At 29.9% G+C, this 141,186-nt stretch overlaps 18 protein-coding genes, 16 non-coding genes and 11 pseudogenes across 37 annotated transcripts; 11 read left to right on the forward strand and 34 right to left on the reverse strand.

Annotated features, from left to right (window-relative positions):
- Positions 1-1,535: 1,535 nt before the first annotated feature.
- Positions 1,536-2,027, forward strand: LOC124942930 (putative disease resistance protein RGA4). Its single transcript, XM_047483502.1, has one exon. It carries the CDS (start codon positions 1,536-1,538, stop codon positions 2,025-2,027), a length of 492 nt encoding a protein of 163 aa, XP_047339458.1.
- A 107-nt stretch (positions 2,028-2,134) lies between these two features.
- On the forward strand, positions 2,135-4,906 carry LOC124942931 (putative disease resistance protein RGA3). The gene has a single exon (XM_047483503.1). The coding sequence runs from the start codon at positions 2,135-2,137 to the stop codon at positions 4,904-4,906; it is 2,772 nt and encodes a 923-aa protein (XP_047339459.1).
- Positions 4,907-17,098: 12,192 nt separating this feature from the next.
- LOC124942192 (phragmoplastin DRP1E-like) lies at positions 17,099-21,556 on the forward strand. Its single transcript, XM_047482650.1, has 15 exons — positions 17,099-17,414; positions 17,599-17,662; positions 18,271-18,378; positions 18,847-18,948; positions 19,258-19,308; positions 19,451-19,512; positions 19,616-19,706; positions 19,820-19,884; positions 19,964-20,158; positions 20,234-20,353; positions 20,423-20,493; positions 20,580-20,805; positions 20,888-20,938; positions 21,008-21,352; positions 21,428-21,556. The coding sequence occupies exons 1-15, from the start codon at positions 17,208-17,210 to the stop codon at positions 21,554-21,556; spliced, it is 1,887 nt and encodes a 628-aa protein (XP_047338606.1). The 5' UTR covers positions 17,099-17,207.
- LOC124942193 (haloacid dehalogenase-like hydrolase domain-containing protein Sgpp) lies at positions 21,521-22,875 on the reverse strand. Its single transcript, XM_047482651.1, has 4 exons — positions 22,719-22,875; positions 22,402-22,516; positions 21,917-22,330; positions 21,521-21,844 (listed from the first exon to the last, which is right to left on the reverse strand). Exons 1-4 carry the CDS (start codon positions 22,742-22,744, stop codon positions 21,662-21,664), a joined length of 738 nt encoding a protein of 245 aa, XP_047338607.1. The 5' UTR covers positions 22,745-22,875; the 3' UTR covers positions 21,521-21,661.
- Positions 22,876-24,437: 1,562 nt separating this feature from the next.
- LOC124941924 (transcription factor MAMYB) lies at positions 24,438-25,547 on the forward strand. Its single transcript, XM_047482306.1, has one exon. The coding sequence runs from the start codon at positions 24,452-24,454 to the stop codon at positions 25,364-25,366; it is 915 nt and encodes a 304-aa protein (XP_047338262.1). The 5' UTR covers positions 24,438-24,451; the 3' UTR covers positions 25,367-25,547.
- Positions 25,548-27,020: 1,473 nt separating this feature from the next.
- On the forward strand, positions 27,021-27,771 carry LOC124942538. Its single transcript, XM_047483065.1, has 2 exons — positions 27,021-27,157; positions 27,233-27,771. Exon 2 carries the CDS (start codon positions 27,245-27,247, stop codon positions 27,554-27,556), a length of 312 nt encoding a protein of 103 aa, XP_047339021.1. The 5' UTR covers positions 27,021-27,157; positions 27,233-27,244; the 3' UTR covers positions 27,557-27,771.
- A 1,005-nt stretch (positions 27,772-28,776) lies between these two features.
- Positions 28,777-31,875, reverse strand: LOC124942179 (phosphoacetylglucosamine mutase). Its single transcript, XM_047482637.1, has 8 exons — positions 31,655-31,875; positions 31,288-31,550; positions 31,003-31,125; positions 30,056-30,447; positions 29,561-29,967; positions 29,316-29,491; positions 29,145-29,241; positions 28,777-29,045 (listed from the first exon to the last, which is right to left on the reverse strand). The coding sequence occupies exons 1-8, from the start codon at positions 31,713-31,715 to the stop codon at positions 28,894-28,896; spliced, it is 1,671 nt and encodes a 556-aa protein (XP_047338593.1). The 5' UTR covers positions 31,716-31,875; the 3' UTR covers positions 28,777-28,893.
- Positions 31,876-33,140: 1,265 nt separating this feature from the next.
- On the forward strand, positions 33,141-35,033 carry LOC124942053. Of its 2 annotated transcripts, none has more exons than XM_047482461.1 (9): positions 33,141-33,427; positions 33,509-33,639; positions 33,710-33,781; positions 33,865-33,995; positions 34,087-34,201; positions 34,285-34,365; positions 34,442-34,579; positions 34,647-34,734; positions 34,804-35,033. In XM_047482461.1, exons 1-9 carry the CDS (start codon positions 33,190-33,192, stop codon positions 34,929-34,931), a joined length of 1,122 nt encoding a protein of 373 aa, XP_047338417.1. In that variant the 5' UTR covers positions 33,141-33,189; the 3' UTR covers positions 34,932-35,033. The 2 variants fall into 2 exon arrangements, with proteins under 2 accessions (XP_047338417.1, XP_047338418.1); XM_047482462.1 differs by having other exon boundaries at positions 33,512-33,639.
- A 7,658-nt stretch (positions 35,034-42,691) lies between these two features.
- LOC124944049 (probable methyltransferase PMT14) lies at positions 42,692-47,793 on the forward strand. 2 transcript variants are annotated; one of them, XM_047484504.1, is made up of 5 exons: positions 42,692-42,976; positions 44,796-45,681; positions 45,953-46,619; positions 47,189-47,266; positions 47,342-47,793. In XM_047484504.1, the coding sequence occupies exons 2-5, from the start codon at positions 44,826-44,828 to the stop codon at positions 47,568-47,570; spliced, it is 1,830 nt and encodes a 609-aa protein (XP_047340460.1). In that variant the 5' UTR covers positions 42,692-42,976; positions 44,796-44,825; the 3' UTR covers positions 47,571-47,793. The 2 variants fall into 2 exon arrangements, with proteins under 2 accessions (XP_047340460.1, XP_047340458.1); XM_047484502.1 differs by having other exon boundaries at positions 42,693-42,976; positions 44,807-45,681.
- A 2,037-nt stretch (positions 47,794-49,830) lies between these two features.
- Positions 49,831-51,939, forward strand: LOC124944050 (tobamovirus multiplication protein 2A-like). Its single transcript, XM_047484505.1, has 7 exons — positions 49,831-49,972; positions 50,297-50,572; positions 50,641-50,740; positions 50,835-50,915; positions 51,012-51,116; positions 51,208-51,411; positions 51,691-51,939. Exons 2-7 carry the CDS (start codon positions 50,325-50,327, stop codon positions 51,802-51,804), a joined length of 852 nt encoding a protein of 283 aa, XP_047340461.1. The 5' UTR covers positions 49,831-49,972; positions 50,297-50,324; the 3' UTR covers positions 51,805-51,939.
- Positions 51,940-55,048: 3,109 nt separating this feature from the next.
- Positions 55,049-57,872, forward strand: LOC124942652 (S-norcoclaurine synthase 1-like). The gene is made up of 2 exons (XM_047483198.1): positions 55,049-55,864; positions 57,598-57,872. Exons 1-2 carry the CDS (start codon positions 55,064-55,066, stop codon positions 57,859-57,861), a joined length of 1,065 nt encoding a protein of 354 aa, XP_047339154.1. The 5' UTR covers positions 55,049-55,063; the 3' UTR covers positions 57,862-57,872.
- Positions 57,873-57,992: 120 nt separating this feature from the next.
- LOC124944160 lies at positions 57,993-58,083 on the reverse strand. Its single transcript, XR_007099820.1, has one exon. It is a non-coding gene; the product is annotated as a small nucleolar RNA Z101 (small nucleolar RNA).
- A 67-nt stretch (positions 58,084-58,150) lies between these two features.
- Positions 58,151-58,234, reverse strand: LOC124944179. Its single transcript, XR_007099828.1, has one exon. It is a non-coding gene; the product is annotated as a small nucleolar RNA snoR14 (small nucleolar RNA).
- Positions 58,235-60,328: 2,094 nt separating this feature from the next.
- On the reverse strand, positions 60,329-60,419 carry LOC124944156. Its single transcript, XR_007099817.1, has one exon. It is a non-coding gene; the product is annotated as a small nucleolar RNA Z101 (small nucleolar RNA).
- A 255-nt stretch (positions 60,420-60,674) lies between these two features.
- LOC124944176 lies at positions 60,675-60,751 on the reverse strand (annotated as a pseudogene).
- A 138-nt stretch (positions 60,752-60,889) lies between these two features.
- On the reverse strand, positions 60,890-60,978 carry LOC124944152. Its single transcript, XR_007099813.1, has one exon. It is a non-coding gene; the product is annotated as a small nucleolar RNA Z101 (small nucleolar RNA).
- Positions 60,979-64,984: 4,006 nt separating this feature from the next.
- LOC124944168 lies at positions 64,985-65,074 on the reverse strand (annotated as a pseudogene).
- A 470-nt stretch (positions 65,075-65,544) lies between these two features.
- Positions 65,545-65,633, reverse strand: LOC124944153. The gene has a single exon (XR_007099814.1). It is a non-coding gene; the product is annotated as a small nucleolar RNA Z101 (small nucleolar RNA).
- Positions 65,634-65,742: 109 nt separating this feature from the next.
- On the reverse strand, positions 65,743-65,819 carry LOC124944172 (annotated as a pseudogene).
- Positions 65,820-65,900: 81 nt separating this feature from the next.
- LOC124944164 lies at positions 65,901-65,991 on the reverse strand. The gene has a single exon (XR_007099824.1). It is a non-coding gene; the product is annotated as a small nucleolar RNA U61 (small nucleolar RNA).
- Positions 65,992-66,148: 157 nt separating this feature from the next.
- On the reverse strand, positions 66,149-66,240 carry LOC124944169 (annotated as a pseudogene).
- A 102-nt stretch (positions 66,241-66,342) lies between these two features.
- Positions 66,343-66,433, reverse strand: LOC124944154. The gene has a single exon (XR_007099815.1). It is a non-coding gene; the product is annotated as a small nucleolar RNA Z101 (small nucleolar RNA).
- Positions 66,434-66,696: 263 nt separating this feature from the next.
- On the reverse strand, positions 66,697-66,774 carry LOC124944175 (annotated as a pseudogene).
- A 138-nt stretch (positions 66,775-66,912) lies between these two features.
- Positions 66,913-67,003, reverse strand: LOC124944157. Its single transcript, XR_007099818.1, has one exon. It is a non-coding gene; the product is annotated as a small nucleolar RNA Z101 (small nucleolar RNA).
- A 175-nt stretch (positions 67,004-67,178) lies between these two features.
- On the reverse strand, positions 67,179-67,267 carry LOC124944163. Its single transcript, XR_007099823.1, has one exon. It is a non-coding gene; the product is annotated as a small nucleolar RNA Z101 (small nucleolar RNA).
- An 88-nt stretch (positions 67,268-67,355) lies between these two features.
- Positions 67,356-67,433, reverse strand: LOC124944180 (annotated as a pseudogene).
- A 225-nt stretch (positions 67,434-67,658) lies between these two features.
- On the reverse strand, positions 67,659-67,748 carry LOC124944170 (annotated as a pseudogene).
- Positions 67,749-67,878: 130 nt separating this feature from the next.
- Positions 67,879-67,968, reverse strand: LOC124944159. Its single transcript, XR_007099819.1, has one exon. It is a non-coding gene; the product is annotated as a small nucleolar RNA Z101 (small nucleolar RNA).
- A 263-nt stretch (positions 67,969-68,231) lies between these two features.
- LOC124944161 lies at positions 68,232-68,321 on the reverse strand. The gene has a single exon (XR_007099821.1). It is a non-coding gene; the product is annotated as a small nucleolar RNA Z101 (small nucleolar RNA).
- A 117-nt stretch (positions 68,322-68,438) lies between these two features.
- Positions 68,439-68,517, reverse strand: LOC124944177. Its single transcript, XR_007099827.1, has one exon. It is a non-coding gene; the product is annotated as a small nucleolar RNA snoR14 (small nucleolar RNA).
- Positions 68,518-68,994: 477 nt separating this feature from the next.
- On the reverse strand, positions 68,995-69,083 carry LOC124944151. Its single transcript, XR_007099812.1, has one exon. It is a non-coding gene; the product is annotated as a small nucleolar RNA Z101 (small nucleolar RNA).
- Positions 69,084-69,184: 101 nt separating this feature from the next.
- Positions 69,185-69,261, reverse strand: LOC124944171 (annotated as a pseudogene).
- Positions 69,262-69,590: 329 nt separating this feature from the next.
- On the reverse strand, positions 69,591-69,682 carry LOC124944167 (annotated as a pseudogene).
- A 121-nt stretch (positions 69,683-69,803) lies between these two features.
- Positions 69,804-69,890, reverse strand: LOC124944162. Its single transcript, XR_007099822.1, has one exon. It is a non-coding gene; the product is annotated as a small nucleolar RNA Z101 (small nucleolar RNA).
- A 240-nt stretch (positions 69,891-70,130) lies between these two features.
- LOC124944178 lies at positions 70,131-70,208 on the reverse strand (annotated as a pseudogene).
- Positions 70,209-70,375: 167 nt separating this feature from the next.
- Positions 70,376-70,466, reverse strand: LOC124944155. Its single transcript, XR_007099816.1, has one exon. It is a non-coding gene; the product is annotated as a small nucleolar RNA Z101 (small nucleolar RNA).
- Positions 70,467-70,660: 194 nt separating this feature from the next.
- Positions 70,661-70,750, reverse strand: LOC124944150. The gene has a single exon (XR_007099811.1). It is a non-coding gene; the product is annotated as a small nucleolar RNA Z101 (small nucleolar RNA).
- Positions 70,751-70,852: 102 nt separating this feature from the next.
- LOC124944173 lies at positions 70,853-70,930 on the reverse strand (annotated as a pseudogene).
- A 2,812-nt stretch (positions 70,931-73,742) lies between these two features.
- LOC124942932 lies at positions 73,743-74,789 on the reverse strand. Its single transcript, XM_047483504.1, has one exon. It carries the CDS (start codon positions 74,787-74,789, stop codon positions 73,743-73,745), a length of 1,047 nt encoding a protein of 348 aa, XP_047339460.1.
- A 7,359-nt stretch (positions 74,790-82,148) lies between these two features.
- On the forward strand, positions 82,149-85,787 carry LOC124941235 (pyruvate kinase isozyme G, chloroplastic). Of its 2 annotated transcripts, none has more exons than XM_047481532.1 (12): positions 82,149-82,494; positions 82,579-82,857; positions 82,935-83,100; positions 83,249-83,383; positions 83,476-83,586; positions 83,676-83,764; positions 84,324-84,386; positions 84,540-84,715; positions 84,829-84,931; positions 85,020-85,162; positions 85,248-85,356; positions 85,446-85,787. In XM_047481532.1, exons 1-12 carry the CDS (start codon positions 82,264-82,266, stop codon positions 85,560-85,562), a joined length of 1,722 nt encoding a protein of 573 aa, XP_047337488.1. In that variant the 5' UTR covers positions 82,149-82,263; the 3' UTR covers positions 85,563-85,787. The 2 variants fall into 2 exon arrangements, with proteins under 2 accessions (XP_047337488.1, XP_047337487.1); XM_047481531.1 differs by having other exon boundaries at positions 82,150-82,494; positions 85,014-85,162.
- Positions 85,788-85,844: 57 nt separating this feature from the next.
- On the reverse strand, positions 85,845-89,611 carry LOC124941234 (protein NRT1/ PTR FAMILY 7.3-like). Its single transcript, XM_047481530.1, has 5 exons — positions 89,464-89,611; positions 89,213-89,333; positions 87,675-87,892; positions 87,050-87,606; positions 85,845-86,933 (listed from the first exon to the last, which is right to left on the reverse strand). The coding sequence occupies exons 1-5, from the start codon at positions 89,491-89,493 to the stop codon at positions 86,069-86,071; spliced, it is 1,791 nt and encodes a 596-aa protein (XP_047337486.1). The 5' UTR covers positions 89,494-89,611; the 3' UTR covers positions 85,845-86,068.
- A 22,779-nt stretch (positions 89,612-112,390) lies between these two features.
- On the forward strand, positions 112,391-116,196 carry LOC124944010 (protein phosphatase 2C 29). Its single transcript, XM_047484470.1, has 4 exons — positions 112,391-114,316; positions 115,266-115,379; positions 115,465-115,729; positions 115,809-116,196. The coding sequence occupies exons 1-4, from the start codon at positions 112,538-112,540 to the stop codon at positions 115,931-115,933; spliced, it is 2,283 nt and encodes a 760-aa protein (XP_047340426.1). The 5' UTR covers positions 112,391-112,537; the 3' UTR covers positions 115,934-116,196.
- Positions 116,197-117,273: 1,077 nt separating this feature from the next.
- LOC124944011 (pentatricopeptide repeat-containing protein At5g46580, chloroplastic) lies at positions 117,274-119,526 on the reverse strand. Its single transcript, XM_047484471.1, has one exon. The coding sequence runs from the start codon at positions 119,427-119,429 to the stop codon at positions 117,330-117,332; it is 2,100 nt and encodes a 699-aa protein (XP_047340427.1). The 5' UTR covers positions 119,430-119,526; the 3' UTR covers positions 117,274-117,329.
- A 986-nt stretch (positions 119,527-120,512) lies between these two features.
- Positions 120,513-123,227, reverse strand: LOC124944012 (protein ABCI7, chloroplastic). Its single transcript, XM_047484472.1, has 3 exons — positions 122,235-123,227; positions 121,196-121,455; positions 120,513-121,124 (listed from the first exon to the last, which is right to left on the reverse strand). The coding sequence occupies exons 1-3, from the start codon at positions 123,171-123,173 to the stop codon at positions 120,809-120,811; spliced, it is 1,515 nt and encodes a 504-aa protein (XP_047340428.1). The 5' UTR covers positions 123,174-123,227; the 3' UTR covers positions 120,513-120,808.
- Positions 123,228-124,626: 1,399 nt separating this feature from the next.
- On the reverse strand, positions 124,627-133,271 carry LOC124944009 (putative disease resistance protein RGA3). Its single transcript, XM_047484469.1, has 3 exons — positions 133,225-133,271; positions 124,977-128,214; positions 124,627-124,884 (listed from the first exon to the last, which is right to left on the reverse strand). Exon 2 carries the CDS (start codon positions 128,182-128,184, stop codon positions 125,014-125,016), a length of 3,171 nt encoding a protein of 1,056 aa, XP_047340425.1. The 5' UTR covers positions 128,185-128,214; positions 133,225-133,271; the 3' UTR covers positions 124,627-124,884; positions 124,977-125,013.
- Between the last annotated feature and the right edge of the window lie 7,915 nt (positions 133,272-141,186).

The following is a 141,186-nucleotide window of genomic DNA, read 5'->3' on the forward strand; positions in this document are numbered from 1 at the left end:
GTGAGGTAAAAAAGAGAAGATAAAAATTATTTTATAATTTATCGTAATTCCTTTTCCCAGACTTCCTAGTATATATATATATTAACACAAAAATGTGAAGAGCATGATAAGTATTTTTTTATTAAACAAGTGGACTTTTTTTAATTAAACAAGTTGACTTTATATATATATATAACATGTTGATAATTATTATATATATAAATATAAAGTATTTTTTATTATACAAGTTGATAAAATAATTAAACATATATTTTCACATGGAAAAAAATGATGTTTTACTTTTTTTTATATATATATTCACAGATTAGCTTAATAAGTATTTTTTACACAAATTGCTAAACTTTTATATAAAGATTAATAGAATTCAAATATGAAGCATGTGGTAAAGGGATACCCAATCCAATAATTCAAATTGGGTGTGCTTAAATAAAATTGGGTTGACCTTACAAAATATAATTGATAAAATACGAATAAATAAAAATAAGTTTTGTCTTTTCTTGTAAATTAGATTAAAAAAAATAGTGTATTAAATTATATTACACACAAATATATATACTAGATGGATTGATGATATATATATATTTTTTCACAGGAAAAGATGGAACAGTTAGATAATTATATTTTATTATATAGATTTGATAAATTACATATAAATATAAATATATATATATATATATATATATATTACACAAAAATGTTGAGAACTTATAAGAATTTTTTATTAAATTATATATATATAAATGATTTGGCAGAAAATTTGAGAGAAAGCTAAAAAAAAATAAAAAATTATTTATTATCTCTTTACTTGCACTTTTATTTTTTCTAACCAATATACCACATCATACATTCTTTTCCCAAATTTTCTTCTATCCCTCCTCATATATATAATATTTAAAAACTTTTATAATAAAAATACTTATTAAGTATTAAGATCTCTTAACTGTGAATATATATATATATATATATATATATATATATATATATATATATATATATATATATATATAAATAAAAAGATTTAGCAATTTGTGTAAAAAATATATATATTAAAATTTAGAACTTGTATAATAAAAAAAATACTTATTAAGCCTTATATATATATATATATATATACTTTTTCAAAACGGAATAGAACAAGTTGGTAACAGATGAGAACTTTATAAGTATTTTTTATTATACTAGTTGCTAGTTTGCTAAGTCGCACACACAAACACAAAAATGAGTAGAATTTGATAAATAATTTTTATTATACAAGTTGACTTTATATATATATATAAAGGTTTAGCGACTTATATAATACAAAATTATTTATAAAACTCTCAACCGATTTTTTTTTAATATATCAAAATTATATATAAAGGTATAGCGAACTATTTATATTCAGACCAAATCGTTAAACATCCATAACATAAAGTTTGATATCACTCTGTTCCTAAACAAATACATCAGAATATAAGAGTTGCTGCATTTTGTATCTGATTTATTAATTCAACTTCGATTCTCAGATTTCATTTGAGAGAGAGAAATTAACCACCATGGCTGATCCAGCAACTCTGATCAGTGGTTTGCTTTCAAATTTGGTACCTCTAATTAAGGATGATTTCAAGTTGATTTATGGTTTTGATGAGGAGGTTGAAAAGCTATTGGACACGCTATCTGCAATTAATGCCGCACTTGAGCATGCGGAGGTTGAAAAGCTATTGGACAAACCAACCAAAGATTGGTTGCGGAAACTCAAACGCGTGGCATATGAGGTTCGAGACATCATGGATGAGTGCAGCTTTGAAGATCTTCGTCTTCAAGTTAAAATGCGTAATGCCTCCTCCTCTTCAACACGACACCAGGTAACCAACTGTATCTCCAATCCTTTTAGCAATACTAAGAAGCGTCTCAAAATTGGTCAAAAAATTAAGGATGTTCAAAAGAAACTAGAAAAGATTAATTCGGAGCACAAAAAATTTCAATGGCGTGAACCTATTCATGGCTCGAAAATAAAAGAAGACAAGTTTAATTTATGGGAGAGATGAGGAGAAGAAACAAATTATTGATATTCTACTCAATAATACATCTACTAGTACTGTTAGTGTTCTCCCATTGTTGGGATTGGGGTCTTGGTAAAACAACACTTGCCCAAATGGTCTTCAATGATCACGAGGTTTTTAGGCATTTTGATCCCAAATTCTGGGTTTGTGTTTCTGATGAATTTGATACTAAGTTGATCATCAAAGCCATCATAGGAGCAAATAATGAAACTTCATTGAATATATTGAAGGACTCGATTCAAGATAAATTAAAAGGGAGAAGATATTTGGTTGTATTGGATGATGTTTGGAATGAAGATGAAGAGGCATGGGCTCTGTTGAGATCTATATTAGACTGTGGAGCAAATGGCGCGTTCGTCCTTACCACGACATGTAAAATAAATGTGGCAAGGATCATGAAAACGATTCGACCTTTTGAGTTATTGTCACTCTCTGATAAGGAATGTTGGTTACTATTCGAACATCGTGCATTTATGCATGAAACACCAAAAACTACAAACTTGATTGATATTGGAAAAGAAATAGCTAGAAAATGTAAGGGTGTTCCATTAGTTGCCAAGACATTGGGAAGTCAATTAGGATTCAATGGTGACGAAAAAGAATGGTGCAGAATAAGAGATAGTGACATATGTGAGTTTTCAAAAAATGAAAATTCCATCTTGTCTATTATAAGGTTGAGTTACTATGACCTCCCTTATGATTTGAGAAGATGCTTTGCATTTTGTGCTATATTTCCCAAGGATACTGTAATAGAAAAGGAGAGATTAATCCAATTGTGGATGGCTCATGATTTAATTCCTCCATATACAAATCAAGAAGTTGAAGATGCTGGGAATAGAATTTGGAAGGAGTTGTGTTGGAGATCCTTTTTTCAAGATGAGAAAGAGAACAAAGGTAGAAATGATACAGTTTATACAACATGTATGATGCACGATCTTTCGCAATCTGTTATGAAAGATGAATGCTATATGATGAATGCTAAGAGGTCAAGCAATGATTTAGGACGTGAAATTCGTCATGTAACAGTAATGGAGGATCAATTAGACCAAACATCAGTCAAAACATTCGTTTGTTCTCTTAAAGAAATTGGAGGGTTGCAGTCAATAATGTTCGGTGGCCGAAATATTAATTATGGAAAAGTCTCACGGGAGATCAAGATTGTGAGTGTCTTGAAGGAACTTCTTCCTTTACGTGTCCTTGAAGTAAGACAACATGTGCAATATCAAGATTTGAGTTATGTGAGTCGTCTAAAACATCTTAGGTACTTAGACATTTCTTATAGTATGATAACAACACTACCTAATAGTATTTGTGAACTCTTCAACTTACAGACTCTGAAACTCAATGATTGTTATAAGCTTAAAAGTTTGCCTAGAAATATGAGGAATCTTATTAGCCTGAGGCATCTTTATTTGGAGGGTTGTCATCGATTAAAATATATGCCTAGAGGGATGGGGCAATTGAAACATCTCAAAACGTTAAGCTTGTTAGTGATAGGCAAGAAGGAGAGAGATTGTCAACTAGATGAAATAAGAGAATTGAATATCCGCGGATCATTGAAAATTAAGAACCTTGGAAGAGTTAGTGATGCATCTATTGCAGGAGGGATAAGTATGGCTAAAAAGACGAGTATCAATTACTTGTTCTTGGAATGGACATCTGATTATGATGAAGATGAAGAAGAAGATGATGATAATCGGATCAAGAGTACTAGACATGAGAAAATAGGTGAAGCTTTGGAGGTTTCGACTGAGGGGCTGAAAATATTGAGAATGAGTGGTTACAAAGGTGTGAATCCCCCTAAATGGGTGGGAAAATCATCTCCTTCTATTGGTAGTAGCAGCAGCGATGATAGTGAAATGATGATAGTACTATTCCCTTTATTAGAGGAACTAAGTATTCATTTCAGGATGAATTTGAGGGAATTGGTGTCTCCTACTATTCCTAGTACTGGAGCATTCCCTAATCTATGCAAGTTGGAGATATATTATTGTCCAAAGCTAGGGAGTTTGCCGCCACATCTCAAATCACTCAAAGTTCACGGAGAATGTTCGGATGAGTTGTTTTATAGCATCTCAAATCTTAGTGCTCTCACTCATCTCTCTTTTTATGGCATGGATAAAAGAAGTGTTTTATTTGGAGCAGGTTATATGGCATCGTCAAGTCAAATCCTTGGGGACAATAATAGTAAAGCACAATTAGGAGGAGTACGCTCAACTTTCCAATCACTTCAATCTTTGATAGTACTATTCCCTTTGCTAGAGAAATTGGATATTTCTGACATGAAGAATTTGAGGGAATTGGTGTCTCCTACTACTACTATTCCTAGTACCGGAGCATTCCCTAATCTATGCTCGCTGAGGAGGATAGATAATTGCCCAAAGCTAGGGGCCTTGCCAGTACCGCATCTGAAAGCACTCAAACGTGTAATTGTTTGGAGTGAATGTTCGGATGAGTTGTTATATAGCATCTCAAATCTTAGTGCTCTCACTCGTCTCTATCTTGATGGATTGAATGAAAGAAGTGTTTTATTTGGAGTTGGTTATATGGCATTAATGTTTGATGATGATGAGATACAATTAGGAAGAGGAGTACGCACAACTTTCCAATCTCTTCAATCTCTGTCTATTTGGAGGTGCAAGAAGTTAAGGCGTTTGTTTGATTCGGGAATGATAATGGAAGAAGAGAGTACTAATGGTTGCGAGAACCAACAAAAGCATCATCATCATCTCCAAGCTGGACAAACAGAAAGAGCAAGAGGTCTCATGAACTCTCTCACGGATTTGTATATTTATGATTGTCCGGAGTTGATGATATCAGTTGAGGAATTTGGACACCTCAATTCACTACATTGTTTGTCCTAAGTTGGTGTCTACAGAAGAAGCGGACAATGTTAAGGCACTCCTAAGTTCCCTTCGAGCAAGACTTCGTCCTATCGACTTCGATGTAAATATTGAATCAATTGGAAAATGTAGATAGCAGAGCATAGTGGCCCATCCATCATAAGAAGAAGAAGTACGTACAAAAATAATAATAATTATTATATTCATCAATTAATTAATTCCATCATCTATTATGAATTATCTGTTATTATTATTATTACTTAATATGATTTGTAATCTCTTTACAGACAGACATGCTTTTGGCAGATAACTAAAGGAGTGAGTACCACACTCAACAAGGTTAGTACCTATATTCATTTTCTAATGCTTTCTTCATTCTTATTTTTTATTTTATTTATTTTCTTCTTTTCACTATAAATACATTTACTTCCATTTTAACTAATTTTATAGTTTTTTTTAATATATATTTACGGCCCAAACTCTTTAGTTGGAGACAGGACTTATTAAAATTATAATATTAATGATATCGATCTTCACAGATGATGGAATTCGTGCGTCTTAATGAAAATTTCGATTTGAGTAGTAATATAATATTATTTATAGCTGGATTTGATTGGTGTCACATTTGTTTGTTCCGAGTAAGGAGAAATTCATAGGATTTGGTTTGATTCGTGAACATTTGCACTATTATTAATTAGTATTGTTGTTTATGTTGTAATGGCTGGACACATTGTATTAATTATTTTCTTCAATTGTAATGGGTTGAGAATTGTATTAATTCAATTGATTTTGTTTTTTTATTTGCAATGTCTTATTTAATTTGAATTTCTCTTAAGGTGTGTTTGGTAACCTTAAAATTAGCATTAGAATTGGAATTGGAGAGTTCAATTCCAATTTTTATGTTTGGTAGACACTTTAATATTAAAAATTAGAATTGAATTTGAAATTAGAATTCCAATGTAATTCAATATAGTGTAATTTTATAGTGTTTAATTACAATTCCAATCTTTTTAGGTCGGAATTGTAATTCCAAATTAACACGTTTTTCACGTTTTTGACATGTTTAACACGTTTTTCATACATTAAACACGTTTATGTCACGTTTAACACGTTTTTAACGCATTTAACATGTTTTCATGTTTTTAGCACGTTTAACACGTTTTGATACGTTTAACACATTTTGACATGTTTAACACATTTTTGGCACGTTTAACATTTTTGATAAATTTTGGCACATTCACTACATTTTGACATGTTTAATACGTTTTGGCCCGTTTAACACACTTGTGACACATTTAATATATTCGGTTTGTTTAATGAATTAATTTATTTTTGAAAATTAATAGGGTTTACCACATTCAAGACTTTATTTAGTATGAATGATTTAAATATTATTTAAATAATTCATATTAATCTCACATTTTATTTCTTCAATTAATTTAGTAATTAAAATATTATCAAAAAATCAAAATTATGTTAAACGGATCATAAAACGTATAATAATGTCAAAGACATATTAGACGGAGCAAAAAATAAATTAAACGGACCGAAAATTTTAAATGTTTCACAAATATATTAAACGGACCAAAACGTGTTAAAAATGTCAAAAACGTATTAAACATGTCAAAATGTGTTAAAAGTGCCAAATTGTGTTCAATGTGCCGTTAAACATGTTAAACGTGCCAAGACGTGTTAAATATGCCAAAATGTGTTAAACATGCCAAAAACATTTTAAACTTGTCAAATGTGTTAAATGTGTCAAAAACGTATTAAATGTGCCAAAACGTGTTAAAATGTCTAAAATATATTAAACGTGCCAAAAACGTGAAAAACACGTTAAATATGCCAAAAACATGAAAAACGTGTTAAACGTGCCAAAAATGTGTAAAACATGTCAAAAACGTGTTAAATGTGTGAAAAACATGTAACTGTGTTAAACATGTCAAAAACGTGTTAAACATGCCCAAAATGTGAAAAACGTGTTAAACTTATCAAAACGTGTGAAAAATATGTTAAACGTATTAAAAATGTCAAAAACGTGTTAAATATGCCAAAAACGTGAAAAACATGTTAAACGTGTGAAAATGTGTTTTAAGTGTAAAAATGTGTTAAACATGTCAAAAGCGTGTTTAAACGTGTCAAAAACGTAAAAAACGTGAAAAACGTGTTGAACGTGTTAAACATATTAAAAACATGTAAAACATGTCAAAACGTGTTAAACGTGCCAAAAACGTGTTCGACTGTAATGAAAATCAACGTAGTAAAAACATGTTAAATGTGTCGTTAAACATGTTAAGAACGTGTCAAATGTGCCGTTAAACATGTCAAAACTTGTTAAACGTGCCAAAATGTGTTCAATGTGTCAAAAATATAATTGAGTTAAACATATCAAAACTAGTTTTTCTATCCGATTAATATTCTCAACATTTTTTGAGTCGTTGCCGGTATACTCTTCAATTGTGAGTTAGTATTTTTTATCGACTATGTGTCTGTCACATTCTTATGTCACATTCTTAGAAGCAAAGAAGACGAAGTAATCGAATATGGTATAATTTTTCATATGTTCAATAAAAAAAGTATTAAAACTAATATTTCATATACTAATCATTTTATTTGCCTGACTTGCTATAATTCAATACTAATAATTATGAAACTCAAATTAATTCGTCTTTAATCAGGTTCAAAAAATAATTTTATGATTCTTCAATCTTTTTCAATATATTTTTTTTAAAAATTATTTATATAATTTAACATTTTTTTAAATGGCCCGAAGTGAAGATTCGAGCTCATGACCCATAAGCATATCTAGATTCTTAAATTAGGTGTTTTTTTAGATATTATTTGTAAATTATTTATATATATAACTTTTTATTTAAATTAAATAAGAATTAAATCCTTATAAACAAAATAAAAGTAAATAAACAGTCAAATAAAATTGAAGGAGTTGTGGTTAAATGAAAAAGTTTGTATGGTTGTATTTTTATTAAGGATGTCATGAATATGGGTGATTTAGCTTCCCCTAAATAAAAATTTCAATGAAAATAGTCCAAATTTGAATGAAAAAAATAGTCTAAACTACTTGTTTTACCTACTAAGTTAAGCTTAGCTTAAAACTTTAGAATTGACAGTCTCTCATTTAATTTGGTGTCAAACTTCCGCTTAATCATTTGTATTTTTTTTTAAAATGGTTGTTTAATTTAATCGTTGTACACTTTCTAGTAGTTGAATCAATTGATTCATTCATCCCTATTTATGAATAAACAAATATTGATAATATTTTCAGTCAAATCATCTAATCGGATCAATCCCACCTCAGTATTTTCTAAAAAAGAAAAATATTAGTCAAAGTGTCAAACAAATAACTTTAAAATAAAAAGACGAATCACTAACTTTTTTTGTCCAACTAACCAATCTCTATAGCAAACTAATGCCTCAACAACATCGGGCTTCATTGCACTACGATATTAGTCAAGTATCCTACCACCGATGTTTAAAGCCGATTCTGAAGCAACTAAAGAAATTGGAACACTTAAGATATCTCTATCCATTTGTGCAAGTTCAGGATACCTAAATTGGTGAACTTTCTAGAATACGAGTAGGGGTGAGCAAACGGGTAAACCCAACCCATATTATTTACTAATATGAGTTGGGTATGGGTTGGGTTGGATATGGGTTGGGTAACCCTTTGTATACTTTTAACACGTTTTTGACATGTTGACACGTTTTTAACATTTTAACACGTTTAACACATTTTTCACATGTTTAACACATTTCTCACGTTTTGACATGTTTAATACGTTTTTGACACATTTAATACATTTTTCACACGTTCAACATATTTTTTTTTACGTTTTTGCCACGTTTAACACGCTTTTGACACGTTGAACACATTTTTCATATTTTTGGCATGTTTAACACGTGTTTAACACGTTTGACACGTTTTTCACGATTATGACACATTTAACACATATTGACATGTTTTTCCCGATTTTGGCATGTTTGACATGTTTAACATGTTTTTCACGTTTTTCACGTTTTTGACACGTTTAATATGTTTTTAACATATTTAACACGTTTTTCACGTTTTGGGCACGTTTAACACATTTTTGACATGTTTATCACATTTTCTACGTTTTCACGTTTTTTTACACATTTTGACACGTTTAACATATTTTTGACATGTTTAACACGTTTCTCACATTTTTGATACGTTTAATATGCTTTTCACACGTTTAACGTGCCAAAAATGTGAAAAACATGCCAAAATGTGAAAAACATGCCAAAAACGTGAAAAATGTGTTAAACGTGCTAAAAATGTGTTAAACATGCCCAAAATGTGTTAAAACTTGTCAAAACGTGTTAAACGTGCAAAAAAACATGTTAAACATGCAAAAAAACATGTTAAACATGTCAAAAATATGTTAAATATGCAAAAACGCATTAAACGTGTAAAAATGTCAAAAATGTGTTAAACGTGCTAAAAACGTGAAAAATGTGTCAAAAATGTGAAAACGTGTTAAACGTGCCAAAATATGTTGAATGTGCTAAAAATGTGTTAAATGAGCCAAAAATGTGTTAAACGTATTTAACATGTTAAAAACTTGTTAAACATGCCAAAAATGTGTTAAACGTATGAAAAATGTGTAAACGTGTGAAAAATGTGTAAACGTGTTAAATATGTCAAAAACGTGTTAAACATATCAAAAACGTGTTAAACGTACCAAAAACGTGAAAACCGTGTTAAACTTGTAAAAACGTGTTAAATGTATTAAACATGTGAAAAACGTGTTAAATGTGCCAAAAATGTGAGAAATGTGTTAAACGTATTAAACCTGTCAAAAACGTGTTAAAGATGACAAAAACATAAAAAAAAATCTATGAAAAAAGTGTTATTAGTGTGAAAACATGTTAAATGTGTCAAAACGTGTTAAACGTGTCAAAAACGTGTTAAACGTGCCAAAAACGTGAAAACGTGTTAAACATGTCAAAAATGTGTTAAACATGCCAAAAATGTGTTAAACGTGCCAAAATATGTTAAACATGTCAAAAAAGTGTTCGACTTGAAGTTAGAAGATGATTAGTTTATATTAGATTTATAATAGAGAATTAAATTAAATTTATATAATTTGGGTAATTTGGGTAACCCTAACCCAACCCAAATTAAACTCAACCCATACTCAACCCAACTCAAATTAACCAACCCAAATTAATATTTTGAGTTTGGGTTAGGGTTGGATTTGGGTAAACCCAAATTATGCTCACCCCTAAATACGAGAACTTCAAATTTTGTAACTCTATCAATTTTCAGTTCTTCTAAATATAGCTCTAATGGACTCTTTTGAGATTTGTCATTAAATTCCAAACTTTGAAATGTATCAAATCCCTATATCATGAGAAATGTATTGGTAATGAAAAAATAAAAATAATGAGAAAAAGAAAGCATTATCATTAGTACCTTTAAAAACATACCTGCATTCAATACTTGAATTTAGAGTAAAAGAAGCAGTATCATCAATGCCATTATGAGAAGTTTTCATTAGCTTCTCTTCTATGAAAGTTTTATTTTTGAAGATGCAATGTTAGTACTTAGGTTGGAAGCAATACTTATATATTACTCAAACAAACAATCTAATTTAGACTTTACCAGACTTATTTCATTGTTACAATTTCCATATAACTTGGTGTAAAAAAACTCAACAAACAACATCTTGAACCTTGGATCAACTATTACAGCAATGGCAAACAAAATGTTATCATCTTTCCAATACTTATCAAATTTCAGAAACATCTGATTGACCATTGATCTCATGAAATCATGAGAGCTTTATAAGGCTTGACTTAATGTCAATGAAACCGTAAAGACACGAGGAATGTAGAGGTTGGCGGTAGGATATTTCACTCCAGAAAACAAAGTTGTTGTCTCATAAAAATATCTCAAGGAATCTGCATATTTTTTTAACCTTTTCTCACTCATCAACCGATGGACAATGTGTGAAATTAGTGTCAGTCAATCTCAAATGATTAAAAGCACGTCCATAATACAAGACACTAGAAAGCATCAAATATGTAGAATTCCATCTAGTAGGAACATCTTGCCTAAGTGATTCTTAGAATCAAGTGAAGTCTGAGTAACACTTTGCATAAACTTTTGTTTTCTCACTTGACTACCTTTTACATACTTTACACATTCACGAATCTTATCAACGACACTATAAATTCTTTCAAACCTTCTTGCACAATTAAATTAAGAATGTAGGCACAACAACGAACATGCAAAAACTCACTGTGATTCACTAATGAACAATTTAAATTAGGTTGTTCTCTTAAAAGGTCAACAAACACATCATTTTCAGCAGCATTGTCTAATGTAATTATGAAAAAAAAATTCTGAATACTCCAAACATTAAATAAACTATTAATTTTATCACATAATGCAATACCAGAAGGAAGTAGAGGCATGTAAGAGAAATTGATAATCTGTTTTTTTGCAAAAACCAATTAGAATCAATGAAATGTGTTGTTAAGCATATATAACCATAAGTGGCAATAAAAGTCCACAAATCATGAGTGAAATAAAACTTTCTAGGGAATAAACGCATTTTTTGAGCTAGCCTATTGCATTCATTTTTATGCAGTTTGATCATTCATTCCTTGAGGATGCCAGCGTTATCCGAAATGATTGGATGTAAAGCGTCTGTCCGTCGTCATATCCCAGGGCTCAACCCTAGACAGACGGTGGAAACTGTCAAGATGGAGTACGGTAGGGGCAAAGGGAATTTCCTATGGAAATTTCCTATGGAGTGGTGAAATGCTTAGAGATCAGAAAGAACACCAATGGTGAAAGCACTCTATTGGGCCGACACTAACACTAAGAGACGAAAGCTAGGGGAGCGAATGAGATTAGATACCCCATTAGTCCTAGCCGTAAACTATGGATATTAGGCGTTGTGCGTATCGACCCGTGCAGTGATGTAGTTAACGCGTTATGCATTGACAAGATCTATAGTACAATACTATCGGAGTAAAAAACGGGATCTAAAGAAGAACAGAGATTAGACTATATTAGTAACAAGGAAATCCTTTGTGTGTATATAAAATAAAAAGTTTCTCAATTTTTGGGGGATACACATCAATCGCAAGGTATGAGACGACCCAGAAAGCACTTGATCAATTTTGTAAGCCTACTTGGTTAAGAAAGAGGTTGAATATGTTGAATATATATATCTTCATTTTTTATTCATCATTAATGAAGGTGATTGGAGAAAGCTTGATTCAAAGTCTAATAAATATTTTTTCATTGATTATGGTGATATCGAGTTTGATTATCGTTTATGGGATAATCAAAATCGGAAAATCATTCGTAGAAAAAACGTTATCTTCAATGAACAGGTTCTTTATAAAGATTGTGTTGGGAAAAAATTAGACGGTGATTCTAAATTGGAAAAGACTAGCACAATCGACTTGAGAGATTTTTCTACTGAATATAGACCAATTGTCGAAGAAGACCAATGTGTTGTTGAAAATGAAATCGTTGAGAACGATACCCTATAGGCAAATCAGCAAACATCGGTTATACAGTTGAAAGATCATCAAGAAATCGTAAATCAGTCGAGAGGTGGTCACCATCTCTGAATTTTATCTTGTTGACAAATAGAGGCAAACCTAAATGTTACGATAAAGCAATATAATCTGATGAATCAATTAAGTGAAAGTCTACAATGAAATATGAGATGAACTATTTGACGTTGAATCGGACTTGGGAGCTCACTAAGCTACCAAAGGGAAATAAAATACTTCACAACAAATGGATCTTTAGGATTAAAGAAAAACATGATAAACCATGAGGTACAAGGCAAGACTAGTTATGAAAAGATTTCAATAGAAAGAAGGTATTGACTACAATGATATCTTCTCTCTAGTGGTCAAATTAATGATAATCAAAACTATTTTGAGTTTAGTTGTGAAAGAAGACCTTCATTTTTCAATAAACATATGTCAAAACTGTTTTTCTTCATGGTGATTTAGATAAAGAGATTAAATGCGACAACCAGAAATATTTGAAATCAAAGGAAAATATAAGTTTGTGTATAAGTTCAGAAGAGTTTGTATAGTTTGAAATAGGTTCCAAGGCAATGGTACCAGAAGTTCGATAGCTTCATGAAAAGTAATAATTTTCTAAGGTGTGAAGTTGATCATTGTTACTATATTAAGAGGTTTAATAAATCGTATATTATTCTGCTCATCTACATTGATGACATGTTGATTGTTGGAGCAAACTTGTATAAGATTAACAAGCTAAAGAAATAGCTGTCTAAAAAGTTTGCAATAAAGAATTTGGGTGCTGCAAAACAAATCCTTGGGATGAGAATTTTCAGGGATAAAGAAGTTCTCAAGCTTTCATAAAAATAATATGTGAAGAAAGTTCTTAGCATATTCAACTTGTACGATGCAAACTCAGTTACTACCCCATTAATTAGTCACTTCAAACAATTTAAAGATCAATCGTCTTCAACGGAGGATGAGAAAAATTACATGGACATCGTTCTGTATGCCTCTTCCATTGGTTGTATTATGTATACGATGGTTTGCACAAGACTAGACATAGCACATGCAATGAGAGTTGTTAGCAGATTCATGAGCAACCCGGGTAGGCAACATTGGGAAGCAATAAAGTGGATACTACAATACTTAAGAGGAAGTATGGGTCTCGCTTTGTGTTTTCAAAAGTCTAATATTGGTTTGGAATGATATGTTGATGCTGACAATGGTTGTGATATTGATAGTAGGAAGAGCACAACATGGTACATCTTTACTCTGGGAGGTACTACAATCAGTTGAGTTTCAAAATTGCAGAAAATTGTTGCTCTTTGTAGTTGTGAGGAAGAGTATGTTGTTATGACATAGTCTTCTAAAGAGATGATGTGGTTTCAACTCTTTTACGAGAATTGGGTTAAGACTACGAGAGAAGTGTGTTGCGATGCGACGATTAGAGTGCCATTCATTTGGAAAAGAATATAGTTTATCATGGAAGGACGAAGCATATACAAGTTCATTATCATTTCATCCGATCAGATTTAGAAGATAGAGTATTAACTTTAGAAGATTCACAGGAGTGAGAATCCAGTTGATATGCTGACAAAAGTTGTGACAAATGAGAAACTGAAGTTGTGTGCAACTTTAGTTGGTCTTCTTCGTTAAGACACTAGATGGAAAGTCGTTACCGATCGAGAGATTATGAAGTTAGTCTCCAAGTGGGAGATTGTTGAGTTATGGAGTCTACACTTATAATTAACTTTATAATAGTTAATTAGAGTTTATTGAGTTTGTATTTGAGTTTGGGGTTTGAGCCAGACCAAGAGTTATTTAAATTTTATTATCTAAATGTTTACCCAATAAATATGTTATTATTAAGGTTTACATTTGGAACACAGAATTTTAGAGAGATAAAGTGTGAAACAAAAAATATGTATTCCTTCTTCTTCTTCATTAGGAATGTGCAAAAAAAATCAGAAAAATAATCGAACCGGTAGCTTACCGGTTTCATTTTATCGGTTTAATGATTAGCTGATTCTAACGGTTCCGGTTAACCGGTTTTTTACCGGTTAAACGGTTCAATTTTCGGTTGAACTATTTTTTTAAGAGTTTAACCGGTAATAATTTAATCATATATATTTATATTAGTTACTTTTGTAAATATTAGATATATTATAAATAATATTTAATAATATATATATTAGTTATTTTAAAATTTTAAATTATAACTCTTATCAAATTATTTTATAAAATTAAATTTTTATAAATATTAGTTAATAAATAAAAACTTTTAAAATATATTATATTTTTACAATAATATAATATAATATAATATAATATAATATAATATAATATAATATAATATAATATAATATAATATAACATGTTTTTAAATACATCTATGAAATATTATTATAATATATAACAATATTATATTATAACATATATAAAATAAATGAATAATAACACAAACAAATTTTTTTTTAAATTATCATTTAAAAAGTTTAATACTTAATTTAAAATTTTAATTATCGGTTCACGGTTAAACTGATTAACCAACCCGAACCAGTAGAACCAAAACCGATAAAACCAATACTAATATTGGTTAGTTAACTAGATTGTAAAATAAGAGGTGAAACCGGACTTAACCGGAACAGTTAACTAGTTAACCGGTTAATTGACCAGTTAAACACCTCTATTCTTTATAGTGAAATCTGATGGTAACTGAAGTGGACGTAGTTAATTTGAGTGAACCACTATAAATCTGTGTCTTCTTGTGTTTTCTTTTCTTGCGTTTTTACAAATCGTTTCAAGTAGGCCAGATTTGGGGATCAAAATCCTAACATTTGATACCTTGAGGACTAACTACTTCTGCAATATGGTCATCTCGAGGTGAGAATATTAAGATAAATATCATTATCTAGTTTTACATTTTAATAATATTAATGATACTTATCTATTTTACGGATAGTTATATTTTATTTTAGAATTAGTTATTTATTTTTATAAGTTAGAGTGTGATTTTAAATATTATAAGATAGCTTAAGGCTAAAATAAAAAAATTGCCTATGTATATATCACCAATTGTAACCTTTTTTATTTGACGAATAAGCATTAATAATACAAAAAGTTCAGTTTTTCTATTTATTCTTGAGTTTTTGACGATTTTTTTTCACATTTCAAAGAGATCTTGTAAGAGAATATCGTACCTCTATAAAATATATTACAGTTATTTGAATATACTATAACTCCTACCCTATAACCAACTATCACTCCTACCCTATAACCAACCGATCATATTTTTTTAGTCGAATTAGATCGAAAACTTATATCGATTTAAATGTTCACTAGTAGTCATTAATACTAAATTCAGATTATTTAAAAAGAACCTCAATGTATTTTGGGTGTAAATGTTTGAACTTATACACTTTCACCTCATTGGTTATTGAATTTTGTAATAACATACTAATAACCTAAAAAAGAAAAATGAAAATGATGCCTTTTATCTTGAGAATCTCTCTAATATTAATTAATAGGTTGGATTATTAAATTGAACCTATTTATTGATTTCAAAAATCTTATTTGTTCAATTTTTTTTACTCAATATTGTTAAAATTGTACAAAAACAAAGTTTTATCTAAATGGTATAAAACACTGTTAACTTATTATTACATGATATTTATAAATAAAATATTCATATTACTAATTTAATAACCAAATTTTAAAAAGATTTGACTATCGATTCTTTGAAATTCAGTAGTCAAAACTATGGTTGAAAATGAATAGAGTAACGCGTGAGCTACTCGCGAGTAGCTCGATCAACGCTCAACTCGAACTTGGTCAAACTCGAGTTCGAGCATGCTCGAACTTGGCTCGTTATATAATCGAGTCGAGTTCAAGTAGTTATATAACTCGCTCGACTCATCGAGCTACTCGAAAATATGAAGTTATTATTATTTTTTAATTTAATAATTTAAATTATCTCAATTTCTCGAGTTTGAGCTCGAAACGAGTCGAGCTCTTGAGCTCGGTTAAAAATTAGGTTGATCGAGTACAGCTCAAGCCGAGGTCAAGCACTACTTTTATATTCGAGTTCAATTATTAATTTTAATACTCAATCGAGCTCGAGTTCGAACTACTTAATATTTTTCGAGTTCGAGCTCGATTTGACTCTTTTCAGCCCTAATCAAAACCCTAAATTCGTTAAAATTCGATAGTTAAATTACTGTTATGATTCTTATGAATCTTTTATGTATTACCTCCTTATAAAAGTAATGAAAATAATAAGTTAACGACATTTGAAACCGTTAAAATAAAACATCGTTTTGTATAATTTTTGTGAGTTTCAATATAACAGATTCGAATCCAAAATTCTAATTGACCCAAAATAAAGAACCTAATTTTAAAAAAAAAATAATAGATAACATAAATTTGATGTTATGAATGATGTGTATCACGTAAATATAATTTTAAAAAAAAATATTAAACATTCAAATTTGAGGCCTAATATGAAGTGAAAGTTGGATAGTGAAGTCATTTCTTATATGGAAAGATTCCCGCCAACATTCCTTTTAGTTCTAAAAATATTTAAAACCCTGCATCTGTGCCACGTGTCGAATTATAAACCGCCATCAGATCTGAGTTTCATCTCTTTCAAACTGATTGAACGCCATTAGAGGAATATTTCAGAGAACCGAAAATAGCTCCATTCGCTATCCTCTTCTTCTTCTCCCTTATCTTCTCCACTATTTATGTAACCATCTTTCGTCACTTCTTTATCGGCTCAGAAATGAGCTTCAATCAAGTGAAGGAGAAGGAAGAGGAGGAGGATCGTCGTGGAGGAGTTGTTCGATTTCCGCTTCCGATGATGGACGGTGTTATCGGACTCGTTAATCGTATTAAACATGCTTGTTCTCTCATTGAAGATCAAGGTTATGAGAATGCGGTTCCTACACTATGCGACTCTCTCCCTACCATCGTTGTCGTTGGAGGCCAGGTTTTCTCATCATCATTCATCATCTCTCTCGCATTTTCGTTTTTGCGTGCTTATTAATCACTATCGCTATGTGAAAATGTGTAATGATAATTTGATATTAGATAAATTGATTATGCATGTGGAAGTGTTAGATCTCTAGACTTTCTATATACATATTAATGTATATGACTTGGTTAATATGTAGAGCTCGGGAAAATCGTCAGTTTTGGAAAGTATCGTTGGTAGGGATTTTCTTCCTCGAGGATCAGGTTAGTAAGTTGTTCTTGGACATGCTCTGTGAATCCTCTTATCATGTTTGAATGATTTTTCAGAGATTTGAGAGGAAAAATGATGAAGTACGTTCAAATATTAATTTGTTTTGATGTCTGTAATTGGTACTACACTACTACATAGACGTAATTGACGTGAAGAGGAATGAAAGTTTGTAATTTCAACTTGTATGGATTTTGTAATAATCATTCATCACAGATTCACAGCCGAATAGAGTGAGTCTTCCTTTTTAAATGCCAACTTGATTAGCTGCAAAAAGGATCGATTTCCTGATTCTTCTTGCTTGTTTCTATTCATAATGACAAAGGCATCTATTTATAAGAATTTGGCTGCATACTTAGGTTACAATTCAGCTGCCAATACCATCTTTTTAGTTAACTCGAAAAAGAAGTTTGTTTGAATCATCCATAGTTAATTATTCTTCATGGTGATGTATATAGGCATCAGGGATTGCTTTTCTTATGTGGTGTTTGCTTCATAGATCCTAGTAGTTTATCTTGTCTAGGTATTATGATAGGTTCTTTAGCTTACTTTTTCCATGTAGAAGGAAAATTCATTCACCTGTTGTTTCCTTATCTGCTTATAGGCATTGTCACAAGGAGGCCATTGGTATTGCAATTGTATAAGCTAAATGATGGAGGCGAGGACTATGCACAATTTCTTCACTTGGGGAACAAAAATTTCACAGATTTCTGTATGTCACTTTTTGTCATTTGATTTAGTTCGTTTATTGCAAACACTGTATATTTATATTTCAATCTGTGGGATAGTTGCTTCTGTTTCGCCTTTTGTAGAAACTAATCTTTCTGTCACTTACAATTTTACAACAAAATGGTTCTGAGGAACTTTAGCCATATGAATTGTGAGTTTCTTTTCACAAACATTTTGTCAACATAGCCTTATCCTTACTGTCAACTCCAGTCAAACACTCACCATTGGCTCTTTTAGAAAGATCTATATATTCTATTGGAGTATGATATAAAACATTTCCATGCTTCCTCCTAAACTGATTTTAAGCTGCTTAGCAAATACAAAATATATAGATGCTTCTCATTGATATAATCTTTTGTTTGTTGCTTCTCTCAACTTTCGCATCTTAATGTTCTTTTTTATGAAGGTGAATCATTAATTATTCTTATTTTTATGTGATGTTTTTATTCAGCTTTAGTACGAAAAGAAATTCAGCAAGAAACAGACAGAGAAATTGGCAAGGGGAGACAGATCTCCTCTCTTACCATTACTCTCAGTATCTACTCTTCCAATGGTACTCCTTTATTTTCAGTTTCTTTACTTTTCTTTTCTCAGGAAGAGATTATTTTGCATAGGATTGTCATGGAAACCTTTTTCTACTTGATAAGACAAATTTATACTAGTTTTCCTTGTTTGTACTTCTTCCATACATATTGAAGAACCATATTGAAGAGGATTTAAAAAATGTAGTAACTGAAAAAGAATTCCCCTACTGAAATACTTAGGTTATTCATAAATGTGATATTTTCTCTTGTTGTTTGAGTTTTTACTTAACATGCTTGATGTGTCTTTTTGAGTGTTGATTCTGGTGACTTTTTGGCAGCTGTTAATTTGACATTGGTGGATTTGCCAGGCTTAACAAATGTTGCTATAGGTACTGTTTCATTAAGTTTGTCTTTATCAATTAACTTTCCTGTTTGTAGGTAAGCCTGAATAATGCTACATATTCCCTACTACTATGAAATTCTCTGATTTTCCCATTAGAAATCTGAGTTGAGTTTATCTGATGAGTACAGCTGGACAGCCAGAGAGCATCGTTCAAGACATTGCAGATATGGTTCGCTCCTATGTAGTGAAGGTAATTGTTATACAGCAAGAAAAGCTTTCTTTCTGTAATACTGGTATATATATATATATATATATATATATATACTGATAAAGTTATGTAATCTTTCTTCTAGCCAAATAGTCTTATTTTGGCAATAACTCCAGCAAATCAAGATATCGCAACATCGGATGCCATCAAACTTGTTCGAGAAGTTGATCCAACAGGTTCTCTAGTTTCTTACATTTCTTGCTTATGCAAACATTAGCTTCTATAGGACCTGTACATTACTATAATTGTTGTTTATGACTGCTAGTTCTCAAAATGAACATACATACAGGTGAAAGGACCATTGGTGTATTGACGAAGCTAGATTTGATGGACAAGGGAACAAATGCTTTGGAAGTGAGTTTCCCCATCTTATAGATAGATTTATGATAAACTCTTAAACAGTTTGTTTGTTCCTTTGTTTTTGTTAATGAAGGTCCTTGAAGGAAGATCTTACAGGCTAAAACAACCTTGGGTTGGAGTAGTGAATCGTTCACAGGCAGACATAAATGGAAATGTTGACATGCTTGCTGCCAGACGTAAGGAGTGTGAATTCTTTGCCACGAGTCCTGATTATGGACATTTAGCTAGCAGAATGGGATCAAAATATCTTGCAAAACTTCTATCCAAGGTTAGTTATTGGCAAACAAATTGAGTTACTAAATACTAATCAGTTTATGTTCGTAATCTGGATTTTTCTTTTCAGTATCTAGAGTCTATAATAGAAACCCGTATACCAAACGTTAAAAAATTCATCAACCTAAGCATTGATGAACTTGAGAAAGAGCTCTATCACCTTGGTAAACCTGTTGCTTCAGATTCAAATGTAAGATTCCAATTATTCAAGGATATTGATCATGTATGCTCTTGATTCACTTTCTGTTCTTTATTTCAGGCTCAACTATATTTCATTTTGGAACTTTGCCGTACATTTGAGAGGACATTTAAGGAGCACCTTGATGGAGGGTACATTTCTTGTTTTCTCTTATTTCATTTTAATAACTACCAGACTCGAGAAAACTTGAGCAATAAAACTGCTTCTTCATACTCAGGCGATCTGGTGGTGACAGCATATACAGAATATTTACCCACCAGCTTCCAACAGCTCTCGAGAAACTTCCATTTGATCGTCATCTTTCCCTGCAGAATATAAAGAGGGTTATCTCAGAAGCAGATGGATATCAACCTCATCTGATTTCCCCAGAACAAGGCTATCGTCGCCTTATTGAAGTAGGCCTTAATTATTTCCATGGTCCAGCTGAAGCCTCAGTTAATGCTGTATGATATTTAATTCATATGATTCATATCTAATAATAGTGATTTCAATAATACCAGATAACTGAATAATACTGATTTGCAGGTGGACTACATTTTGAGGGAAATCATGAGAAAATCAATCTATGAAACTGAGGTTCCCTATTCTTAAACTAACTCCAGCAGCATTATTATATGAGTTAGTAATTTTATTTACGTGTTTTAGGAATTGAGAAGGTTCCCAAACCTTAAAGTCGAGATAGCAACTGCAGCAACCGAAGCTCTAGACAAGTTTCGGGCTGAAAGTAAAAAGACAGTCCTGAGAATGGTGGACATGGAATCCTCATACTTAACAGTAGATTTCTTCAGAAAACTCTCTAATGAAGCTGAAGCAGCAGATCACCTCACAAAAGATCACTTCAAGAGAATCGGCTCAAATGTCTCATCGTACATCTCTTTGGTTTCCAACACACTTAAGAACACCATCCCAAAAGCCCTAGTCCTTTGTCAAATTCGCGAGGCTAAAAATTCATTACTAGTTCATCTCTACACTCGAGTAGGAAGAAAGGAGGTAACTAACTGGTTTAAAAACAGTTTTTTTTTAAATGACTACTTTTCTGTTAATGCATTATTCTGTCATTACCAGGATCACCAGCTAGCCCGGTTGCTTGATGAAGATCCAGACTTAATGGAGAAGAGACGGCAATGTGAAAGAAAGCTACACCTGTACAAAGAAGCATGGAATGAAATTGATTCAGCCGTTTCATTTCAGTGAAAAATGTTCAGATAAGTTTTTCTTTTTCCCCGAATAACAAACAGCATTCGTTTTATTACTAAAACCATTCATCATGATTCATGCATAGAAAGGAAACATAGATTCCTAATTGCTAGTAACTGTCTTCTTGTCGAGTTCCTCCAGAGCTGCCCATAGTTTAGGATCTTCATAATCCTTTATAAGCAAAGTGGGATTCGCCTGCTGTAACATCTCTTCTGGATTTCTAGTAGTCAAACCGGCTACAGGCATCCCAGCAGCCACCCCGGCTTTGATGCCAGAAACAGAATCCTAAACCAAATTCGAACAAACAAAACGTTTAAAATTCAATTCAGTAAAACTCATTAGAGAAAAAGCAATCACCTCAAATATGAAGGTGTGATCCTTGGATACATTAAGTATCTCAATAGCTTTTAAATAAGGATCCGGATACGGTTTCGGGTGATCACATTCACTTCCAACTATAACCAAATCAAAGAAATCAGTAAGACCAAGAAGCGAGATCATCAGCTCCGCGTTTTCTCTAGGAGCATTAGTAACTGCTGCCCGTTTCAGTTTATGATCTTCTATCCATTTCTTCACCTTGTATAAGCCCTTAATAGGCACAAGGTTTTCCTTTGCTAACTTTCGAAACCTCTCTTCCTTTTCGTCGCAAAACTTCAAGCCACGTTCGTGGTCGTCTGGGAAGAGGGCGGTAGCTATGTCTTCGTTATGCTTGCCTGCTATTGTCTCCATGAAGAATTGTTCTGTTATTGGAACTCCACCATTAAAGCCAATCTGTTAAGAGATTGTTAGTTTCTCTTTGAAGAAAAGAGTAAACAAGAATGAAAATGGTATTGAGTATTGACCTCTACAAGCATTTCGCTGAAAGAATACAAATGGAGAGGATCTGAATCACATAGAGTTCCATCTACATCGAATAGTACTGCTTGGGGAGGTGCTAGTTCAGAAATTGAACATATTCTGTTTTTTACACCAAGAACAAGTTTACGGTCAATACATATAACATGTCCTCCGCTTCCATTCAAAACGCTTCCAATATAATCGAACACTCGAAACCGAGTTCGTGTTCTCTAAACTTGTGGATCCAATAGATATGATAGGTTTATAGCATAGATATGAAATGATGATTCAATTATACTACATGCATGAAATGGTTAGGTACCTGTTTTCGCCGGAGGTAATCGTCATGGTGCTAAATAGATCGTGTTCCGATCTGGTGAATGTGCTTATATATATATATATAGGGTACCCTTATATATATATACCCTTTCTCTACTTATATGAAAAGAATGGAGAAAGAGCATTTTTCGGGAATCAAATTAACGGCTGGCTGGAAGTTGTGCCCCATAGAGAGAGAGAGATACGATTTTCCATTCTTGTTCTTTTAGGGCTTGTTTGATGTTGGTTTTTTTGAAAAAATAAATATTATTTGATGAAAAGATAAATTATTTTTTTATTTAAAATTCATATTTTATAAAGATAGAGTTAGATTCAAATATTAGTCCAAATATTTAAACAATATTATCAAGAAAAGTTTGTATGAGATGATTTAAAAAATTAAGGCCAGTAATATTTACTTTTCACTTTAAATAACATTTTTTATATATTATTATTTATTTTTTATTTTTAAAGTAATTATAATGAAGTTACATGACACTTTTTATATAAATTTAAATTTTATTACTCTCCACTTTTTTAAGAAAGTAATTGTGATGAGGTTAAATAACACTTTTTTTTTTAGTTTAATACATCATTTTTTGTGAGTTATCTCATAAGATATATATATTGAAGGGAAAATCATATTTAAGGCAATTAACAAAACATAAGTATTGACTAAAAGTCTAAAAGTATTGACTATTCTAAATATAATATTATTGATTATTAAGATCACGTGCCTAGGTTCTATTTATTTTAAAAGTTATCATAACGCGTCACTCTAATTTAATGGGTTATTAATAATAAAAAATAACAGTTTATATTCTATTTTTTTTAGCCCATTAAAATTGAAGGTGGAGGATAGGCTAGATTTTAGCTTTAAAATAAATAAATTGTATGCCTTAAAATTGAAGTGAATGTTTATGGGTGAAAAAATTATGATACTTGAGTGATATTGAAAATATCATATTTTAAAATATTGAAAATATTAATTTTTTTATATATTAAAATAATAGTAAGATATATTATTAATACCGAAATTATCAATAAATAAATGTATGAAATTTTTAAAATTTTGATAAATTTATATATATCAAGACAATATTATAAATAATTAAGTTTAAATTTCTTTTTTAAGAATTAGATTCACGAATATGATTTTTTTTAACAAAATTAAACAGTTATATCATTTTAAAGACAACTCTCTTAATAAATTTATTTTATTCTCTAATCATATTTGATGATAATTTAATTATAAAAAATAAAAAAATTAAAATTTAATTAAATTTTAATATTATTCGTTATTAAATTAAATCAACACCGTACTTAAATTGCGATATACCTTCAATATTCGGTATGTTGTTTATATTTTTTCGAAATTTTGATATACCGAAATAACGGTATAATTTTTCGTATAACAAAATTTTTTATACGAAATAAAATATTGATAAAAAAATTACAAATTAAAATAATAAAATTCAATTATACCAGACGACTCTCTTATAATTCATATATTTAAAAAAAAATCAAACTTTCAAAATATAAAAATCTTTTAGTCCAAATTGACACAATTAATAAAAAAACACTTAAAAATTGAAAATAATAAAAAAACTCACAATAAAGGATTGTACTTGAGACTTGAGAGACTAACGCTTGGCTTTTTCGTCTTATACGACGTCGTTTATGTCCTGGCTATATAGATCGCAAATCGCTGAAACCATCACTCTCTAATCGCAAAAAATGGAGTTTTTAGATGAAGATGCAAGGCCAAAACTCCACTTACAATCAAGAACAATCTCTTCTTCAGGATCCGAAAATCAATCTATAAACTTTCGAAGACCCATTGTTCTAATCTCATTCACAATCTCTTCTCTCCTCTTCGCAATCACGTTTTTCCTAATCAAATCCGAACCCTACACATCAATCGCGATCTGGGTTGCTCTCTCCATCCTAATCGGCCCTCTAGCTCCATCCTCCGTCACCTGTGGAGACATTCGTGTCGGCGTCGGAAAAATCCTAGACCCAATTCATCTGAGCGATGAATCCGATCGCGAAGATTCGAAGAAGAGATTTCCAAATCGTAGATCTAGGGTTCGTAAGGTAGATGATTTAGTAATCGATTCAGTTCCACCTGTAACGAATCGTTTGGAAAAAGTAATTGAGAAGAAGAGCGATAATACTAAATCAACTATGAATGGAGGGGAGAGCGAATGGACTCAAAGCGATTTTGAAATTCTGAAGAAGCAATTGGCGAAGAATCCGGTGGGTATGCCTAGACGATGGGAGATAATATCTAGTGCGTTTTTAGGAAGGCATTCGGTTGAATCTGTTGTGAAAATTGCGAAATCTATGGGGGAAAAGAAGATTAATGATGGGGATTCGTTTGCGAAGTTTCTTAAGGATAGGAAGCCTGATGATAAGAGGGTTGATGAAGCTGCTGAAGATTTGGAGGTGGAGGTGGAGAATGGTGATGTGAATTGGAGTGGTGGAGATGATTTAGCTTTGCTTAATGCTATGAAAGCTTTTCCGAAGGAGGTTTCGATGAGATGGGAGAAGATTGCTGCTGCTGTTCCGGGGAAGACGAAAGGTGATTGTATGAAGAGAATTACTGAATTGAAGAAGGGTTTTAGAAGTTCGAAGAATTCGAATGAATGAATGAATGAATGAAGATTGGTTGATTGTCTTCATTAGAGGTATAACTTATTTTCAGATATTTTTGTTAGAATACTTATGAAGGATCATTTGAATAACACTGCAATTTGTTGAGTCTTTGTTTATTGGATTGAATTTATGGATCTTACCCATATAAGTTAATGGAAACTTCTCTGAAACTTGATTTTAGCTTCAAGAAGATAAAACCAGATGGATTGCACTAATAGATGCAAACTATTGGCATTTATACTAAATAGATTTGAAAATTGCGTGTTTGTTCACTTAGATCTTGTTGAATTTTGGATATACGTTTAGGATATGAAGAAATTGAAACCGGGAATTGGTAGGTTAACTTCTTACAATATTTGAATTGTATGTGCAATCAAACAACCAAACAATATCTGTATTTGTGATCGCGATGATATGAAATTTACTTGAACTTTCATGACATTCTTACTTATTTCGGGTCTATAAGTGGATTTCTTTAAACAAATAAATTTTTGAATGAAAACAATGTCGCAACACACATTTTTTACCAAGTTTTGTTCAATTGTGAAACTTACAAATTGGTAAGAATTCGTAAAACAGTTCAGATCAAGGTTTGTTATAAATTATCCTGATTACAAATTTAACCTAACATTCAAAACATAAACCAGACAAAATCAAATGTCAAAATGGCTAGCTCATGCAAAATTGAGGTTATGAAGAAATTGAAACTGTGAAAGGTAGGTAAACTTTTAACGATATTTGTCTGAACGCTGCGATATGAAGTTCACTATTTTACTTGTGAACTTTTATAATTCTTCCTTATTTCTGGTCTATAAGTGGAATTTTTAACTGAAAACTTTTCAACTAAATAGTGAATTTCATATCACTCAAGTTGCAACATATTTTTTATTTAAGTTTGTTTACATGGTAAAATGTGTTTCATTGATCCATTACAACAAAATGATAAAATCCCATAAGAAAAAACAGTTTAGAAACTTACACAATTTGTTACAAATTCTCCTTACTCAAACAAGACAAAATCAAAGGTCAAAATGACTAGCTAATAACTAAATTGAGCTAAACAAGATATGAAATCATGACAAAACAAAATGAAAAAGGTGGTCAATTCGGAGTCTCGGATCCACAACGAGGCAATTCGGACTCCCGGATTCAAAGTGAGGCATTGTCAGAGACACCAACATCTCAGATTCACATTGAGGTATTACTCTAACAACAAATTAATTCCCAAAATTTACGACATTATTGAAATTACTCTAACAATGCATTAATTTTGAAAATACCGGGAATCCTCTACCAACAACTCAAAGGAAATACTACTTATAAAACCTCGGGAATCCTCCTCTACCAACAACTCAAAGGAAATACTACTTATAAAACCTCGGGAATCCTCCTCTACCTACAACTCAAAGGAAATACTACTTCTAAAATCTCGAGAATCCTCTAACAACACCTCAGTAACTCCGAATACCTCGTATAACAAAAATCACAGAACATTCCAGATATGGACAAGGGCAATGTATGATAGTCCACTCACAAATTCACAATACCTTTTGCACTTTGTTAAGCAAGTTCATTAAGATATTTAAAGTTAAAATTAAGTTAACGACTCAATTGAAATAACTGATATAGATTGAAGGACTTATTCAATCTTCTTGCACAGTAATTTTCAAAGAACTCATTTTTTTTCACCAATTCAATTTTGCCCTAACTCTCCATCGCATCTTATCCCACAAGAATCATCCAAATCGTCTCCTTGATATAATCGATTTCAACACTTAGTTTCTGGTAAGTTCTCTGTTCTTCGCTGTCCCAATTTCTCTTCAAACAGCTTGGATTTCTGTTCATTTTCCCCCATCTCAGTTACTATCAGCTATGGGGATTCTATCTTGGTGGTCAGGAACCAATAAGGAAGCTTCTTCCTCATCCAAACAAACCCAGAAGTCTGATTCAAAGGTCGATGAACCGGCCCAAGTGCCTGGCATGAACGGAGCCATGGAGGTCCTGCGTTCTCCTTCAATTGATCCTGCTGATGTTACCGTTTTCGAATTCGGATCAACCTCTGCTTCGACTGATAAGGTTACGCTTGCTGGGTTTTGTCCCGTTACTGATGAACTTGATCCTTGTCGCTGGGAGATTTTGCCGGCTAAAGGTGAAGAGGCTCCTCAGTTCAGAATTGTCTTTTGAGATTACAAATTGTAGACAAAACCCTGTTTTGCAAATCATTATCTTGATATCTTCTACTGTTTTGCATCATTCAAGAACATGACTTGTTTCAGATTATTAACTGTTTTCCTAATTTCTTTGGCTGTCTGTTCTTTTTGTGTTTTGATCTTTAAATGTGTTTTAGAGTTCTCTGGCTTGATGAGTTTAGATAAATATATGGGCTCAAGTTTACTGCTTGTATTATGTTCATTTAATTCGATATTACCATACTTTGGTTCTCACATTCGGTTAGGGTTGTTGACGCTATTTTTCTGGATCTCAAACTTGATTCGTCTCAATTCAGTTTGCTAGGGTTGTTGACACGATTTTCCTAAATCTCAAGCTTGATTCGTCTCAATTTGTCCGGTTCAGTTGGTTTTCGGTGAGGTTTGCTTAAAGATTTCTGTATACAACTTATTTGAAATTCGGTCATAATCATTCATTCCTAAATCTCAAACTTATTCGTCTTAATTCAGTTTGGTCGGTTAAGTTAGTTTTCGGTGGTGAGATTTGCTGAAAGACTTCTGTATACAACTTATTTGAAATTGGGTCATAATCATTCATTCTTAAATCTCAAACTTATTCGTCTCAACTCTCAATTCAATTTGGCCGGTTCAGTTAGTTTTCGGTGGTGAGGTTTGCTTAAAGACTTCTGTATTCAACTGATTTGAAATTGGGTCATAATCATTCACTCCTAAATCTCAAACTTGATTTGTCTTAGTTCAGTTTGCTAGGTGTCAAGGTTGTTGACACAATTTTCCTAAATCTCAAACTTGATTCGTCTCAATTTGGCCCACTCAGTTGGTTTTCGGTGAGGTTTGCTCAAAGACTTATGTGTACAACTTATTTGAAATTGGATCATAATCATTCATTCATAAATCTCAAACTTGATTCGTCTCAATTCAATTTGGCAGGTTCAGTTAGTTTTCGGCGAGGTTTGTTTAAAGACTTCTGGATACAACTTATTTGAAATTGAGTCATAACTCATAATCATTCATTCTTAAATCCCAAACTTGATTAGTCTCAATTCAGTTTGGCCGGTTTAGTTAGTTTGCGGTGAGGTTTGCTTAAAGACTTAAGTATACAACTTATTTGAAATCAGGACTCAATCATTCACTAGTTTTATTTCAGTCACAGAAATTTAAGAACTTTTAATTTTGCTATCAAGCTTTATAGTTCATTCAATAATCCAATATAACAAATTGAAGAAACAATAATCATGAAACATTGTAAAGATGAGAAACCATCTATAATAATAGTAAGTTGATAAATACAAAAAGAGTAAGAAGTATAGATTGTTATTGTTAGTTGTTGTTCCATTAATGGCCAAATCCAAGGAATCGATCAACAATTTGGGCGACGGATTTAGCTAGGTCGTCTGCCTCCTCCTGTCTACTCGCCTCCGCATAAACTCTAACAACGTCCTCAGTCCCCGATGGTCGTATAAAGCATCTCCCGTTAGGGTATTTCGCTGCATCAATAAAATCATCCACGAAATAAAAGTTCAAAGTTCAAGATTTCAGCAAGAAAAACTAAAATAATCAAGAACAGTGGACAATTCCTCACTTACCAACTTCAGTATTTATAGCATCTTGAATGCCCGATGGCTCAACAGCCACAGTTTCCGCATTTGCAGTGACAATTGCAGTTCTATCAACAACTTTAACCTTTTCAACAGAAGAAAACAAGGCAATTAGCATTTTTCCATATAAAAAAATCCAATATTGTGTTGCCAATCAACCTTAAGCTGTCGACTTGGCAAATCTTGATAAAGTTCATTCCATCGATGAATCGACCAACCCATGTGCAATAAAATGGCCTCCACAAGTAACAATCCACTCAAAGCATCTCCAACCGCCTGATTAATAAGTTTACTCACTGCCAAAAGCCGAAGGACTGCTTTCTGCTGTTCCGATCCTGAAACAAACTTAGACCTATAGCATAAACCAAAACAATCACAAAAAAACGCATTAAAAAACAACTTACCTCTAGACCTAACAGGAAACCCTCTATTTCTTTTCTCCAACCATTCCACAGTAGCATCTGAGAACAATACAGTTCCGTGACCATTCGCCTCGAAGTAAATTCCGATATCAAACTCATCAGCTTTCTCGTGCAGATATTTTACCCCGGTTGGAGTCAATACAACTTCTAGACCTAAAAATTTCAGATAGGCAGTAGAAGCCCCGTTTGCATAAGCGGTTTGCACGACACCGAGCCTGATTTGATCCTCCTCGTCATCATCTTCGTAGATTATTTTTAGTTGGTCCAAGATAAACAAAGCGAACAAAGACAACATTTTATCGCCATCAACGAGAATAATTTTGTTTTCCGTTTTTGGCTCAATATAGAAATAGACTAGCCGGTCTGCATCTCCATCTAAACTTGCACATCTGAAACACTAAAATGCATCAAGCTTTATTTACCATATGAGAAGATCCACAAATAGACCCTCAAACTTTTTTTTTGAAAACAACAAACCTCGTCCCAACATCAGCCATGTCAAATCCTTGTGGAGTAACCTTCTCCTTTTGAACATAATCAGCACCAACTTCTTCATTGAGAACACCTCCTTCTTTTCCGGTGTTGCGAATTTCAACATCAAAACCGTTGATCATCTTCACCAGAGATTCGAGTTTATCTCCACCAACACCATTCGCACCATCTATAATCAATTTATCATTCGTTTTACTCTTTGCACCTTCCGTGGGTATAAGATCTATCAGTGACCTGAAAGAGGTTGAGATTTCATGAAAGTAATCAAGTTCAGAAGCTTTATTGCCCATATTTCGAGCACGAACCATCCAATGCAATTGAGGAGTAGTCAATATGCCCATGTCAACAGCAATGGCTCCAACAACTGATTTGATTCCCTTCAAAATAACAAAGAAATTCTTCAGAAATCCCTTGAAATAACTCTCCATCATCAATACAAAAAGGTATTTTTCTCTTCAAATTTGGATTATTTAAAAAAAAACTACATCAAATATGTTGTTACTGACTCGGTGAAATATGATAACGTAAAGAGAACCATATTATTTCTCAAGATGGACAGGTTTATTTGTAAAAGCATTGACTGTAATCTGTTGGTATTATGACACAACTGAAGCAAAATCAATTGAACTTGTTCAAGAATCATTGAAACATCTAAATGTTCCGTGTATTAACATCTCATATGCATTAAATTTAACCTCCTATCTATGAAATTGATGATACAATCTTTTGGGAGGCAAAAGAAGATCAATTTCTTCTCTTATTGTTCAAATTATCTTTTTGCCCACTCGTGAACTTTGTATTTTGGTAAGGCAATACAAGATTTCAAGGGATATTCTTATTTCAAATATCCCAATTCTCGTGTATTTCTGCATGTAATACCCTTTTCCCGTATACATAAATATGTACATGTTAGAAAGAAAGAAAAAACCTACTTGCATTGTAGCCTGCAAAAGTCGTGCACCGCTAGGCCTTGTATCTCTAGCCAATAGAATCTCGGCTGAGCATTCTCCTTCGTTGAGTAAAATATTTTCCTTCTTCATAAATTCATCTAACAACTGCTTCCACAAACAATAAAGATTCACCCATAAACTGATATTAATAAAAGGGGTCCATGATTATCAACATGCAATTACAAAACAGAATCATTTGTAAATAAAAACAAGATTAAACCAGTTAAGCATTTCAACAAACACCTTAACTACACAATTATATCGAACCTGAACAAGATGTTGAGGATCAGGTGAATTTGCTAAAGAATCAGCAAATGGTTCCCAATCCTGAGACAACATTCCCCCACTTGGATCTGCGATCTTGACACCATTATCAGATACCTTATTATGTGAAGCAGTTATCATCAATCCAATCACAGATTTTGTTTTCAAAGATCTCAAAGCTGCTAAAATCCCCATCCTAAACATAGTAGACTCCAGCAACGAAGCGTCTTCTCTGAAACCCGAAGTTCCATATGAAAGCTTCGTCCCTTTTCAGATCAAACACAAAAGCAGCAACCAGCTCAATAATCGAACATTTCTTACGATTCATTAAGATCCAAACTTTAAAGAGAGTATTGGTGTAGTAGCTAACCTGGCGGCGGGAGAAAAGAGGCGGAGGCATCGAGAAGTATTGATCGCTGCTTATCGTTCATCTTTTCAATTGGAGAGCCGGCTCCTACCGTCGCTGCAAGCTTCAAAATTTACTTCGCCGGGAATCTTGCCGGCGTATATCGAAATCGAGGTGAAGAAGAAACGATGAAAGTCGTCGCCGGAGATGAAAATGAAAAACCTCTGTAATGGGGGATTACTGTATTTTCTATTCGGGAAGAAGAAGATAGTTAGGTGTTTGTTACTTTATTCTATATTAGCAATTTAGCCATTAGACTAGTTGTATGTGCAAATTTGTTTATAAACTTATATTTTCACACTACTAATGATGGTCGACAATTTCCTAATGACGCGAAAATACTACCTGAACCGAACACGAAAAATCAAGTTAGAGTGATGTATTTTTGGGTCGAGTTGAAATCATGTTTACTTATTTAACCTGATTAATAAACAAGTCAAAATCAACCTCACCAGAGTGCCATGGTAGAAAAGATCGACATTCGACCTAAGAGGTCGAAAGGTCACAGATTTGATTCACACCGGAATCGCTTTGAATAGAAGTGGAGAGTCATGTAGCCATTATATTTCTTCTTAATTAAAAATAAACATGTCAAAATCGGTTCGACCTTAAATAACTCAAAATAGATCCGTCAACAGGGACAACACAATTAAAATAAACACAAACTCTTAAGTCATATATTAACACAATTAAAATAAATATCAACTACTAATTATTCACAAAACGTTCACACCATTCACCAAAATCAGTCTCACCAAAATTATCACAAACATCATCAGTGTCTAGAACTAAAAATCAGTAATTTATCCGCATTGAACTAGAATAGGTAAACTCAATGGAAATCAAAAAAACGGGGAATGTGAAACTAAGAGAGTAATAAGTGAGAAAGAAAAAAAATGAATTTAAAAAAAAATAAAATAAGATAAACCCTCTGGGTTAACTCGGACTGCCGAATTTTCAGTACAGCCAGTGGATTGGCCGGATATAACTGGGTCGATTGCATTTTCAATTTTTCATAACCTAACCCGGTTTGATGACCGGTTCCCAGTCCGGATTTCAAAACTATACCTTAAATAACTCAAAAAAGATTTGTCAATCCATTTATAATTTTTTTTTTAAAGTTTTGTGTTTGTCTTTTCTTCTTCGTTAGTTACTCATGTTTTAGGTTTTTTTTTGTAAACCAATTTATAATTTAGTTTCATTTTTGTTTTGTGTTGATCGATAATAGAGACGTGATTTTAATTATATCGAATTAAATCTACAGATTGTGTTCAAGTTGAGTCGAATCAATTGAGTCGGGTGAATTTCAAATAAACTAAGTTATGCTCATTTTAGAGATTTCTAACCTATCATATTTAGTATTGCTAAGCCATTAACCGTGCACCCGAACCTGCTTTACCCAAACATTAATAGTTACCTGAATTTTGAACCCTACTATTTATGCTTGAATAAATGATAAGAAAAGAGGGTTTGTATCTGAATCTTCCCCCCATCCATCTATGGCTTTTACTTCTAGAAAGCACAAGAAACCCATTTCATCTTCTTCTTCATGGAGCAAATTCCTAACGGAGCCACCGCCGGACTTCTTCCCGTCAAAGTCTGAACTTCTGAGGCTCGCAGCGGTTATTACCATCGCAACCACGGTGCTGATAACCTGTAACTTCATCAGTAACATTCTCAATCGCCAACCGAAGCCGTTCTGTGATAACATCGCAGATTCCGATACCATTTCTCACGGTTAGAGTTTTCTCAGATCTTACCTGTATACTGACATATGATGATAATCGTATGCTTTATATTGATAAAATCTTATTACAGTAGAATCGTGTGATCCTTGTCCAACAAATGGAGAATGTAAAGAAGGAAAATTGGAATGTCTTAATGGTTATAGAAGAAATGGGAGGATATGTATAGAAGATGGAGATCTAAGTCAAACAACTAGAAAGTTTGTGAGTAAGATCATCATCATCTGTTCTAATTTAAAACTTCTGGATTATGACATGATTTTCTTATCTGCAGTCAGAATTACTTGAAAGACATGTATGTGGATCTTATGCACAGAATTTGTGTGAAGGAACTGGGGAGATTTGGGTATGTCTCTTTTGCAAATCATCCTTATTCCTTCACTCAATTCAATTCAATTCTTTATTAGCTAAGATTTTCTCACATTTCAGTTTCAGAAGGATGAATTACTCAATAATTTAGACGATTCAATCGTTGTAGATAGCCAAACAAGTACTTTCGCGAAACAAAGGGCGTTCGAGACTATTGCTAGTACATTTGAGACGAGGACAAGTGTTCATGGGTATATTATATATATGTATATGTATATGTATACATTTGTTTATGAATCATTCATTTGTCTTGCATTTATGAATATTTTTGATTCGATGTAGGACCCGAGAGTTGAAATGCCCTGACTTATTAGTTGAACAGTACAAACCGATTTCATGTCATATTCGGAACTGGTTCATTGAGCATGCTCCCATATTGATGCTACTAGCTACATTGGTAATTGGTGTTTATCTTTTTTAAGAAGCATAACTTTCTTTCACAAATCAGAGCTTTGTTGACGATAATTGAGATGTTTACAGTTAGTTGGAAGCATGGTTTTGTTGCTAAAAGTTCGAAGGAAATATTATCAATCCACGAGAGCTGAACAGCTCTACAACCAGGTGAATATCCCTGTTCTTTTTGGTTGTTTTTAGATATATTGATTATACCCATAAGAAAGGGGGGAAATTTTGTTAGGTTTGTGAGATACTTGAAGAGAAAGCTGTCACTTCCAGAGGTTTAAATGGAAACGAAGAACCTTGGGTAGTTGCATCGCGGTTAAGAGATCATCTTTTGTTGCCTAAAGAGAGGAAGGATGGATTGTTGTGGAAAAAGGTTTATAAATGTTTTTTTTTGGGTAATTGGATGAGAATGTCTTTTTGATGCGATAATTGTTTGATAGGTTGTCGAATTGATTCAAGAAGATTCTCGTTTGGATCAATATCCGAAACTAGTAAAGGGTGATTCCAAAGAAGTGTGGGAATGGCAAGGTATGATTAATTGATTATTTGATCTGGTAATGCAATAAATTACTAACATATTTTTGTAATATTTATCAGTTGAAGGAACTTTGAGAAGTTCTGGAAAGAAGAACAAGGTTGAAGAAAGCAAGTTGAGATCTAGTGAAATCTTGAGCACCCCATCTAACCAGCAGAACTGGAGATTGAAGAAACCCGTGTTCTCTTGAACAGTTAAATTTCAATTTTAGCGCCTGAAAACCGTTAGTTGTCTGATGGAAATATTGTATATTGACTATCGAGTTTATTTGCCTCATTTAGGTTGGATATTATTCGACTTGAAGGCGTAGAATTTGACTTGAAGGCGTAGAATTTGTGAACCGTAGTTTGTTTGGTAACAAAATGTTATGGTTTTTAAAATCTAGCGATGACTTTTAAAATACACTAGGATAATATTTCATGTAAATTCTTACGATTTTAGCTTCCTTTGGGAACAAAATGATATGGTTTTAAAATAGCAATGACCAATTAAAATTTTATGTTTCTATATGACTATAATATAACGAGTATAAGTACAATTTTATTTTGTTAAAATGTTGTGAACATGATATTTTGTGCTCAATGCCTTCGTAAATGTGAATGTGATTATATTTACAAAATTCAAATAAGTTATTATTTATTTCAAATGACTTGTCTATAATAAAAAATATATATTTATATCTTATTAACATTTAAAACGATATATATTATATATATATATATATATTTTTAGAAAAAAGCTCACTTAGACGTATGTACTTGTACAAGCTCACTTAAACGTATGTACTTGTACAACTAGCTCACTTAGACGTATGTACTAATAAAAGGTTATTTAAACATATGTACTATAAAAAATTAGTTATTTAGTTTCTTTTAGTAACCATGGTTAATCTTTATTTTTAAATTTATATATTTATTAATTAAATATTAATATATTTTCTCTTTCCTTCTTTTTCATTAATTAAACTAGATAATTTATTTTATTCTTAAATTTTTTATTATTTTAATATTAATTTCTCTTTTATATTTCATCTTCTTTTTTTTATTAGTTTTTATTTTTCATATTTCTTAAATTCTCGTTTTTTTAAAAAAATTTAACAACTTATTTATGAATTTTATGTTTTATTGTAATATTTTTTGCAGAGTTTTTTCTTATTTAATTTAATATAATAAAAATGAAAAAGGTTTTTTCTTATTTAGTTTAATATAAATAAAAATGAAATTAATAATTTTTTATTTAATTTTTATTCACGACTTATATTAGTTGTAAATGAATTGTTTTGTCTAATATTTGATTATTACTCTTTTGGTGTTTGATGAATGAGTTTTTATTATTATTTAATTTTTAATTATTAATTAATTTATTTTTGTGTTAAAGGATTTTTATTGTTGAAAGTTATTAATTAATTTATTTTTGTGTTAAAGGATTTTTATTGTTGAAAGAATTTTCATTGTTATATTCAATTATTGGGATCAAATAATTTTAAAATAATTAATAATTAATGTGAATATAAAAAATTATATATATAAAAAAGAAGAAGAAATATATAGTTAAAATAATTAACGATGAATGCTCATATATATATATATATAAAGTAAAATTAAAATAATCAATCATAAATGCTCATATAAAAATAATAAAAAATTATAAAAAAGATAAAAATAGAGAGTTCATTTATTAGTAATAAATAAAATAATAAATGAAAAGGAAAGAGAGAGAAAATATATTAATATTTAATTAATAAATATATAAATTTAAAAATAAAAGTTAACCATGGTTATTAAAAGAGGCTAAATGAACCAATTTTTAATAGTACGTACGTTTAAATGACCTTTTATTAGTACATACGTTTAAGTGAACTAGTTGTACAAGTACATACGTCTAAGTGAGTTTTTTTTCCTATATTTTATTTATATATATATATATATATATATATATATATATATATATATATATATAATTATATCAATTTCAACATTTCTATAGTTTTAACTTTTAGCTGTAAATTATAATGTCCTACATTTTTCGATGTGAATTATCCGAAATTATTGAATACAATTGTCCAGTCGAAACAGTAAATATACACAATTTTTTGGTTTGATTGAATATGGGGCGATGATGATGAGGGTATTTGTGTTTTTACGAATGGTTGACAACATCACATATTTATTTATCTTTCATATTTTAAGCACTAAAAGTTTAATAATAATAATAATAATAATAAATTGGTAAAATATTTGTCATATTTATTTTATTATTTTATATATTTAAAAATATTAAAATTAAAGTCAAAAGGTGAAAAAAATCAATTTCAAATAAACCCTTTAGGTTTTAAAATTAAAATAAAATTGTAATCTTGTGTGGCTGAAATCAAGAAAATTGGTTGCAGCGCATGTCAGAACCATTAGCACTGGATTTTCATCCAGCGCCCAAGAAGAGGTCGCATAGCTAGAGCAACGCGCACTCGGGCCACAACGAAACGGCTAACGCCCCGTTAGCTAGAACGTTAACGGAACGCTGGAAAACGCTCAAAACAACGTTGTTTTGAGCGCCACATTTGTCTTCATCGCGACACCGAGCAGATAAGCTCTGAAGATCCATGTTGGTTTTGGATTTTTGAAACTCGATCATTGGTCGATAGTTTTGACTGATTCAAAGCCCAGAATGATCACCCTACGATGGTGACCATTCTCCTTACAAGAATAGGCTTCGTCTTCGTCTATTCCAACGACTCCAAGCCAAAAATAGTACAAATTCATTAATGGTTTTTGACTGATTCAGCCCACTTAGCTTCTCCAACCGACTTATGAGTAGTATAAATACCACCCTCAAGTCATTCTGAAGCTAAGGAACTAACGCACAATCCTTAAATCGAAGAAAATTAAAATCCGCTATTAAAGCTTCAAAATTTCGGATTTTTAAAATTTTCTATTTAAGGCCTCAAAGTTTGGATCTTTGCATCTATAAAACTTCCTTCCATAAGGATCAATGAGTGTTCTTTAATCCTTGGTGATGTTCCAATCAACTTGTAATTCATATTTACATTTTGAATTTGAAATTTTTATATTTCAAATTGCATAAACTTGTATGCTTGTTGTTTATGATATTTTATGGTTGAGAATTCATCCCTAGATGATTTATAAACTATCTAGATAGGATAGAACCGATCAATCGATCTAAATAACAAAAACTCAAATTTGAATTTCAAAACTCAAAAAAACGGGTTTGTTGTTATTGGGTTAATTCGATCGAATCACAGCCCAAAAAGCTTTCCAACTGATTGTAAACATGTTGGACAACTATTTGGATCAAGTTTGATCAATCCCGATCATTTTGATCAAAATCAAAAATTTTAAAAGTAAATGAAAATTTTGAGTTCTTGATTTGGTCAAAACGAACGTTCGGTGTTCTTATTTTGGTATCAATTATGTATATGTAATATAAAAAAGCTATTGGATAACTTTTTACACTTCAAAATAACCTTAAAATTAAAAACCCGATTTTTTATTATAAACTGTTTTGAACAAATTGATCATCATCTAAGTTGATTATACCCTGAGATGATGATTTCTATGAGCTTTTTGAAGCTATCAAGCTCTTGGATCAAATAATCAGAGCTAAAAAAATGAAATTTAAAAATTGGATTCTTGTGTTCTTGAGGACTAAGGCTTGTTATCCGGATCGAGACCAAGGATCGAGAAAAATAAGATAGGACCGAGACCTAAGACCGGTGTTCTTAAGTTAGGACGAGACCTGTGACTGGTGTTCTTAAGCTAAAACCGAGAAATTTGATCGAGGATTCTCACCCACGATCGAGAGATCCAAACATGGGACCGAGACACCAAGGACCTAAGACCGAGAGGTTTGAGTCCGGGACCGAGAATCTCTAGACACAGGACCGAGATGTCTAACCTTAGGACTGAGCATCTCAAGTTTAGGACCGAGAGCTCCCGAACCCAGGAGGAACTTAGCCCAAAGTTAACCCCGGATCGAGAGGTTGATACACCTTGACCAAGAAACTTAGCCCCACACTAGTTTAGGACTGATAGGTTTTTACACCTAGACCGGTAAGATCAGCTATAAGGATCGAGAGTCCTTTACACCTCGATCGAGAGCCTTCGGTACTCAGACCGAGAGCTCTTGATCCCAGACCGAGGGTCTTTAGACCCCAATTGATAAAATCGGACCCAAGCCTTAGGACTCCGGTCCTAAGGCATGTTTCGTTCCACTTTTAAAAATCCAAAATTATTTTTATAATTTTAGGACTCCAAATCATTTTCTAAAAATTCAAAAAAATAGAAAATGAATTTTAAATATTTTGGGATATTTTCATAAAAATATTTCAACAAAGGCTCGTTTGGTGTTTATTTCTAAACCCCTAATGCCTTTTAAAATTGACTGATATTCTTATGTAAAAGATACCAACATTTAAATATTGTTGTTTCAATATTTTAATATTAAAACCTAGAAACATGACTATGACCAAAAAAACAATTGGTTAAAACTCAAACGTTATACAACCGATTTTCAAAAATCAACTTTATAAGTATAGACCATTTTAAAACTGGTACGGAGAACATAGCGCAAAAACTATTTTCTCGACTATCACCAAATTTCAAACCAAACAAAACTCTAGTGCAAAATACGTTGGTACACCACACTTTTTTATTGATTTTTCTAAAATTAATTGGCGACTTTATCTTTAAATAAATATTTTTTTCTTAAATTAATTATATTTAATTAATTTAAATATGATTTCATAAAAAATCAAATCGTCATTTGATTATAGAAAATTTTCAGATTATTAAAATTTAAATAAAATTAATTACTTTACATAATTGATTTTAAAAACTGTCATGTCATGTCATGTACTATCAAAATCTTTTTAAAATGACATTTTATTTTAAAAAAATGTCGTAAACCTAAGTTAAAATCATCGAACATCGAGCCACTCTAAGCCCGCATGCCAGGTTGAAAGCATCGAGTATCGAGGCATTTTAGGCTTGCATGCCATGTCTCGACGTATACACGTTGGGATTCCCAAGGATCATACATATTTTATAATAATTTTAAATTTAATAAAATTAAAATTTAAAAACATAATATAAATCGGGTGGATGGGAGATGCTACTTCAGTTCGAATTGGTTTTGAGGGACATTTTTTTTTTTTAATATAGTATTGAATGAGTTTATGAACTTGTTGTATTAAATTCTTGAATTATAGCTAAATATGAACTCTTTTTATCTTGAAGTTCTATTATAAAACCTAGTCTAATAACTTATCGCAAATATTACACAAAAACAAGTGGTTTAGTAAGAGTTTGCAGAAACAAGTGAATTGAAATAAATAAAAAGCATTATAATTTTCAAAATCAAACTAAACAAAATAGTAGAAAAAGAATATTAAAATAGAGACATAATAGAATGACTCAAATATCATTTCATTGTTATCCATTGTTATACCCGTTTTTTTTAGAAACTTATTAAAAAAAATGAATTATAAATAAATAGGTATTATTAACTTTAAGAATATGAATAATAATTCTTTTAAAAATGTATTTATTATTCAAGATTAAATTATACGAGGATCTTATACAAAATAATTATTTTCAATGATGAATCCATATTTATGGTAGGCAGGTGGTGATGGCGACAATTGACAAATGATATTTTTGGACACAAGTTAGATTGTTTATTTGTAAATTTATATTAAATATACCATCTAAAAACTTGATTAAATATTAAATATTAAATATTAAATATTAAATATTAAAAATTAAAAATTAAAAATTAAAAATTAAAAATTAAAAATTAAAAATTAAAAATTAAAAATTAAAAATTAAAAGCAGAATGATATTAAATATTAAAGTAGAATGATCCCTAATTTTGTCTATTGAATTTTGATGAATTTTGAATTTAAGAGTAAAGAAAATAATAACTAATTTGAGAGGAGGAATCAAAATCGAGAGTTTACGTAAAATCGTTGTCTAGTTGTAAACTCGTAAAATCGTTGTCTAGTTGTAAACTCGTAAAATCTAGAGTTTACGTAAAATTGTAAGAGTTTAATTTAAAAAAATAATAGTTATATATTATTATTATTATTTATATATATAATTAAGTATTTAATACTTAGATAATTTTAAAAATTTATATATTTAAATATAAAATTAATTAAAAAATAATAATAAGTAAATAACACTATAAAAAAATTATAGTTACAAAATTAATTATATTAATTTATTTATTTGAATAAATAATAACTTTATTTTTAATTTTTAAATATAAAATTATTTTTTAAATGTAAAATCGTATTGAAACGTAAAATCGAAATTATTTATAAACTCGTAAAATTGTAAAATTTTATTATTATAAATTTAAAATCGTAAGAGTTTACTTATTTAAGAGTTTACTTAAAATCAGACTCGTTAACTTTTCGTGAAATCGTATAATCGTAAGATCTTAAGAGTCAACTCGAGATTTTAACGGTGTTAGGTGTGACTATGATAACGTTAAAATTAAAAAAAATAATTTTTATATAACTTTAAAAATAAAGTTCCAAAATTGTGAAGAAATGACAGATATTCCAGTTGGCTATTTAAATCTAATTATTATTCGACTAATATATTATTTTAATATTTAAAATGTTCATTTATAAGTTTTCTTGCTATTCTTTTTTATTTGAATATTAATATCTTTTTCAGTTAAGGTTATATTTACTTATTAATTTTTCACACTTCTAACCATCTTCATAAATGTACACTTTCATATCCTATTAATTAATTATTTAAATAATATATTTTTGTTTCAAACAGGACTTATTAGATCTATCCTCGCGTGTAAATAAAACCGTAACATACGCCATGACCACCCATGTGCCCGATCTAACGTTGTATTCTTTGTACTGCTTTCATATATTATTATATTTTTTTGGCTGTTTTATATATTCTTAAGATAATAATTGAAATTATATATAATGTTTTTTCTGTTTTTATTTACATAAAAAATTATATTTTGAATCATTATCAAGTCAATTAAAATTATATTTTTTTATTTAAAATTGTTAGCTAGAGTTTATCTTAAATAATAAAAATTTACTCTAAAAAAATATTAGTGTATATATTATTATTTATTTATTTATATAATTAATATAAAATTAATCTAAAAAATAACTAATAAAAATAAATAATAATTACAAAATTAATTATATAAATTAATTAATTTAAATAAATAATTACAAAAATTGAATTTATAAATATATGGAGGGGCTAAGGTGGTGTCAAGCATGAAATTTTTATTTTTAAACAAATTTTTTAATTTACTTTATTATTTATTTCTCTAACTCACAAAAAAATAAAATAAACAAAAATAAAAAATCTACATTAATCTAAACGTATATTCACTTTATTAGTGTAAAATAGTATTATTCTAAATTAAAAATATTAAGAGTTTATCGGAATGTTATTATAACTTAATTTTATTATAATAATTTTTTAAAAATAATTTAAAATTTTAAATGTTTTGATTATTATATAATTATGAATCCATGTTATTAGGGCAAAAAAATAAAAAATAAAAAAAAACCAACAACGTCTTTGTTATTTGTTAACTTACTTTTAAGAAAATAAAGCAAGATAGAGATTATAAATATAACTTTTTTTTTCTTTAATTTATTATAGTGAATATTCTTACCGAATAATAATAATCTGGAACAGAAAAATATGCATATCAATAAAAAAAAAAAAGGTTTTTAAAATGAATAACAGAAAATTAAATTTAAATATTATAACAGAATGAGAAAACCGCGTTAATATTTTCAATTCCCATTGAAGACGGAATTTTCGAAATCAGATAAAGACGACAATAGTCTTCATCTTCTCTCCAACTATCTCTTTCTCTCTCTATATCTCTCTCTCTCACACACACACATACACGCAGTCTTCAATCTGGCCCCATCGGAGTTTTTACTGTGAAGATCGTCGTCGGCAGCTCTCTATTTATCTTTCTAGGTCAATTTGAGTGTCAATTACGGTAACATTGATTCAACTATATAATTCGCTTTCCAAATCTCTCTCTCTCTCTCTCTCTACTTTATTGACGCATACTCTGTCACGCATATGTTGGCCACTCACTCTCCATTAATAGCACTGTAAAGGACTAGAAATCTCATCTATTGGAGCTATTAGCTCTGGATCGACTTCATATTCGTCATTGCTGAACTTCTACTTCTAGTTTCTGGTAAGATCTATGTTCTTTGATGTGTAGATGTAATTCAAGCTTTATTTGAGTTCTATTTGTGTAATTGATTGTGTATATGTTCTTAAATATTATCCAGATCATGAACTATTTTCACTCAGTTTGTAACAATGTAGTGCTAGAAGTAGAAGAATTATATGTTTAATCTCTTTGCACTTGTCATTGATACCTTGATTCTGTAATTCTTCTCGTCGAACCAAAATCTGCAGATTTGGATCATATTAGATGACTTTTTAAGTTGAATTATATGCATAAGTTAACTAGATTCGTTATATTTCTTAAATCTCATCCACATCATGAGATCTTTGCTCTCAGTTCGTAACAGTGTAGTGCTAGAAGAAAAATATGTTTAATCTCTTTGTACTTGTCATTGATACCTTGATTCTTTGATTCTGTAATTAGGTTCTTCCAGATTTAGATCATATCAGATGACTTTTTAACTTGAATCATATGCATACGTGAACTGAATTAGTAATATTTCTTAAATCTCATCCACATCATTAGATCTTTGCCCTCAGTTCGTAACAATGTAATGCTAGAAGAAACAAACGTTTAATCTCTTTGCATTTGTCATTGATACCTTGATTCTGTAATTAGGTTTTCTTCTCGTAGAACAAGAATCTGCAGATTTAGATCATATCAGATGACTTTTTAACTTGAATCATATGCATAACTTAATGAGATTAGTTATATTTATCAAATCTCATCTACATCATGAGATCTTTGCCCTCGGTTCGTAACAATGCAGTGATAGAAGAAAAATATGTTTAATCTCTTTGTACTTGTCATTAAAATCTTGATACCTTGATTCTGTAATAAGGTTTTCTTCTCGTAGAACAAGAATCTGTAGATTTAGATCATATCAGATGACTTTGTAACTTGAATCATATGCATAAGTTAACGAGTTTCGTAATATTTCTCAAATCTCATCTACATCATGAGATCTTTGCCCTCAGTTCGTAACAATGTAGTGCTAGAAGAAACATATGTTTAATCTCTTAGTACTTGTCATTAAAATCTTGATACCTTGATTCTGTAATTACGTTTTCTTCTCCTCGAACAAAGATCTGCAGAGTTAGATCATATCAGATGACTTTTTAAGTTGAATCATATGCAGAACTTTAACGAGATTCATTATATTTCTTAAATCTCATCCACATCATGAGGTTTTTTCCCTCAGATCGTAACAATGTAGTGTTAGAAGAAACATATGTTTAATCTCTTTGTACTTGTCATTGATATCTTGATACCATGATTCTGTAATTAGGTTTTATTCTCGTTGAACACAGATCTGCAGATTTAGACCATATTAGATGACTTTTTAAGTTGAATCGAATGCATAACTTAACAAGATTCATTATATTTCTCAAATTTTGCCCTCAGTTCGTAACAATGTAGTGCTAGAAGAAACGTATGTTTAAAATCTCTTTGCATTTGTCATTGATATCTTGATACCTTGATTCTGTAATTATGTTTTCTTCTCGTCAAACAAAGATCTGCAGATTTAGACCTTATCAGATGATTTTTTAACTTGAATCATATGCATAACTTAACGAGATTAGTTATATTTCTCAAATCTTATCCCCATCATGAACTCTTTGCACTTGTCAGTGATACATTGATTCTGTAATTAGGTTTTCTTATTGTGGAACAAAAATCTGCAGATTTAGACCATATGATGACTTTTTAACTTGAATCATATGCAGAACTTTCATTATATTTCTAGCATTGATTCAGAATTTTAGTTAATTGTTTCGATTTGTGCTAGTTTTCACTGTCTTAACACTTTCTTTACCTGGAGTTGGTTTGCAGGTTTCTTTTAGGGCCTAAAATGGGTTCTAAGCATAACTTAACGAATAACAGAGGCCGAAGTCCTCTGTCTATATTCGTTGTGCTTTCTCTATGTTGTTTCTTCTACTTTCTTGGATCATGGCAGAATGGTGGATTTGGAAAGCAAGATAGACAAGTCATAGAAATAACAAAGAATCCAGATTGCAACATCATACCACAAGATCTCGATTTCGAACCTCATCATAGCATTCTACACATCGCCGAATCAGCTCAGCCAAAAGCCAAAGTTTTCAAGCCTTGCGATGCTCGATATGCTGATTACACTCCTTGTCAAGAACAGGACCGTGCCATGACATTTCCTCGAGACAATATGATATACAGAGAAAGACATTGTCCAGCCAACGAAGAGAAGTTGAAATGTCTAGTTCCAGCACCAAAAGGATACACAACTCCATTTTCATGGCCAAAAAGTAGAGATTACGTTTATTATGCTAACGTTCCTTACAAAAGTTTGACGGTTGAGAAGGCTGTTCAGAACTGGGTTCAGTTTCAGGGAAACGTGTTCAAGTTCCCCGGAGGTGGGACTATGTTTCCTCAAGGCGCGGATGCGTATATCGATGAACTGGCTTCGGTTATCCCCATTAAGAGCGGTGAAATAAGAACCGCATTAGATACAGGTTGCGGGGTTGCAAGTTGGGGAGCGTATATGTTGAAGAGAAACGTGTTGACAATGTCGTTTGCCCCCAAAGATAACCACGAGGCGCAGGTTCAATTTGCTCTCGAGCGGGGTGTGCCAGCTGTTATTGCTGTATTGGGATCCATAAAACTTCCTTACCCGTCGAGATCTTTCGATATGGCTCAATGCTCTAGGTGTCTCATTCCTTGGGCATCAAATGGTATGTTTTAATTTAAGCAAACTAGTTAAAATGTAAGATAATGTTGTTTAAGTTTCCACGGATAGCTCGATTTTCACTAAAAACACTTTGAATTGTTCGTGTTAGTTTCCTTTAAGGCATAAACGATGGTTTTAAAAAAAATATATATTGTCTAGGAATCTAAGATTTTCTCAAAGATTTTAGAACTAGTCTTTTATTTAGTTAGCTCAAATAACCATTTTTATGAAAAAAAAAACAAATGTGATGATGAAAATTTTTGTTTGCTTTGCAGAAGGAATGTATCTAATGGAAGTTGATCGAGTTCTTCGACCTGGTGGATACTGGGTATTGTCTGGTCCTCCAATCAACTGGAAGACATACTACAAGACGTGGAAACGAACAAAGGAGGACGTTAAGGCCGAGCAGAGCAAAATCGAAGAGTTGGCCGAGTCTCTTTGTTGGGAAAAGAAGTACGAAAAAGGAGACATTGCCATTTGGAGGAAAAAAATAAACGATAAATCATGTACAAGAAAATCCACCAACATTTGTGAATCAAACGATGATGATGTTTGGAACAAGAAGATGGAATCATGCGTAACACCATTGCCCGAAGTTGTCGACGAAGATGAAGTAGCTGGAGGTGAATTGAAGAAGTTTCCAGATAGATTGTACGACGTTCCTCCAAGGATCGCCAAAGAATTAGTAGAAGGAGTAACGGTTGAATCTTACAAAGAGGATAATGAAGTATGGAAGAAACATGTGAAGGAGTATAAAAGGATTAATAGGTTGATTGGTAGTACAAGATATCATAATATTATGGATATGAATGCTGGACTTGGCGGTTTTGCTGCTGCAGTTGATTCCCCGAGACTTTGGGTTATGAATGTCGTGCCGACAGTTACTAAGAACACTTTGGGTGTTATTTATGAAAGAGGTCTTGTTGGCACATATCACGACTGGTACGTTCAATTCTTACCTTCTTTCGTTAGATGACAAAATTCGATTCCCACTAAAAATTTCTTGATTTAAATGTGGAGGAATAGTCCTCCAAAGAATAACCCTCTAGTTTCAATTTTTTTAGACCATAATTTATTTATTAGAGAAGTTCTCCCACTTCACTCAAAGTAAATCCTAATTTCAAATAAATTTTGTTTTTTGAAAACCGGGGATTACACTACCATGAACCCCACTTCACTCAATCAAACTTGAGACCTCTTAACTAAGGATGTCAATGGGGGAGGATCGGGCGGAGAATGTGTTTACCATCCCCGCTCCATTCTACTTAGAGGATGTTTTTTTACTATTATCCTATTCGGTTTCGGGGAATTCCCATTGGACATTGTTATATCAAAAAATAAAACAAACTATTTGATAAAATATTATTATTATGATTTTTTAATATTATATAATATAGGGCAATTCGGACTGAAAACTCCGGGCAAATTATAATTGTCATCCATACTCTTAACCTAACCGTTTTTAACAAGTTGGTATCTAATTTATGTATGCATTTATGAATGATTTGCAGGTGCGAAGGATTCTCAACATATCCAAGAACATATGATCTTATCCATGCTAATGGATTGTTCAGCTTATATGAGAACAAGTAATTAAATTTTTCTTCTTTTTTCTCTCTTTTAATAAAATAATAAGTAACTAACTAACTAACAAATCAAAATAGGTGTGAAATGGAAGACATACTATTGGAAATGGATAGAATACTAAGGCCAGAAGGAACAGTTATATTTAGAGATGAAGTCGACGTGTTAAACAAGGCAAAGAAAATAGCAGAAGGAATGAGATGGGATTTGAAGCTTGTTGATCATGAAGATGGTCCAATGGTTCCTGAAAAGATAATGGTGGCTTATAAGCAATATTGGGTTGCTGGTAATAACACATCTTCTGATTGATTAATTAATTAATTAATTAATTATTGAATGAAAGGCATTTTTATTTTGGGTTATAGTTAAATATTTAGTATAAACAACTTAATTTATGTATCATGGAATTTTTTTATTGAACAAAGTTGAGATTGCCACGTTTTTGTTTACCCTATATGGACAAAAGGGTCCAAAGGGATATCATTATATGTTTAATTATTTACATTATTTATTTGAATGAGAATGTCATTTTTTTAAGATTTTATATGTTAAAGTTACAATCTGATTTGTTATTATTTGGTTTTAATCTACTAGAATTAAAAATATTGTTTTTTATTAAAAACATTTGAAATTGGAGTTTTGACATTATTTTTATTAGTTGAAAATAGTAAAATATTTTGTTTGAAAATTAGAATTTGTCATAACTTCGAATTCTCATTCTAATTTTCTAAATTTAACAATATGTATAATAATATATATTAATAATTTATTTAAATATTTGTATACAAAATTTGGATTTAGAAATATATTAAAATAATGTAGTATTTCTTTATTATCTAGAGCTATCTGGCTCAAATTGGAAACACTTTATTAACAGTTTAAATTATAATTCAAAAAATATTTTTATTATTTTACCTATATTTGATATATCACTTAAGTCATTGATTAAAATATTTTATATTTTAAATTATTATTTTATATTTTAATAATATTAATATTTTTAAAAGTTTTTTACTTAAAAATATCCCAACTTCAAAAATATCTGCAATTATTATGCCCTTCAATATAGATGATTCTAGCCCCCCAGTCATACTTGTGAGCAGATCAAATGGGCCTGCTCTCTACCTACCCTCTTTATCTCTATTAAATTATTTAGGAATTTAAAAATTAATCTTAAAAAAGATGTGATATAAAATATTTATTATAATAAATGAAATAAATTATTTTTTTTTAACTATTTATAAAAAGTTATTTTAATTTATTATTTAAATGATTTGATAAAATGTTATTAGAGTACAGTTAAAATTTTATATTTCACCAAAGATATTATATTTCAAACAATTTTTTTTATATATTTAATTAAAGTAAACTTTTTATATTAAATTATAGCCAGAAAAATTTTAAAAACTAAACTCCAACTACTGACACTAATATTTTAAAAATGAATATAAATTAGATAGAAAGAGAAATGAAAACAATAATTGAAACCAACCGGTCTTTTTGCATTTGACATTAACTACTTTGGCTGTTAGCTTCATGTATTTGAATGGTAGTTGTCTTCCCTCCCTCATTTTATTCCAAAAATAATTAAAAAATATATATATATATATATTATCACCTTTTTAAAGCAAAATTACTAATTAAGCCTCAACTTTATCTTTATATAGTTTCTTAAAATTGCTTTATTTTGATCTTAAAATTAACACAATTACTAAGTAAAAATTATTCAATTTATTTTTGTTTGTACTTTAGATATCTTAAAAAAATTGATAAAATTGCAACTTCAAAATATTTAATTTGTAGTATTTAAAATATAATTTATTAATTGAATTGGTATCCCATTTCTTAAATATTGAATATTTTCATTTCAAATATAATTTTGAATAAGAATCAAAATTTTCTATACTAAAACATATAATATATTACCATTTATTTTGATCAATACTCTAGAGGGTTAAATATTTATTTATCATATTTATTCAAATTTTATTTTCAGTTTTCGAATCGAATTTTAAAATAATTTGAATTCAAATAAGGTTTCGATTTGATTTTTGAATTTGTGTTTCAATTCAAAAATCAAACATAAAATCGAATTCATTTTTATTATTTAGTTTTATTATATATTATATAATTAAATCATTTCAAGCTGGATTCTTCTATTTATTTTGATTTTAATTCGAATAATTGAATTTAGGTTTACAAAATAGTTTAAAAAATTATAAATTTGAAAAATTCGAACTGATGAACACCATAATTTTTGTTTGTTTTATTATTTTTATTAGAGTTTATTAACCGAAGAAAACTAACACGATACTTAACATTCTCTAATTTAGTTTAAAACACTTTCAATGTTAATCAAATATAAGTCAATCCTAAAGGGTTAGATCATTACTATTTAGGAAATATCAAGGGTGTTTAGAATGTTGCAACTTATATGGAAAGACTAGGGTAATTTTATTAACTAATTTTATCTGCCAAATGAAGTCCTAAGGGTAAAATTGTCATATTACAAAAAAGAAAAATCAATTTTCAATCTTTTTTCTCCCAACTAGAAGCTAGCTGGCGAGAAGAGATAATCACAGAAGAAGAGAAGAAGAAAAAAAAAAACAAAGACCCTTTTTCTTTCTTGCCCATGTCTCTTTCCTTAGTGAAGAAACACTCTGTCTTGCATCTGTGAGGAAATTTGAGATCATTTCTTTCTTCCCAGCTGAGTAAGTTCTTGTTTTAGCCTGAAAATGGCCATATTGATGTAACCCATAAAGCGTTTCTATTGATTCCCCTCCACCGTTTCAATTGAAGAATTTGCAAACATGGAATTTTAAGTATTTGTTTTGTGTGTGTGTGTGTAATGATGGATCTTATTGGAAATTTAATCCTCTGGTTTTGTTAGATTCTACTATGAATTGGTAAAGATTGTTTGTAATTTCAATGGAAACAGTTAGAGAAGATAAATTCCTTGTTGGGTTTATGAATAAATGAAGTTTAACAGATTACAACTCAATCTTATATAAATTTGCATGTTTTTGATGAAACAGAAGAGGATAATCTGTCGGTTTGTGAAGGATGGCTTGTAAGGGTTGTTTGGAATGCTTATTAAAACTACTGAATTTTATACTCACTCTTTTGGGTCTAGCTATGGTGGGTTATGGGATCTACTTGTTTGTTATCTACAACAAGTCAACATCATCATCATCTTCTAATGATTCAATCTCAGAAGCAATTTCAAGCAATGATATGATGATTTCTAGTCGACCAATGCTCATTGGATTGTCTTTGTCAAGCAGTTTTATTGATAACATACCGAAAGCTTGGTAAAATTACCCCACTTAAACTGAATTGTTTGGAGATCATGTTTGATTTTTTCATGTTGGTGTTGCAGGTTCATATGTGTATTTGTCGGTGTAGGGTTCGTTCTATTTGTAGTATCTTGTTTCGGTTGTATTGGAGCTACAACAAGGAACCGATGTTGTCTAACAAGTGTATCCTAAATTTTAAAGTTCTTAGTTAGTTATATGTTTTGTTAATAATATGTATGTGGAAAATTCTTGTAAAATTCCTTGATTCAAGAGACAGTATGCAGTTCTGGTTATCTTGCTTATCTTGATTCAACTAGGATGTGCAGCTTTCATATTCTTCGATAAGAGCTGGATCGATGTAAGTATTGTTCTTAAGACATTACTACTAGTTATTACTATTAGTTGATTAGTTCTTTACATTTTAACATACATTGTCTTTTATTTGTTTACTCAGGAAATACCAACTGATAATACTGGAGATTTTGATATGATTTATGACTTTCTAGATGAGAATTGGGATATTATTAAGTGGGTTGCTCTCGGTTTTGTTATTTTTGAGGTAACTATCGAGTTACGATTCATGTTTTCTATTACAACATTTCATTTTTATGACCCTTTGTTCATTAGTGTGATTGATTGATTGATTGTAGGCTGTTCTTTTTGTATTGGCGCTTATAGTAAGAGCTACGAATAAACCAGTTGAGTATGATAGTGACGAAGAATATATTGGTGGGGAAAGACAACAACAAAACCGACAGCCATTGATTAACAGGCAGCCAGCTCCTCCGGCCACTGGAGTACTTGTTAATACTGCTAGCAGAAATGATGCTTGGAGTACACGAATGAGAGAAAAGGTAACCGACTAACTAAATAACTGACATATTCATTGCAGTTCATGTTGTAAGTCACTAAGATTACATATTCAATTTTCACTAATGTTAATAATAAGTAAGAACATTCCTAATCTCTCATTTTGATTCAATTTGTTCTTTGATGGAATCGAAAACTTGAGTTTTTGGTCTCTTATGTAAGACTTTTTACATCTAGAATGAATTGAATGCAAAATAGTGTTTAATTCTAAGTGGTTAAGGATTATCTAACTGTTTTTTTATTTGATTTTGATGGGAAAACAGTATGGTTTGGATACTTCTGAATTCACATACAATCCGGCTGATCCAACCAGGACACAAGCAGCTGAAGGAACGCAGGCGCAGACGGAGGAAAAGCGGTGCTGCGCGATTATGTAACTGGCGTTTAAATTTGGTATTGGTTTGGTTTATTCATTGAATGGTGTTTTGTGAGAAACCGAGAGTTTCATGTTTTTTGTTGTACAAAACACAATTGAGTTTTTTTTTTATTGCAACTTATTTGTTTTAGCTTAATCAAGCTTGTGTTCTTTCAATGGATCATAATATTCTTAGAGGAATTATAACTGAACAAAGTTATAAACATTAAATAATAAACAGTCCATAATATCTAAAGAGTAAAGGTGGTCAAATCAATTAGAACTTCCATTCATGAAATGTAAAAAAATAGAGATTTTACTTATGGCATATATATTAGCATGTGTGATTGATTTTCACTTTAGAATATTTGAATCTTAATTATGTTTATATAGTCTTTATTTTATATAAGAGATTAATTTTAATTAATTCAAATAAATATTTACATATTAAAAAATAATTTATAAATAATATAAAATAACATGTATAAAACCAAAATAATTAAATGATAATTTAAATTATAAATATTACACGTTTTTTTATGGTAACTTTATAGATATAAACGTTTGAGTTTTATAATTAAATTAAAATAAACCGAATAAATCAATAAAATAGTGTTAGAAAAATCTCTACTATATCAATAAAAATTGTCAAATTGTCTTTAAGTTGGTAAGCAAAGTCCCAAAAAAATCATGTTAAGTGATAACTAATCCTTAGGCTAGCTAGGCTGCCTAGGGACGCCACACTATATAAAAATAAATTCTCGAAAATGGGAGTAGAATGAAACGGGATGATAAACATATTTTTCACTCTTTGTCATCTCTCACATCATCTATCGAGCACCCTAAAAAAAATCATCAACCTATAACGGTCAAATACCCTAAAAAAAATCATCAGCCTATAACGGTCAAATAGTCAAAATTTGGAAAAATATTCATAAGAGAAAAGCCAATGGAAGGAATAAAGAAGAAAAAAAAATCATCTTTTGAAGAGCTAATTTTAAGGGAAGATAGTTGACTTTTTATATGTTAAATATGATCATTTATCATAACATTAAGCAAAAGTCAAGTCCCAATTTGTAGGTGAGTTATGGTATCTGTCAATTTCTTAATTTTATTGCTTAACTAAATTTCTCAATATTTGAATTCAAACTTAGACAATGTCATCAAATTTATTTTCATCAAATAATATTATTTTGTTTATTATAAATTTATAGAGAGTTCAATAACATTAATGACTTAACTATTTTAATTTTTATAAATTACATTTTTATCATATAAATTATAGTAAAATATTTATTTGTCTATTGACAAACTTCCGTAGGTAAAAACATGAATAAAAACAATTTTTAATCTAAAATGTATATACATCATTTATAATATATTTGTAAATTAGATTTAGTTAACAATTAATTTAAATTTATTTATTTATAATGTGAATACAAGAATAATATTTGTATCCACTATTAAAAAAAATGAATTTTTTCAAGAATGAAAAATCATGGGGCCGTTTTCATATTTTCCTTTCTCTTATCTTTTGACACTTGAATTGTGGTCCTTGGATTTTTCTACATTTCACGGCTAAATTGACATATTCCTCTTATAATTTGTCAACTTTTATTTGAGAACGGTTTTTTTTATTAATGATTTCGTAACAATAATACTTTTTTTTTTTTTGCCAAATTACGATATAGAGCTCGAACTTGGAGCGTTTCTTTTTTTATCAAATAAGACTTGAATTTTGAGTTAAGTCATTTGATAGTTCGAGCCTCAAATGGCTCAACTCAAAGTTCGAGCTATAAATCGTAATTGAACATACTTTTGTTAGATATTTTTTTTTCCATTTAAGTTATGTAAGATTATGTAGAAAAGAATTGATAGAACTTCCATGTTCTATTAAATATGATTATTTGTGAGTAACTTAGATCCTAATAAAAAAAATATATTTTTTATTTTGTAAAAGTTTAGTTGTAGTCAACCAAATATTTCTTAATTGATGAGTTTTATTGAAGGTATATGATAGACTCAGAATATATAATTTTTATGATAAAAATGTTACATAATCTCTCATTTCTTAGAATATTTCAATTTAGTTCATTACTCTCACCCGAACAAGTCAGTCTCTACTTTGAAGCTTGTTTTATCTATACATTTTTAGTTTTAGTTTTTAAGCCACCCAAATAAATTTCAAGTCTGCACAAACTCTAATTAATTATTGATTTAAGAGAGGGCATTTACTATAATTGATAGGTTGATCCTAGTTATCTTATATGATATTTTTGTTTTATTTCGGTAAAATTGAGTAACTCTACTTAATACCTTGAAATGTTTTAATGATAGAAAATGAAACACTATTTATTAAAAATTTCAAACATAATTCACTTAGTAACTTAATTGATAAAAGTTTATTTAAATTATTAAAATCTCAAATTCAATTTCACTAATAATATGATCATTTAAAGTAAAAAACAATTTATATAACCAAAATAACTAGTTAATAAAGAAGATAAAAAAAAATATCACAATAATATATATATATATATATATATATATTAAAATGATCATTATATTATAAAATGATAAATATTGTATAATCACAATAATAATAAAAAAATAATTAAAAATACAAACACGGAACACATTGTTCAATAAGTTGTTGAGATTGTACGTTCTCAAGAAGTTAAGTGTCATAATAATATAATTATAAATATACACATAGTATAAAAGTTCGACAATTTTTATACAATCAGATAATTCATTAAAATATAATCGATAACTCACTTATGTAAGTATCATTCAAAAATCACAATAACAATAAAAAAAAAGTAAAATAATAAGTGAGTCGTCGAAATATTAAATTTTTGAATAAATTGAAAATTTAATAAAATATATAAATTTTTATCCACTCATGAAAGGATAAACTTTTTGTTGTTAATATTATTTTAATCCACTCTTATTTTTTATTTTTATATATATGTCCAATTTGAAAAGAGGAAAGAAAAATGTTGAACCTTTTTATTGAAATCTCCGCACTCTTATTCGGCTCTTATTGAACCGTTTTCATTTGGAAATACTTGATACCCTTAATTTGAAATCCATCTAAAATTCTAAATACAAAATAAATTTATTTATAATTCATATTTTGTAATAAAAAGTGTTTTCAAATAATCCATTAATACATCATTATGACCTATCTAATTTGTCACCACTCTTAAATCAACCACCTTCCACCCCTTATAAAAAGAAAAAAAAAGCTTGATCCATAAAAATTACACAGAGCATCAATGGAGAATCAAACTGAATCAACAAACAAAAGAACCTTCGGAGGTTCTCTTCCCGTTGAAAATGTCCAACAACTCTTCTCCAAAAACTCCAAACAAGTCCCAACTCGTTACCTCCGACCAGAACTCACCACCGACAATATCTGGTCCAAAACCTCTCTTCAAGTTCCAATAATCGACATGTCCAAACTCTCCACCGACAAAGAATCAACCCATCTTCATATTGCATGCAAAGACTGGGGCTTTTTCCAATTAATCAACCACGGAATATCACAATCAATCGATGAAATGAAATCATCATCAAAAGATTTCTTCAATCTACCATTAGAGAATAAACTACTATCCGGTCAAATCCCAGGTTCAATCGAAGGATATGGGCAAGCATTTGTATTATCAGAGGATCAAAAACTAGATTGGGGTGATATGTTGTTTTTGATTTCATTGCCGGAGAAGATTAGAAAGATGAGATTTTGGCCGGAGAATCTTAGGGATGCTATTGAGCGGTATTCCGGCGAGGTTAGTGGTATTGCGATGAGATTGATTGAGAAGATGGGAGAGAATCTTGGAGTGGATTTGATGGGTTTGTTTGAAGATGGTGTGCAGGGGATAAGGATTAATTATTATCCGCCGTGTATTGAGGCGGAGAGAGTGGTAGGGCTGACGTCACATTCCGATGCGACGGCGTTGACTTTGTTGAGTCAGGTGAATGATGTTGAAGGTTTGCAGATTATGAAAGATGGTAAATGGTTGCCGGTTTGTCCTATTGATGGGGCTATTATTGTCAATATTGGTGACATTTTTGAGGTATTTTTATTGTTTTTAAATTAACTTTTTTAATGCTTACAAATTCAAATTCAAATGGGTTTTAAGAAAAATATTTATATTAAATTTAATTTATATAAAACAATGTTTTTTTATGTTTAATTATCTAAATTTCAACCAAGAGATTGACTAAAAAATTTAAGAGAATTTAGTACTCATAATTGTGGATGGTTGAAATTCGATACATATAGTTAGAGCATCCCCATCGGTAGGTACAAATCTGATGTGGACAAAATTTGTACCTGGGTACACTAATGGGAAAATGGGTACAAATTAGGAGAGAGAAAATTGAGTAGCAAAGTTTTGCTACTGGGTACAAATGAGAAAAAGTCAAAAAAAGTGGTCCCCACCCCCACTTTTTTATAAAAAAAAAATAAACATTTAAATTTTTTAAAAAATAAACCGTTTTATTTAATTTTTTATTTAACAAAATATGATTTAGTAGTCTATTTTTTTCAAGTATTATTGTGATGATAATTTCTTAAATTATTTTTAAAAATTATTGATTTTTTTCAATTTTTTAATATAATTTATAAATATTAGTTTTATTAATTTAAACAAATTAATATAATAAAAAATAAAACAAGATTACTTGAATTATTGAATTAAAAAATATTGCATGAATTAGGTGATGTGGATTGTGGGACCATAATTGTACTTGAGATGGTTGGGGAATAGAGGTATAAATTGAGAGGTATAATTTATTTGTGATGTGGCTGCTGATGTGGCACATATTTGTACCTATGTATGGGTACAAGGATGGGGATGCTCTTAGGGCCCGAGATTGACTAACTCGATTATTTACTTATAAATTTGGCTCGACTAGAACTAGAACACTTGAACCAAAATTAATATTTCAAATATTTGTAAAGAATAAAAAAATATTTTAAATTTTAGGTTTTAATATTAAAAAATAATATTTATTATCAAAGTTAGAAAAGTTCGACAAACCATCGAACAAGCATAATATGTGTTCGATCACGACTCGAATATTAAACGAGTCGGTTCGAAGTCGAACTTTTTAAATAGTGTCTCGTGAGAAACTTGACTTATTACAGTAATGATATGAATATAATATTTTATTTATTGATTTATAAATATTAAGTTAGGGACCGTTTAAGAATAAACATTGTCTTTCATAACTTTAAAATAAAAATGTCAAATTGTTAAGTTGGAAAGATAAGTCTCAAATCTAATAAGAACTTCAATTTGACAATTTAAAATTTTATTAATATAGATAGGTAAGTATAAATGTTTGAATCATATATTCTTAACAAAAACAAAGTTTACAAATAATTTTATAAATTTTGTTTTCCTATGAATCATTTTCAACTAAATAAGTTAAAATTTATCATATAAAGATGATTAAAAGATAATATGACAATGAACAATTTTAAACTAGTTTGTTTTATTAGAACTTTTGTATATTTAAATTATTTATAATTTCAAATAAATATCATTTTTTAATACTTTTAATAAATATCATATCTCTTCTTCAATAAATACATTTTTTAATCATTTAAGAATATATATTAATACTTTTAAATTTTTCTAAAGAAATAACTTTACTATATATACTTTGATATTGTTTGATTTTATAAAATTTAAAATCATACTTTGATATTTTTAGTTATAAATGGTATCTTCTTCCCTGAAAATTGAAAAAAAAAATAATTGAGTTTTCAAATAAGGTGAATAGTTTTGTGAAATGGCAGATAATGAGCAATGGAGAATACAAAAGCATTGAGCACAGAGTAATGGTGAATCCAGAAAAGGAGAGGCTGTCCATTGCTGCTTTCAATGGTCCAAACATGAAGTGTACAATCAGACCTTTCCCTGAATTAACCAAAGAAAATGGAACAAAATACAAAACACTGAGCTATGATGATTTTACTCGATTGGTTGTGAACCGAAAACTCAATGGTAAGAGCTTGCTGGATCAGATAAGAATCGAGAAACAGAACGAGCAAAATACATGAATGATCATTTGATTATGTAGATCTCATTGTAACCCTATATCATAGAAAATACATATCTATATCAATAAAAGTCACTTTAGCAGAAGATATTTGAAGTAAAAAAAACATGCAACAAAAAAAAGAGTAACAAGAAGTGGCATCAGATCTCCAAGGTGATTTGACATCAATGATATATCAGTTGCAAACTACCCATTTGTTAAAAAGATTCATCATTTGCCATCAAATACACCTAAACAAGTACATAGAACTGGAAAATGTTCAATTAAGATAAGAAAAACTTGAATGTAATGAAAGCAGAAGCGATCAGGATTTCACTATTGACATCACATAAAAATCAGGGGATTGACAGACTAATGAATTTCTATCACCTCACTTCTGCTTCTAATCACCAAAAATCATAGAATTATAAGAATACTGGTTCAACAAAGTAAATGAGTTAGATCTAGATAAGAACTTAACAGAAAGATAGATATTTAAGGCTCAAATGAGAATTCATACAAAATGGATGTAAAAGAAAACAAAGAACAAAATGTAACAAGAATGTATCAGAAAATTACCCATTTGTTAAAAGATTGATCATTTGCCATCAGATATGTATACATTTACAAGTACATGGAATTAGAAAATCTAAAATTACGATAAGAAAATCTCATTTGGATTAGAGCAGAAGATTTCAGAACCTGTCACAATTCCTAAAATTCTCGACTTCTACAAAGCTAATTACACTACAAACAAAGAATGGGGGGTAATAGCATTTGGATTAGTGACTTAAATAATAGTTAATTTTTCAGTGAAATTATAAGCAAGATTAGTACAAGATATATGAGACGCAAAATGACAGTTCATTAAAAAATTATCATTGCTACAAGCCTCTAGAACACAAAGAGATCATCATTGCTACAAACCACTTAAAGTTGTTTGATCGAATAACCTAGGAAAAATGATTGATTAATATTTAAAGATGAATTGAGAATTTCAATTAAAATGAAAATAAAATCAAACAAAAAGGGAACAACAAACCATTAGTTCTACAAGAGGATTACAATGATAATTTGATCCGCGATTTTCGAACCAAATTATCCTGTTAAGGTCATTTTTCTTCGATTTGACTGATAGTTGATTGGAATTGGAATGATATTTTTAACTTCGCCCCAATTTTATATCGATTTTGCTCCGAACACTTAAATATATAACGTGATCAATATATTTATTTATTCTTATATTTTATAAGAGTTTCAAATTTATTTCTCCATAATAATATAAATTTACAACAAAAAGTTGAATATATCACTAACTTCCTTAAAATTTTGAATTCGAATCCATTAAACGACAAATTTTACTAACCCGCGAAGATTAGTTACACTCAAAAGATAAGCGAAACCAAATGGGTTGAGAATGGTAAAAGATTCTGACCCATTAATCTTATATTTATAATTATTAAAGACATTAAAATATTAAATTTATAAAAAGAGCACAAAAATGAGAAAACATCTTAACTTACCACTCTATATATCATTAAAAATACAAAATTTAAGAATGAAAATTTATTATCAAAGAATAAATGTTTTCAATCAATTCTCAAATCAATCTTCTTCAAAATTTTAATGGCTCAATGAAATAAAATTTTCAATTCACTCTTTTATTTCTCATTATTTCATATTCAATAAAAATTGGGTAATTTCAAGAGAAATACTTCTCTTTTTCCTTTTTTTTCTAATTGTGAAGAATTTTGTTTTTTTCTCTTCTATAGAAGAAATTGAGGAATGAATTGGAAGAGCTTCCAAGTTGAATTAATTAATTCCTAACATAAACATAATTAAAAAAAAAGAAATAGAAAATGATTTACTCCCCCAAAGAACAAAAAAAAGAAAGAACCAAACCTCCTACAAAAATTTCTTTTTCAAACAATTTTTACAATTTTTCGCTCTTGTGCGACTTGTTTTGCGCACCAAAACAATCAGCCCACTCCGAGGTTCACTTCTCACACAAAAATGAACGACTCACTCAACAAACACCCAAATCCCACAATAATAAATCAAACATACGGCAAAGAGAAAACACACAACTTCAAAAAACAATATCAAACAAAATTCTTCTCAATAGAGTTACAAAAGGTCTCTTCAATGCAGATAATGAGCAATGGAGAATACAAAAGCATTGAGCACAGAGAAACGGTCAAAATATCAAGTGTACAATCATTCCTTTCCCTAAATTAGCCGAAGAAAATGGAAGCAAGTAGAAAACACTGAACTATGATGATTTCATTCGATTGGTTGTGAACTGAAAACTCGATGATTTCATTCGATTGGCTAGATCAGATTAGAATCAATAAACAGAACAAGCAAGATACATAAATGATAATATTATTATGAGCAGATCTCATTGTATCCCTATATCATAGAAATACATTCATTTATGTATCAATAAAAGTCACTCGCAGTAAAAGATATTTAAAAAAGGTAACTAAAAGTGGCATCAGTTCTCCAAGGTGATTTAACATCAATTTTATTTCAGTCGCAAATTACCCATTTGATAAAAAGATTCATCATTTGCCATCAAATGTATCTGATTAACATACCTTAACAACTACATACAGTTTGAAAATCTAAATTAAGATGGAAAATTCTTGAAAATAAAGAGAACATAAGTTATCAGTAAATTAAGTGATCAAATAACAACATCAGTTCTCCAAGGTGATTTAACATCAATGGTTTATCAGTCACAAATAACCCATTTGCCAATCACACCTAATGTAAATATACAAGTAAATATAATTTGAAAATAAGAAAATATTGAGAATAATAAATTCAGAAGCAATCAGAACCTGTCGAGATTCACTTTTAACATCACTTAAAAAATCAGTGAATAATGAATTTTATCATCACCCCGCTTCTGCTTCTATTCAACAAAAATCATAGAATTCTAAGTACACTGGTTAAACATAGTAAATGAGATTAAAATTTTAAGAACTTCACAAAACTAAAGATATTTTAAGATTCAAATGAGATTTGTTTCAAAATGGTAACAAAGATGGCATCAGTTCTCCAAGGTGATTTAACATCAAATGTATCAGTCGCAAATTACCCATTTGTTAACAAGATTCATCATTTGCCATCAATCATTTAAGTAAAAAACATATACAGAGATATACAATTGAAAAAGGAAAAAAAGCTCACTTAGACGTATGTACTTGTACAACTAGCTCACTTAGACGTATGTACTAATAAAAGTTCATTTAAACGTACGTACTATCAAAAATTGGCTCATTTAGCCTCTTTTAGTAACCATGGTTAACTTTTATTTTTAAATTTAAAATATTTATTAATTAAATATTAATATATTTTCTCTCTCTTCCCTTTTCATTTATTATTTCATTTATTACTAATACCCTCTATTTTTATTTTTATTTCTAATTTTTTATTATTTCTATATAAGTATTTATGATTGATTATTTTAATTTTATTTTATATATATATATATATATGAGCATTCATCATTAATTATTTGAACTCTATATTTTTTCTTCTTTTTTATATATTTTTTTATATTCACATTAATTATTAATTATTTTAAAATTGTTTGATCCAAATAATCTATATATATATAATGATGCTTAATTTTTAAAGTGTCCGGATTGGCGGGTCGAGAGCTGTGGTTAATTTGGATACTTGGGTCGGATTGTGGGTTGACCCGTTTTTAAATTTAAAACGGTTAAAAATAAAATTAAAAATGCTAGAGGTATGTTTCGAACTTGCAACCTAACAAAACAAGTACAACTCTTTAACCAACTAGGCTACAAAGACTTTATATTTTAAATTCAACACCAAATTTGATAAACGCGGGACGTTTTAATATTAATATAAGTTCAACTTTTTAACTAACTAATCTATATATATATATATATAATGATGCTTAATTTTTAAAGTGTCCGGATTGGCGGGTCGAGAGCTGTGGTTAATTTGGATACTTGGGTCGGATTGTGGGTTGACCCGTTTTTAAATTTAAAACGGTTAAAAATAAAATTAAAAATGCTAGAGGTATGTTTCGAACTTGCAACCTAACAAAACAAGTACAACTCTTTAACCAACTAGGCTACAAAGACTTTATATTTTAAATTCAACACCAAATTTGATAAACGCGGGACGTTTTAATATTAATATAAGTTCAACTTTTTAACTAACTAATCTATATATATATAATGATGCTTAATTTTTAAAGTGTCCGGATTGGCGGGTCGAGAGCTGTGGTTAATTTGGATACTTGGGTCGGATTGTGGGTTGACCCGTTTTTAAATTTAAAACGGTTAAAAATAAAATTAAAAATGCTAGAGGTATGTTTCGAACTTGCAACCTAACAAAACAAGTACAACTCTTTAACCAACTAGGCTACAAAGACTTTATATTTTAAATTCAACACCAAATTTGATAAACGCGGGACGTTTTAATATTAATATAAGTTCAACTTTTTAACTAACTAATCTATATATATATAATGATGCTTAATTTTTAAAGTGTCCGGATTGGCGGGTCGAGAGCTGTGGTTAATTTGGATACTTGGGTCGGATTGTGGGTTGACCCGTTTTTAAATTTAAAACGGTTAAAAATAAAATTAAAAATGCTAGAGGTATGTTTCGAACTTGCAACCTAACAAAACAAGTACAACTCTTTAACCAACTAGGCTACAAAGACTTTATATTTTAAATTCAACACCAAATTTGATAAACGCGGGACGTTTTAATATTAATATAAGTTCAACTTTTTAACTAACTAATCTATATATATATATATAATGATGCTTAATTTTTAAAGTGTCCGGATTGGCGGGTCGAGAGCTGTGGTTAATTTGGATACTTGGGTCGGATTGTGGGTTGACCCGTTTTTAAATTTAAAACGGTTAAAAATAAAATTAAAAATGCTAGAGGTATGTTTCGAACTTGCAACCTAACAAAACAAGTACAACTCTTTAACCAACTAGGCTACAAAGACTTTATATTTTAAATTCAACACCAAATTTGATAAACGCGGGACGTTTTAATATTAATATAAGTTCAACTTTTTAACTAACTAATCTATATATATATAATGATGCTTAATTTTTAAAGTGTCCGGATTGGCGGGTCGAGAGCTGTGGTTAATTTAGATACTTGGGTCGGATTGTGGGTTGACCCGTTTTTAAATTTAAAACGGTTAAAAATAAAATTAAAAATGCTAGAGGTATGTTTCGAACTTGCAACCTAACAAAACAAGTACAACTCTTTAACCAACTAGGCTACAAAGACTTTATATTTTAAATTCAACACCAAATTTGATAAACGCGGGACGTTTTAATATTAATATAAGTTCAACTTTTTAACTAACTAATCTATATATATATATATAATGATGCTTAATTTTTAAAGTGTCCGGATTGGCGGGTCGAGAGCTGTGGTTAATTTGGATACTTGGGTCGGATTGTGGGTTGACCCGTTTTTAAATTTAAAACGGTTAAAAATAAAATTAAAAATGCTAGAGGTATGTTTCGAACTTACAACCTAACAAAACAAGTACAACTCTTTAACCAACTAGGCTACAAAGACTTTATATTTTAAATTCAACACCAAATTTGATAAACGCGGGACGTTTTAATATTAATATAAGTTTAATTTTTTAACTAACTAATCTATATAGGTGTTGAGTAAATGGATACTTGGGTCGAATTGTGGGTTGACCCACCCATAAACTTAAAACGGTTAAAAAAAAATAAAAAATGTTATCCGTAATTTTTTTTCACGGTTTTATATTAATATTACTCGTGCAAATGCACGGGCTAAATGCTAGTTGAATATAACAATGAAAATTTTTTCAACAATAAAAATCCTTAAACACAAAAATAAATTAATTAATAATTAAGAATTGAATAATAATAAAAACTTATTCAACACCAAAAGAGTAATAATCAAATATTAGACAAAACAATTCTTTTACTACTAATATAAGTCGTGAATAAAAATTAAATAAAAAATTATTAATTTCATTTTTATTTGTATTAAACTAAATAAGAAAAAAACTCTTTTTTATTTTTATTATATTAAATTAAATAAGAAAAAACCCTTCACAAACAAAATTACAGGAAAACATAAAATTCAAAAATAAATTGTTAAATTGTTTTTAAAAAATAAGAATTTAAAAAATATAAGAAATAAAAATTAATAAAACAAAAAATGAAATATAAAAGAGAAATTAATATTAAAATAAAAAAAAAATTAAGAATAAAATAAATTATTTAATGAAAAAGAAAGAGAGAGAAAATATATTAATATTTAATTAATAAATATATAAATTTAAAAATAAAAGTTAACCATCGTTATTAAAAGAGGCTAAATGAACCAATTTTTGATAGTACATATGTTTAAATGACCTTTTATTAGTACATACGTCTAAGTGAGCTAGTTGTACAAGTACATACGTCTAATTGAGCTTTTTTCCATTGAAAAATCTACAATTAAAATAAGAATATCTTGTGTTATGAGAGAATAAGATATCAGAACATGTATGAATTTCACATCACCACCCATACCCTAAAATTCTTACTTTATCTAAAGCTAAACCTGCAAAGCAAATTATACTATAATACAACTAAAGAACATTGAAATCAGTGAATGAGAGCACTTTTAACATCACTTATTAAAATCAGTGAATAATGAATATTATCGTCACCTTGCTTTCACTTTTCTCATCTTCACAAACACTAAAATTCACAATTCAATAGAAACACTAAAGCACAACTAACTATAAAGAAAAAGAAAAGAAATGACATTAGTTTGCTCAGAACTTCTTAGAGGGATGTGTTTTCCATCAGAGAAAAATTGCTACAAACCACATAAAGTAATCATCAAAAGGGCTCTAGGATTAACAAAGAGATCATCATGGCTACAAACCACATAAAATAAAAGATGTAAACAACAATTGAGATTTTCAATTCAAATGGATGTAAAATAAAACAAAAAAGGAACAACAGACCATTAGTTTTAAATAGAAACATCAATTGTCATCAATTTTGCAAAATTAACATACCTGAAAAATTATATACAATTTTTAAATCTTCAATTAAAATTGAAAAATCTTAGAAAGTAATGAAAACAGAAGTGATCAGAAACCGAACATGTCGGGATTCACTATTAACATCAAAAATATCAAGGGATTGACAGACTAATGAATTTCTATCATCACCTCACTTCTGTTACTCACTAAAAAATTATAAATTCTAAGAGCTCTAGAATTAACAACTTTACAAGCAATTAGGCTCAAATGAGATTTTATACAAAATGAATGTTTAAAATCAAATAAAAACAAAAAGGTGAATAAAATAAAATGGCATCAGTTCTCCAAGGTGATTTAACATCAATGGTTCATCAGTCGCAAACATTAAGAAAAATATACCTAAAAAGGCTCATTTAATTGGAAAACTGCAATAAGAAAATATAGAGTGTAATGAAGGCAGAAAATTCACTATTAACATCACAATAAATTGGTAGATATACAGACAAATGAATTTCTATGAGAAAGTTCAATTAATTCTGAGATCATGCCAATAAAACAAAGTAAATGAGATAGATCTTTAAAGAACTTAAACACTAGAAATTTAAAACTCAAATGAGATTTCATCCAATATAAGTAAAAGCAACCAAAGATCAAAATGAAACAAAAATGGCATCAGTTCTCCAAGGTGAATTAACATCAAATGTTTCAGTCGCAAATTACCGATTTGTTTTAAAGATTCATCATTTGCCATCAATGATGTTTGTAAACTATATTAACAAGGTAGATACAATTGGAAAATCTACAATTAAAAGCATTTGGATGAGTCATTATAAAATCAAACTTGATTGTAATGAGAGAAGAAGCGATCAGAACCTGTCGAGATTCACTTTTAACATCACTTAAAAAATCAGTGAATAATGAAATTTATCGTCACCTCGCTTTCGCTTCACATCACTACAAACACTAAAATTCATGATTCAATCGAACCCTAAAGCAAAAAAGGAAAGTATTAACGTAAGTTTGCTCAGAACTTCTTAGAGGGTTGTGTTTGCCATCAGAGACGAATTCAAAAAAGAACAAGTCTTTAGACACAAAAAGATCATCATTGCTTCAAACAACCAAAAACTAACAAAAACAAACGAATTTGAAATACCGAAATTGAATCAACTATGAAGATCTATAAAAATGGATGTAAAAGGCAAACAAAAAGGGAACAAACCATTGTATAAATTAAGATTGAAAAAACTTTAAAAATAATGAGAACAGAAGTGATCAGAAACCGAACATGTCGGGATTCACTATTAACATCACATAAAAATCAGGGGATTGACAGACTAATGAATTTCATTCATCACCTCACTTCTGCTACTCAATTCTAAGGCACTAGGATCAACAACTTCCTCGAAAGAAAATTCATCCAAATTGAATGGATAAAAGCAAATAAAGAACGAAAAAGTGATAAAAATGGCATCAGTTCTCCAAGGTGATTTAACATCAATGGTGTATCAGTTGCAAATTACCCATTTGTTAAAAAGATTCATCATTTGCCATCATTGATTTATGTACAAATAGATACAATTGGAAAAACTAAAATTAAGATAGGAAAATATATCTGAATGAATGCAAAAGATTTCAAAAACTGTCTAAATTCTCATTACCACGCAAACCATAAAAATTATTGAATTCTGTGAAGCTAATTACACTACAAACATAGAATAGGGGATAAAAGCATTTGGATGAGTCACATAAATAATATATAAATCAGTAATGAAACTATAAAAAAACTAAGAAAAACTTGATTGTAATGAGAACAGAAGCAATCAGAACCTGTCGAGATTCACTTTTAACATCACTTAATAAAATCAGTGAATAATGAATTTTATCATCACCTCGCCTCTGCTTCAATTCAACAAGATCATAGAATTCTTAGAATACTGGTTCAACAAAGGAAATGAGATGGATACTGAATTATAAATACTTCAGAATTTCATAAAAATGGATGTAAAATCAGACAAAGAACAAAATGTAACAAAAAAGGCATCAGTTCTCCAAGGTGATTTAACATCAATGGTATATCAGTTGCAAATTACCCATTTGTTAAAAAGATTCATCATTTGCCATCAATCATGTATGTAAAATAGATATACAAATATATACAATTGAAAATTCTACAATTAAGATAAGAAAATAATGTGTCAGAACCTGTTTGAATTTATCATCACCACCCAATACCTAAAATTCTTTACATTATCAAGAGTTCAGCCTGGAAAGCAAATTAGACTATAAACAAAGAACTAACAATGGCATTAGTTCTCCATGGTTATTTAACAACAATAAAATCAGTCGCAAATTACAAATTTCTTAACATGATTCTTCATTTGACGATAAACAATACAACAAAAGAACATAGAAATCAGTGAATATTCAAAACTCAGAGAATAAAATGAGAAAACTCAGATTGTGATGATAGCAGAAAGAATCAGAACCTGTCGAGATTCACTTTTAACATCACTTAATAAAATCAGTGAATAATGAATTTTATCGTCACCTCGCTTCCACTTCTCATCACAACCAACACTAAAATTAATGATTCAATCGAACCTTAAAAGAACAGGAAAGTATTAACATCAATTTGCTCAGAACTTCTTAGAGGGTTGTGTTTTCCATCAGAGACTAATTCAAAAATAACAAGTCTTTAGACACAAAGAGATCATCATTGCATCAAAGTTAACATACCTAATTCAATTAAGATAATCTTAAAAAGTAATGAGAACAGAAGTGATCAGAAACCGAACATGTCGGGATTCACTATTAACATCAAAAAAATCAGGGGATTGACAGACTAATGAATTTCTATCATCACCTGACTTCTGTTACTCACTAAAAAATTATAAATTCTAAGAGCAATAGGATTAACAACTTTAAAGGAGATTAGGCTTAAATGATATTTAATCCAAAGTGGATGTTTAAAAGCAAATAAAAAACAAAAAGGTGACTACAATGGCATCAGTTCTCCAAGGTGTTTAACATCAATGGTATATCAGTCGCAAATTACCCATTTGTTAAAAAGATTCATCATTTGCCATCAATCAAACATTAAGAAAGATCATACCTAACAAGGATCATAGAATTGGGAAAACTGCAATAAAGATAAGAAATCTATAGTGTAATGAAGACAAATGGGACCATAACCTGTAAGGAATCACCAAAATTCATAGAATTCTAAGAGCAGCCGAATCAACAAAGTAAATGAGATTGATCTTTACAGAACTTAAAAACACTAGATATTTTAGACGAAAATGATATTTCATCCCATATAAGTAAAAGCAACAAAAGAACAAAATGTAACAAAAGGGGCATCAGTTCTCCAAGGTGATTTGACATCAAAGGTTTTCAGTCGCAAATTACCCATTTGTTTAAAAGATTCATCATTTGCCATAAATGAAGTATGTATACTATATTTACAAGTAGATACAATTGGAAATTATACAATTAAAATCATTTGGATGAGTTATTATAAAAGAACTAAGAAAAAAATTGGGTATAATGAGATCAGAAGCAATCAGAACCTGTCGAGATTCACTTTTAACATCACTTTAAAAAAATCAGTGAATAATGAATTTTATCGTCACCTCACTTCTGCTACTATTCAACAACAATCATATAATTCCAAGAATACTAGTTTAACAAAGTAAATCAGATAAATCTTGAAAGATCTTACTAGAATGAAAGATATTTAAGGCTAAAATGGGTTTTCATCCAAAATTGATGTAAAAGAAAATAAAGACCATAAGGTAACAAATATGGCATCAGTTCTCTAAGGTGATTTAACATCAAATGTATCAGTTACATACAATTGAAAAATCTACAATTAAAATAAGAATATCTTGAGTGTTATGAAAGGATAAGATACAAGAACCTGACGGAATTTAATATCACCAAAAATAACCTAAAATTCTTTACTTTATCATAAGCTAAACCTGCAATGATAATTACACTATAAACAAAGAATCGAGGATAAAGCACATGGATCATCACATAAATATTAGTTAAATTTTCAAAGAAATTATAAGCAAGATTATATTAGAGTTCATAAAAAATTCATGTAAACTAAGAATGGCATCAGTTCTCCAAGGTGATTTAACATCAATGAAATCAGTCGCAAATTACCCATTTGATAATAAGATTCTTCATTTGCCATGAATAGTATACCTAAATAATAAAACTAGATAACATAAATTTCAGTGAACAATGGAAACACTAAAAATTAAGATGAGAAAACCTAGATTTTAATGAGAGCGGAAGCGATCAGAACCTGTCGAGATTCACTTTTAACATCACTTAAAAAATCAGTGAATAATGAATTTTATCGTCACCTCGCTTTCGCTTCTCATCACTACAAGCACTAAAATTCATGATTCAATCGAACCCTAAAGCAAAAAAGGAAAGTATTAACGTAAGTTTTCTCAGAACTTCTTAGAGGGTTGTGTTTGCCATCAGAGACGAATTCAAAAAAGAACAAGTCTTTAGACACAAAAAGATCATCATTGCTTCAAACAACCAAAAACTAACAAAAACAAACGAATTTGAAATACTGAAATTGAATCAACTATGAAGATCTATAAAAATGGATGTAAAAGGCAAACAAAAAGGGAACAAACCATTGTATAAATTAAGATTGAAAAAACTTTAAAAATAATGAGAACAGAAGTGATCAGAAACCGAACATGTCGGGATTCACTATTAACATCACATAAAAATCAGGGGATTGACAGACTAATGAATTTCTATCATCACCTCACTTCTGCTACTCAATACAAAAAACTTCAAATTCTAAGAGCTCTAGGAACAACAACTTCCTCGAAAGAGATTTCATCCAAAATGAATTGATAAAAGCAAATAAAGACAGAAACAGTGATAACAATGGCGCATCAGTTCTTCAAGGTGATTTAACATCAAATGTATCAGTCGCAAATTACCCATTTGTTAAAAAGATTCATCATTTGCCATCATTGATTAATGTAAATTATATTTACAAATAGATACATTTGAATGAATGAAAGAGATTTCAAAAACTGTCTAAATTCTCATTACCACACAAACCATAAAAATTATTGAGTTCTGAGAAGCTAATTACACTACAAACATAGAATAGGGGATGAAAGCATTTGGATGAGTCACATAAATAATATATAAATCAGTAATGAAACTATAAAAAACTGAGAAAATTTGATTGTAATGGGAACAGAAACAATCAGAACCTGTCGAGATTCACTTTTAACATCACTTCAAAAAATCAGTGAATAATGAATTTCATCGTCACCTCGCTTCTGCTTCTATTCAACAAGAATCATAGAATCCTTAGAATACTGGTTCAACAAAGGAAATCAAATGGATCTTGAAAGAACTTTACAGACAGATAAACATTGCAGGCTCAAATGAAAATTTCATAAAAATTGATTTAAAATCAAACAAAGAACAAAATGTAACAAAAAGAAAGGCATCAGTTCTCCAAGGTGATTTAACATCAATGGTATATCAGTCGCAAATTACCCATTTGTTAAAAAGATTCATCATTTGCCATCAATCATGTATGTGAAATACATATACAAGTACATACAATTGAAAATTCTACAATTAGGATAAGAAAAACTAGTGTTATAAAAGAATTAAGATATCAGAACCTGTCTGAAGTTCTCATCACCACCCATAACCTAAAATTCTTTACTTTATCAAAAGCTAAACCTGCAAAGCAAATTACACTATAACTAGAGAATTAAAAATGGCATCAGTTCTCCAAGGTGATTTAACATCAATGAAAATCAGTCGCAAATTACCCATTTGATAATAAGATTCTTCATTTGCCATGAATTTCACCTAAATAATACAACTAAAGAACATAGAAATCAGTGAATAGTTTTAACTCTAAAAATAATATGAGAAAACCTAGATTGTAATGAGAGAAAGCAGAAGCAATCAGAACCTGTCGAGATTCACTTTTAACATCACTTAATAAAATCAGTGAATAATGAATTTTATCGTCACCTCGCTTGCACTTCTCATCACAACCAACACTAAAATTAATGATTCAATCGAACCTTAAAAGAACAGGAAAGTATTAACATCAATTTGCTCAGAACTTCTTAGAGGGTTGTGTTTTCCATCAGAGACGAGTTCAAAAAAGAACAAGTCTTTAGACACAAAGAGATCATCATTGCTTCAAAAACTAACAAAAACAAACGAATTTGAAATACTGAAATTGAATCTACTATGAAGAACGTATAATAGAACCTTATCTAAAGGAGCTTGGCGGTGGAGAGAAGGAACCTCATGAGCAGCCTTATAAAGGCAATCAAATAAAACCCTAATTTTGACTCTATAGCGACTGCGCCGCTGAAACATTGTTTGTAATTTCTACGGTTGAGATTGATTTGAAATAATTTGATTTTTGTAGCAAAGAAATAAGAAAATAATTGATTAATTAAATTTATATTTATCATTTTTTAAATAAAATTTAACAATAATATCTTTATTTTATGTTATTTTAATTATTCATTTATATTAAATATGATACAAATTATTTAACTCACAAACAAAAAAAAAAAAAACACAAAACATTAAAATAAATAAAAATTATATTACAAACACGTTTCACTCGAATATATATATATATATATAATGATGCTTAATTTTTAAAGTGTCCGGATTGCCGGGTCGAGAGCTGTGGTTAATTTAGATATATGTGAGAGTAAATGTATATTTGTGTTGGATTGTGGGTTGACCCGCATATAAAATTTTTACCGTAATATTTTTTACACGGTTTTTTATATTATTATTCGTGCAAATACACGGGATACATGCTAGTTTTCATAATAATAGCATTATTAATATACATCATTAAAAAATTGATAATTTCTCTTTTTCGAGATAATCAACGAGAAAATAATAAAGACAATGACACTCGAAACTCGAATGGTTAGGTCAGCTATGACTGACTTATAAGCGGGAAATTTGATGAAATGACACTAAAGATGCCTCTAATTGCTAAAAGTGTCAGGGCATAAAAAAAACGTTGGTGACATTTTTATTTTTTTTGGACGAAAATGCCCCCGTTGCGAAACGCAACCTCCGGTTGTGTCAACCCCGATTGCGAGACGCAACCGACATTCGCGAGACGCAACCGACATTCGCGAGACGAATTATTTTAATTTTTTTTTAAATAAAAAATAAAATCATCTCGCGAATGCCGGTATTCGCGAGACAAATTTTTTTTAAAAATAAAAATAAAATCGTCTCGCGAATGCCGGTTGCGTCTCGCGAATGCTAATAGCGTCTTGCGATTGTGGACGTCTCGCGACATGGGCAAAATCGTCCGGAAAAAATTAAAAGTGTCGTCAAAAAGCGCAAATACTTTTAGCAATTAGGGACATCTTTAATATCATCTCATCAAATTTCCCCTTATTAGCCGAATATAATATTAACAATATATAATATTTTATTTGTGATTTTCAAGATAAAAAGAGAGTAAAGAACAAATGTTTTTTCAATAATGAGAATGAATAAATGAATACATGAATTCCTTATACTTTTTTTTCAAAATATAAAATTAGTTAGCTAGCATTTTTTAGGAACATGAGACATTTGGATATCTCATTTATATATAAAAATAAAAATCAGATATATCATTCTCATTCTATTCATTAAATTACTCATTTTATTAAAATAAATATCTTTATTTTAATTTTATTAAATTTTAAATATATTAAATTAATTAAAAATTCAAATTACTTAACCAAACTTGCACTATATAATAGCTTAAGTGACATAAACAGTGTTCATAAGATCAAGAGTTTTAATTTACACCTCAACCTTTTAAAGGTTGAAATAAGTAATTGTTTTGAAAGACATGTTAGCTTTTAAATAAATAAATGAAAATGAGTTATTACATGAAAAATTTATAAATACATCTTTATCACCTTTACAACAACTAGATTGCTCTCAATTTTAATTTGTTAATTTTCTAACATTATTCACTTTTGTACATATCCTTCTTTCTTTGGGATAGTTGAATTTTCTTGTACTATTTTTTTTGTAATCCATTTGTAGATAGATAAATACCTTATAACTTATAACTTAGATGTGTACAAGAGGTCAAAGTGTCAAACCTAAGAAATATGGGAATCTAGTCTACCATGTCTCAAGGTTTTTTGTTTGAAGTTTAGAACCTTATAGTTCTTTGTTATCATTAACCGGGTTTAGTTGAGAAGGTCACAACTAAACCATATAGAAGCAACCGGGCGATCAAGAAGGTCACAACTTAACCATATAGAAGCAACGGGGCGATCGTGAAGGTCACAACTAAACCATATAGAAGCAACTGGGCGATCGAGAAGGTCACTAAACAATATAGAAGCAACCGGGCGAATAAAATTCCAGAGGTAACATCTGTATTACAAAACTAACTACAATAGGACTCCCACAATCCCAAATAATAACCATACTAGTTTGTTGCGCTTTAACCAAATGGTCCAAACAATAAAGACCTAGAACATAGCATCAAAACACAAAATAAGAGTAAATGGAGAAGAGTCTCATTGATCTTCCTAGCCAGGCTAACTCTTTTATGCAAAAGTTTACATTCCACATTAGGAGACAAGCTGACTCCTTTACACATATTTTGAGTTTCAGAAAACCAAATTTCTCCCCATTAGAGAACAATTGCAAAGTTTACATATCTATACTTGGAATCATCCCAGACAGCACACAAAACAATCCAAGAATTCCAAACAAGTTCATATAGAATTGAACATGCAAATCTATGTATCAGTTGCAGTAAAAAGAAATAGTAATTGAACAAGCTCATTAAGAGGAAGAAGCCTTTATAGCTTTCTGCAACTCACTTTCTACATCACTCTGTCTGTCTATGTTCTTCTTCTTGATATCCTCCTTCTTCCCTGAGTTCAAATCCACACAACCACCCTTTTCTCTCAACGGAATTGAACTTTTTATCCGATGATTCCCCTTCATTGCTGCCGCCACAGTTTGATTTTGTGATGATCCTGTTTTCATTTCCTCCAAAACCCACATCATCTCTCTGTTATAACTCTGCAGGATTTCCAATTCCCTTTTCGTTGACAGAAACAACTCTTTCAACAATGGAATATCATCACTAGTTTTCTCTTCATTAGGTTTCATCTTGATTTCCTTAGTCTGATCTATATCAATCCTCTGTAAACAGACCTTCTTCACAGTCAAGAAAGGCAATTGTTTCTTAACATCATCTGGAAAATTGACACCCCATCTGAATGACATGGATAGCCGCTTCGTTACAGGAAGTTCTGTCCTGGCTGTAACGGCTATACCTGATAAAAGACACTCCTTGTAAGGATATTCCATAGCCAATTCATTCCAAGGAGATGGTCTCTCCAACGGAACAAATCCAAACGAATTGTCTACTTTCTTTTTTGGTGGGTCTGAAGTTGAATGAGATGTCTTGCGAAGGGAGAAGTTACCAAATTGAGGTTTGATTTGGAGGAAGAAAGTAGGGTTAGGGTTTGGGTTTGATGGGTTGACACTGAATTGAGCGGAGAGGATGAGAGGGGAATCGCGAGGTGATCCAAAGATACCGACGCCGGATTTGAGCGTGACGTTCAACGGGGGTGGAGATGAGGTGGTTGTTGCGGCGGCGATTCCTGATGGGGTAGTGGGGGTATAGGATAATTTGAGAGATGGGCCGGATGAGAAGTTTGTTGAAAGGGAAAGGGAGACATCGGAGTTGTCTGTGGCGGCGATTGAAGAAAGGAAAGGGAGACCGAAGATGGAGATGGGTACTTTTGCTCGGAGGAAAACAGGGGTTGGGTTTTGGAGTTTTGGGTTATTTTGATCTTGAAGTTTTAGGGAAAGCTTCATCTTTTAAGTTTAGGGTTCTATCTGAAAATGGGAGAAAGGAAGAAGAAGAAGATGAAGATGAAGATGGGTCTGAACTGAGAACAATCGGAGGAGGAGCGATTTTGACTGTCATCTCATACAATAGCCACACAAAATTAATATAATTTTTTTATATTCTTAAATTATATATAAAATAAAATAAAATATATGAAATTTTGTATTTATGTTCAACCCAACAAAAATATATATATAAAAAAGAGTAATTAAACTCACTCCAAACAAAATAAAGGATATCAATGAGAAACTTCACAATAGTTAAAATCTTTGAAAATTATTTATTTGTATAATTCATTATCATTTTTAATAAAATAGAAAGTTAATCATAAATGTCATTTTATTACCACCCTAAAAATGTAAAAATAAAAATAAAATTGAGTATCAAATCCACAATTTAAATAAATAAACATTTAAATAGAAGTAATATCATATAAATAAATATGTTTATTTAAATACAAATTATATAAAAAAAACAAATTCATAATAAAAGACTCAATAACTTCCTTCTTTTGAATTATTTGGTGATTTGTTATTATTTTGTGAAAGTATTATTTTATTTTTTAAAAATGAATTATATTAATATATAATTATAAAATAATTTATTTATTTTTAAATGGGAAATATTTAGTTAATAAGTGATAAAATTGAATAAAACGAAGGATGAAATAATGTTTAAATTGAAATTGACATCTCACTTAAATTTAAATTATGAAGGAATTTTTTATTATTATTATTATTTTATTTTATTTTTTTTTTTTTTTTTTTTTTTTGAATAGGAGTGATATTCACTAAATACAGGTGGATCTAAGGTAATGCAACATATCATTTGTAAAGAGCCTTTAATTAAAAATATATGTTTTTTTTAGGTTTAAACACTAAATGTAGTTACTGTACTAATAAAAATATAACTATATATATCATTTTTAAAAATATTAAAAAAACTAAAAAAATTAAAAGTTGCATAGTGCCTCGTATAAATATCTAAGAGACACACCATGATGTCCAACTCTTTAGGGGGTTATTATGAAATTTAGATTGAGACGAGTAATATGAATAATACATGTTTGAGTTACCTCTTTTACGCGCTCTTGGTGGTACTCGACTCCTACGTTGAGTTCCTCAAGTTTTTAGGTTACGATTTAAAAGTCGGACCGGACTGAGCTGGTCAAAGGTATAAAATATAGTATCGGTTTACACGCCAAAAATCGCTTTTAAATAAAACATTATTTAAGAAGGGAATTTGTAAAAAAAATGTAGTTTTGGCGCTTAATATTAAGATTTCAAAAAATATATCTTTTGGTGTACGTATAAAAACTTAATAACACCAGAGTTTCTATAAGGGGTCCGTTATTTAGTTACGCTCAGGAAAGGGCTTACGCGCTATATCTTTCGCGCCCGTTGAAAACAGTTTAGATTTATTTATAACATTTATTTTGTTTAAATTAATAGTCTAAGGATCCTAAACAATGATAAATTTGAATTACGTAAATAATTGTACAAAATTATTTAGAGGTCCGTACCTGCGATTGTGGTTAGAAAAGATTGAATAAAAAACCTAAAAATATAAGAAAAGGGAGTTAGAATTTAAAAAAAATTCCAAACGGAGTCTTAGTCAAAATATTTGTTTGGGAAACATCTCGAAAATATTTTGAAATCGTTTTCTGACCTCTCGAGATCATTTAAAAATGGATTGGGGTTTCAAAATTACAAAAATAATTTTGGGTTTTAAAAAGTGTAACCAAATAGTCATTGGGTCTGGAGTCCAAAGGATCGGATCCGTTTTTGTCTGTTGGGGACCTGAGAGACTCGGTCTAGTCCAATGGAGCCCTCGGTCGGGGTTCGGGATACTCGGTCTTAGGATACTCGGTTGAAGGACCAGAGTCCCTGGGTCAGGGTGCCAAGGACTCTTAGCCCTTGGCTGAAATTACCGGTCTAGGCATTAAAAAACCTATTGGTCCTAGACTAGCTTGGGGCTAGGTTTCTCGGTTGAGGTGTAGAAACCTCTTTTCTGGGGCTAGCTATGGGCTGAGATCCTTGGACCTGGGTTTGAGAAACTCGGTCCCAAGGTTGGATCTCTCGGTCCTAAGACTTGGGAGCCTCAGTCCCAAGTTAGATTTTTCAGTCCTATGTGAAAACTCTTGGTCAGATTTCTTGGTCCTAGATCAAGAACATCGGTCCTAAGGCTCGGTCTCTAACTCAATAGCATCGATCCTTAGTCTCGGTCCTAGGTTGATTTTCTCGGTCTTTAGTCTCGGTCAAGACTGATGATTCTTGATCCTACCTCTCAGTCCTCGGTCCTACAATACTCGGTCCAGGAATACCAAGTGTTCTTCATTTAGTTCATAGTTGCAGGTTTATAACTTTTGATACATATCATGAAAATGTGATCTATAAGTTACTATTAACTCAGTTGGATGTAGGGATCACAACCCCTAATCCTATAACCAGTCAATCGAGCCCTAAGACAATCAAATTTTCGAAATGATTTCTAGGGCAAGATTTGAGAATTTTCGAATTAGACCATCTCATAACCTAATTTTTGTTTCAACAGCTTCCAAATGGTGTTTATAATAAAACATGACCAAAACAAGTATATCAATCAAGCTATGTAACAAATTTCAAAACTAATATTTAAAATTTTATTTAAACAATTTCAGTTCGTTCAAACATGATTGGGATGTATGTTATATGATTTGAAATTCATCATAACATGTTTACAAACATGTTAGGTAACTATCTGAATCAAAAACCAAGCTCAAGAACACGAAAAATAAATTTTCCAGATTTTCAAATCAAATTGGAGTTTTTTTATTGGGGTTGAATTGATAAAATCTCTTTCGATAAAAACTTGGAAATCATCTGAGGATCGATTTTAACTATAGAAGGTACAAAATTGAACCAAAAATAAGTTCAACCTGAATGAAATTGAAAATTTTCAATTTTGAATCACAAGTCGTTTGGAAGCTAACTTGTGATTGGAGAACACTCACATGATCTTAAGGAGCATTCCAAAACTCTGAATCAAAGCTTAGAACACCGGAAAAGTTTCTTCAAAATAAGTCCTCGGAGCTCCGATAAAGATCTTCGAGCATGCTATAATTGTTGGATTCTTTTTTGATGTCTTGAAAGAAGGAGGCATATGGAGTGTTTATACCCAAGCTAAGTTAGTTTTGAAACTGAAATCGTATTCAATTTGGATTCTGAAGTTCATCCTCTGCATTTATGTTTTGTCTTCGTAGGCCTAGTTCTAGGATGAGGAACGATGAAGATAAGGTTTCTAGAAGATCGACGACATTGAGCGCGATTCTCTGGCGTTCGCACTGTCTCAACGAAGAAGACGACTAAAACATCGTTGTTTCATTTAAATGGAACGCACCGTTGAGATCCGTTGGCGGTCCGTCAACGCCAGACATTATGTTAGCGTTTCAGCTAACGAACGTCTATGACCCGGGCTCGCGCCTTCTTGACTACAACTGGCTACGCAGAGCAGCCTAACGCGTTGGATGAAGACCATGCTGTCACAGCCCATTAGAGTCACGACCCAAATCAGGGGATGTCGAGGCTCATTTAGTGCCGCACGGGTCGAATTTTAGCCCGTGACAATGCGCTCTCCGATGGATGAAATTTCTGTTGCAGACGATTTCTTTAATTTCGGCCACATTAGATCGATCATCAGTTTTTGTTTTAATAAAAAGATTATTTGAAATCGAATTTTTAACCATTTCTTTCATTTTTATTCACCAAATTAATACACAAAAATATTTTTGAAATTATAATAAAATTATATTCATTTTATTATTTTTTTGAGTATTTATTTAATTATTCTTAACCCATAAATCACACATAACTTATGTTTAAAATTATAATTAAATTATTTTAGCCCTTTTATGGTTTTAATTTGATTAAAATAAATACAATATTTTAATCCCAAATTATTATTATTTTTTAACTATTTTTTTTAAAATTAGGGTTTAATTATTATCATAATTAATCCTAATTTAATTTTGACCTCACCTCGGAATTACTTTGAATTAATTCAAAATATTATTATAAATTGGGGTATGCCAAATTTTTATGTTTACACATCTTGAATATTTTCTTGTGGACTATGTAGTTATAGAAAACTATTGAACTTTTAATAATCATAGTTGTTCGATGCATAACATTTATAATGTTATTATTATGACGTTTCTCGTATTCGTTCTGGAAAATGATAGAGTATGTTAGAGTTATTATTTTTTTAAAGGTGAATTCGATAATATGTAGGATAACGTATTTGTATTTTTTATTCTTATTTTTATAATTTTATTTTCTGATGTTATATTTATGTTTTTTTATTGATATCTTTAAAACAAATAAATAGAAAGTATATCAAGGGTGGTGTTCTAGTATCATATAAATAAATAATATATATTTTTATATCATATTCAAATAAATTAAATTATATAACATTAAAATCACATAACCATGTTGATTAATTGTATCTAAGTAAGAAAAATAAGAGGGCGTGAGTAATAAAAATTCATAATATAATTTAACTATTCTTCCTAATTAATAAGTTTATTACATTAACTGTAATTTGACTAACTTTTTACTTAGAGACTTTACTGTTTTTTTAATCAATCAATCTGAGAATATAAAGAGAAAAATATGTGGAGGATTACAACTGGACTAACTTTTCAAATTAAAATAATAACAATAATCTAACTAAAACTCAAATATTATGTAGTTGGAATAAAAAAATCTTTTAAGATAAATTTTGTTAGAAGATTGACTTCATTTAATTTCTTTTATAACGCTTCAAATAAAGTTTAAAATAACTATATTTAATTGCAATTATTTGATGAAATAAATAAAAAATATTAATAAAATTTACCTTCAAATAACTTAGTATCTTCAATTTATAAGTCAAACCTAAAAATTGTTTTGGATTGCTTCAATTCCAAAAGAAATAATATATTTATGACTCTCTAGGTATTCATTGTTATTTTGATTCAATATACCAATTTAAAATTAATTCTGTAACATTATTAAGTGATTAAAAGTATTATTTAAAAGATTATACATTTTAATTCTCATTATAAATACTTTAAATGGAGATTGAGAGAATAAAAATAGTGCTTTTTTTTTTAATTAAAAAATATATATTATAATTAAAAATTTCATTAAATTTTTAAAGTTAAACTTATCCCTAAGTATAAATAAATGAGCAGAAAAATTAAAGTTAAATTGAGTTATATGATTAAAATTTTATTATTTTTATTCATATTTCTAAAAAAATATTTAATTTAATTAAAATTTTCATACTGAATAAAATAATATTAATTTTATTTTTTACTTTAATAAATTTTAAAATTAATTATAATTATGATCAATATTAATTTTGTAAAAGACTATTTAATCTTTTTGAATTTTTTTTATAATTTTATTAATTTATTTGCATCTAATAGTTAGATTTATTTTTAAATAATATTAAAAGTGATTGAGAGTTGAATAAATAACAAATTTTTATAAAGATTATTACAGCAAATTTTAAAAAAGTGTAAAAAATAATATATATATATTAAAAAATATTACTATATTAATATTAAATTAATATTTAACCTTCACTAGTTCCTCACCGTTGGATTCTCCGCCATGTAAAATCTGAGGGCATATAAGAGCGGATATCCCGAGGGTTCCCTTGTTGTAGAGAGAGAAGGAAAATGAAAAAAACCCTTATAATCCCACTTGCACTTAAGGCGCGTGTATTTCAAGTTTTTTTTTTATTTAATGTTTAAACTATCAATTTAATTAATTTTTGTTGTTGAAATTTGAAGGTATAAACCTTATTTATGTATTTTTATTTAATTCATATATAGTAATACAATAGCTTAAGTGAGATTAATGACATTTTTTTACTAGATTAAGAAAAAGAAAGTTATGATGGGCAAGTGTAAACCAATCAAATTAAATTGAATCCATCCAAAAATTTATAAAAATGGATCAATCAAACTAATTATATTTATGTTCTACCAAACCAAATAACTAAATAAAATCAGAATCCTCAATGAAAAAGTTATGAGTTTTGAAGATAATATTATTGACATTTTCAATCAAACTCTTATTTCATGCATAATTTTTTTTTTTATCTTATTGTAATAATATATTTTTAATTAGTTTTTGGCCAAATTATAAAATTGTTTTTTTTATTATTTATTGAGGCGTTAATAGAAATTTCAACCTTTTTTTAAACCTTACCATTTTGAGCTAATTATTTATACAAAATAAAATTATTTCTTTAATAGTTTCAACACCGTAAACTTATTATTTACGTGACATAAATAAATAAACATAATATTTGTGTCACTAATTTAATTATCGAATTTCAGCGAATTAAGGTTTTCACAACCGAATTTTAAAAAACCGTGAGTCAAAACCATCAATTAATTGAATATCGATGGTTAAATTAGTGATACAAATATTATACTTATTTATTTATTTGTAAATGTCGTGTAGATAAAAAATTAACGGCGTTTAAAACCGTTAAAGACAAATTCTCGTTTTGTCTCACTTTAATGATAATGAACTCCAAATTATGAGATTCCAAACAAAATATCTAAAATCTTAATGACCCCAATAAGAAGTCCAATTTCATAATCTGGTTTAATATTTTTCAAAAATTTATTGTAGATATTTTTCTTAATTAGTTTTGGTCCAATTATCAAATTGAGACTCCTTATTACGGTCCATTGAAATTTCGAACATTTTCTTTAAAATCTTATCATTTTGAGTTATTTATTGTTAAAATTATAAAAAACGAGATTTTGTCTAAACAGTTTTACACACCCTTAACTTATTATCTCGGTAACATTTATAAAAAAAATATATCACTAATTTAATGATCGAATTTTTAAAAATCGATAGTTAAAATATTTCGCTTGCTAAAATTAAGTAGTTAAAGTAGTGTCTTAAAATTTTTATTTATAAATGTCAATTAAGTATTTAAAAATGTGAGGATAGAATCTCATTATATATAATTTTTAATATATGTAGTCTCAAAGAAACATCAAATATTCCAATTAACCCAAATAAAAACCTTCAACATGACCTTCATCTTTTACTATAATATAATAATTGACATATAACATGTTACAAAACAAAATAAAAACAAACAATAGAGGCGCGTGGCCGTGAAATATAAAGTGTCAAGCAAAATCTCCCAACTGTCTAAGAGGACTCGCAAAAAACACACACACTTTCAGCCAGCAAAACGAACACACACACTAAAACACACACACAAAAATATATATATATATATAGCACATACTCTCTCTCTCTTTCTCCGTCAAAGTATCTCTCAACCTCGTTTATGCCGCCTCCCCTGGTTTCTCAAAACTAAAACCATCACAAACCCTTCTTCTTCTTCTTCTTCTTCTTCATCTCTTCAATCTCTTCAATGGCTGGCATCAATATTCGTCCAACTGGAATCACCTCAATCAAATCCGACATGGCCACCCGCCTTTCTGATCGTTTCTCATGGGTTAAGCACGTCGGCGATTTAGTCCCTCAATCCAGAAACAAAACTAGATGCATGCCCAAAGAATCACTCTCCATTCGATCCATCAAAATCGCTGAACAACCCAGATCTTTTCTTCTTTCTTCTCAGAATGGACCTCTCTCTGTTACTGTAAGTAAAAGTTTCTTTTTTTCTTTCATTTATTCAATCGTTTGTATAGAAAAAAGGTTTTAAAATGATGTATGGGTTTCGCAGGACGCGATCAATTCACCCTATGAGCTTTTGTCTTCTGATGGTTTGGGAAAGAAGAATATTATTGCGAGTACTAGGAGAAAGACTAAGATTGTTTGTACAATAGGTCCTTCAACTAGTTCTAAAGAGATGATATGGAAATTAGCTGAAACTGGAATGAATGTAGCTAGATTGAATATGTCACATGGTGATCATGCTTCTCATCAGAAAACAATTGATTTGGTTAAAGAGTATAATGATCAGTTTCAAGACAAGGTTGTGGCTATAATGCTTGATACCAAGGTGGGTTTTTCTTGTTATATCATGAATCTTTAATATCTGTTCTTTCTTGATATTGAACTATTGGGTTTTTTTTTCAGGGTCCTGAAGTTAGAAGTGGAGATGTACCACAACCTATCATTCTTAAAGAAGGACAGGAGTTTAATTTTACGATTAAGAGAGGAATCTGCACAGAAGACACTGTTAGTGTGAACTATGATGATTTCATAAATGATGTTGAAGGTGGCGACATTATTCTGGTTGATGGTAAGCAGAGATTTCATTAGGGGATTGATCAGTTTGGTTTTATGCATTATCTATCATTCTTTAAGAACAATGAGTCAGGACTTGTGATCACTAGGTATTAGAATTTGTTCTTTGATTTGAAATTCATGAGCATTCATTCCCTTGCTAGGTGGAATGATGTCGTTAGCTGTAATATCAAAGACAAAGGATGTTGTCAAATGTGAAGTGGTAGATGGTGGAGAACTAAAATCAAGACGCCATTTGAATGTGCGTGGGAAAAGTGCTACTCTGCCTTCAATAACAGGTAGGATCTTAGAGTATATGAAGCATTTTTATTTCTATTATTAAGTCGATATAAGTCTTTGATCATTTGCTTATGGTTTGGTATGTTAACAGACAAGGATTGGGAAGATATTAAGTTTGGGGTAGACAACAAAGTTGATTATTACGCTGTCTCTTTTGTAAAGGACGCGCAGGTGGTCCACGAACTCAAGGATTATCTCAAAAGTAATTAATTCTACTTGGTTTTGATATTGACACAACCTAACTGTTGTATTCAATTATTTTTCTTATTCTTATGCTGATGATTTCTGCAGGTTGCAATGCTGATATTCATGTTATTGTGAAAATTGAAAGTGCAGACTCTATACCAAATCTTCACTCTATAATTACTGCATCTGACGGGGTAATTTGTTTTCTTGTTTCTGTTAGGTTACTTTTGGTTAAAGATGGATTGAAATTGGAATTTGCGGTCCAATTCCAATTTTGTTGTGTGTTTTAAGGACTTAAAAAGAGGAATTGAAATTATAATTGGAATCAATAACCTCTTCTACTTAATTAGCTGAAAATGGGCTTATACATGGTTAGATGCTTATAGATAGTTAAAAGAGAAAAAAAGAAGTAATTCACTGCCCATCCAAACATAGCCTTAGTGATTTAGTTTTCTGATTAGTCACTTAGGAAGTTTGTTTGTGGTGTTTGTTCTAATAATTCAATTGATTGATATTTCTGGTATTCGATGTGCTAAGTTACACACTTACCTATAAGGTTCAAGCTATTAGAATCTCTTTGATTGCTTTATAATGTGATACAAGAATATTAAAACATGTGATAAGATTTGAAACTAAGATCTACTGAAATGATATGCTATCCCATTTAAGATGAAATTGTTAATTCACCTAAACGTTATGATGTTAATAAATAGTTTTATTAACAAAGAGTTTATGTTATTCTCTTTTTTACAGGCAATGGTGGCACGTGGAGATCTTGGAGCCGAGCTTCCAATTGAGGAAGTCCCTCTATTGCAGGTATGGTCATGGTGGTATCTATATAGTTGTCATTTGGAAATACCTTCAGAAAGGATCACATTCGAAAACTGAATTTATTCAGACACAAATTCAAAAATTTATTGACGGTTTCTTGATTGAGAAGTTGACTTTTTATTATCTTCTTTCCAATAGGAGGACATCATCAGGAGATGTCGCAACATGCAGAAACCAGTTATTGTTGCGACTAATATGCTTGAGAGCATGATCGATCATCCAACCCCAACTAGGGCTGAAGTTTCCGACATTGCAATTGCAGTGCGAGAAGGTGCTGATGCAGTTATGCTCTCTGGAGAAACAGCTCATGGAAAGTGAGTATTCTTTGCATTGTTTTGGTTTAATTCTCTGATGGATATTTCTTCTGAGGAATTATGGCAGTGAGACTAATTCTTTGTTTTTGTTATGAAATGTGAAATGATTAAAGGTATCCATTGAAAGCTGTCAATATAATGCATACAGTTGCATTAAGGACTGAAATCAGTCTTCCTATTGGCATCAATCCTTCAGCCCGATCTACTCATTACAAGGTATGATTTCATTTAACAATTTTAAAGATGAATATTTGTTTGCAAAATAAAAAATGATTCATTTTCAATTTTATAACTGTAGGGTCAGATGGGTGAAATGTTTGCTTATCATGCCACGACAATGTCAAACACCCTTTCAACCCCAATCATTGTCTTCACGAAAACAGGGTCCATGGCTGTTATGTTGAGTCATTATAGACCTTCATCCACAATCTTTGCTTTTACAAATGAGTGAGTTGCCTTTATATATATATGATTTGATATTGAATTAAAGAAAAAACACGAATCATCTTTTATCTTTTTTGTTGAAATGCAGTGAAAGGATTAAACAGAGGCTGGTTCTTTATCAAGGTGTGATGCCGATATCCATGCAGTTTTCTGATGATGCAGAAGAGACCTTTAATAAGGCTATAAATATGCTACTTGTAAGTAATTTTTTTATAAAAAAATCCTCTTCTTTCTTTAAGCCTTGCTGGTTATGTTGGTGATGTGTTTATTATTATCCATTTTTTAGAGCAAGGACTTGTTGAAGGAAGGACAACATGTCACTCTTGTCCAAAGTGGAAATCAACCAATCTGGCGTCGTGAATCTTGTCATCATATCCAAGTACGCAAAGTTCAAACCAATTGATCATCCATCATTGGCGTTACTTCAAAACTATGCATTTTTATTTTGTTGCAACTTTAAATTATAGACGCCAATGAACTTCTTTTCTGTAACCTTGTTTACCGACAAGTATTGGTCTCTTTAAAATTTTGGAATTCGGAATTTCTTCACTTTTTATGTACCCGAGTTTGTAGAATTCTCAAAAACTTAGTTGTTGTGAATTACTGAAATGTAATTGGGTTTATTCATATACTTTGCTATCCATATTTTGATTGATGATTCAAAAGATGGATAGATAATTTCAAATAACCCACCTGATATTTTGATTGATGATTCTTAAGTTCAAACAACCCCTGCTTTAAGACAGATGATCTTAACTGCCTTGAAGAAAAAGGAGAAGTTATCTTGATCAAGTTATATTACATTAGTTGAGTGACCTTCACAAACATTACAATAGAGATAAAGATGATTTGATAAAGAGATCTAAACTGTCTCATCTCCTTCCTTATTCATAATTTAGTGATGGATCTTCAAACATGAACATCTTGATTATCTCCAACAGCTGTGGTTTCCACTTTGATGCTCTTATACCACCTTGCACATGCAACATACACCACCAAATCAATAGCAGTCAAACCAGCCAATAGGAAATAGAATCTATCTAAATGACCCTTGTTCAGGTTTCTCGGAATCCACCCTGGCATATGATCTTCGGTCGAGATCTTCACAACCATTGTAACCAACAAACTGCTTACGTAGTTCCCCAACGAAATTGAAGTCATGCACAACGCACTCCCGAAACTCTTCAGCCCGTCTGGAGCCTGAGCGTTGAAGAACTCTAGCTGACCCACGTACATGAACACTTCCGATGCTCCTATCAATGCGTACTGAGGCACCTGCCAAAACACGCTCAAAGAACTCGACCCTTCGCAGTGCATGCAGTCTTTTTTTGCGTACTTTAGCCTGTAACACTCGACGATCCCTGCTGATAGCATTGCGAGGATTGCGATGACTAACCCAACCCCCATTCTTTGAAGCTCGGTTAGTCCTCTGGAGCTGGTTTTCTTGATTCGGGCCACAATGGGGTCTAGGACTCGCCTGTAGAGGAAGATGAATATAGCTACACTGACGATGTCGAAACTTGACATGCTTGCAGGAGGGATTTGGAAGTTTGAGATCTTGCAATTCATGGTGGCTCCTTGCTCGACGAAGAGGGAAGCCATTTGGGTGAAGACTACCGAGTATAGTATGGTGCATAGCCATATTGGTAGTAATCTTAATATGCATTTCACCTCTTCTACTTGTGAAACCGGACATAGTTGCCATCGGTTATGGACACCCTTCTGTTGATCGTCTGAATCTCTCGACGAGATGTACGCAGCTCTATCCAAAAACCTGCAGCAACAACATTTATAGATGGTCAATTTTCAATTGCTTTTTTGAATAGCTCAACATGAAACTAAGGCCCAAAGATTCTTAAAACTTGAACTACGTTTAGTATCAAAACTTACTTGAATCCATGACTGTGAAGCATTTTACGACCATAACTTTCCTTGTTACTTCCATTATACAAGTTCTCTTCACCCGACAACGGCATCTCAACCCTTGATTTCTTTACAGCAGCTACAATCACTTGGCTAAACCGTGAAAGAGGGTTTCCACTCGGCTTAAAGTGCCTGTATCTGGACGTTCCACATAGAAAAAGAACTAGCGCAGCAAAAGCAGAAGCTGTTGAAGCCCAAAATCCTAGAGCCCACAATCCCTCATCCTCGAAATATCCCAAAATCGTGTTGGAGAATAAGGAACCGAGGTTCAAAGCCAAATAAAAATAACTAAAGAAGGCAACTTTCGAGAGACCCTCCCTCGGATCCTCTTCATCAAACTGATCCGCACCAAATGTAGCTATGTTCGGTTGGTAACCTCCGTTTCCAAGTGCTATCAAATAGATTGCGATATAGAAGAACCAAACTTCCCAACCGGAATGAGGTTGGCATTTGGTAGTTCGATCTCCACAACCATTCGGTTTGAGCAAAAACAAGTTGGATGCTAGCGATAGTAGTGCCAAACCCTAGAAAAGAGAAACATGTATAGAATAAGAACAAGCTATGGTTTGGTTGTGGGGAAAAGGAAACTTACAAGAACAAAGATTAGTTGGAAGACAGCACATGTCTTGTATCTTCCCCAATAGGAATCACTGAGAAATGCACCAACAAGAGAGAAAATATAGACAGTTCCAGTCCATTTGCTGACATTGTTTGCTGCCTCAGCATTGTCTTGTTGTAAAACTCTTGTCAAGAACAAAACCAAATTCACACCAACACCAAAGAAAGCAAGTGTAGCCAATCCTTGATTCACTGCATGCATGCAAATTCATTTTATTTCATTTAGTTTACTTCAATTCAATTTAAGAAAAAAAGTTTTCAATTTAATGGTAAATTTATCTTAAATTTAATTGTATAACATTTAAAAAATACTATGGTTTTAATTATTTCCCCCAAAAAATATAATAATAAGAATATTTTAGTATTTTACTCAAATAAGAGAAGTTATTCAACAAAATTATTTGAAAATAGTAACTCAAACCAAACCAGATAGTATGGGTCATCATCTTTTCACATATAAATTTATCAAAATATATTTATATTTTTTTATAAAAAAATATTATTTTTTTTCAATCCTATTAAGGTAGTTCAAGACCAAATGTCACAAGTTCGATTCCTACCTAAAACTTCTTAAATTAAAGTGTGATGACTACGGGATTAGGCTAACATCTGATATTTTTAAAAAAAAATTACTTTTCAATTTTTTCACAAATAATCCTACTTTTTTATAACCCATTTTTTTTTTTAAATATCAATGCATTATTATATAAATAAGAGCTTTTTAACCTTCACGATAAAAACATTAAAAGGAAAATTGAAAGAAAAATAAAATATGATATAACTCATGAATTATTTAAATAACTAAAATAGAAAAATCATGAATTATTTAAATAACTAAAATATAAAAATCATGGATTATTTAAATAACTACAATATAAAAATAAAGTTAAGTGAATATACAACTAGTTTGATGTTAGATTTTTGGATATGTCATATTACATTTTTTTTCCAAATATTTCATCAATCAATATACAGTATGAACAAAATATTAAAATATCATTATTGTACTTTTATAAAATTACAAATAACCCACCACCATGAAAGTTTGTACAAACATATTTTAATTTCTTATATTTTTATTATTTATGAACATTAATATTTTTAAAATAAAAAAGAATAGGTGTCTAAAAGGTAGGGAAGGCAAAACAGTTTAGTAAACACGTGGCAGCATATCATGGAATGATAGTCATGCAAACAACATAACCCTTAATCATGTGTCAGTAGTAGTCATGTCTTTTACCTTTCCTCAAAATCCACGACTCTTTTTTTTTTTAATATTTTTTTTATTTGTCGTTTAGTGAAATTTGATAACTCTCAAGCATGCAAATTAGCTAGGAATGTTCAACACTTGCTATTCTTTCACAAGACTTACAAAATTACAAATCTGATCAGTATATTCAATGATCATATATATTATAAGTAGAATAAAATATCAATCAAGTTTCAAGATTTCTATATTTTAGAGAAAGAATTTATAAAACAGAAATTGATAGATCGATAGAACTAGCTTACAGAGGATAATAAAACCGGCAACCCATTGACCGGTTCTGTCTCGAATGGCAGGTTTTCCATGTTTATCAACTGTTCCATCTAGTGTTGTTGAACATTCTTCAAATTCATCAGACTTTCCTTCCTACAAAAATGAACCCAGATTTAATCATGCATGTATGAATCAACATGTTTAAAGATATGGGTAGTTCTTCATTTTTGAAATAGAGAGATGATGATGAAGAAGAAGATGATTGTTGAAACTTGAAAGAAACCTTTTTTGAAAACTTTAGACAACCAGCCATTGGATGATCCAAATGGGGATACTTGACTAGCTAGGGCTAGAACTTCAGAAGAAACAGGAGAGAGATAGAGAGAGATGTTGATGATCCAGTCTGGTCAGGAGATCTATAAACCAGCCGGAGGATGAAGACAATTAGATTGTAGCAGAGCTCCATATATAGAAATTTTGATGATGACATGGACGGCTAAGATTAACTTTCAATCTTTTTCTATTTTTCATTTTTCATTTTACATAAACAAAAAGTTATAAGCAAAGTTAACTTATGAATGTTAAAACCCTTAAAAAAATTTATTTTCTTTTCAAGATCTTCAAGTTGATGTGGATTAATAAAAAATAGTAATTTTTTTTAATTGGAAAAAAAAGAAGAAGTTAAACCCAATAAAATTGAAAAACTAGAATTCTTTTAAATTAAGAATGTTTTCTATGGGTTTTTACAATTCCAACATGTAACTCATTTTTCATTGTATCAATAAAAATGTTTTAAACTTAACTCACTAAGGCTCCTTAGTTCAAGTAACAATAGTGGGTTCGCAAGAGATTACATATATTCACACTTACGTAAAAAAAATAAAAATAAACGTCTTAAACTAAAGTTTAGATATAACCGTAAAAATCGTGATAAACTTCTAAATTTAAAAAAAAAACATGGATTGTATTTGATTATTTATTTTATGTTTCCATGAAATGATGAAAATTTAATTTTCAATGACCCAATTGTAGATTGATATCTCAATGTCCTAAAGTTACATATTTTTTTGGAATCAAGCTAGCTAGGCATCTGATAGCCAAATCCAACCCATATAAATGCCAAAGGGCACTTTAGTAGGAGAGTTATTTGGGGGTGGAATATGACCACACTTTATAACCTATATAAATTATTATTATTAACAAGTATTTATATGTATAATGGACCTTGTCCACATGATGATTACTTTTGAGATCATGAGGACACCATATAGATTCAACTATAGAATAACCTATGAATATGTGAAAAGATGGGTATTGTTGGTCTCTCTTATCAACATTAAAATTGTCTCTTATTGTCCACTAACTAATGCTGTCTTTATGTTTGGTTGGATTTCCATTCCTTTGATTTGACACTTTAGTTTAATAGGATACTAATTCTATCTTACAACTAATCTCAAAACCTCAAGTCACCGACCTGAGATTCTGTGTTCGAGCCCGTCAAACGATAAGTTCCGCTTGTCTAGTTAAATTGATTTAGTATATTTGCGGGCTACGTGCTTAACCCGCGGAGATTAGTCGCACTCCGAAGGAGAAGCGGACCCCAGAGTTCTAAAAAAAACATATCTTTATAACTACTAGTTTTTTTATTTATAATTATTTACTTTGCATTGTTTTTGTGTTTTCTCGATTCATCACATTCTATAATTAATTTAACGCTAATCTTATGAAAAAACGAATAAGAAAATTATAAATATGGACATAATATATTGGAAAAAAGAGGAAGAAATGATGGTAAAAGCAAATACCTAACTATATATATAGATAATTTTTGTAAATAGTCAGACCCACAAAAGGCACGATCATTTTTTTACCCAAGTTGGCAATATACTTTGTGGGTCCATTTAGGCTTTATATCCATCTCTATCTCCATCATACAAAGATTTCCACGACTGATTATCAAAAAGCAATTCCTCGTATCCATTTATTAATTATGAAAAACTTTGGTCTTTGATAATGGTCACAAATTATATATGTAGATAGAAGCTACATATATAACAACATAACAACATAACAATCAAATCCATTCACATAACTTAAATGACATAGTCTTTGTATAAGGGAACACAAATCTCATAGTATTTATTTGTGTGGAATTTGACATGAATTTAATGGATTATGTCGGAAAGCCGTAGGTGGCTAATGGGAGGTATGAAGTGTGACAGTTACAAATGAGTTTTTCAAAATAGATCTAGATCCCTATAATTATCTGGTGGACTATCTCTTAAGAAGAAAACGGAGAACATATAACAATCAAAATAGATCGTTAATGATTATTCGCAATGTCATTATCATGACGATGTCGGAGATTATATCCATAAAACTTGTAGATTCGTGTGAAAACTTTATTACTTGACTTTCAAACCAATTAATTGTATTTATGTTTTTTTTTTTCATTATTTTTTTTATATTATATGTTTGTCGTTGTTGTGTTTAAACGAATTTTATTTTATTAAATAGATTCATTAAAAAACATAAGTGTCTTAAATTGAAAGAAAAACATAACTTTAAGCTCGTAATCGCTTCTTAATTACAATTTTAAAAAATGACATTTTTTTAATTGTTATTAGAGTTTTAAGATAAAAGTGGAATGATTGTGTTAATTGTTTATATATATATTAATCTTGATATTAGTCATAGTTGGTAATCATATTTTTAATGTCATAATTAGATGTATCTCTATGAACTAATGATAAATTTTGGTTTTTATTTTGTTTTTCACGATAGATACGATGTTTCCGTTAACGTAAAACAATAAAAACTAGTCTAATTGTAACAATTTTTTTAATCCATATTGAGTATATATATCTTTAATGTTTTGTTAGGTAAAATGGACAATCAAACACTAACTAGGTTGAGTGAGACCCCTCAATTATTGAAGAAAAATGTTAGCCACAAACAAGTATATATGGCTCCCCTCTAATATGCACATGGTGAAAAAATAAAATATGAAAAAATTAATTATCTATATATAGTTATATATACATTATATTGTGTTTCAAGTCACTAAAATTATTGAGCATAATGTATCATAAATTAAATTAAATAAAAATATCTAAAAAAACAATTTCTAAATCACTCATCTCAATACAAGATTTTCCTTTTGTTCTAGTACCCTCTGACACTATAATATGAATTTTTAATTTCTCTTTATTGAGATTTGATTATTTTATCTTTTGCATTTGACTTAAATAAAAATTTCAATCTATTATGATAGTTTAAATAGTAAAAATATTGTCAAAGATATTAAATGTTTCAAATTTAATTTTTATTAAAACGCTCTTATTTAAAAGAGTGTAATAACTGTGAGGATGAGTTAGTTTCCCTCGAAAATAACAAACCCGGATAAAAAAAAAAACAAAATTGGTCATATATAAGGAAATAAAAATATATGAAAAAAAAACATTTCAAAGGATGTAAAGTGACTGATTTTTTCCATGGTGCACTATTCTTGTTAGTAATTGGTCATTGTTCATTGTGTGGTTAGCTTTTAATTAATCAAAGTTATAAAGTAAAGGCAACATGATGTCTAATTATAGTGCATGGTGATTTTATCTCCTTTTGTTTAATTTGTTTTTGCTGTTACATCATTATTTAGGTCTCTCTTTATTATATAGTTTTTTTTCTTTCTACATTTGGGTAGTGGTATGGTGAATGAGCTATATACATCATATATCACGAATCATGATGATCTTGTTGTATTAATTAATTAATTAATTAATTATACTCATATATGTTAAGAGATTCATATATATCCTAATCAATTAAATTAATTAAAGGTCTCTCAAATTCAAATTTCAACTCTTGGATACATACATAGCCATTATCTAACTCTTGGCCATTGCAAAGTTCATGATTCATCTTTTCACTTTATGGTTTCTTCTTAATCCCTCGGAAAAAAAAAATGTTAAAAAACAAGTCCTTCGATGACAACGGGTGTTTGTGAATCTAAAGATTTTTTTACTTAATGAGAGATTTTTATTAACTCGAGATTTTTCTAAAAGTTTATATCTATTTTCTTCAAAATAAGAAGATAACGAAAAATTAAAAAACTTTGGTCCATTAGTTATAAGCTGGTGACATAGAGATCATGTTTGTGCGTTAGTCCTTTCATTTTCCCTATATCATATAATTTACTGCATTTGTTTCTCTTTTTTGACTTTTAATTTTGTATTATTTAGTTCACTCACCTTATCTTTCCACTATGATAATGTTACTCTTCAATATTGGTGTCCTGTACAATTAATGTATATCTAAGCCTTTGCCATCAATGACCAGAGATTGTATATACATTCCACATGTAGTTAATATCATTTGATTTTTAAATTCTAAAGTGATTGAATCGAGGAGCTAAAGGTTGAACTATTTATTGTAATGGCTCGATAAACGAGATGATATATATAAGAATGACAATCATAATTATTCTCATGGTTTGATCCAAATTATCTCATTTGAAGTGATTTTTTTCCGTTTGACCAATAGTTAAACAAATATGTGACGAGAATAAAATTAGTGTCTCTACGACTTCGTTCATAATACTAATAAACACAATTAAATATATAATATCACTGATATATTTATTTTATTTTTCATATTTTATAAAATGTTTAATTTTTTTTATAATAATATAAATTTTCAATATATAGCCTTATATATATACCATACAAGAATTTGTTTTCCGAAGAATAAGTTATAAATGGTGCCATGCGTAAATTTTCCGAATGGATAAAAAATGATAGTAATTTTTTTTCCAAAATAGAACTAAGTGAGAATATTAAGTCTAATTTTATGTGTCTAATTTTATCTTATAGATAAATGTTGAATTTCAAAAAAATCCATGCATACAAAGAAAAAGATATGCATCTCAAATTCTTCTAACAAAAAACATTAGAAAATAGATTTTAATTATTATTTTCATTTATTTTTGTTGTCATAAATCACATTTTGTATGTGTACTTTTTATTTAAATTCATTTTTTTTTAATAAAAAGGACATGTCAATTAACTTGTTGTACTCTAGCTCTTTCATATCACACAAAATTCTCCCTCATATTTAGGGCAATTTTAGTGATAATATCATTATGAGGTTACAATGAAGCCAATCATGCACGAATGTGACCTTAATGAAAGCATAGTTAATGATCCACTAAATTACAAATTATTTTTAATAAATAATAACCTAATCAAGATACCTGACTGCTTTGCAAAAGGGTAATTTTAAGAACCACAAATTCCTTTAGGGGTCCATGAAAATGATGGAATAGTACTCAATTGTTGCCACGATCAATGTATAAGTTGTTTTCTCCTTAATTTACGAAAATATCACAACACTTTCCCCTTTTCAGTCGTGTAAAGTGTTTTTATTGAAAATCGAATTCGAATTCTCGAGTTCAATTGAGCTACACTTATTAATGAATTAGATTCAAAATGTTATATTATGATCCAAAAGTATCTCCATTATGGCTGTATGCACAAACCTTATGCATCATCAAATTATTTTAAAGAAAATATCTAAATCTACTTTTAATTTTTTTTTGGTTTGAATAAAAATATAAAATATTTCTAATGGTTGAAGGGGGCAAAAGAACATTCAATTGTAAGATGGATCATATATATGACTATATGAGTTAGGTCACCCCACTAACTAAATTACTATATGACCCAACCCAATTGTAATCTTAAATATAATATAGAATAATTTATTCTCTATTTGTTGTAATTATTAAAACACGCACACAAAAACAAGAAAGAACTATGTTGAATATAACATTTTTTTAATGAATTACAATAATATTACATTTTATTTACTTTTTAAATGCACGCTAATCAAATCTAAATTATCATATTAACTATTGATCATTTCATCAAACTAAAATATTAAATATTAAATCACAATTATATATTAGAGAAATCTTTTCAACAAAAGTCAATAATATGTTAGATTAGTTCAAATTTAACAGCAAGCAAAAGGGAAGTAATTGAGCTAATTAAATAAGGAAATAACATTCCAGGAAAATTGGTATTTTAGATTAATCTATCTAAATTTTGGATGTAATATACATTCATAATAAAATATATATATATATATATATATATATATATAATAATAATAATAATAATAATAATAATAATAATAATGTTTGAGTTGAAAAGATATTTATATATATAATAATGTTTAATTTGAATTTGCTTGATTTGTCGGGTTGAGAATTGTGGTTAATTTGAATACATATGTGAAAGTAAATGGATACTTAGGTATGATCGTAGGTTGATCCGCCCATAAACTTGAAATGTTTAAAAATAAAATTAAAAATGTTATAGGTATGTTTCAAAGTTATAACATAACAAAAAAAATTATAAACCTTTTAACCAAATGTGATTGGGGTGTGATTTTCTGAAGAATAATAAGCCGGTAACAAATGAGAGTGGTTAAAAAATATGAATCAAATATTTGATTGATCAAAGTGTGAGGTTACGAGGTTAAATGTCGATTGAGATTAGTGGTTTATTTTTTTAGAGGTAAGAGATGTGTGAACATTTAATTGAGATGTTGTTTGCCAAGGGATAAAAGGTGTGTAACAAAGGATCGTGATGTCACAAGATTAGAGGTCAATTGAGATTGGTGGTTGATTGCTGAAAGATAAGAGGCGTGTGAAATCGTGATTGAGATTGGTGGTTGGTTTTCTTAGAAATAACAGACATTTGAAAATGTGATTGAGATTGGTGGTTGGCTTACCGAAGGATAAGAGACGTGTGAAAATATGATAAAGAGACATGTACAAATATGATAAAGAGGCATATGAAAAAGGGTGTCACATGATGTCGACTAATTAACTAATTGGTAATAAATATTAAATACAATATATATATATATATACCTACACAAAATTATAAATTATTTCAACAATCTCAAGTGTTCTAGCGGTTAAGTTGTTCACATTTCATGTTTAAGATCAGGGTTTGAATCTCCAAAGTTATAAATTTAATATTGAGTATTATAAATATTTGAGAGATCAATATTAAAGAATGCATTCTTGAGTATAATATATAGTGACAAAACTTTTAAATAAAGGATGAGAGGCATGTGAAAGTATGAGGTCGAATTTATTGGTTGGTTTGACGGGTATAAGAGGTGTGATCAATTGGTTTGACGAGGAATAATTTAAGAGGTTGGTAACAAATAAGATATTAGTAGTTAAAATATATATGAATGAGATGTTGATTGACCGAAATATAAAAGTGTGTGAGGTCACAACTCACAAGAGAGGTCGATTGTGATTGGTGAGTTATTTGTCGAGGGGACAAAGAGATATATGAAAAAGTGTGAGTCACAAGATGAGAGGTCGATTAAGGGATTGATGCTGGTTTGACGAGGATAAGAAATGTGCAAGTATGTGAGGTCACGAGATGAGATGTCGATTGAGAATTGACAGTTGGTTTACCGAAGTGGGGATAAAAAAGAGGTCGCGGTAATATAAAAGAGGGGATGGTAATAAATGAGATATTAGTGGTTAAAATATATGAATGTGATGTTGATTAATCGAATTCTAAAAGTGTGTGAGGTCACGAGATTAAAGGTTGATTGAGATTTGTAGGTGATTTTTCGAGTGGATAAAAAAGAATGTGAAAAAATGTTAGTTACAAGATAAGATGTCGATGGGTGGTAAAAGAGGTCGCGGCAAGGGTAAAAATCATGAGGTGAGATTTGTGGGGATAAAATATCGATAATAAAAGAGAAATCGATGGTTAAAAATAATATGAATAAAATTTTGATTGACCAAAATGTGAAAATGTGTGAGCTCACGATACTATAGGTCGATTGAGATTGGTGGTTGATTTGTCGAGTGTGATAAAGGCATGTGAAAATGAGAGGTCATGATATGAGAGGTTGATTTAGATTGGTGGATGTTTTTTCGAAGTGGTGGTAAAAAGGTCGCAGTAATGGATAAGAGGTAAGTAATAGTGTAAAACACGTATAACACTATTTTAGATAAGAGCAAAATGTATGGCACAACTTTAAGTAAAATCTCTAGATCAATCTATAATAACTAACATGATAAATGATGAAATTGATTTAACTTTAGATATTTAATGAATTTTTAAATATACGTTAACATTAAATTTTAGATTGAACTCAATTTTAAAAACTAAAATTAATTTTAAATTAATTAAATTTAAATTTTATAGATAAATAATATTTTATTTATATTCTTACCCGTGCAAATACGCCAAAAGACAATATATATTAGGAGTTAGGAGTTGCCTGATGACAGAAGATCAATATATATATATATAAGATCCACCAAGTGAGTGAAGATTTTTTTCTACCTCTTCATCATACTGAAGACAAAAGACATGCAACCTGGAAGAATCATCATCATTGGCCCCTAAAGTAACATGACATATGCATTTTCGAATGTCAAGGTGAATTTTTAATATGAGGCATAATCGTAGTTCCAACAATATTAGATTCTTTTTGAATGCTACTACCGCTAATATCAACCTCAAAATAGTAGTTAAGATCTTCACTATGACTCTTGTTACATTCACTTTTGGGTTCATTTTCGGGTGAGAGGTCTCTAACTTTTGCTTTATCATCATAAAGAATAACATCTACTTCAACCCGTTCTTCGTCATCAAATCAGATGTGTTTCCATAAGAGGAATTCAATAGTCCGAGGGTAATGGAGGTTGTTTCCATTTTGATATTTGAGATGACGCCTTCATTTTGATATGTTGTTTCCAATTTCTCAATCGATTGAATTGGAACTTCAAACAAGTCAATCAATTAAAATATAGATGAAGTATTCAATCTACAAACAACCTCAAACATACAATACCACTCGTTGTAATAAGTTCATTAACACAGAAAAAAATATCAACCATTCTCATAGATGAAATAAAACCATACAAAACACATAAAAAAACCAGAATATGCTCTTTCACATATCCTCTAATAGATATTCTAAAGCATTCGGAAAAAGTAGAAATTGTCATTTCTCGTCTCTTTTTTCTGGGCAAGTAAAGTAATGATCAAGATTAGTTTTGTTCCGCATGGAACGATGTGCTTTCAATTCCAACTATAGGCTTGTCTTTAGGCCATTTTTCAAATTTACCACGACAAAAGTGTTGGATGACATCGCCATTGAGTTAATTAGCTAAACTAATACAACTCAGCCTTAGTTGTCTAAGGTGTACATCTACCCATCGATTGATTAAATTCCTAACAACGTTGCAATTTCCTTTATTAATAGCAATGTGGAGTGGTGTGAATCCATTTTTATCATTCAATGTCAGATCCCCACCATAGTTTACACTTACTTAGCTGCATTTGTCCATTATCACTTTGAACCGCATCAAAAACAAAATCGGTCATATCCCCTTGACAAAAATCTGCACCACTTTTTTCTAATGTCTCAATACACTCATAACAAACTGTCATTTCAAAGCGGGACTATATCATCAACATCTATAACAGTTTTGTGAAAAATCTTTATCAGGTAATAAAATTTAAAAAATAAACATTAATAAAGAATTTGGTATAATTGGTACGTCTAAAATTAGGATAGACATTGTGTTTTAACAAAAAAAATTACTATAGCAACATTTGTCTTGGTTGCTGCAAAATGTTATTAATGAAAATTAAACATATTAAGGTTTGTGATTCTTTGAAACATTTATCAATAATAAATTTAATAAAATAAAAAACTTACCAAAGTTGTTCTACTGTTAGAATTTAGAATCTGGTTGATCTAAATCACCATTTTCTTGAAGTAATTTATAAATTAAAGGCAAATATCATCTTTCGGCAGCAAAGTATACCGAAAGAGGTAACTCCAAACGCCCGTAGTCTAACTTTTTTTCAATTTTGTTTAGAGATGTCATATTTTTCCGAGCTCAATTGAGGCATCCTAACCCGAGTTACGATTTGTTAGATACTACTTCAAATAAGTAGACTTCTCGGATAAGATTATTGTAAAGAAAAATTGAAAGGCTGAATCTAATGGACTTTGGAAGTTGATTCTTCGTTTGTTCATTAGCAACGCCGTTTTTAAAGTTGTGTCATATATGCCTCAGTATCCTATCATGGAGATATTTGGGTGAATTGCTATTACGCGCCAAATCAGATGAACCCATTACAATATGTCACTGTTGTAAATAATAAAACGGTTATAATAAAAAGTTAAACGCAATGTTAAAAAAATAGTAATACTTATAATGTATCAACATCTTTTTCGCTATGAACGAAAATATTGTTCAAATTTTCGAATATATAGACAGTCAAGGTCATGTTAATAACTATGTATATACTGCCCAATAACATTTTTCATTGATTGATAGCGTGTAAATCTCCGTATTAACTGTTCTAATGGTTGTGATAGATAAATATACCAAAATGATATATTTTCTAACCAAACTTTTTTTTGAAAGTGACTGTCTATAGCTCCGATCCAAAATTTGGACGAATCCATGTAATGGACAACAAGTCGAAAATAAATACAGACTTTTAAATGGACATTGATAAACGTTACCTACAAATTAATACACAGATATATTTAAAGAGTCGAACGTAGAAATAATTATACTTTCTATTATTTTACATCCTAAAAGAACTGACATTAGTTATAAAATATTATAAAATAAAATTCAAAATAAAAATATACATGTCGAAACCAGTATTAACATAATAGATACGTCACAGTCTCATCAATTTAAAGAATTTTGTTGATTGAAAGAATATCGGATCATGGATATGAATTTTCAGCAAGAGGGGTAACACAAATGAAATTAAATCTAGCAATAGTATGCTATAATATCCATAATATCTAATAAATTGATATCGCTCATAAAATATAATATTATCTTTGTGTCATCACGACACAATGATAATAATAAAATTTATAATAAAAACAATGTCACCAAATTTATCAACAAATAGGAAGAAACATTTCAGTTTATCCATAAAACCGAGTTGAAAAATCTCAATTATTGAGGTGTAAATCGATAAAATTGAATCTCTACCAAAACAACTGGTATACAAAAAGATTAAAATATGCTTATATAAAATCAAATAATAAGAAGAAAGGAAGATAGATAGATAACCTCTTGTTGTTATTTAAAAGGGGGAAAACTAAATTAAATCTGAAATAGAAGAGGGGTTGTTTAAAAGAGTGGTGCGTATGATAGTCTGATTTATGATATCCTCAGTCGGATCATCATTTAAGTCTGGATGAATCTTGATGACCGATTCATCTGCTCCTCATCCTCTATCTCATTTGTAGGCGTAAACATATTGTCATCATCATCCTCCGACGTGATCGTCTTCTCATCTTCTTTATGAATAATCGTCGTCAACTTTTCATCCTCCACGGTAGAAATATGTGTTTGTTCCTCTATCGTCGTCATCTTTTCATCCTCCACGATAAAAATATGTGTTTGTTCCTCTACTTTATCTTCAATAGAAACGTTCCTAATGACATTTATGTATTAAGCTCCATTCGTTTAATAAAAATGAAATGAGTTTGAGAAGTTGAAGTAAAGAAAATGGTGAAGAGAAAAAGATGAAAAAAATGGCGAAGAAGAGAAATGGATGTAGAGACTAAGCATGCGCCTAGTAAATTATGACATTGTTGTAGTTGTAGCGGTGTACAATCAAATTTAATTTATTATTATTTTTTTATTTTTCAAATAATTAATGTATATTAAGAAAGAAAAATATATAAATAAAAGTCAAAATACATTAAAATAAGAATAAGAAAAAAAACTAAAGGAACGTCAAAATTTGTGATCGGCATAATCGCCACAACAACGTTCAGTATGATCGGAACGTTAATCGTGCAAAATTCGGTCAGTTGATTTGGTAGTCGGTTACGAGAAATATGGTTGGAGTCACGATCGTGCGCACGTCTTCCATGTTCGGCACATCGAAGAAAATCGTCTAGGGTTATAAGTTGCAAAATCAAGAAACATCGGTTAAGGTTTGAACAAGGTCAGGAAAAGAGTCGCGAAGTCTTTGTCTGCGATCGATTGAGGTTGATCGTAGTTCGGTTATTGGTCTGCTGCACATGGTATTCAGGTATTCTGTATTACTATGCTCTATATTTTCTCTGTTTTCTGCATATTTTTGGTCTTCTATCGATGATCTTGAACTCCCTTTTTAAATCAGTTCAATTGATGCATCCAAACCCGAGTTACGATTTTTTGAAGTTCACTCTTCATTTGGCTTTCGGTATTCTTGAAGTTTCTTCACACAAGACTTTAAACATTTATAACTTTTGACTCGAGGCTCCTTACGGAATGAGCGAGTATGCATTTGAAAGACCTGAGTCTTGCCTATAACACTCATGTTTTGAGTTTTGACAAATATAGTCTGTATCGACAAGGAAAACGACTATACCGAGACTAATCTCCACATTTACCAATCTTGTTACAAGCGACTTAAAGTGAGATACATGACAAACCACGAGGCTTAATTGGTACCATTGGAAATCTGACTCAAAGATATTTGTAATTATAGCTCACTCACCCTAAATGATCGAGTAAATTGAAAGATAAGAATTTTTAAAGTGAAGTCTGCCTTCAGTTAACTCCTAGAACTCAAACCTGGAGCATATGTTCACTTGCATCGTCTTGAAAGGTGCCCTAAATGTTGAACCATGGCTGGAGACTGGTGCCATTTTAAAGGGGTATGGCTTAGATTTCTAAACCAAGTTGAATCAGTCAAATTCCTTAATCACAACTCAAGTTATGAAGTTTTGAGTGAAGGGTGTCGAAATTGATCTTTACCTAAACACATTCTCTTTATGTCGATACTTCGTCTATTTAAGGGACCCCAACACGTAATTGAGATGAAATAGCCTTTGTAGATGACTCATTTCACTTTCCAAAACACATAAAATAATCGGATTCCGTCAAGTATAGAAGCCGGAGTGAATTTTTGAAATTTTAGACCTACCCAAAACATAATGATACCCCAAATGGTTCAAGTTCACTTTTTTTTAAAAACCCTTTTCGAATAATCCATGACTTTTCCCCAAAATTCAAATTTCAAATGGGAGGTCAAACCCTTCAGTTGGTTGACCCTTATTTGATTATTCTTTTACTAGGTTAACTCGCCAGTTCGACTCGTTTTTCCGGTTTTTCACCCTTTCGAATATCTTCTGCACACAATTAGAAACAACACTATTATACTCAAATTTCATAATTTTTCAAAACGAAAGATATGAACGTGTCACGAGTTTCGGAAACTAAGTCGTTATAAAAATGACGTTTCGACCCATAAATGGACAAAAAAATGATCATTCAGTACAATTTCTTCAACAACAATATTATACTCAAAGTTCACGATTTTTCGTGCGGATTGTTTTGAAGGTATGAGGCACATTAGTTAAGGGACTCCAATGCGTAATTGAGATGAAATAGCCTTTATAAATGACTCATTCCCCTTTCCAAAATACTCAAAATAATCCGATTTAGACAAGTATTGAAGCGGGGGTGAATTTCTTAAGTTTAAGACCTACCCAAAATAGTTCAAGTTCACCTTTTTTTGAATAAACCATTTTCAAATAATCCATCACTTTTTCCCCAAAATTCGAATTTCAAATGGACGTTCAAACCCTTCAGTTGGTTGACCCACATTTGACTCGCCGATTCGACTTATTGTTTTTGTTTTCACCCTTTAAATATTAAGCACACAATTACAAATAACAATATTATACTCAAAATTCATAATTTTCCAAAACAAATGATATGAACGTCTCACGAGTTCCGGAAACTAAGTCATTATAAAAACGTTGTTTCGACCCATAAACGGATTTAAAAATTACCCTTTGGTACATTTTCTTTAACAACGTTATTATATTCAAAGTTCACGATTTTTCGTGTAGGTCATTTTGAAGGTTATAGGGCACCCATTACTCGAGTATTTTTTAAATTCGACGTTTGGATCATTGTTTTCAGACCTTTCTGAGTCGATTTTTAAAAGACATTTTTATGTTTTTATTCTCTCGGTCCAATAAACAAGCATGCACATTATATTAGACCGGGTTATTTACTTGATACCTAGGGTGTAAAAATGGGATGTCTATAATAGCAAAGTATACTGGAAGAGGCAACTCCAAATGCCCGCAATCTAACTTTTTTTTAATTTTGTTTAAAGTTATTACATTTTTCTCTCTTAAATGCTGATACAAAAATAAATAAATAAATAATAATAATAATAATAATAATAATAATAATAATAATAATAATAATAATAATAATAATAATAATAATACACATTTAGTAGTTCACCAAAAACAATATAAATCATAAATTATGAAACTAACCCACTAACAGTCTAAAACATCCCATATAATTTAATCCTAAGCTGATCCATCTAGACCATAAAATGATGAAACTAACACAAAAAACAGACAAACTTTAGCCGGTTTGTGAGAAGAATAATTATAAAACAAACGGGCCGGTTAAGTGTTAGGATTTAAATTGAAGGTCCAAGTGGGCCTATCCCATTAAAGATATAAAATAATTGATTATTAGGCCCATAAAATGAATAAGAATGAGAAATGGATGACTATTTGGATCAGCTGTCCAAAACTAATCGAAAAAAACATAATAATAATAATACTTGGATTTATTTTAATTTATTATAAACTTTAAATTAAACATATTTTGATTTCATACGTGGATGCATCTAAGACCGTCAATGACAATTCAATCCAACGATCTGGAATAGTCTTGTTAAAAACCTGGATTCTTTATTTTTCCGGCTCCAGACGGCATAACTGATTCTTCAACAAATCGCAGATGCCTAAATAACAGAATATCATCTCTAGATCTTGCCACGTCTTGGTTAAAAACTTTCCCGCCATTTTGAACGGTGTAGATCCATTCCCCAATGACTATAAAACGGTATATTTTCTTCATTTGCGGATTCTTTTTCATACTTGAAGAATCAGCCAAAACCTTTAAGAGCTAGCTTTCCTGTTTCAGGCGGAGGAGAATTCATCGTCTAGATCTTCATTCTAAGGTTAGTAATCTATCGTCGATTTTGTATTTAGATTTCGGAATTCTGTTGTTTTTAGATTTGGAATCGGTGTTAATTAGATGTATGAGTTTAATCTGTAGTTATTACACCGATTTAGCATGAATTGCAAGTGATTTGGATTGATAATGATATGATAATCTGTAGATTTATATGTTTGTAAGCGTAGATGTATGAGGTTAGTAATCTATCATCGATTTTGTATTTAGATTTTGGAATTCTGTTGTTTGTAGATTTGGAATCTGTATTAATTATATGTATGAGTTTAATCTGTCGTTATTACACAGATTTTAGCATGAATTGCATGTGATTTGTATTGATAATGATATGATAAGCTGAAGATTTATATGTTTGTAAGGCGTAGATGTATGACGTTAGTAATCTATCATTGATTTTGTATTTAGATTTTGGAATTCTGTTGTTTGTAGATTTGGAATCGGTGTTAATTAGATGTATGAGTTTAATCTGTCGTGATTACACCGATTTTAGTATGAATTGCATGTGATTTGGATTGATAATGATATGATAATCTGTAGATTTATATGTTTTTAAGGCGTAGATGTATGAGGTTAGTAATCTATCATCGATTTAGTATATAGATTTCGGAATTCTGTTGTTTGTAGATCTGGAATCGGTACTAATTAGATGTATAAGTTTAATCTGTCGTTATTACATAGATTTTAACATGAATTTCATGTGATTTGGACTGATAATGATTGATAATCTCTGTTGAAATCTTTAGATTTATCTGTTTTTATGTATGTGTTCTTGATCATGATGAAACAAATACAAATACAAACAAACAAGCTTTAGTCAGTTCAAAAAAAGCAAACAAGATTTAGTTAGTAATCTATCATTGATTTTGTATTTAGATTTCGGAATTCTGTTGTTTGTAGATCTGGAATCGGTATTAATTAGATATATGAGTTTAATATGTCGTTATTACACAGATTTTAGCATGAATTTCAAGTGATTTTGATTGATAATGATATGATTACCTCTGTTGAAATCTTTAGATTTGTCTGTTCTTAAGGCATATGTATGTGTTCTTGATCATGATGAAACAAATACGAATACAAACAAGCTTTAGTTAGTAATCTATAATCGATTTTGTATTTAGATTTCGGAATTCTGTTGTATGTAGATCTGGAATCGGTATTAATTAGATGTATAAGTTTAATCTGTAGTTATTACATAGATTTTAGCATGAATTTCATGTGATTTGGATTGATAAAGATATGATAATCCTTAGATTTATCTGTTTTCAAGGCGTATGTATGTGTTCTTGATCATGATGAAACAAATACAAAAACAAAAACAAACAAGCTTGAATCATCAGTTCAACTGCCTCTCCTCCCCTGGTGGTTTAAGATCCAAATGGGCCTAGGCCCAATGAAGATATAAGAGATAGAATAATTGTTCATTAGGCCCATAAAAATAATAAAAGAGAAATTGATAGAGTAGACTATAACTATACTTTATCATTAAACCAGGTTTATTATTTTTATGGTCAAACTATGTTATGGTTTGGGAACAATTAATACAAAATCATTGAATGTATGATCTATAGTAAATTTTGATTTAATTGAGTTTTTTTAGTTGAAGGATGCCATTGTATGATCATGAGGTGCTTACATCTGAAATGGCAAGAGAATTGCTCATTTCGATTTCCTATACTCTTCCAGACGACATTAATATTCTTAGTTCAGACATTACTGGTGGTCGAGAAAGAAATGTAGCAGCAGCAACAACTTCTTCGACGACAATGGAAAATGGTTACGAGGAATCCAGGTCTCGACCTATCTCCATTTCCCCTACTTCTTCTATTCAATCTCAAGCTAACATCTCTAATTTTCCTCACTCTAATGGCCACCTATGATCTTATATGATCTGAACCATGTTATTTCACAAACCAAAAAACTGTTTGTTTGTATGTAGGCTTTGAAACTCTGAAATTGTTTCATGAATATTCGGTTTCTCTATTCTTCCTAGACGGGTATTATGAATATATATCTAATTAAGTTAGGTCAATCTATATCGATATAATTCGAATTAGATTCTTATAAAAATAAAGTAGGAAAATGTATTTGGTTTTTTCTAGTACAAACTACAAACCCATATTAAGCCAAATTAAAAATGTCAGACCGACCATGGTTAGGTCTTGGACCACCAACAGCAAACAAATATATGGAGGTCTAACCTAGCCTATGCATATATATGTTGTCTGCCCAGCTTTTGCAACATGGTTGGCCTGATTTTTTATTATTTTTTAAAAATCTAGCCTTGTTTAAAATTATTTAAATAACTTATTTGGGGTTATTTAAATAATTCTAAAGTGGTCATTAATTAAGTTAGTTGAGCTATTAATTACCCTAAACAAACATGTGTAAAAGATTTAAAAATATTATTATTATAAAAATAATAATAAAAAAGAAATGTTGAAAAAAAACAAAGAAAAAAAGTCATAACTTATCTCCATCTCCCTTTCACACAAAGAGAGACGACATACACTTACTTTTAATTATTTGAGTCAAAAAAGAGTTTTGTTTTTATTTTTTCTATATATATATATATATATATAAGGTGTATGAAATATTCAAATTTCAAATTTAGTAAGAAAAAGGGTCTAAGGACCCGTTCTAGGCAAATTTTCAATTTATGATAAAAATTTGTAGGTTGTTGCACTACCAACCCTCTACGGCACGTAAGTCCAACAATTAAATATTAATTTATATATCCCACCCACAATATCTAATTAATTCATCTAACAATATTTTTTTATTATTTAAAATTATATGGTTGGTTGACCTAATTAGTATCGACTTTGTAACACAGATAAGGAAAGAGATGACTGAATACACCAAACTTATTTTAAGACTTGTTTCATATTGGGTTATTTAAAATTATATTGATTTTTAATTAGTTAGAATTTATTTTTATAAAAAAATAAAATAAAATGTAAACTAGTATTATTGAAGAATATATATATATATTGATTTAAGAAAGTTGAAATGAATATATGTTAATTATATCCGACAAAAGAAATTGAATCATTTCAACGTGGTCCCCAGGTGGTGGGGGACAGTGGACCCCACAAATTAGGACGCTGTCAATGGGATCGTTGACCAACTCATCCAGACATGGGTCCTACATCACGTCGCCATTTCTTTTTCAATTCCGATTCTCCCATTTTAAATCATTTATTCTTCTTTAATTATTATTTTAAATTAAACTTTATTATGAAATAGTTATTTTTATAAACAGATTCAAGAATTAGAGTGAGTTGGAATTAAACAAAATGTTTGGAACTAAATTAAAAAACAGTATAAAATAAATTTTAGATAAATATAAATTATATATTTTTTTTAAATTGTAAAAAAAAAAAATTAGGATTATGCTATCTGTAAAAAAAAAATTAAATAAAAAAAAAATTAGCCCAAAATTTTAACTTTGATATGATTGAACTGTCATCATTAAATAAATCAAGGGCACACATGTTATATGCATGACCATGTTTGTTACGAACCAAAGTATCACACAAATTATTAATATGTTTCTTTTCTCTTTTTTTTTTTTAATAATATATAGTATATGTTATTAGTTTAAATTTATATTTAAAAATGTGTTATCTAATATTTGTTTAGGTATGTTTTGTGATCAAGTTTTTAAAAATTAATATAAATATTATAATTGAGCTAAAAAACAGAAAACAAACAAGGTATAAACAATTTCCCGCAAACAAACAAAATCATTTGACTTACAAGTTTTCATCATCTCTTTAGTTATTTTTATTATTTATGAAGCAATTCCACTTACTATCTTCCTATTGCCAAAACATCCAGCTATATATTAATTAATTAATTAGGTACCTTCAATGCTATTTTTTTTTAAAACAAATTGGTATTTATTTAAGCAAAATTAAAGATATATAATATTTGTTTTGTTGATATATAATTGTGTATTTTTTAATTATGTGTCACCTAGCTCGTTTGATATTTCGAGGTTATAATTGACACGAACTCAATTTTATTTAATTAGAGTTTAGTTTTTTTAAAGTGATTAACATAATTTAAATTTTATTTTAAGTGTTTTAAATAAGAATCGAATACTAAATTTAAACTTATTTACAAAAATTGTGTTTGAACAAAATAATATTTATAAGTTGGGTGAGATGTAGGTCTTTTTTACTTCTTTTATTAAGTGTAATTTTATTTAAAATATTAGGGTTCCTACTCTTACACAGTTACACATGCTAAATATAAGATTTTTATTTTACTTTTATGATAAGGGGATTTTGAATTGACTAAGATAACTTGTGCAATTATCACTCTACTTTAATGAAAGGGTTTAGTGGAAAATTTTAATGAATTATGAATTATTTGAATAAAATAAATTTATTAGTGAAGAAAGAGAGAGTTACAATTTCATCTTTTTATGTTGTTTAATAATAGTTTGAGTGTATCATAAAATTGTTAATAAATAATTAAATGTTAAGTTATCGTTTGAAAATAGGACTTATAAACTTATTTATATAATAATAATAAGATGGTTACAAGTTAATTATCACTTTAAACGTTTTAAATTAAAATAAAGTAAAGAAGAATATTATGTTAGCTTTTTTACATTAAATACTTTTTAATTTACTATTGTATTTTATATTTTTGTTTATTTGTTATCGAGTTTATTCAGAGTTATTTAAATAAAATTTATTTTTTTTAAAAATATTGAATATTAATTTTTAATTTTTTTTATAATGATTTAAAGAGTATTAATATAATGATATAATAAAACTTGTTTTTTAAATAAATAATATCTTAATTAATAAAGTAAACAATATATAATTAATACCTAAAATTTAAAAAACATGTTTATATAAGATTTTGTTCGGTTTCACGGGTATTTAATATTTGGCCTAAACAAAATATTTGATGGAATTTGAATTCATTGAATTCGAATTTTATTTTGGGTTTTTGGAATGAATTTTAAACTAATTCAAATTCGAATACCATTTTTATTGATTTTTCAAACTCAAAATTAAATTCATTTATTATCATTTATTTTAATTATATATTATATATAATTAAATAAATATGTATAATTTATGAAGAAAAAAAATTCAAATTCGGTTAATTCAAAATCGGTTAGGTTACGAATTAGTTAAAAAATTAAAATAATTGAAATCACGAATGAATAAATTTGAATAATCCGAAATCAAACCCGATGAACACTCCCCAATCTAACTTTTTTTTTTTTCTATTAGATTTTTATTAATTAACTGTTTTTTAAATAACTTTGCAACAATGAAATTGGAATAATATATATTGGGTACATTAATTAGTCAACATTACATATATTCGTACTTACTTGACCCCATCCTGAAAGAGATGTATAATGCCAACCCACTTTTGATTGTTTCAATTTAAACAACATATTTTAATTCAACTTATTTGGAAATGCATTATGTTTCTTATTTTATACATTTTTAAAAACATTAAAATGTAAATATTAAAATTACTATACTTAGATGTTGATATGTTGTTAATTTAATGATGATAACCTATATTATATTTAGGTAATTGGACCTGCATTAGTCATTAATTAGTTAATAACTTCCTTTAAACAATAACTAATCAAATCAACTTCATGATTGCATTAAATAAACACTTTGTCTTTTATAATAAATATAATAATAATATTAAAGTGATCTGTTGAAATTACATCATCCAACATAATTAACTAATCAAAAAGGGATTATTAAAACGTCATCCAACTAAAACACCATTAATGTTTATAACTTTAATATGAACAAGATTAAGTGAGCAATCATGGGCTTATCTTTTAATTAATTAATAACCTTTTTTATTTTGACTTCCTTTCATAATATATATAAAAATATATACAATGCAAAAAAAATATTTATTTTAGTTGACAGGTTGATGTATTATAAATAAATAAATCATAAGTAAGGGTAAAGTAGTCAAAGGTAACTATTTATTTATTTCAATTATTAAAAGAATCCATGAATAGTGAGACTTTAGATATGCAACAAAAACAAACAACAAAAGGGACAAAAGTGTCTTAAAGGATAAATTATTTTATAATTAACTAAAACATCCCTTGCTTAAATTACAATATTGGCCCTATACTTTTTCTTTCACAATCAATTATTTATTTGCTTTTATGTAATAGTTATGGTAATTGGTAATTGTAAACGTATCGAGTTCAATTTTTACTAAAACATTTGGAACATGACTCGAAAGGTCGGGTAAATTTAATTTTTTCTTAGATTAAAAATAAAAAACTGTAATAACTCTTCTTACCAGACAAAACCTAATTTTGTTGATCAAATACATACACAAATAAAATATAATTCACAATAACTATGAATATAGAAAAATGATTATTTTAATAGAATACAATTGATTAATCAAAAAAAAGTTACTTAAATAAAAAAGAAATCCAAAACAAAATTAATGTAATCTAAGAAGATTGATATAATCTAGTTAGACATTGATGAATTTATTAAATAATTTCATATATATAAAAGTTAAAGAGTGAGTTCCATAACAATAAAATATAACGAGATAAGAAATAGACTTATTTTGAAAATGGAAAAATCTTCCATTTTTGTAAAATTAGAATGTTCATTATTATATCAAGTTAAATTGCCTTAAAAAACATGATCAATCTATGTTTCTCGAACAATTTAAAATCGAAGAATTAGTATCAAACAATTCAATAAACATTAATAAATATTTTCGCCTCCAAACAATATAGTCACACTAAATAGAAAATACATTTTCAAGGACTAGATGGAGTTAGTATATACTATATACTAATGTATAAAATAAATATATTATAATTAAACAAATATGCTTCCCTAAATTTATTATTATATAATTTCATTGTATAGTACAACATGACACAATGTTTACATTTCTTTATTTTTCTCTCCCCCCACTAAAGTTTGACTCATGAACTAGGTTTTATCATATCAAACCCTAATTCTATTATATTTAATTAAAATAAATTCAGAAACTGTACAAAAATAATCTACCAAAATTAAATTAAACTAGGAGTATAAAACATGGATATTCTTGAATTAAATTTTGACAGTGATGGCCCACTGTTGGCACTTTATGTACACCTGGCAGATGACGTGGACAATAAGGATAGCCAGGTGTAACCGTCAACAAAGAACCAACAATAGTACAGCGCAGCTACAAATTAGAGAGAGAAAGTGTGGAAAACGGTAATTTTTATTTTAAGGACTTGTTTGGATTTCAATTAAAATTATAACTTGAATTATTTGAAAATAATGAAGGGTGATATTTTTAAGTAGTTATAAAATATTTTTGGTAAAAAAATTTAAATAATATTAAAATATAAAAATAAAGTAAAAAGATAATAATTTAAAATAAAATATATTTTAATATTTTGTTTAATGAATTAAATAATGTGTTTTAGATTTGAGTGATTTAAATAATCCAAACCGATCAAAGCTAAGAATGTTGTTTGATTTTTTTGGATGTTGATTTTTTTAATAGTCTAAAAGGAGAAAAAAAGAATGATTATTGATGATCTTAAAAAAGTAATGATTATTTTTAATAAAAAAAACTATTATTAAGATGTTTTATGAAATTTGTTTAGAAAAATTAATAGAGTATGTCAGAAGAGAGTTAATTGTTTTTTCGAGAATTTACGAGATCAATAACTTATTAAATGCTGTTTTTAATAAATTTTTATTTATGGTTGTTTAAATAATTTTTTTTCTTAATTTTAATATATATATATATCTTTTGAAAAAGTAAAAGAAAAAAATTTAAAGTTATTGATATATATAGATAAAATATAAAATAATAATTTAAATATTGAGAATATTTTAGTAATTTGGTTAATGAATTAAATGATGTAACCGAATAAAAGACGTTAAATTTACATTTTTTTTAAATTTGAATTAAATTAAATATCATAAAATCAAACCAAACCAAGAAAAAGAAAAAAAAAAGAAAAAAAAAGTTTTTTAATTTATAAAAAAGAATTAAGTCGTCTCTCTTTTTTTTACTTTTGATCAAGTTATAAAAAGAAAATAAAAACAAAAACCAGTCTCTCACTTTCTCTCTCTATCTCTCACTTTCTCTCTCTATCTCTATCTCTATCTCTCTCTTTATCCCTGCTGAAAAACAGCTTCTTCTCTGTGATTGATTCCTCTTTCTCTCCCCCCACTTCGGCTTTTTGCCGGGTTTTGAATCAAATGTGATGGGAAACGGTATATCGCAGCTCTTCCCCTGTTTTAATCCGGCGACTCACCGGTCGGGAAACAACAACACCGGTCAGCCGGAGCTTATCTTCACTGCTTCCGATTCACTCGACGAAACCCTAGGTCACTCCTTCTGTTACGTCCGTTCATCAGCTCGATTCATCTCACCCACCCCTTCCGATCGATTCGTTTCCCCATCAAACTCTCTCCGTTTCTCTCCATCTCACGAGGCTTCTTCAGCTGCAGTCAAATCAGCATTCAAAGCCATATCAGGTGCGTCGGTAAGTGCAAACACTTGGACTCCTAGAACAGTTTCACTTGTAGACAGTATTTACGACGATGCCACTGAAGGCGTGAAGTCCACCATCGGGAATGGATTCGAGAGTACTTCCTCATTCTGTTCCTTGCCTCTTCAGCCTGTTCCTCGTGGTGGGGAGCAGTCGGGTCAGATTGAAAGGGCGTTCTTTATGTCGGGTCCGATTGAACGTGGTGCTTTATCTGGTCCTTTAGAAGGAACTGGTGGAAATGACGGTGGTGGTCGTGTTCCTTTCTCGGCGCCGTTAGGTGGAACTTATGGGAAGAAAAAGAAAAGGAAAGGCATTCCTAGAATTGGTAAGTCTTTATACAGGAATTTCTCGGAGAGGAAACGGCCTTGGGTTGTGCCTGTAAGGAATTTAGTTAGCAGGAAAGAGGTATCCTCAACTGGGGATGGAGTTGAATCGGAGATTCGAAATGAGAGTAATGTTCAATGGGCTCTGGGTAAGGCTGGTGAGGATCGTGTTCATGTGGTCATATCAGAAGAACATGGATGGCTGTTTGTTGGGATTTATGATGGGTTTAATGGTCCTGATGCGCCTGAATTCCTCATGGGTAATCTGTATAAAGCTGTGTATAAAGAATTAGAAGGATTATTCTGGGATTCTGAAGGAGGAGAAAACACAACTGAGGATCTGAATCCGATCAATCCGATCAATCAGGTCAATCAGGTCACAGAGAACGATTGTGAAGAGATTTCTAATTGTAAGGAAGAACGAGGATCGGTCAAGAAAGTAACATTTCAATCTGAACAGCCGGAGTTTCGAAGGAGGAGACTATGGGAGCTTCTAGCTGAAGATGATACAGAAGAAGGGCTTGATCTCTCCGGCTCAGACAGATTTGCTTTCTCAGTTGATGAAGCACTCAGAGTAAACAATTCTGTTTCGGGTGGTAACAGACGATCATTATTACTATCTAAACTAAAACATGGATTGATCAAGCATACAGAAGGAAATAGATTATTCCCATGGAAATCATGGTCAGAAGCGAAGGAGAAAAGAGAAATTGATAATAGAGTTGAGGACAGAAATTGCACGAGTGGGAAGAAGCGTACAGTTGGTCCTATTGATCATGAATCCGTGTTGAGTTCAATCTCTCGGGCTCTTGAAGCTACAGAGCTGTCGTTTTTGGATATGACAGATAAGTTTCTCGATACAAATCCCGAGCTTGCATTGATGGGTTCGTGTCTTCTTGTGGTGCTGATGCGAGATGAAGATGTGTATGTCATGAATGTTGGGGATAGTCGTGCTATTGTAGCGCAATCTGAGGTCCAAGAAGATGCAATTATTACAGCAGAGTCAGTGGGGGAAGAGGATAGTAACTCGAATATGGAGGATATAGTTGAGGAGTCTAACCATAACCTTGAGAAGTCAACTAAACGCGTGACTGAGTGTTCATCAGCTCTCCCTGCAAGGTTAACTGCATTGCAGTTATCGACTGATCACAGCACGAGTATTGAAGATGTGAGTATCTGAATTCTGCAACCCTTTTTTTATCTTCATTAAAATGAGTTGAACAATATATTTTATAGTTATCTAGCTGAAGTTACATTATAGATGATTTCATTTGATTGATACACAACCCACTCTCTCCATTAGGCTTTGTTTTACAAAGTGGTTATTTTCAAATAATCTTGTTTGATATAGGTTATTTCGGTAAAATAATATTATGGGTATTAATAAATAATGAAAAAATTTATGGTATTTTGGTAGATGATTTGAGTGAGGTGATTGATAAACATATTGTTATAAATTAATCTCAAATAACCCACATAAAACAAGGCCTATATATGAAATGTTTGTTTGTTCACAAGAGTTATTTGATTAACCAAGTGGATATTTTCAAATAACCTTGTTTGATGCAAGTTATTTGGGTAAATATATATTAGGGTTTTACTTGATCTTGAATTATTTGAATAATCAAGTGGTTATTTTCAAATAATATTGTTTGAATGAATGGAAAAAATACCATGTTGTATAAATGAAAAATTCAAAGGGTGCTGTGGGTTATTGAAAGTTAAGTTATTTGGGGTTATTATTGATTATTTTGGTAAAAATAGTACTAATATAGAGTAATTTTATTGTATTCTTTTGTAAAAAGAAAGGGAAGTTATTTCTATATTTTGGTTGATAAATTGATTTATTTGAATATGTGATTGATGAATAGATTATTTGATATTAATCTCATATAGCCCATCAAACAACCCAAATAATTTGGATAGTAGTGTATACTAAATATATAATGACATAGAGGTATAAATATATATTCTTAAAAATAAAAATAAAAATAATATATAGTATTTTGGTTGATGTAATACGAAAAATAGATGATGCAATAGTGAATTATTTAAGTTTAATCTCAAACAATTAGATTGAACAAAGCTGGTTAATGATTTGGATGATGCTATTGCAGGAAGTAATAAGAATAAAGAAAGAACACCCAGATGACAGCAACTGCATTGTGAACGACAGGGTAAAAGGGCGTCTTAAAGTTACCCGAGCCTTTGGGGCTGGATCTCTTAAACAGGTTCGTATAGTTTTCATCACTCGATTCAGCACTCTGCCTGAATCTTCTGGCAACTGAAAGAACCAATTTTTTTTCACTTGCGCAGGCGAAGTTGAATGATGCTCTGTTGGAGATGTTTAGAAACGAGTATATCGGTTCTGCTCCATATATATCGTGTTCTCCATCCCTTTGTCATCACAGGCTTTGTCCAAGGGATCAGTTTATTATCCTCTCTTCTGATGGACTATACCAATACCTAACTAATCAAGAAGTTGTAACTGTTGTCGAGAGTTTCATGGAGAAGTTTCCGGATGGAGACCCTGCCCAGCACCTAATTGAGGAACTTCTTGTTCGAGCTGCAAAGAAAGCTGGTTCGTTTTCTTATCATTTCACGTGTTTTTTTTTCAAGATTTGATATAAATATTTGATCTTGAAATGGTTTGGTGACAGGAATGGATTTTCATGAATTGCTCGATATCCCACAAGGAGACAGAAGAAAATACCATGATGATGTAACGGTTATGGTTATATCACTCGAGGGAAGAATTTGGAAATCATCTGGAAAATATGTTTGAAAATTTGGAAGAACGATCATAGTCGACATTCTTTTATGGGTTGGGCATGGCTAAGAGAGTAACTATTTTGAACTCGGTTCTCGGGGGGATTGGATTGGATGGGTATACAGTTTAAATTGGGAAAAAAAAAGACAATTGGTTAGATTATTGGCATTCTTCTGAATGCTGGAAACATAGGAGGTTTGAAAAAGAAATTTTTGTAGGAGGTTTGGTTCTTTCTTTTTTTTGTTCTTTGGGGGAGTAAATCATTTTCTATTTCTTTTTTTCTAATTATGTTTATGTTAGGAATTAATTAATTCAACTTGGAAGCTCTTCCAATTCATTCCTCAATTTCTTCTATAGAAGAGAAAAAAAACAAAATTCTTCACAATTAGAAAAAAAAAAGGAAAAAGAGAAGTATTTCTCTTGAAATTACCCAATTTTTATTGAATATGAAATAATGAGAAATAAAAGGGTGATTTGAAAATTTTATTTCATTGAGCCAATAAAATTTTGAAGAAGATTGATTTGAGAATTGATTGAAAACATTTATTCTTTGATAATAAAATTCCATTCTTAAATTTTGTGTTTTTAAAGATATAGAGTGGTAAGTTAAGACATTTTCTCATTTTTGTGCTCTTTTTATAAATTTAATATTTTAATGTCTTTAATAATTATATATATATAAGATTAATGGGTTGGAATCTTTTACCATTCTCATCCCATTTGGTTTCGCTTCTCTCGAGTATGACTAATCTTTACGGGTTAGTAAAATTTGTCGTTTAATGGATTCGAACTCAAAATTTTAAGGAAATTAGTGATATACCCAACTTTTTAGAGGGATGCAAATTTATATTATTATGAAGAAATAAATTTAAAATTCTTATAAAATATAAGAATAAATAAATAAATATATTGATAATGTTATATATTTAAGTGTTCGAAGCAAAATCGATATAAAATTGGGTGAAGATAAAAATATAATTCCAATCAGGGATAATTTGGTTCGAAAACCGCGGATCAAATTATCATTGTAATCCTTAATCATAAACATATTATATAATTATTATATTTGAAATCAAAACTAATAAGAGAAATACCATTTAAGCATTTATGCAAATTTGACTAGTTAGAAAACATAATCTTTTGTAGGTGTCCAACCTTAACCTTGACCTCAAATAACCACACCTTAACTTAAAAAAAATGGTTGAAGTATTAAAATTTGAACTCATAACTTTATGTACATTGAATTTTTAGATTGTAACACTACTTACAAATATGATAAACATTAACATTAAGAACTTTTAAATTTTAAATTTTTGTGTGTTGATTGTTATAAATTTTGACTAGATACATACATGATGGATACAATATTCAAATTGGATAGGTTTGTTAAATGTCTTCTATGGTGTATCTACTAAAGATTTAAAGTTTTGGATTGAACCCACAAAACCAAATCCTCTCTACTAGCAATAAACAATCCAGCTTGATCTTCACTTAACCAAAATGGTGCATCAAGCTTCTTCACATGATTCTCAAATGAATTAGCCAACCCTTGCGAAAATTTGTGAGTACCCGCACCCGTACTAGCCGAGAACACCTCGGGCAACTCTTCTTCCCTCTCGACCATCTTCTTAACCGTAATCATCCATTCCTCAAACGCTGTAACCGCCGCTCCAACCGACAATGAACGAACATTCAACCGCCATTCTTCCGCCATCTTAGTATGCAAACCGGGGTACAATCCATACACATTTCCCAAATAGAGTAACTCGTGGGCTCTCTTGTTTAGGTTACGTTTCTTACATATATCGATCAAGCAATTGACAAACGGTCTCCTCGATTCGCCCGATGTCGAACCAATGATTTTCTTGAATTCCTCATTCGAGACGTTGTCTTCATTCTCGAGTGTTCTTATGAACGCGAGAAGGTCCGGGTTGGCCTGTTGAAGACAACCGAGTACCTTCTCAATGTCTGTCGTTTCGTTGCAAAACGAAACAACGGACATCAAACAACCAGATAGTCTGTCGTCGGGCATGACTCCTTTTTTAATTGAGAAATCAAATACGAAAACTAAATCGTCGATTCTCATTGCCCTACCCAAGCATTGTATCAAACAAGTGCATCCCATTACGTTTATATCTATACCCGAGTTCGACATTTCGTCGAACAACTTCATCGCATTATCCGGCTTGCCTCCGCTTCCATATATGTTGAGCATAGCCGTGTAACTCCAACTATCAGGTTTAGAATTCCTCGATCTCTTCATGTCTTGAAACAAATTCTCGGCATTTTCAATGAGCCCGAGATCAGCGCACATACTTAACAACGTATTGTAAAGGAAGAAATCCATCGGCCAACCGTTCGATTTCATTCTTTCCCACAATTCCAACGCGTTTCTACCCCATCTCGCCTTTCCGTAGATCTTAACAAGTGCGGTGAGTGTTTTCTCATTAGGGTTTATACCCAATTCCACCATTTCTTCAAACAAGCTTCTAGCTAAACCAGGTTTACCAGCTTTGCCTAATGCTTCCAACAATGTATTGTAAAGAACTAAGTTAGGTTCAACTTCAAGTGACTTCATCTCTTGTAGAACAAACCTAATCCCATCATAATCTCCAGCTTCACCAAACATCTTTCCCAAAACAGAGAAAGCAATTGTATCCGGTTTCCATCCACTTGCTCTTCCTCTATCGTATAAACTCATTACTTCTTCTACTTTCCCTATTTTCGCATAAACATCAAGAACAGCAGAGTATGTAACCTCATCTGGCATAACTCCAGTTCTATACATTCTTTCAAACCATTCTAAAGCTTTCTCAAATTCCCCACATCTCTTGGCGGAAGTGATAACAGTTGAGTATGTAATGTTATCAAGTTCAATTTCATTACTAATCATTTCAAAAGCAAGCTCTTCTATAATGTGAAATTGCTTACCGAATCTCAAAGATTTCATCACAACGTTGTATAAGATTGTTTCCATTGGGAATAGATTCTGGGTCTTGACCCAATTGAAGAAAAGGAGTGTCTTTTGCCATGGCCTTAAGTTATTGAGAAGCAAAAGGGTACTTTCTCTGTCGAGAGTATTGGGAATTTCTGAAAGAGCTGCGATGAAAGTATCTTGATTAGAACCGGATTCGTTGAGTTTAAGAGCGAACTGTCTGAGGCTTCTGATTTGTGGGTTATATGAATATTGAGATTTCTTCTGACGATTGAGGGTGAGAACTGAAGGTTTAGGTCTGGTGGGATTGACCCAAGTCGATTTTGGCTTAGTTTTGAGTTGGGTTTCTAGTTGTCGGTCGTCGGAGATGATGGATGTTGAAATGGTCTTTAATTGGTCGGAAAGAGATGGGTTTTGAGGACGAGAATCTGATAAGTTGGGGGCAGGTTTTGGGGGAGTTTTGGAAGAGGATGAACAATGGATTTTGAATCTTCGATGATGAATTGAGGGTTTTGAGTGTTGGATTTGTTGTATGGTGTAATGGACGTCAAGAGCTGTGGATAGAGTGGCGGCCATGATTGATTGGAGATGAAACCAGAGAGATTTTGAACTGAAAGAGAAGACGGGTGGATATTTATCTGACCTTATCTTATGCGGTCCTTCCACAACGGATAGGAAGGAAGAAATGGAGTTTTGAGGTTATATATTTCTCAATTTTGTATGTATTATTTTAATAGAATAGTAAATTACTCCGATAATCATTTTAAAATTATATATTTTAAATGATATATAACTAACTTAAAAAAAATAAAAAATGATAACTACACGACTCATCACAGTCATAACACTTTAAACTCAAAATGCTTCAAAACGAAATTCTGTTTTAAATGAATTTCAGCTTTTAACCTTATGGTTTCTTTAAATGAAATCTAATCCGTGACATTTTGCTCTCCTAAGACGACTCTCATTCAACAAGGTTTCTTTAAATGAAATCTAACCCGTGACATTTTACTCTCCTAAGACACTCCCATTCAGCTATCTTGATAGGATAATAATATATAACCATTAGAAATGATAAAAAATAAAATTAGAGATTTTAAATTCTTTATTGATAATACTATACAAAACTATATTTTGTTAAGAATTTTTAACGTCATTAACTTTAACTTCGTACTAAGTATTTACAAATAAATAATTTATGTTATTAATTTTAAAAAGAGAAATGATAGGAATCAAAAAAATTGATATGTTATCCTTCCTGGATTGAAAATGTAATAAGAGAGAATTTTAAAATTTCAATCCAATGAAGAATGACATATCAATATATTCCATATATATTCCTCTCAAAACTTTCCTGTCCTTTTAGATTCCCTTTTAGAAAAATCAATAATAAAAATCTTTCGGACGTTTTTGTATAATTTTAACAATAAAACTCCAAATTGTGAAGTACAAAAGAAGATATTTAAAATTCTAATGGACTCTTAAAGCCTCCAAATTAACAATTCTACAATAGTAAATCAATATTTTTATACATTTTATTTTTGGACTTCTATGGCTATAAATAATAAATTTGGTTGATACAAATCATTGTTTTGGCAAGCTTGACTAGCTTTTCAAATGGAACATTTAAAAGAAAAAACTTTAAATAGTTCAACTTAATTAACAAATTGATAGAAATGATATTTAATAATCTTCTTCAATCAAAATAAACCTTAAATTTACTGGGATAGGGATCCTAAAGAAGAAAAAGAAGATACCCAAATATGTTGGTTCCCTAGTACAGTCAAAATCCTTCCCAAACTTGTATTTACAAACATTTCTTTTTCTTTAAAGTACATTTTTTATTTTATTTTAAATGGTTGAGAAGTGAAGAATGAACTCATTACCTTCTGAACATGAGTTATTGCGTTCTACAATTGAGCTACGAGTCTCCGCAACTAGTAACAAACAGCTAACTAAAGGCTTCCGAGAGTAGGCTCCAATAAATTCTTAATGTTGCTTTCCACTTTCTTTTGTAGAGACTTTTGAGGCAACCGATCAATGACTTCAGCTGCAAACGAGAAGATGAGTGCTCTTCTCGCTGTCTTTGGGTCCACTCCCCTTGCACGAAAGTAAAACATCTGATCATCTTCTAGATCGCTAATTGCAGCCCCATGCGAACACTTCACATTGTCTGCAATGATCTGAAGATTAGGTTTTATGTTTACAGTTGCTCGTGGCTCAAGCAGAAGGCTTCGTGTCAGCTGTCCTGCGTCTGTCTGCTGAGCGAACCTGCACAAACAAATTCCCATTATCATAAATAGATTAGAAAACCAAAACCCACAAAAGAATAAATTAAAAACCTGTTGACTTTAACGTTTCCATCGAATACAGCCTGTCCAAGCGAATGAGCAACGATACACTTGTGAAGCTGCTTGGAAGTGCCACGTGGATGGTCTAGAACGAGGCTACTGTGGAGATCTTGAGTTTGTTCGGCTGAAGACAAGTGGAATGTGGACAAATCGGTGGATGTGTCGGGTCCCACTTGCTGAATGTGAAGATTGTGTCTGCTCAACTTCCCACCAATGCTTATTTCCACCAGCTCATAACTGCTAGCTGATTCCTGTAGAAAATATATGAGCTAGGGTTCAATACCCATACATGTAAACTGTCCAAATTTTAAGGGTAATCAGGCATCTGGATATTTCAGAACCAACTATCAAATGAAATCTTTGATTGGGTTCAATTACATCATTCAAATCATCAACCAAATGACTAGAATACAGGGTTATTTGAATGTGCACAGCATTTATCAACAAAGGCACTAATGATCTTATACCAAAATATTGAAAATAACCATTAACATAAGTTTGATAACCTATATCAAACCATTCTATTGAAAATAACCACATGGTTATTCAAATAACCCTAGATCAAAAGGGCTAAATGCATATCAAATAAATAGATCCAGATACAACTCTGTTTCCAAATAAAGCCAAATTCATGAATTGGGTTCAATTTTGTTGGCATATACTTTGCGTTTTCTTTGGGTTTCAATCCAGACCCATTTCCTCACATATGGCTATGGGGTTAGTCATTGTAGGGTTCTTGCTATAACTGAAAGATTCAATAACATTTTACAATGACAATGTGAGAAAGCCAGCAAAACAAGTTCAATTTTATTTTTAAACATGGTTTATTCCTTGGAGTAGGCTAAAATTGATTGTGAGACTTTCTCAATCTCAAGACTCTTTCACTTTAGCTAACCTTGGTGGGTATAACAAGTTCAAACTTCTGGAATCAAGAGAAATGAGAATGTAATTCCAGATTTCCATGCCAAGATTAGATTGTTCTAGAAACCTAACAATGAGAAACAGTCGAGCAAGATGAAGAACAATTTACCTGTGTAACGGAAGTCCACTTGACATGGGCAGCATTTAGAGACTGATTCTGAATGTAAGAATGCTTAAGCTTTGCTCCTTCTCCAATCACTACTTGTAGAACTGAATTTGCCCAATAACACTTACACCCATCTCCTCCAACATACTCCTCAATCAAATCAACCTCTCCTCCCTTCTCTACAATAACTACAACTCTAGGATTCGATAATGGCATACGGTTTTCTCCAATTTCAGCTCCTTCAATGGAATAGTACCTCAAATGCAAAGGACTCTCAATCCTACACCCTTCAGGAACATACACCACTACCAAATCAGGGGCACCCACTCCATTGATTGACCAAAACAAGTCCCCATCGAAACTCGACATAAATTCAGACACTTTTTTCATTAAATCATCCGATTTAATCATGGATAAGCTTCCGATAAATGCCCCATCGGGCAATTCAGGTAATTGGGAGAGAGAATTGATAATGTATCCATCGATTAGAACAAGATTGGGAACTTGGGTACCTTCTGAATCAGTCAATGACTGTGGCGGCGAAGAAGAAACGGGGACGATTTGTGCGTTCCTGATGAGAGATGTGTCGGTGAATCGAAAAGGCTCGTCTTTGCGAGAAGGCCATGGAGTTGAGAGGAGAGATTGAGAAGATGCGTCTCGAAGCTTCTGAAGAGGAAGAGGCGGTGGGGAGGCAGAGGCGGTGGAGATTGCATCTTCTAAGGTCTCGGCAACTTCGATAACAAATGGGTCGGAGAAAGAGGCGGTGGGAATCGAAGACCGAGGATTGGAGACCTTGATTTTGACCGCTGTTCTGGATTTGGGTGTGATTTTGATTCTGTTGGATTGGAGAAATGGAAGATATGAAGATGAAGATGAAGATGTATGTAGAGACCCAATTGCCTTCGTTGTGTCGAGAAGGGGAGTGAAGATTGAAGCAGCCATTAATGGCGTCCGTCGTCCTCTCCCTCGTGCTTTTTGGACTTTGTTGACGACGATTCGTGGACATAAATAAAAATAAATAACTTAAATGTATTTATTAATTTATTAGAATTGAGAATAGTAGGTAGGCCCAAATTAAGGGCCCAATGATGGTTGGCCTTTATCAAGATGGACCGCTGATAATTATCACTATTACTGAATATATTACTGAATAGTTAGAAGTTTTAGAGTTTAGATCAAGGTTCTAAAAGATTGATTGAGAGTTTCCATTTGTTGGTTATAAATTTGTATAATCGAAATATGTAAGAGTTTAATTTAGAAAAATAACAGTTATATATTATTATTATTATATAATTAAATATTTTATACTCAGTTAATTTAAATAATTTATATATTTAAATATAAAATTAAGTAAATAACATTATAAAAAATTGTACTTATAAAATATATACTCAGTTATATATTATTATTATTATATAATAAATAATAACTTTATTTTTTTATTATTAAATATAAATTTGTTTTTATAAACATAAAATCGTAAAATCAAAATTATTTATAAACTCGTAAAATCTTATTATCGTAAATTTAAAATCGTAAAAGTTTACTTATTTAAGAGTTACTAAAAATCAGGCTTGTTAATCTTATGTAAAATCTAATATTTTAAGAGTTAACTCGAGATTTTAATAATCTTAATTTAGACATTTAAAATAAACAAATCAAATATAAACCTAAACCTAATGAAATCCGTATCTAGATTTTAGATGATATATAGAGTCAAAATAGAGTGTTTAAGAGAAATCTTTATACATTTTACAAACTCATAAAATTTAGAATTTTTAATTTTAAAAAACATTAGCTATATATTATTAATATTTATATATAATTAAATATTTTATACATTATTTTAAAATCTTATATATTTCAATATAAAATAATTAAAAAATAATAATAAGTAAATAATACTACTATACAAAAATATATTTATAAAATTAATTATATTAATTTATTTATGTGAATAAATAATAATTTTTTTTTAATTTATAAATATAAATTTATTTTTTTTAATTTAAAATAGTATTAAATTGTAAAATCGAAATTATTTATAAACTCGTAAAATTTTAAAATCTTATTATTATAAATTTAAAATCGTACTATTTTAACTGAATTTGTAAAAATCATATTTATAAGAATAAAATCAAGTTTTCTTTTAAGTTTCAAAATCATTCTATCAATTGACATTGTAATGCCAGAAAATCACCTTTTGCTCAAAATCAGTCCAATTAACATCTGAAAATGATTTTTATAAAATATAACGTAACTTAATGTCCAAAGTCTGTCTAAAAATAATCTTTTAAGTTGAAAAGTATAAAACATCCAAAATCATTTAAGATCTTAACATTTTAAATAATATATTTATCTGTAAAAAAAAATAGTTATAAAAGTTGAACGGCCTTCAAATATCATTATAAATCAAGTCAAGTCTGCCAATAATATTTATATCCTTCACAAAGCAACAAGAATATACATTTTGGGATGAACAGATAGATAGATAGATATGCATGAAATACAATTAAATGTGCAAATTAGAAAATGAGATGAAATAACTTTATTATAAAGAAGTTTCCCCCACTTTCTTTCTTTCTTTCTTTCTTTCTTTCTTTCTTTCTTTCTAGAAGCAGAAGATGAAGATCCCTGATGAAGACTTTTCCTCCTGATGCAAAAGATTAGGTTACATTATATTGGATGGATCGTTTTTAAAATAAAATAAATAAAAAAGATGTAGTTGTTTGACTAAATACGTACCAAATTTGCTTATGATGATGATGATGGGGGCCACACACTATGCTCTGCTATGCTCTCCCTCTTCCTTTTCCTTTTCCAATTCAATATCTACAGAGAAGTAGATAGGACCAAGTCTTGCTCGAAGGGAACGTAGGAGTGCCTTAAAATCGTCCTCTTCTTCTGAAGACACCAACTTAGGACAACCCCTGATTTCCAAACTCTGTAGTGAATTGAGGTTTCCAAATTCCTCAACTGATATCATCAACTCCCAACAATTACGAATATACAATTCCTTGAGAGAGTGGATGAGATCTCTTGTTCTTTCTGCTTGAAGATGATGATGATGCTTTTGTTGCTTCTCGCAGCCATTAGTACTCTCTTCTTCCATTATCATTCCCGAATCAAACAAACGCCTTAACTTGCTGCACCTCCAAATACGCAGAGTTTGAAGAGATTGGAAAGTTGAGCGTACTCCTCCTCCTCCTCTTAATTGTATCTCATCATCATCAAACATTAATACCATATAACCAGCTCCAAATAAAACTCTTTTATTCATATTCCTAAGAGTGAGACGAGCGAGAGCACTAAGATTTGAGATGCTATATAACAACTCATCCGAACATTCACCTGAAACACATACATCTTTGAGTGCTTTCAGATGCGGTACTGGCAAGGCCCCTAGCTTTGGGCAATTAGATATCCCCAACTTGCATAGATTAGAGAATGCTTCGTTACTAGGAATAGTAGTAGGAGATACCAATTCCCTCAAATTATTCATCTCAATAATAATTAGTATCTCTAATAAAGGGAATAGTACTATCATCATTTCACTATCATCGCTGCTGCTACTACCAATAGAAGGAGATGACTTTCCCACCCATTTAGGGGGATTCACACCTTTGTAACCACTCATTATCAATGTCTTCAGCCTCGCAGTTGAAACCCCTAGAGCTTTACATATTTTCTCATGTCCATCAGCATCACGATTATAACCCCAATCCAACTCCAAGTTAGTGATATTCGACTTTTTAGCCATACTTATCCCTCTTGCAATAGATGCATCACTAACTCTTCCAAGGTTCTCAATTATCAAGGATCCTCCAATATCCAATTCTTTTAATTCGTCTAGTTGGCAGCAATCTATTTCTTCGCCTATCACAAACAAGCTTAACGTCTTGAGATGTTTCAATTGCCCCATCCCTCTGGGCATATATTTTAATCTAACACAACCATCCAAATAAAGATGCCTCAGGTTAACAAGGTTCCTCATATTTTTAGGCAAACTTTCAAGCATATAACATTTAATGAGTTTCAGAGTCTGTAAGTGAAAGAGATCACATATACTATCAGGCAGTGTTGTTATCTCACTATTAGAAATGTCTAAAAATCTAAGATGTTTTAGACGACTCACATAACTCAAATCTTGATATTGCATACAGTGTCTTACTTCAAGGACACGTAAAGACAAGAAATATTCCTTCAAGTCACTCAAAATCTCCTTCGTGACATTTCCACACTCGTCATAGAGAAACATTGATTGCAACCCTCCAATTTTCTTAAGAGAACAAATTGATGTATTGACTGATGTTTGGTCTAACTGATCAACCATTAATGTTACATGACGAATTTCACGTTCTAAACCATCACTTGATTTCTTAGCATTCATCGTATAACATTCATCTTTCATAACAGATTGCGAAAGATCGTGCATAAGATCGTGCATCATACATGTTATACATGTTGTATAAACTGTACCATCCCAATATGTGTTCTCTTTTTCATCTTGAAAAAAGGATCTCCAACATAACTCCTTCCAAATTCTATTCCCAACATCTTCAACTTCTTGATTTGTAACTGGAGCAATTAAACCATGAGCTATCCACAATTTGATTAATCTCTCCTTTTCAATTTTAGTATCCTTGGGAAATATAGCACAAAACGCAAAGCATCTTCTCAATTGATAAGATAGGTCATAGTAACTCAACCTTAGTATAGGCATGAGATCTTCTTCATTTTCGGATATCTCCCATATCTCACTGTCTCTTATTCTATGCCATTCTTTTTCGTCGTCACAAAACCCCAGATGACTTCCCAATGTTTTGGCAACTAAAGGAACACCATTGCATCTTCTAGTTATTTGTTTACCAATATTAACGAAGTTTGGATCTTTTGATTTTCCAGACTCAAATGCACGTTCTTTGAATAGTAGCCAACAATCATCGTAAGAGAGTGCCGGTAACTCAAAATCTGGAATAGTTTTCATGATTTCCGCCACTCTTCTTTTACGTGTCGTGGTAAGGACAAACGAACCATTTGCTCCACAGTCTAATACAGATCTCAACTGATCCCATGCACAAACGTTTTCATTCCAAACATCATCCAATACAATCAAATATATTTTCCCTCTCAATTTATTTTGAATCGAGTCCTTCAATATCTCCAAGGAACTTTCATTATTTGCTCCTATGATGGCTTTGATGACCAACTTAATATCAAATTCATCAGAAACACAAACCCATATTTTGGTATCAAAATGCTTAGAAACCTCCTCGTCGTTGAAGACCATTTGGGCAAAGGTTGTTTTACCAAGACCCCCAATCCCAACAATGGGCAGAACAGATAATTGTTCTGTAGCAACACCAACATTAGATTTATTGAGTAGAATATCAATAATCTGTTTCTTCTCCTCATCTCTCCCATATACTTTACTACTAGAAAGAGACATGGTTTCACGCCAACTACTAGTAAACTTGTCTTCTTTTATTTTCGAGTCATGAATAGCCCGTTCATGCAATTGTAAATTTTTGCGCTCTAAATGAATCTTTTCTAATTTCTCTTGAACATCCTTAATTTTTTTACCAATTTTACGACGAGACCGAGTGTTGCTAAAAGGATGGGAGATACAGTTGGTTACCTTTTTCTTGGTTGAAGAGGAGGAGGGATTAAGCCTTTTGACTTGTAGACGAAGATCTTCAAAGGTGCACTCATCCATGATGTCTCGAACCTCGTATGCCATGCCTTTGAGCTTCCGCAACCAATCTTCGGTTTGTTTGTCCTTCTTCCACTCGTTCTTTATCTCAGCATCCTCAAGTGTGGCATTAATTGCAGATAGCGTGCCCAATAGCTTTTCAACCTCATCATCAAAACCATAAATCAACTTGAATTCATCCTTAATCAGAGGTACCAAATTTGAAATCAAACCACTGATCAGAGTTGCTAGATCAGCCATGGTGGTTAATTTCTCTCTCTCAAATGAAATCTGAGAATCGAAGTTCAAATAAATCAGATACAAAATGCAGCAACTCTTACTTGCCAAAGAAAATTAGATTGCTTATGAAATAATTAAAAAAATTATTATGTATAACTAAATTTAAAAAATCTAATGAAATAATTAAAGTGTTTCAGTCATATAATATATATATATTATTTACTTCAATCACTGAATTAAAAATTAAAATAATATATATAAATTTATCCCTGTGATTGAAGTTTGTTTAATTAAATTTGAATAAATATGTACAATTTTATTAAGGTATAAATATTAAAAAAAAAATTAGATTATAAATAAATTTGAGACTCTTATTTGAATTAAATGTTTATTTTTCCTAATAATGTGAAAAAATAGTTGTCAAAATCAATGTTTTTATATATAACTTTTATAAATATTAATGTATAATTTTCCTACTATGCAACCACATGCATGTGGACCAAGTTTAAAATTAAAGTTATTTTTGAAATTAATATAATATGAATGAATGGTGGAACATTTAAATAATATTTAGTTATTTACACGTTATAAATTCATCTTTATCCATCCATTTATCAAATTAAAGTTTTAATTTCCCAGGCAATAATTTATGTGTCAAAAAACAAGTATCCCCACTTGTCGTTCTTCATTTTTATTATATAAAATATTACTTTCTTTATATAAATTCATCATATTATATTTAATTAAAATTATTGTATTACACCACTTTGATTAAAGTAATAAAACAAATTCTCCTGATTTGATTATGCTTTTCTTTGAAATTGTGTAAAACAAATCATAAATAATATAATCTTTTCTAAATATTATCTTCTATATTTCCATTATCAATAAAGTTAAGAGTTTTCCGGAAACGACCAATAAATTATCACATGTCCAACAACCCTACGCATTCAAGTTATATTATTTTTAATAGATAAAATCATATTTTATTTATATAAATTAATAGATAATTTATTATCAATGTTTATGAATGTTCCATAATGGAAATTCATCTAAAAGAGAAAGATGGAATTGAAACATTTGAATAAGAAGTAAAGATAAAAATGTTTATTTATACTTATTTCTAATTTTCAATGCATCCACATGCATGTGGACCAAGCTATCAAAAAGATTTGTGTAGAAAAATTAAAAATAAACTTTTGAAATCCGAGACTAATAATAGACATATGAATAGTAAGATTTTAGATGATATTTGTATTCATAAATTATATCTTCATATTCTGATACAGCTTTCAATCCAAGTTATAAAAAAAAGTGGCTGTAGAAAAATTAAATTAGTACGAAAAAACTTTTGAAATCCGAGACTAATAATATAAATATGAATGGTAGGATTTTAGATGTTATTTACATTCATAAATTATATTTTCTTAAGCACTTTTTATCTTGATTTATTATCCTTTGTTGTCAAATTAAAATTTTGAATTGTACATTCAATAATTTATGTATAAAAATAAATGGAGTGTAACACTATTTTACTCATGTACTCATCCATTACATAATTAAATTGAGTAATCGAAATAATAAAATATTTTTTATTTTATTATTATATATTAATATCTTTTAAATATAAAAAATATCTTTATATCTTTAAAATTATCACCATCATTACATTTTTCTCTCTTATGGTTTAAAAAAAATTATATCCCAACCACTCATGGCTCTTAAATAAGTTTAACAAACTATTATTGAGTTAGAGCAGTTCAATCCATATTAGCAATCAAATTTAGTTTATTATCCCAAATTTTATAAAGCCCAAATTTGAATTTTATGGATAAATTAAATATTTTTCTAAGTTTATTATCTAACTCATTGTTTTACCAATAAAAAAATTAATTTATATATATGAAAATGAAGAAACTTTACTGATGTTAAATACTCATTAAATTAGAATATATATATTAGGCAGCCCAAACCTTTTTGAATATTGGACTCAATTAATTGTATATTTTTTTATTTTAAACTAATTTTTTATTTAAATTACATAGATTATTTAAAAAAAATTATATATAACTAGATAAAAAAAATCTTATAACATCTAAATTTATTAATTAATTTTTTTCAGTCATATAAAATAATATATAATATATTAAAATTTATTAAAGTTTTTGAAAATAATATATTCTAAATATTTAATTTATAAATTTAAGTAAATTCTCGAATTATTTAAAGATAATACATTATATTAAACATAAATAATTCTGTTATTATTAAAAGGTTATATTTCAATAATTTATTTTTTTTATTAAAAATTATTCTTATCCTAGTGATTGAAGTTTGTTTGATTTTATTTGAATAAATATGTACACTTTTATAAATTTATAAATATTAAAAACGTATTTTTAGATTATAAATAAATTTGAGACTCTTACTTTGGATAAAATATTTTTTTTTTCCTAATAATGTGTGAAAAAATATATGTCTAAATCAATGTTTCTATAATTTTTATAAATATTTATGTATAGTTTTCTACTATGCAATCACATGCATGTGGAACAATTTTAAAATAGTTTTGAAGTCATAGACTGATAATTGCAATATTAATTTTGGTAGGTTTGATTCAGCTTATACGCTAAACTTATTTATTTATTTTTATTCATAATATTATTTAATAATTAATATTATATATATAATGTTATATATTTATTAATTTAATTTTAAATATTAAAACATTATTTAAATTAAAAAAATAATATATATTTGAAAATAAATTATATTGATATACTAATTTATATAAATTTTTGTTAATATATAATTTTAAATATTAATAAATAACTTAAATTAAAGAATAATTTATATTAAAATAAATGATATGAATAAAGAAAATAATTTATTACTATTATATATATTTTTCACCATTCAACACTCCCTCTCTACCTTAATCTTTCATTTTCGGACTCTCTCACCTTTCTCGTATTATCAATCATTTGAGTCACGTTTAATTCATCTCAATTACTTTTAGATAATTAATTAGGGATAGTTTAATTTTTAAAACTATAAATATAAATAAAAAAAAATCAAGTATATTTATATTTCATATATTGTTTAATTATTTCATATATTAAGATACATATTATAAATAATAAATAAAAATAAATTTAAATGTATGTTTTTTTATTATTATAATTTTATATAAATATATAAAATTATTATAAATATATGAAATAAATGAGATAGAATAAATAAAATGATTTAGAAAGAGATTAAATACATGAGAAATGAATAAAGTAATTAGAAATAAAATGATTAGAAAGAGATTAAATAGATGAGAGAGAATAAATAAAGTAATTAGAAAGGAATGAAATAAATGAGAGAGAATGAATAAAAAAATATTTAAAAATGATGAGATAGAAAAATGTTGAGATTATAATCTTAAACAATGATGAAGGGTAGAGAGAAAATTGAGTTTAAACACAAAAATGTGTTTGATTATAATTATTTACGCAAAACACCCCTATACTTTTTATATACACGGTTTATAAACGCCGAATCAAACTAGGCCTATGTGTAAAAAAAAATAAGAATTCCCACCTTTAATATTAATCGGTTTTTTATTTTTATTATATAAAATATTACTTTCTATATATAAATTCATAATATTATATATATATATATTTATATAATTATGTTAAAAATATACCAATAATAGTTGAGTTTTTGTTGGAATAATGATTTTTAAATAATTTATGACTGAATTTTAAAAATATATGATATTTTAAGTAAAAAGACTTAAATATTATTAATATATAATAATAAAATAATTTTAAAAATAATAATAATTTGTTTGGAGAACATTATTGCTGTTTTGGATATTCAATTCCATTATATATATATATATATATATATATATATAAATTACATAAATCATTTAAAAAAGTATTATATATAACTAGATAAAATTTATTAATTAAAAAAAATCTTATAACATCTAAACTTATTAATTAAGTATTTCAGTCATGTAAAATAATATATATATATATATATATATATATATATATATATTAAAAATTAAAATAACATATAAAAATTTATTAAAGTTTTTGAAAATAATATATTTTAATTATTTATTTTTAAATTTAAATAAATTATAATGTATTATTTAAAGATAATACATTATATTAAACATAAATAATTTTACACTGATATACATACTCACGACATATTTTTAGATTATAAATAAATATAGTATTTAAACTATTATTATTTTCAATTAGATCCTTACCAATTTATTGTGGGTTAAAAAACCATTATGTAAGACAATTTTATTTTTTCACACTAAAAAAAAGTTAAAAGTTAATTGATATAATATAATAATTTTGTCATCCACAGTTCTTTTTATGTCATTTTGAAAATACTTTTTTTAATAGTTAGAAACGCGGATAATTTCATAAACGATTTTATCCATTGAAAATAAAACTAGTTTGCTTGGTTGACTAAAATAAAATAAAATTTTGACAATATATTATTCAATTTATTAACTAAATGAACCGCAATCGATCGTGAATATACAATTAATATAAATATTTTTCAACGTATTATTTATACAGTTAATTAACCTAAATAGTTTCAAATTTAATATGTATATATAGAAAACAATTTCGATAAAAAAGTTTATAATTGAAGCCATTGTGATCATTTTTAATGTTATTAGCTTTAAGTTTTAATAGTATTGTAAAAGGATATTTGTCCAAACCAATGTTTTATAACTTATGATATAAAATATTTATTTATAATCGATAAAGGTTTGGACAATAGAGTTATCACCTAATTTTTCTATAAAATTAGAAAAATAGTTTAGGTAATTAAACGCGTTTTATATGATCTATTTCAGTTCGGGACTTTATTACACTCAAAATTTTCCGTCCGTCAGAACGCCAATGGTCTCCACCGTATATTTTTGACCAATTTTATAATTTTATTGTTTAACAATTTTAAATTTTAGATAATTTAAACAATAATTATTAAAAATATTGAAATCTAATAATTAAAATCATGAAGATGTACCTGTTTGTGGATGTTTCTTCTTTCTTTCCTTTTCTTCCTTCCTTTCTTTCTCCTCCTTCGGTTTTTCTTTCTTCAGTTTCCTCTTCTCCTCTCCTCCTTTTATTCTCTTTTTTCTTCCATCTATTATTCCGTTCCTTCTTTCATTGACTTCTTTGTTCTTTATTTTTATTATTATATTAATTATTATACAGCCACGTCACATAATCAATTATGGAGATAGTTATTTTCCGAGAATAACGATTAACTCCCCGACTGATGCCACCAACTTTCCGAAACGTATCACAGAAAATATAATAATAACTTTATAAATGATACGTATCAGACGACCACGGTAACTGAAAATTCAACGACTTCTCTCAACCTAGATAATTCTTTAAAAGTTCGAGACTTCTCTCCAACTATATAATTCATTGAAAAATAATTAGGATAAATTATTTGTAAAATAAATTGGTTAGCCAAAATGGTTTGATTTTCTCATAAAATTAAATCTAAGAATTATGTGACTCATGAATTATTTTAATTTTTAATTAAATTGAAAGCGATCAGATGATGCATAATGGAGCGCAATTGACGGGTGGAAATAAAGATAAAAGAGACCATCACAATCATCAACAATAAAAATTGTATATTTTTAAATTATAAGGTGAGATCCATCTACCTATACTTTTGATGCATAATGGAGCGCAATTGACGGGTGAAAATAAAGATAAAAAAGACCATCACAATCATCAACAATAAAAATTGTATATTTTTAAATTATAAAGTGAGATCCATCTACCTATACTTTTGATATTTAATTGTTCATATCAAATCATAAGATTTTTGGATCATCAAGAATAATAAAAAAATGTAAATTTCATTCATGATTTGAATAACTTTCATTTTGAGACATAATTACATTTTGATATTTGTTGGAAAATTTTATAGGTGTCTAAAATGCCTAATAAGATCTCTTTTTTGGTTGGAGTATTATTCACAGTATTTTATTCATGATCTGAATAACTTTTATTTAGGACATTGTTATACTTGATTCAATAAAGTTAACCCGATTGATCTTTGTTGGGAAATTTGTGGGAATCTAAGATGCGTAATAATTTATTTATTTTGGTTGAAGTGTTATTCACGATAAAATTCTCACTAACGATAGATGTTTTAGAAAAATACATGATTATTGCGAGTCGTTAACGTATTACAAACATGTTGAAACGACTTTTCATCTTTTTATATTGTCACGTTTTTGTAAGTATATGAAGTCTTTTGTGGAATTTTACCAGAATATAATGGGTTATATCGGAGATCGTCAGTGATTTGGGATGCATTAATTGAGACGACTAATTTTATAGTGGACTATTTAATTGCAAAGAAATCAGATTACATTTAACCACCAAAAATAGACCGTTAAAGATTATTCACAATCTCATGATGAGGTTAGAGATTGATTTGGAAAACCTGTGAATTCACATAAAGATCTTGTTCCTTTTTTTAAAAAATTTAAGTCAATTAATTATTTTATTCTATTTTAATTTGTACTTAACTTTTTATTTTTATTTTTATGTTATACATAAACATTTTTTTATTAAATGGATTGTTTTCAAAATAAAAAATATATATATTTTTAAATTATAAAGTGAAGTACTCATACTTTTGATATTTATTCCTCATATAAAATTATAAGATTTTTGGATCATTAAGAATTATAATGTGAACTCCACTTACCTATATTTTGATATTTAATTTCTCATGTCAAGTCATAAGATTTTTATATCATCAAGAATAATAAAAAAATTGTATATTTTCAAATTATAAAGTGAAGTCTACTTACCTACAAGACATTTGGTTCATTAAGAATTATAAAGTGAACTTCACTTACCTATATTTAAACTTATCATATGATTTTGGATCATCAACAATAATAAAAAAATGTTAATTTTCAATCATAAGACATTTGCATCATTAAGAATTATAAAGTTAACTCCACTCACCTATACATAAACTTATCATATGATTTTGGATCAACAAGAATAATAAAAAATGTATATTTTTAAATTATAAAGTTGAACTCCACCGATCTATACTTTTGACAATTAATTACCTTTGTCATTAAGTACTAATTTTGAGTTGGTGTCTCGTGGTGAACTTTAATTAAAGCATATTATATGGAGTTATATCTCCTCTACCTTTTCATGATTATACCACTACAACCAAATTATACTGAAATCGGCTATGCATAAAGGACATTTTCCCCACAAAAAAGCGTTGCAGCAAAATCGATTTAGATTATGGCGACGCTTATTTATGCGTCGGTAAAATTTATTTAAGTGTCGCCAAATACTTTAATTTTTGAGATTTTTTTCTTTCTAAATTCAACCATTCAATCATTTTTTTAATCATTAAATACTCAATTAATCAGCTAAAATATTAATATATTTCTTTATTTATTTTTATAAAATTTAAATACAAAAATATCATAATAATTTAATTAATTAGAAACTCAAATAACTTACATTTTCATATATTAACACTTTTAGTAAAAACCCTCACACAACCAACAACCAACATCAAACAAACTCTAAGGGCATATTTCATAATAGTTTGATTACAATTTATTTATTTATTTATTTGGAAATGATTGTGGGTTGTTTGCACTTTTATTCCTTATTCTTTAAGGCTCAATTGCTATTTGGGACTCAAAATATTTGAATTTTCATATATATTATATATATATATATATATATATATATATAATAATTTAACTATCACAATTTTAATAATTTAATGTTTTTTCACAAACGAATAAACATATGTCTTATTACTTTAACATAGTATTGTTTTTTCTTAATTAAAAAAAATTTGTTCAAAATGTTTCTAAATATCATTTCAATTAAAAACATTAAAAATTAGTTAGAAAAAATGATGCATTAAAATAAGACTACAGACTTTTTATATTTGTGAAAAGTCTCAAATTTCTAAAATTTTAATAGTTCTAAGTGTTGTACACAATTCAAATTTTGAGTTTTAAATATCAATTCAGCATATTTTAATATCTTGATATGCGTGTTGTTTATATTTTAGCGGTAACAAAAAATGAATATTTCCAGACTCCCTGAAATCCTGAGTTTGAACCCGTCAGACGGTATATTTTGTGTATAGTTAAATAGTTAAATGTGTTTGCAGCTATATGCTTAACCCGTAATTTTATTTTTTTATATTTGCTTTTATAAATATTTATTTTTAGTTTTTCTAGTATGTTTGCATATATGTATATATATATGTGGACCACATAAATGCTTTTCTGAAAGCATTGCAGCAAAATGATTTAGGTTATGGTGACGCTTATTTATGCACAGGTAGACCTTTAATTTTTGAAAATTTTGTCTTTCTAAATTCAACAATTCAAACATTTTTTTCTTAATCATTAAATACCCAATTAATCAGCCAAAATATTAATATATTTTTATAAAATTTAAATACAAAAATATTATAATAATTTAACCCATTAAAAACTCAAATAACTTACATTTTCATCTATTAACACTTTTAGTAAAATCAATTAAAAACCCTCACACAGCCAACATAAAACAAACTCTAAGGGAAGATTTCATAATAGTTTGATTATAATTTATTTATTTATTTGGAAATGATTGTTTGTTGTTTACAATTTTATTCCTTATTCTTTAAGGATCAATTGCTATTTGAGACTCAAACTTTGATCTTTTTATGATATGGAGTTCGATATTTGAATTTTCACATATAGGAGTCTAATTATCACAATTTAAGTAATTTAAGGCTTTTTCACAAACGAATAAAAATCTTATTATTTTAACATACTGTATTGTCTTTTTCTTAATAAACAAAAAATACATTCAAAACGTCTTTAAATATCATTTCATTTAAAAACATGACAAAGTAATTAAAAAAATAATGTATTAATATAAGATTACAGGCATTTTGTGTATATATGAAAAACTTCAAATTTTTAAAAATTTAATAGTTCGAGTCTCATACACAATTCAAAGTTTGAGTTTTAAGAGTAGGGATAGATTTTGAAATGGTCTTAAAACTCTAAAGTGATTTTGCTTGCCAATTCATTCTAATTCAAAACTACATCTATTTTCTACTATGTACCCAAAAGGCAACCATTTCCTAAATTAATTTCCATTTTACAGTCCATTATATATATACATGTGCATGAATTCTACTTCACTTTACCCTCTCATATTTGAATTCGATCACCTCCCTCCTATGTACAAAAAAAAATGAAATCAATGAATAACAAATATGATAATATTCCTCACCAAACACATGCATACACATAAGCTTTCAAGTGCAAGATCCAAGTTCTATCATTTTCCTAAAATTGAACTTGTACCAAGTTAAAGAAGAAACTTAGACCATATGCTAGATGTCGGGGCTAAATATGATTAAAGACCTTCGCAGGGGAGGCTCCGATGAGACGATGGTAGCCGGTACTCGGTAGTGAAGGAGAAAATGACAAGGTTGGCAAAATACATGGTAATTGAAATTTAAACATTCTCCTAATTGTAAATGAAAAGCTGCTTATTATATATGGAGATGAATGAATGGTGTGATAGTTGGGGAAGAAATTTAAACATTTCAATCTCACCTTCTCCATTGGAGAACTGATAAGCTTCGATGTGAGTAATTTTTATATCATAATGATGTGATTATTATGTTAATGAATTTGTTAGGATTTGTATCTCCCAAATCCGATCTGCTTGAAAACAATCTGTAAAAACACAAGAAAGAATAACACAAGAACATACAGATTTATAGTGGTTCACTCAAATTGAGCTACATCCACTTTAGCCACCACCAAATTTACTATGAAGAAGAAGAAGGAATTCTCTCTAGAATTCTGTCTCCACAATGTAAACCCTTAATAATCACATATTTATAGGGTAAACATTCAGGTAATAAACCTAAATAACTTTGGTCAGGCCCAAGATCAAAACCAAAAAAAGAAAACTCAATAAACTCTAATTAACAATGTAGAGTTTATTATAAGTGTATGCTCCATAACTCAACAATCTCCCACTTGGAGACTAACTTCATCATCTCTCGATCGGTAGTGGCTTTCCATTCGGTGTCTTAACGAAGAAGACCAACTGAAGTTGCACACAACTTCAGTTTCTCATTTGTCAGAACTTTTGTCAACATATCAGCTGGATTCTCACTCCCGGTAATCTTCTCAAGAGCTAATACTCCATCTTCTAAAGCTGACCAGATGAAATGATAACGAACCTGTATATGCTTCGTCCTGCCATGATAAACAGGATTCTTTTCCAAATGAATGGCAATCTGACTGTCGCATCGCAACACACTTCCCTCATAGTCTTGACCCAATTCTCGCAAAAAGGGTTGTAACCACATCATTTCCTTAGCAGCTTCTGTCACAGCAACATACTCTGCCTCACAACTAGAAAGAGCAACAATCTTCTGTCATTTTGAAACCCAACTGATTGCAGTACCTCCCAGAGTATAAATGTACCATGTTGTACACTTCCTACTATCAACATCACCACCATTGTCAGCATCAACATATCCTTCCAAACCCATATTAGACTTTCGAAAACACAAAACGAGACCCGTACTTCCTCTTAAGTATCGTAGTATCCACTTTACTACTTCCCAATGTTGTCTACCCGGATTGCTCATTAATCTGCTAACAACTCCCACTGCATGTGCTATGTCTGGTCTTGTGCAAACCATCGCATACATAATACAACCAATGACAGAGGCATACGGAACAGTTGCCATGTAATTTTTCTCCTCCTCTGTTGAAGGCGACTGATCTTTAGATAGTCTGAAGTGACTAGCTAAGCGGGTAGTAACTGGTTTTGCATCATACAAGTTGAACCTGCTAAGAACTTTCTTCACATATTCTTCTTGTGAAAGCTTGAGAACTTCTTCATTCCTGAAAATTCTCATCCCAAGGATTTGTTTAGGAGCACCCAAATCCTTCATTGCAAACTTTTCAGACAACTCTTTCTTGAGCTTGTTAATCTCATACAAGCTTGCTCCAGCAATCAACATGTCATCAACGTAGAGAAGAATAATAATATACGATTTATCAAACCTCTTGATATAGCAGCAATGATCAGCTTCACACCTCAAAAAATTGTTACTTTTCATGAAGCTATCAAACTTCTTGTACCATTGCCTTGGAGCCTGTTTCAAACCATACATAATCTTCTGAAGCTTACACACAAGCTCATCTTTTCCTTTGATTTCAAATCCTTCTGGTTGTCGCATATAAATCTCTTCATCTAAATCACCATGAAGAAAAGCAGTTTTGACATCCATTTGTTGAAGATGAAGGTCTTCTTTCACAACCAAACTCAAAATAGTTCTGATTGTCATCAATTTAACTACTGGAGAGAAGATTTCATTGTAGTCAATACCTCATTTCTGTTGAAATCCTTTCACAACCAACATTTCCTTGTACCTCATGGTTTTATCATGTTCTTCATTAATCCTGAAGATCCATTTATTGTGAAGTTCTTTCTTTCCCTTTGGTAGCTCAGTGAGCTCCCAAGTCTGATTCAACATCAAAGAATCCATCTCATCTTTCATAGCAGACTCCCACTTAATCGATTCATCAGATTGTATTGCTTCCTCATAACATTTAGGTTCACCTCTATCTGTCAACAAGATATAGTTCAGAGATGGAGACCACCTCTCAACTGGTTTTCGATTCCTTAATGATCTTCTCAACTGTATAACCGGTGTTTGCTAATTTACCTCTAGGGCCACGTTCTTAACGATTTCATCTTCAACAACACATTGTTCTTCTTCGACAACCGGTATATATTCAACTGAAAATTCTCTCAAATCAACTGTACCAGTCTCTTCCAACTTGGAATCACCATCTGATGTCTTCCCAACACAATCTTTGTAGAGAACCTGTTCATTGAAGATAACATTTCTACTACGAATGATATTCCGATTTTGATTATCCCAGAAACGATAACCAAACTCGATATCACCATAACCAATGAAAAAACATTTATTAGACTTTGGATCAAGCTTGCTCCTATCACATTCATTAATATGAACATATGATAAACAACCAAACACTTTAAAATAAGAAAGGTTTACCTTTTTATTGCTCCAAGCTTCTTCAGGAATTCTGAATTCAAGAGGAACATAGGGTCCCCTATTTATCAAATAGGCAGTAGTATTAATAGCTTATGCCCAGAAGGTTTTAGGCAGCCCTGCATGCAATCTCATGCTTCTAGCACGCTCGTTCAATGTTCGATTCATTCGTTCAACTACTTCATTCTTTTGAGGCGTTCGGGGAACATTCTTCACCATACTGATCCCATTCACAGCATAATACTCTTTGAAATCTGAATTGATATATTCACCTCCGTTGTCGGATCTCAAACACTTAACTTTCTGATTTGTTTCATTTTCAACCAAAGCCTTCCATTTCTTGAAAATAGCAAATACTTCAGACTTGTGCTTCATAAAATATACCCATACCTTTCTTGTCGAATCATATATAAATGTCACGTAGTATTGTGATCCGCCAATAGAAGAAACAGGTGCAGGTCCCCACACATCAGTGTGTACAACCTCTAGCCTTTCTTTCTTGAGCTCCTTCCCAATTTTTAAGAAACTCACCCATTTCTGTTTTCCAAGAATGCAGGTTTCACATAACTGATGTTCAACAGACTTCAGTTCTGGAATCTGCCCATTCTTCAAAAGAATTTTCATCCCTTTTTCGCTCATATGGCACAACCTGCAACGCCACAACTCACTGTTCTTGGACTCATCAACTACAGCAGCAACTGATTCTCTGCAAGTTGAAGTCGTGTATAACGTTCCAGTTTTGTGACCTCGAGCAACAACTATTTCTCCTTTAGTCACCTTCCACGCACCATTTCCACAACTGAAATTGTGACCTTCTTCATCAAGCTGTGTAATAGAGATCAAATT

Source organism: Impatiens glandulifera, chromosome 6 (assembly GCF_907164915.1).
Source record: "Impatiens glandulifera chromosome 6, dImpGla2.1, whole genome shotgun sequence".
Lineage (NCBI taxonomy): Eukaryota > Viridiplantae > Streptophyta > Magnoliopsida > Ericales > Balsaminaceae > Impatiens > Impatiens glandulifera.

Bases quoted from the DNA above. Each gene is read 5' to 3' on its own strand.
- LOC124942652 (XM_047483198.1), top strand. From the start codon at position 55,064: ATGGAGAATCAAACTGAATCAACAAACAAAAGAACCTTCGGAGGTTCT. The intron at 55,865-57,597 runs GTATTTTTATTG...GTGAAATGGCAG, and splicing joins ATATTGGTGACATTTTTGAG to ATAATGAGCAATGGAGAATA.
- LOC124944012 (XM_047484472.1), bottom strand. From the start codon at position 123,173: ATGGCTGCTTCAATCTTCACTCCCCTTCTCGACACAACGAAGGCAATT. The intron at 121,456-122,234 runs GTAAATTGTTCT...TATTTTCTACAG, and splicing joins AGTGGACTTCCGTTACACAG to GAATCAGCTAGCAGTTATGA. The intron at 121,125-121,195 runs GTTTTTAATTTA...TTGTTTGTGCAG, and splicing joins GGAAACGTTAAAGTCAACAG to GTTCGCTCAGCAGACAGACG.
- LOC124942932 (XM_047483504.1), bottom strand. From the start codon at position 74,789: ATGAAGCTTTCCCTAAAACTTCAAGATCAAAATAACCCAAAACTCCAA.
- LOC124942053 (XM_047482461.1), top strand. From the start codon at position 33,190: ATGGCTTTTACTTCTAGAAAGCACAAGAAACCCATTTCATCTTCTTCT. The intron at 33,996-34,086 runs GTATATTATATA...GATTCGATGTAG, and splicing joins ACGAGGACAAGTGTTCATGG to GACCCGAGAGTTGAAATGCC. The intron at 34,202-34,284 runs GTAATTGGTGTT...AGATGTTTACAG, and splicing joins TGATGCTACTAGCTACATTG to TTAGTTGGAAGCATGGTTTT.
- LOC124941234 (XM_047481530.1), bottom strand. From the start codon at position 89,493: ATGGCTGGTTGTCTAAAGTTTTCAAAAAAG. The intron at 87,607-87,674 runs GTAAGTTTCCTT...TCTCTTTTCTAG, and splicing joins TCCAACTAATCTTTGTTCTT to GGTTTGGCACTACTATCGCT. The intron at 86,934-87,049 runs GTAAGTTTTGAT...TTGTTGCTGCAG, and splicing joins CTTCACAGTCATGGATTCAA to GTTTTTGGATAGAGCTGCGT.
- LOC124942179 (XM_047482637.1), bottom strand. From the start codon at position 31,715: ATGAACGATAAGCAGCGATCAATACTTCTCGATGCCTCCGCCTCTTTT. The intron at 29,492-29,560 runs GTAAGTTGTTTT...AGTTTGTTTCAG, and splicing joins GTTTCCTGTTAGGTCTAGAG to GATCGGAACAGCAGAAAGCA. The intron at 29,242-29,315 runs GTTGATTGGCAA...TCTGTTGAAAAG, and splicing joins TGCCAAGTCGACAGCTTAAG to GTTAAAGTTGTTGATAGAAC.
- LOC124944009 (XM_047484469.1), bottom strand. From the start codon at position 128,184: ATGGCTGATCTAGCAACTCTGATCAGTGGTTTGATTTCAAATTTGGTA.
- LOC124944010 (XM_047484470.1), top strand. From the start codon at position 112,538: ATGGGAAACGGTATATCGCAGCTCTTCCCCTGTTTTAATCCGGCGACT. The intron at 115,380-115,464 runs GTTCGTATAGTT...TCACTTGCGCAG, and splicing joins GGGCTGGATCTCTTAAACAG to GCGAAGTTGAATGATGCTCT. The intron at 115,730-115,808 runs GTTCGTTTTCTT...GTTTGGTGACAG, and splicing joins TCGAGCTGCAAAGAAAGCTG to GAATGGATTTTCATGAATTG.
- LOC124942193 (XM_047482651.1), bottom strand. From the start codon at position 22,744: ATGACGATTACCTCCGGCGAAAACAG. The intron at 22,331-22,401 runs GTCAATACTCAA...ATCTCTTAACAG, and splicing joins TCAGCGAAATGCTTGTAGAG to ATTGGCTTTAATGGTGGAGT. The intron at 21,845-21,916 runs GTGATTGCTTTT...AATTTGGTTTAG, and splicing joins ATCACACCTTCATATTTGAG to GATTCTGTTTCTGGCATCAA.
- LOC124944011 (XM_047484471.1), bottom strand. From the start codon at position 119,429: ATGGCCGCCACTCTATCCACAGCTCTTGACGTCCATTACACCATACAA.
- LOC124944049 (XM_047484504.1), top strand. From the start codon at position 44,826: ATGGGTTCTAAGCATAACTTAACGAATAACAGAGGCCGAAGTCCTCTG. The intron at 46,620-47,188 runs GTACGTTCAATT...AATGATTTGCAG, and splicing joins GTTGGCACATATCACGACTG to GTGCGAAGGATTCTCAACAT. The intron at 47,267-47,341 runs GTAATTAAATTT...AAATCAAAATAG, and splicing joins TTCAGCTTATATGAGAACAA to GTGTGAAATGGAAGACATAC.
- LOC124942192 (XM_047482650.1), top strand. From the start codon at position 17,208: ATGAGCTTCAATCAAGTGAAGGAGAAGGAAGAGGAGGAGGATCGTCGT. The intron at 20,939-21,007 runs GTTCCCTATTCT...TACGTGTTTTAG, and splicing joins AATCAATCTATGAAACTGAG to GAATTGAGAAGGTTCCCAAA. The intron at 21,353-21,427 runs GTAACTAACTGG...TGTCATTACCAG, and splicing joins CTCGAGTAGGAAGAAAGGAG to GATCACCAGCTAGCCCGGTT.
- LOC124942930 (XM_047483502.1), top strand. From the start codon at position 1,536: ATGGCTGATCCAGCAACTCTGATCAGTGGTTTGCTTTCAAATTTGGTA.
- LOC124941235 (XM_047481531.1), top strand. From the start codon at position 82,264: ATGGCTGGCATCAATATTCGTCCAACTGGAATCACCTCAATCAAATCC. The intron at 83,587-83,675 runs GTAATTAATTCT...TGATTTCTGCAG, and splicing joins ACTCAAGGATTATCTCAAAA to GTTGCAATGCTGATATTCAT. The intron at 85,357-85,445 runs GTAAGTAATTTT...TCCATTTTTTAG, and splicing joins AGGCTATAAATATGCTACTT to AGCAAGGACTTGTTGAAGGA.
- LOC124941924 (XM_047482306.1), top strand. From the start codon at position 24,452: ATGGAGTTTTTAGATGAAGATGCAAGGCCAAAACTCCACTTACAATCA.
- LOC124942538 (XM_047483065.1), top strand. From the start codon at position 27,245: ATGGGGATTCTATCTTGGTGGTCAGGAACCAATAAGGAAGCTTCTTCC.
- LOC124944050 (XM_047484505.1), top strand. From the start codon at position 50,325: ATGGCTTGTAAGGGTTGTTTGGAATGCTTATTAAAACTACTGAATTTT. The intron at 50,573-50,640 runs GTAAAATTACCC...TTGGTGTTGCAG, and splicing joins GATAACATACCGAAAGCTTG to GTTCATATGTGTATTTGTCG. The intron at 51,117-51,207 runs GTAACTATCGAG...GATTGATTGTAG, and splicing joins TCGGTTTTGTTATTTTTGAG to GCTGTTCTTTTTGTATTGGC.
- LOC124942931 (XM_047483503.1), top strand. From the start codon at position 2,135: ATGGTCTTCAATGATCACGAGGTTTTTAGGCATTTTGATCCCAAATTC.